This window comes from Struthio camelus, chromosome 11 (assembly GCF_040807025.1).
Source record: "Struthio camelus isolate bStrCam1 chromosome 11, bStrCam1.hap1, whole genome shotgun sequence".
In the NCBI taxonomy this organism is placed as follows: Eukaryota; Metazoa; Chordata; class Aves; order Struthioniformes; family Struthionidae; genus Struthio; species Struthio camelus.
In genome coordinates this window covers 28,849,276-28,993,454 of record NC_090952.1, presented here as the reverse complement: position 1 = coordinate 28,993,454, position 144,179 = coordinate 28,849,276, and the positions used below count along the sequence as shown (strand labels likewise).

The 144,179-nt window shown below is 44.8% G+C and overlaps 1 protein-coding gene across 1 annotated transcript; it reads left to right on the top strand.

Moving 5' to 3' along the window:
* The first annotated feature begins 77,578 nt into the window (after nt 1–77,578).
* On the top strand, nt 77,579–142,089 carry AR (androgen receptor). Its single transcript, XM_068957276.1, has 8 exons — nt 77,579–78,504; nt 105,843–105,994; nt 115,292–115,408; nt 122,968–123,255; nt 133,946–134,090; nt 136,026–136,156; nt 136,714–136,871; nt 138,423–142,089. Exons 1-8 carry the CDS (start codon nt 77,579–77,581, stop codon nt 138,576–138,578), a joined length of 2,073 nt encoding a protein of 690 aa, XP_068813377.1. The 3' UTR covers nt 138,579–142,089.
* Nucleotides 142,090–144,179: the final 2,090 nt, after the last annotated feature.

Below are 144,179 nucleotides of genomic sequence, written 5' to 3'. Positions count from 1 at the left end.
GCTCTGGGATGCGTAGAAAAGCATGCCTGGAAGAACCAACGCTCTCAAGATGCTGCGGATGGGACAGCTTCTTTACGCAGCAGTCACGCACCCATCGCGTTCATGTCGCTTGCCCTCCTTGTGCAGACTACCCAGAAGCTGAGCAACCCTGGGGTTCGCGCGGCCTGGGACGAACAGGCGGAGACGCCGCGTGTGGCGCGTGGGCTGCTGCGTGGCCGGAGCCCGGCAGGGAGCCTCTGCCGCAGCGCAGGAGCTGCCGCCTGTGTGACTCGGGCTGCGGCTTCTCGTCTTCCACAGGCGGTCGTGTTTGTGTGGCCTGCAGCTGCCAAAAACAAGTAAACATGGGTAAAGCAACAGAGATCTGAGTCACCCTCTGCTTTCCCTGATAATTGAGAGGATACTGAAATAAGAAAGGGAAGAAAAGATGGGTGAAGTTAAAGAGAAAGGAAGGAGAGCCTGGACAAGGGCTGTCAGTGAGCCTTTACTGAACCACCGCCTCAAGGAGCCAGCAACAGCAGCCCCACAAAAAGAAAACAAGGGGCACATTTTATGCCAGGGACCGTGTCTTTCCCCTACAACACCTCTCATCTGGGCTTCTCAGGAACCCATATGTGCGAGCACCACACACTCCTGCCAGGTCCTGCTTTTTCAATTCTGACACTGACAAGCATCACTACTGAACGCTGCAGTAACACTTCAGCCAGGTTGGGAAGGCTGCAGCGGGTTTTCACGAGGCTGCGGACGGTGCCAGGGCGCCCAGCCTCCCACGAGCGACCCCTCTTTCCCCTACACGGGGCGAGGAAGGAGGCACAAGATGGCGCCACGCGCCTTCCCGGCCCAGGCGGGGGGGGGGCCGGGGGCGGGGCCACGCAGGCGCAGCAGCACGCGCCCCTCCCGCTGCCGCTGCTGCCGGCGCCTCGTGCTCGGCCCGAGGCGGGGACGCGGCGCAGGCGTGGCGGCGGGGGCGGGGCTCCGGGGGCGGGGCTCCGGGGGGGCGGGGCCTCTGCTCCGGGGGCGGGGCCGGGGCCCCTTCCCCCGTCGCCTGCGGGCTGGCCCCCACCCGTGTCCCGGGAAGCGCGGGGTGGCTCCAAACTTGTCCTTAAATCTCACCGAGTTCCAGGGGATGAAGTTAGATTGTGTGTTTTGGCGCTTCCTGTGGTTATTTGTCGCAGTCGAAGCCTGAGGCCGCTCTCAGAACATGCTTTTTATGCAGTTTTCCTGGAGCGTCTGCTCAACTTGAGGGGCTTTAAAATACAAGTGGTACGCTCTGGCCTGACAGACAGAAAAGGGCGGAGATGTCTAAGGAAGGACTTAAACGGGATTCAGGCAGCTTTGTCCAGAAGCCGTGATGGCCGCTACGGCCGTTCAGCCTGCGCCGAAGGCAGCTCGGTGGGGGGACGGGCTGCGGGCGCCCCCTCCGCGCGGAGGCCCAGGGACTCCTGCGCCGAGCAGGTGTGACACGCACTGCTGTGGCGACTTGAGAAACAGTGGAGAGCTCTTCCAGGGCGCACCCTAGCGCTGCCCCCGGGCGGCACCAAGCTCAGCCTAGACGAGGGGCACGGGACTGGCTGTGGTGGCCTGTGGGACCTGGCTCTCCACAGGTCGTGCCCGAGGAGCTGCCGGCCACAGCGCGTGGGCCCAGCCATGGTTGCTGGTGAGACCCGGCTCTCCACAGGTCGTGCCCGAGGAGCTGCTGACTGCAGCGCGTGGGCCCAGCCATGGTTGCTGGTGAGACCCGGCTCTCCACAGGTCGTGCCCGAGGAGCTGCTGACTGCAGCGCGTGGGCCCAGCCATGGTCGCTGGTGGGACCTGGCTCTCCACAGGTCGTGCCCGAGGAGCTGCTGATTGCAGCGCGTGGGCCCAGCCATGGTCGCTGGTGGGACCTGGCTCTCCACAGGTCGTGCCCAAGGAGCTGCTGACTGCAGCGCGTGGGCCCAGCCATGGTCACTGTGGGACCTGGCTCTCCACAGGTCGTGCCCGAGGAGCTGCTGACTGCAGCGTGTGGGCCCAGCCATGGTCACTGTGGGACCTGGCTCTCCACAGGTCGTGCCTGCCCAAGGAGCTGCCGGCCACAGCGCGTGGGCCCAGCCATGGTCGCTGGTGGGACCCAGCTCTCCACAGGTCATGCCCAAGGAGCTGCCGGCCACAGTGTGTGGGCTGGGATCCTGAGAGTCGCATGTGGCAGATGCTGGTGTCATGATGTCTCACGGTTTACTAATGAGGTTTTCACACAGAAAAAGCTCCGGCATAAAGCCATGTCATAGCAGTGAGAGGGGAAGAAAAGGAAGACAAAGGAGGAAGGAAAGAAAATGCTGGCAGGAATAAGAAGAGGCCAAGACTCCTGCTGATCCCGGGCAGCACGGCGAGTGTAGTCACGCGCCAGCTCTGCCACCCTGCAGAGCTGTTGGAGGGAGCGTGGCCATGGTAGTGCAGCCGCCTGGTTCCTTGAGAGAGAAGAAAAATGGCATAGGCACTGCCTGTACATGGACTTGAGACCCTAGTTTTAAATCAGAAGCAAGCTCTACAGAAAAGTAGTTTCTTTTTAGCTACACAGTGCTGCTTTTAGTCCGTGTCCATTCACTAAGGCGTTGTGTATCCATTTTCTTCAGTTACCTTCAGTAGGAGATGATGTTCAACAGCACTTCCCAGGATTTTTTCCTTAATAAAGGTAAAATCATTCTGGTATTGCTAAGAACTCACATTCTGGAAAAACAATAGCTGATTTTTTTTCTTTGTTTTTTTTTTTGTTTTATAACACACTAGTCTGAGCAGACGTATTTGCCAGTATTTCATTGCACATTGATTTTTGCTTGCTCTGGCTGAGGTAAGGAGGACTTGTATTTTGGTTTAACATGGTTGCAAAATGCTATTTTAATGCAATTTATCTCAGGTGGGCACTTGCTGCTTTGTCCTAAGCTATCTAGATCAATTCAGGTGGGCTGTGGTAAAGTCTGCAATTCACAGGACATGCAGAAAGCAGCATCTAGCAAAAAAGCACAGCCTAAGTATTCCAAATAATGCCGTTGTTTTGCATAACCCACCAACCTTCCCTTTGCTTCTGGAATGCGTTCCAAATCCTCACATAAATCTGCAGCACCAGCTATCATTACGGCATGTTTTACCTTGTCTGTGACAGCATGCATCATGTCTGTGCAGCTGCATTTCACTGTGACAAAATGCCAGGCAGGTTTTTGGAGGCTGGGAGAAGGGCATTCCCGGTGGCTATTGCAGAACTCCTTGCTTGAGGGGAATAGGTTGAGTCTAAAGCATGCAATGGATAGTATTATTCATTTGGGGGAAGCTTTCATCCACAGGCAGCTTTGCCGTAGCTCGGTGTGATGAGGATGCAGAAAGGGGAGCACAGGGTAGATACCCTAGAGTCACTGCAAGCTGATTTAATGAGCTTGAGCTATTACGGGATCACTGTGGTAGCTGCTCACACCAGGGCTGAATTCTAGTTAGTGGCTGAGGGCAGCTTTGTTGAAGTAATTGCAGCTGAGCTTTGACGTTGACTAAAATGGATTCCTATCATTTGGAAACAAAAGTGGGTTTCTCTGTTGGAAATAAAGGAATTGGGGTTTTTTGTTGGTGTTTGCAACGTCTGGAAGTTATGCTGGAGGACCACATGGTCATTGCCCTTTGAAATGAACTGCAGGTGTTTTGCTTCATGGCAGTGGCTGACATGGTTCACACAAGGCATTATGGGGGCTGTTCGGGGCAGCCAAGACAACTTCCCTGCTGCTGAACTGCTTCCAACGCCAGATGTTTACCCCATGCTCCACCTCCTTGCTAGGAGGTGTTGCTTCTAGCTGGGCAGTAGCAGCAGTAGCTGATAAGGATTTGGGCATGTTTCTCATTTGAAAATCACTAAGAGTTGCCCTGTCACATCATTAACGCTGAGCGCTAACTGTAAGCTGCTACAGTGTTGGGACGAGCAAGTGTAGGGACATGGAGAACTATCTTAACAAGTGTATGAGACCGTAGGCAACATAAATTGAAGCTGGATGAAGTTAAGGCAATCACCTAAGGCTTTATATTAGGCAAATTAATCGTATGTGATCTTCGTGGAACGTCCATAGAAGCAAGATGAAAAAGTGAACAGGCATAACCCAGGACTCTTTGTCTGCCAGATGTTCACTGGTTCTCAGATCTTTTATTACACACTTTGAAATTTTGTCTGAGCACTCCTCTGAGGTTTCTCAGTTTGCTGTTAGTGGAACAAACAGCCCTAAAATTTCACCTTTTTCAGTCCTTTTGTATCATTTTCTACAATCTTTGCAAATACTGATACACAGCTGTGTTCCTCTTGAGCAGTTCCAGAGTCCACACACAGAATTTGTGGTGAAAGACAGTCCATCAGTATGCAAGTATATTTGTGAGTTAGTGCTATTAAAACCAATGCAAGAGACTTAATAGCCCTTTAATCTCCTCTTCTTTTTTGAACCGATACTACAATAATATGTTTTCCCCTTGATGGAGCAGTATTTGTGCTCCATATTTCATGCTTAAAACGCATTCATTGTCAATTCAGAACAAAAGTAAGAAGGCAACATTACTTAGGCAAATGCTTTAGCTAAATGCTTTCCTCATTGTTCCCAAAAGGAAAAAGCTGAGATAGCATGTAGCCGTAGTGCCTATCTACAAAATGTTTGATCTTTACACATATTTAGTAGGTGCATGTATGCTGCTTGTACCACTCTGCTGGACGTGGCTTTTCTTCTTACTGCAGCAGTTGGTGCGTGTCAGCCTCACTGAGATGTTCAAATTAAGTGCAGCGTTTCCTGAAAGATGTTCCAGTGTACCCCGAAGGTGGGGAAATTGCCAAAGAATTATTTGCTGTCTAGCTGAATGAAGTAACTTTGCTAGAATTTATAAAGTTTAATAGGAAAATGGTCTAAAATTAGTACGGATGGTTTGCTAAAAGCTTGTTTAATAATAGAAATAGTTTTTTTCAGATATAATTTTCCTGGTTGTTACTATCTCTTTCATCTCTCCAGTAAGTGCTTAAAGGTGTCTGCTGTAGCTTAACAGGTAAAAAAGAAGGGATCTGATGTGGGAACTGGGGAGCTAGATTTATTCTGTGACATTAGTCTTTAGGTTAGAAGGGGCGCCTTCTTCTGCATAACCCTGTTCCTTAGGTAGGATCAGCTGCATTTCAATGTTTCCCAAAGATATTTTAACCTGATTTTAAGGACTTCTGTGACATCTGTATGTCAGCTCTTCCACAAGTGCACATAAATATACGTGCCTATAATAGATACTTTAAAAGCAGGGCAGCATCCTGTTAATTCCTTTACGCATATATTTTTAGAAGCTGATTGGTCTTTACTCTGTTACAAAGGGCTGGTGAGATCATTCTAAGATGGTACAATAAATAGATGTGGCTTTTTTGCAATTTGATTCTATGTTCTGAACAGATGCTATGATAGCTGCATAACATCTGCATAATGTACTCTCAGTACTTATATGGCATGCATTATTGTAGCATCTGTTTAGGATTCCCTTTAACAGACTGCAAACTGAGGCTCAAACAGCAAGGGTGAAATCCATGAAAGTTCATGGCTATTGCAGCATTCAGCAACCAGTTCTTAATATTGGGGCAGCTGACTGATTGAACGCACACAGTTTCAGGCATTTAGTGCATGGACACTGTTATGGGTGTGGTGCTCTTTAGGAAAAAGCTTAGAAGCCTTAAGGACATTAAAACATCAAGGGTCAGTCCGGAAAGCACCAACATATCTTCATGGATCTTAGCCTGTGTAACTTTCCCATGGCCCTACAGAAGGTCTGTAGCTCAGGACCGAGTCCTTAGATCTTCTGAGTGGACAGAGTAGGTGTGGGTTGACTACTACAACTACTATGTCGCTGAATATTATATACGGTAGGTGTTCTGGGAATCTAGCTGGGTTTTGAACCATGTGGCTTAAGACTTAACAGAATTTATCCAAAGCTTTTTGGTGGAGACAGATGACAATTGGCAAACTATATCTTAAAGAACAGTCAAAGTGTTAAAGGAAAAATGTATTTGCAGTAAGAAAAGGAAAAATTGTTAGCAGATTTAGAACATTCTTAAAAAAAAATGTAATCCTGATTTAAAACAGATCCTTGAACTTGCAACTGCCTGCCAAATTATAGATGCAAATCCCTTTTTTCTCTATCTTTTCTTCATATTAATGTGGTGATTGACATAGAACTTTGTGGGAAGAATGTCCAACAAGAGCTTTGAGAGCTTTGTTTGCATAACACAGATTTACATTTGGTTAGAAAAATAGCTGTTCTGGAGAAATTTTATTTTAAGTGCAAATACCTTTAAAGTGATAGGAACAGTTAATACAGAAACGAGAGTTATAGCAAAGGAAAGTTCTGAAAAAGAAATGTTTTCATATTTCTCAAGAAGCATCAGGAATTTGGGGGAGCTATAATCAGAGATCTAGCCAGAGAAGTCTGCAGGTCACAGATAGAGGCAGCTCAGCAGCCTACAGAATACAAGTCAGGCATGCACAGGCTGGTTGCTTGATGCGGTTCTGAGCTGCTGTAGCTAGGGCATTCTCTGACTCCTGCCGAGAAACACTATCAAAATAGTTCAGAGAATGAGCTTTATGCCTTTGCCTTCTGACCACCACCTCTGAGCTAATTACATGCAGATGCATGTCCCTGTCCATTTCTTCTCCAAACTGGAGTAAATATAACAGAAACAGACAAGCATGATACAGATCATTTTGCCTTTTTATCATTCCTCTGCTAATATATGGGTTCCAAGAACACACAATACCATGGACGTAAAAGACCTCTTGCAGCATTATTTTTACACTAAGGTTTCTAAAAAGTTTTTCTTTCATTTAGACCTTGTCTTTTGCTAAATTAGTTTTCTTCCTCTATTCTGGCAATATTCATCAGTAGCTTTCTGGTATTGACACTTCTTGGTTATTTAACATGTCAGAACCCTTCCAAAATATGATATTATCTGTTGAATTAATTACATTTTAATGTATGCATTTGCATAACATGGATGGGCTCATTCCACTATGCTCCACTTCTCATTTCTGATGAAAGATTCATCAGTGCAGCTGGTGGCAGTGAAATGAGCTCTTCTAATCCCTTTTCTCTGTAGATATTTCATAAGAGCAACAAGTTGAAATTATGCCTGCTCACAGTCTCTTTCTGCTATTTTAGTGTAAATGGCTAGCATTGTGTTCTTCAGTGACCTGTCCTGGAAGACCACAAAAAGACATTAATTTTGCAAACAGCTGTGCTGCCTGAAGACAGCACTGTCCCAGCTGCTCAGCTCCACTCACAAGCTAGAAGTTACCACCCCCACAGCTCTGTTGGCAGATGGGTTTATGTGAGTGCTCCTTTCTAGACACAACATGCTGGGTCCTTGTAGTGCTTCCAGTTGTGAAACTGGGAGAGCAGAGACCTTCAGAGTATAGAAGCGATGAGCCGTCTTCAGCTAACAAAGCTAGGTCAAGAGAATGTCTGTAATTGGTTGCTGTCCTCATTTACAAGTAAGCATTTCTTTCATTCCTGGACTCTGTACAAATACTGTAGAAACAAAACAGCCTTTCAAAGCAGAATCCAGAGCAGTTTGTGATACAAAGTTTATCAGGTTAGCACTGTTCACCTAGAAGATCCACCCTGATATGCTCATCATATGGAAGAATATGTATGATGTTCTTAAGAACAGGGTTTATTTCAGTCAGATAGAATGGAACTGTAAGCAGTAGTGGGCATTATGATGGGCGTTAATGTGTAGATCATGCTGACATCAAAAAATACAGCTCAGTACACAAAATATGGAAATAATATTCAGCCTTTAAAGAAGAGACCTGTGCCATGTCTGTCACTTTAAAAAAGCAAGCTGTTGGTATCCGTACCTCATATGCTGTATGAGCTAAATTCCATTGTGATTCAGAAATTTACCAGATTATCTAGCAGAAAAATCTTGAATCCTAAAATACACTCCTAAAATCTTAACTGCTCAATCAGTTTGCAACATTAACTGTCTTCAGCAGAATAGCCATAAACTAATTCCTAATAAAACGCAGTCTATCTTCATAAATAGAATTAGTAAAAGGAAAAGAGTAACATAATTTAGAGGCAGTTATTTATGGACAGGATTTGTAAGCTGAATGATCAGCAAATCTCAGTGAGCAGCATAATCAAAACCCAGTCACAGTAGCATTAGGTTTATTGCTTCTGATGCTACCTGACCAATTTAGACACGGATAATTTATTCCAAATCTCAATTAAATTCTAAATAAAAGAACATGAATTTTTCCTACAACTAAAATGTCTTGAATCATTCACTGAGCAAAGACAACTCAGACCAAGCAGGAAATTATCCTCCAGTCAAAACTGTGTGTTGATGAAGATTTTGGAGGTGTCCAGCCTGCTGCTTTAGAAGTGACTGCAGTGTGACAGAGATACCTGAGGTAGCTGTACTTGAGCACCAGTAGCCGTCGAGCCATGGCATCACGGAAGTCACCATGACCTGTAAAATCTGCCTCAGCAGCGTGTCAGTCAGACAGTAGTTTTGACATACTACAAATGACATACTACTCTACAGATGATTACGCGTTAGGGGAAATTAAGGACCTTTGCCTCACATGCATCTGGCACATGAGTTCAAAATAACTTAATGACATTATCAATTGATTCTTTTCTTCCCTCTAAGTCTATGCTAATGCTACACCTTTCTCATTTCGTATGCAGCAGACCTCTGAATACTCGATAACTTGCAAGGATGAAGCTTAACTTATTAGAACAGAATAAAAGGTAAATGAAGAACTACTAAGTCTTTTTCAGAGCCATAGTGGAAGACAAGCTTCCCATATAACTAGGTAATTTAGTACGAAAGACTCCATATGCTTCTAATTTGGGCCCTCTCTTGTAGATTATTTTAAGAATGTGTCTCCTTGCCAAGAGTGGTCCTCTCAAAAACTCTATGCAAACCCTGTAAATGGTACTGAGATAATGACGGGAAGGATGGACAAGGATGCAAATGGAGAGATTTAGAGAATGAGAGAGAGCGCCATGATGAGGGGAGGCACCACGAATGAGATGAGTCTGTCTCTGTTCCTAGACTATGTGTGTTCACATTAAATCTACCTATTAAAATTCCATTGTCATCACCTTTGGAGTTGGATATGAAGCTGGACATACTGCATACTAACATCTGGCTCTTTGCTTTAGTTTTAAGCCAGAGGAACACTTCTCTATCTGTCTGTGCTTTGCTCATACCTGGTGGAAGAGGTTTACATGGTTACATGGCTTTCAGGAAAGTTGAGGCCAATAGATAAGAGTCCCAGTGGGGACTGTTAGGTAGAGAGCCCTTACTTATTGCTGTAGAAATGCATCTTCCTTCTCTTGTGCACAAATGAGAAGGTGATGTCAGGAGGCAGGATAAGCTGACATCTGCTCTGAATTTATCCAAGCATGCAATTGAGATGCTGACAGGTGGCACCAGGGAACATCAGACAATGGGAGGAGTGATGGAGACAAGTCAAAAGTGCCATATGCCTTCACTATGTCCACTTACCAGAAGCTTCTGAAAGGCCCAAAATATTCACTGTCTCCCTTCCCTTTTCTTTCATGTATCTTAAAATTCCTGATATGGAACAGAAGAAAAGGTGCCAAAGGACCCGGAAGGAAGGTGGTGTTCTCCTGTTATTGGCTTGGCTGAAACTAAGAAAGTCTGGAAGTTCTATTTGAAACCTAGATCACAATATGGTCCCAGCTTAAAGTTTTCCCAGTCCATTTTGGATGCCTCAGCAACAGGAATCTCAAACAGCAGTCTTTAAACTGTCTGACATTCATCATTGTCTGTTCAATATGAGCAGCACGTGATACTCTGCAACATAGGAATTCAGGCTTTTGAAAGAAAATACGGGAGGAAAATATCACTAACATTTTTTAAGGACAGTGCAGTTGTGATGTACTTATTTCATCATATGAAAAGCTAAGGTGGGGCAATTTTATAGCTAAACTCAGGGGTTCGTTTGCTGATTGCACAGGAAGCTTTAATTGCCTTTTCTTACCAAAAGCAATTACGCACTAGATTCCACTTCTCATTTGAAAGCCTAATGGTTTTGTTCTAGCACATACCTGCATGAAATTCGTGACAGCTCCATCTAGCATGTAAGTCTACTATTGAGTCATTGGTTAGCTTGAGTAAGTCACTTGGGCACCTAAGAGACCTAAGTCTCTCTATTTTCCTACTACAGACTTCGATGGATTTGAGGTGACTAAAATGCCTGCTGTTCAGCGCTGTCTGATCTAGAGCGTGTCTGATACCTCTTTGGCACCTCCACTTTGGACTGCAAGGTGTCCTATGTGTCCTCTGCGTTCTGAAGTGTCCTGCTCAGAACAGCTTGAGTTCATGTAGCTCTCCAGAGGGAACCAATCTCAATCTCCAGACAAGCAAGGATAATATCTAATAAGACAAAGGGGAACCTGATTTTTTTATCCTGTTAAAGAAGGGGAGAGAGAATCTTGCGTTCCAGGGGCTGCTTTTGCATTTGTATATTAAAGGAGTCATTGGATAAAATGTATAAACATCACTGGTTACAAAAAGCAGAACCTCCCAACTCCAGCCGTATCCTCAGGAGTGAGGTTCAGAATCAAACTCTCTTACTTTTCTTGCTGGCCTTTTTTTAATCTTGCATGAATAATTGCACAGTTGTTCCTCTTCATAAGAAGGGAGGCAGAGCCTTCTTGTTAGAGCGATGTCCCTGCGATTGAGAATGGCATGATGGTGGTTAAGAAACATCTATGGCTGAGAAAGCCTAGAAAGTACTTTGGGAGCGACTGCTCTGACCACTAAGTTATTGCATAAAAAGTGAGCACTGTCAAGCCTTCCTCCCGTAAGTGCCTTTTCTACAGCAGGGTCTTCATATTCTAACCTGTGAATAGCCAAAGGAGCTCACAAACAGTTGCCGGGTCAGACATAGTTAGTGCATATTGTTCTGCGCTCAAAGATTCCTCATCAGCATGCAGATGGAGTGAATTGCTTAGTAGATATCCAGGCTCCCTATCCAGTCAATACGCACCCCACTTTTTGACCTCACGGTAACCCTAAATGCCTCGGTTAGATGTTCTGACTACCCCCGCGCCCCTGACCAGCTATGGTTTTTTTTTCAGTATCTAGGCAAATATAGCACCTAGTCTGAGCACTACTTGCGCCTTGCCTGCATTGTTTATGGATTAACAATGCTTTCTTAATTTATGGGTAACATGGGCTGTCAATATGTATGCTATCACTTTAATAGTCCTTCATGAAAAATAGATGCCTTTCCCCTGCTAGAACTTACAGCTAGCATTGGATCGTGCATAACGCAGGGTTTTGGGATAATGTAGATACCTAAAATCCAGGTGTGCCCTCATCACTAGCCTTGGAGAAGACAGGTGTGCTCCCCACCTCTCCAATGAAAGCTGCTGTTGCACAGAAAAAAGTTTACCTTACTTGGGGCCTGCAAGACAGTGTGTGTATGCATAATTCTGTAGCCTATTGCTTGGGGCCATCATACTGGACTGTGAAACTCTTGGGTTGGGTTCATGACCCCAAGGATTCTCATGCAGAGTAACTAATGTCTTGAGCTGTCTACTGCATCCTGGCACAACTTCAGCAAGGTGGAGTGGAAAAGATGCAATGCCTTAAATGTCCTTCATGCTCTATACTTAGGAGTTGGAGAAAAAGTTGGACCCAGATATCCTGTTTCCTGGACAAAAGTGCTATTTGCTGAGCTGTTCTTTAAAAAGTTTTACTGTTGTCACTCCCTGTTGACAAGAATACTTTTGCATATGAAGGGTGTGAGCGTGCTACTCTCAATGCTAGAATGATCGTAAACATGTCTCTTTCCCTCTGAAAAAGACCGTACAGAGGGAACTGCTAATTCTCTTATGTCAGGGTTATTCCTGACATGGATTAATTCTCTCATGGCAGGATTTGGTCATTCCCTTGATTCTTTGTGAAGGATGTTTCATCTTATGTCAATAGATGAAATCAGTACAGGTTCAGCGTTTTCCCCTTCTGAGTGTTCAGGGCCTCCAGGACATTATTGTTCTTTGAGAAAGCACTAAAGCACTCCTGAAAACATGCGTCCCCATTAGATCTCTCCTGACCTTACTGCTCATTGTAAGACATTAACAAGTTGTGAGGAGTTACTCCACATCTACTTTTCCATTTTTCTGTTAACCTCATATGTCACGCTTTTTTACCTTTTCTCGTTGTTTTCTTGGTCCTCTCTGCTCTGTTTTGTTTCTGTATTTTCTTATTAGTAAACAGTATTGAAGGTCCATTCAGAGCCTTAAACATTACTGTAGAAGTACTTCATTCAAATAGAAGAATTCGGCAGATTTGTGCAATCTTGCAAAATTCTGCTTGTTTGGGTAGCCACCATTTCTTTGGCAGTTACCACTTTCCTTTGTTAGCCTTAGTCCAAATATGTAAGTAATTGCATAGCTTCCACCATCATAAAAAAGAAAGTAAGTGGAGGAAATGCTTGTTCCACATATTACAGATTTATAATATTTGTTCAAATTGTCTTTTTGGTTTCTTGTCTTTTTTTAAAGGCTGAATGTGGAGAGTAAAACCTCATTAAAAATTCATGTCTATTCTCTTGAGGATAAGAAGGAGGTATTTTGGAACTTTAGACACTTTAGGATTTCTTCTTTGGCTGAACAGCTGCCTTTCATATTCTTTTCCTTTACCATGATGCGCCTCGGAGGAGAATCCAAATTCATTATAAACTCAGATAACATTTTTTTCTGAATCAGTTTTACAAGTTTCACTAATTACAAGGTGAAACCACAGCAGCCAAATCAGTCATATAAGTAAAAGTATATATTGTACATCATTTTAAATAGCATCACAGGGATTATGCATAGATAATGTTCTAGAAAGTGCTGGGTAGTCTTGCGTCACAATTTCCTGTGGTATAATATTCTGTGCTGTGCCTCATTTTAGACTAAAGAAGCTCTCTCTGGCCAGATTTGCTAATAATCATTCTATCTTGGTGTAGGCAGTTTGTTCTTGCAAATTTTTCTCATACTTACTTCGTAGTAGGAAGCTGTGTTTGTTCTGTTGAACTCCTTAGAGTTTTTTCTTTCTTTCCTTCCGACTCAAATTAGAATTGCTTTCCTTAAGCTCAAGGTTTCTCTCAGTTTTGTAATCCCTGGCTTGATCAGGCTTTAGCTCATCAGGACATTTTTTTCCACTATTTAAATCTATAATATGTAGTCATTCACTAGCAAATAGACCTGCCATAATGATTTGCTATAATTGCAGAGATTGTCCCCACATGTCCTGCACGTGTAGTATTTGAACAAAAACTAAAATGCTCTTGGAGTCACTCTTGTATGCATTTTCTTGGGTGTATTAACAGTCCATGGAAAATTAACAGTCCTCTGTGTTCACTTTCTCTAAATAATATTTTATGGCAAAGTAATTTTCTGAGAGCTCCAAAATCTGACTGTAATTACAGGCATTTGTCTTGTAGTTTACCTTTGCACGTTCTGCAGTTCTGGATCCATAAGCAGTTACTCAGAGTAGTCTCTTGACATTGGTACGTGACTTGCTTGAGACATTAATTTACCAAGTAAATGCTTTCTATACATTGTGTATGCCATAACTAGACAGAGCATGAAGCAACCATTCCACACTGTACAGTATACTTCTGACTACATTGCTGTTAGTTGAAATGCGTCTGTCCTGTTTACTCAGATGTCAGCATGCCTCCTAAACAGTGCCAATTTTTCTTTAAAATAAGTGTAGCAACAACAAAAATCTTCCCTCCAACCCCTTTGCATCTCGGCCATAATTTGATTCTACTTTTTCTTCTGACTTTTGAGGATTTCCTAATGTCACAGACGTAATTCACTGGAGTCTTTGCTATGCAGGAAATACAGGAAGAGAAGAGTGGAAGCACTGGAAGGTAACAGAAGTGAATAGCCACCAACATGAAGGTGTCAAGAATAAATCATGTCAAAATTGCTGGAGTTCCTGTCATGACGTGATAAATAGATATTATGGGTAGAGAGGATGACTAAATGTGGTTTGAAGCTTGATGTACATTATGTGACATCATCATAAGCACCTAGAAAAACATGGTCACTAGGAAACTTACTGGGTACAAAAGTTTTTGGACTCCGTACCCAGGAAGGCTTTATCAGCGATTTTTGATAAAATGGTTCAGATGGGAATTCAGGGTCATCTAGTCTAGGTATGACTCTGTTCAATGTCTCCTCTAATAGGCTGCATGAAGAAATAGGAAGTAAACTCATTAAAACTGCAGTTGCAGATCCTGCCATTTTACAGGAACTGAACAGGATGGCAGACGCTGAAAAATAGTATTAGATTAATAAATACTCCTGGAAAATAGGAAGAATGATGGGTAAACTATAGGATGCAGTACAGAAAGGACAACGACACCAGTACAGTCACTCAGGAGTAACCAAACGTCAGTATCCAAGACTGAGGATGAATGGCTGACCAGAGAAGGACCGTAGAGTTACAGTGGATCACAAACTGAATGCAAAATAAATATTTACTGTTTAAAATAAGATGGATAATAAGATGTTTAGTTAGGAATATGGCCAGCAAAACAGGTGAAGTAATCTTGCGGCTCAGTTCAGCTTTGGTAAAGCCTCAGATAAAAAGAGTAGCCTTGGGGATACTCTCCAGAAAAGATATGAACTGGCTGACGAGACTGCAGACCAAATAACAAAAAATCATCAGAGATCTATAAAACATAACCTATAAAGACAGAAAGAAAAGTGATTATGTAGTTGAAAGAGGGGAGCCAAAAGAAGAGGCATGATAACTGTCTGCAAATATGTACAAGGCACAAAAGGGAATAATCTGTTCCTTAGCTCCATGCTGGATAGGACAAGAAATAAAGTGCTTAAATTGCAGCAAGAGTGATTAAAGTGGGACATAAAAAAATGTTGGCAAGGGACAATGAAATCACTACAATAGGTTGTCTGGAGACGTGGTGTAGCCCTCATTACTGGAGGTCTTTAAGAATAAGTTGGACGTGTGTCTGTTAGGAGCGATTGTATTAAAATAGTAGTTTTTAGTAGATAGTTTTTATTAGACTTGGTTTATGCTAAAAGATGGATTAGCTGGTCTCTGAGGTCCCTTCTACCCTTATTTTCTGTGATCCTATTGTTTTTCATAGGTCAATAGAGTACTTTTCCCTGTAGCCCTGGCATGCTGTAGGACGTTTGATAGGGAGCGTGGACTCATTCTTTTAACCGTCGCAGTGTAGTGAGGGCTGCCAAGTGAGCATTGTCATTGCTTACAAACTCTATGATCAGGAGTGGAGACTGAAGAACTTCCCACTATGTTATCAAGAATCTCTTGAATTCATATATAAGATATCCAACACAACAAAAATATAATAGCTTGAACACTTCTGTGAATCCTCAGTCAAAACCTTTCATATATTTTCTTCACCTTGCTGTACAATTGCCAGCCAGTGCCATTATTCAATTTTGAGACTGAAGTCTTGTTAGGTTGTTTATCTCCTTTGAAGCTATGATCACCCTAAATGTGACTCAGGCCTTGCAACAGTCTTGGCCAAGTATTTTCTGTAGACGTCCTGTTCTTTCTTCATGTGATTTTGCAAGGTGACAGAAGGGACCTGTGTTTCATTGGAGATTTATGGTGTGTCTTTATAATTGACCAGAAAAGGTTAAAATGTTTTCTTTAATATGCATTTCTTCTTAGGGGCGTCCTAATTGTGTCAGAGAAAGACATTTCAATTGCAAGTTGCTAAACAGATTCTCCATCCTATTCTATCTGAATTATTCATTGTGTTTTAGCATTTTATACTTTTAGCAGTGCTAAGATCTATAGTTTTTCTTCTTTCAAAATAGATTTTTTGACTTTTTTTAGTGACTTCAGTTTCCCTGCTGCTTATTTTTTCCCATTGCTCCATTTCGTTATTACAGTTACTATTCTATTTTCCCAGCAAAGTTCATCCAGCTACAGTCAAATCCTGCAAGTACAGTTGTAGGTCAACTTTATCGTAGCATCTTCTGCCCTCTGTTTTATTGTCTTTTATAATTTGAAGCTATAAAGTCAAAAGCAAGAGGCTCCTTTCTGCTGAGAGACATACACAACTTTCTGGCTCAGGTTTTGCATATTTTAAGTTTTACTTCTTCTCAGAAGATCATCATTAAAAGCACTCAGAAGATGCAGTGCTCAAAAGCACCTCAATGTCTCTACTTTGTGAGTGGAATTTTATTTACTATGAGAATCCAAAATCTTTTTGCTTTAGGGATTCTTTTGTACACTAAGACTATTTCCCATGCATAGCAATCAATCAAAATTATCTTATTTATGAGTAGCAGCAGCACTTGAAATATTGGACTCATAATCCTTGCAAAAAAATAAAATAAAATAACAGAAGCCTTTCACTTTCTCCATAGTGCCTGAGCTTTTCTGCAATTAACCCATTCATAAAACTGTTATCAAAATTGACAAATATATTGATAAAATAGTCAAAGTACTACTAAATAGAAACAATATGATCTTTCTTTTAACATCTGTTTGGGAGACCTCATATGCAGTATAATCCTCTATTAAAAACCAGTCATGCCTAGCTTCTTGAGTAACCAGGAGAAAAAACTTATTACAAAACAAGTGAAACACAAGGCAGCCCAGAACTTGCCAGAGCTAAGTAGAATCTGAATGCCAATAGCTTTGAGTTCAGCTCTGAATCCAAAATTTGAAGCTTCTAGTAGATTGCTAGCTTGGCAAAAGGGCTATCTCACTCTTCAGCAGTGGATATTACAAAGTAAACAAATTTGCTTTCTAAAGAGAAATCAGTCATCAGTAATTATCTCCGCAAGACTTATTCCTTCAGCTTCATTCTAATATAACTGACTTTGCACTGACATAGTTATTTACTTTTTATACACTAATCTATTTTTAATAATGACTGAGTTGCTGCTTATTTTAAGGTAATGGACTAAAATCATCTCTGTTGTAAACCATACAGGTCTCAGTGGCTTTAATTAGGTATAGTGCATCTTCCCTATTTTCTAACATGAAGAATTAAACTGATCCCCCTTTTCATTGTTTATTAAATTAAGAAAGTTACTGAAAATCTGTCAGTTCTTGGCAAGCATTGGAAAGCATTCTGCTTACAATCTTGTCTGCTTTTGTGTCAGCATTTTGCTACATTTCCCTTTTCTCACTCTTGAATAACAAAGCTATTTATAAAACAGAAAACAAAGGTCCCAATGCTGCAATTTGCGTGGCAGACAAAACCCTATTAACTTGTATCCAAGCAGAGCAAGGAAGGACTCAACCCCCCCCCCCCCAAGGATTTACTAAGTAACAAAAGGAAGAGAGTAATTCAGGAATTATCCAACAAAATCCCTAAGAGATGATCTACGAATTAATATTTTGAGGATTGTTTGGTACTCAGATATTTGTGCTCTACAAGATGGAGGGGAAGAGGTTCAGCCAGCACCAAGGGAGCGTCAGCGAACCGCATGGAACTTTGTCGTCTTTAGTGAAAGATGATGGATCTAAATATCTTTGCTTTCCTCTGCTCTTCCCATTTCTTCTTCTAGGTTTTAAATCACATCGTTTTTTTCATCAGTGATGGGATCAGGGTCTAGCAGAAAGGGTCCCATGCTCTGCTCAGTTAATGCTCTACTGCTAAGAAATACATAAACAAGTAGTAGAGTACAGAGTGCAGCCACTTTTCCAAGCAATAAAAAGAACTGGTTATGTTAGGTAGTCATATAGCTGTGGTGATTAGTGGTTTTGTGCCCAAGCCTGATCATGAGGTTGAAATGGTCCTTCCTGAAGTGAAATAATAGGGGTCTTTATAGACTCCCAGTGATGCCACTCAAATCTGCTTTCTTTTCACTAAGTACAATAGTTCTTTTAGCACTCTAAAAACTCAACAGGAGATCTGTCATTCTAACTATTCTCATTAGTAATATTACTATTCATATTGCTGTAGATGGGATTTCTAGGTGTCCAGGCTTTGATTCTGAAACTCTCATTTATTCCTGCATGAGCAAGTCACTTCATCTAACAGGGTGTTGTTTCCTTTTCAGTAAAATCAGTATAGCAACACTTTGTCAGTACAGCAGAGGTATGGAACATTTTGGTTGATACTTATAAGGTCCCTAAAGCCTGCAATTATAAAGGTCATGAAAAACAGGTACAATTATACATCTATACGCATATGTACCCATACCCAGCTTTCACAAAGCTAAAGTGCTTTAAGAATTGTTTTTGATATTTGCAGGTTGCAGTGTTATTCACATCTGTAAAGAGGCTGTAAAAAGAGCAGTGTCTTGTCTTCTTTCATTAGTGTCATTTCCGTGCCAAATTGGCTCAATGCATATGTATTTGTTCTCAAAATACAAATCGCAGTATACAAAAGAGTGAACAAGAAATTGGCCTTTCCACTTTCCTTTTCTGCCTATACCCACACTTTATCTTCTTTTCTCTGAACATGTACTAACTCAACACCTGCTGATTGTTCAAAGTAAAGCCACCACATAAACTGGACTGTGAGGTTGCTTTGGTAATGGAGAAATCCAGGCCTGGCAGATTATAACGCTACTAAAAGCTGTGATTGGAACGCACTGGAAAACCTGTCTGAGGAAGCCTGAGTAGTTCCCAGCTCTTCCATTCCCTGTTAGCAAAATTGCTTTCAGCACTTATTTTGAACTGTAAGCTGTCCCATCTGTTACTGTTCTTTTCCCAAGGAAACTGATGTCTGAATGAAGGACCTGTACAGAGTGATGGCAGAAGGGTAGTGTAAGATGGTGGTATGTGACATTAGAGATGAAGGAAAGTGACCAAATATGTACAGGTTACTGCTCAAATTACATCTATAAAGAGGCTGTAAAAATAGCACTATCTTGTATTCTTTCAGTCCTGTCACTTCCATGTTAAATCTGTTCAAGTTGTTTCTAGCTGCTAGCCATCAGCCTTCACTTTCCGTCACCAGTCAGAGGTAATATTTGTATCAAGTTTTGCCAACTTTCCCTCTGTTTCTGGCTTACCCACTCAATGATTTACACACCCGGTGACACTCAGATAACTCTCTAACCCTATGGGCTGGCATATTGACACCTCACTGAAATGCAGTGAACAGCTCAGTGGAAAGTGTGCATAAGCTAACAGAATCCTCCTGAGCCGCCTGCGGAGGTGACCAGGATAAAAGAGAGTGACATCTTATTTCCCTTCCAGAAAGCAAATGGGACTCTGAGCTCACACAGGGAGCAGATCTGTAGCGTAAGAGTGGATGTAAGTAACAGAGCATTGCTTTAAAGAGCAAAGTAGAGCTAGAAAAAGCGAAAAGGGAAAAGGGAGAAAAATTCACTCGGTTCTTTCATGTTGCCACTGAGACGACGACAGTGCTGTTACACTAGTTTGCATAGATGCCTCTGGCAGACCTGTCTCCAAGTACAGCTACACTGTTCAGTCAAGTCGGCCTCCAGTCTCCCTAGTTATCTGCATCACTTGTTTTCTCATGTAGTTGAAGTTAAATAATTTAGCAGTTAAAAAAAAAATCAAACACTGAGAGGACACTGAAACAACACTGTCACTAAAACAGATACTGAGACAATAAAGATGTAAAAGGCACCTACCAAGCTTCTCAGGCAAAAATGTATTCTGTTCCATTCAAAAAGCTGAAATAAAAAATAATGTAGCCAAAAATATAAATAATAATCATGATTCAAAAAAAAAACAGTAGACATAGAACAGATACTTTTAGCGCCAATACAGTTGAACGGAGTGTACTGTGGTAAACACTGCTGCACTGGGCACTGGCCAAATTGCTTTATTCGAATGACCTTTGGTTGCAAAACCATGCCTGCTATGTGAAAAGTAAATAAATAAATAAATAAAAGTTTGCAGTGGTTAGCTGATCAAAGCTATTGTTTGTCACTGTGTCCTCAGCAGAAAGCAATGTTACAACCTACGGACCACATAGATTCGTTTGTGTGAGGTCTGATGGGAGCTGATAATTCTGTAGCCCGAGAAGTTGAGGAGGAGGAAACGGATGGATATCAGGTTTTTGCCTTTGGATATTTTTTTCCCTAGTGGTTCCTTGCTGCATTTTTGAGCTGCGCCTATATGAGAATTTCTCAGTCAGTGTTGAGCAATAATGATTTTTATAAGATGCCAGATTACAAATGGAATTAAACGGTGCCACAACTCTGTCTTGTACCACTGTCCCAACATGCTTACCGTAGAACTAGATTTACTAACTCAAAACTCAAACTAGAATAGGTACAGAGATAGAATATTAGATAACAGGGAAACAAAGAGCCTAATATACAGAGACCAGAGTTATACTCAAAGTGTACAGTGCCATATAGGATAGGGGTATCTGAATTATCTTTAAACTGGATAGCCAGAGGACTAAAACAAGCAGAGAACCCTGTGTGCATGATTTTGTCCTGTTCCTCTTGCGGTAGGACTAGAATAGAGGAGGCAGAACAAAGCAATTACTTCTTACAATGGTGTTTGATAATTTTCTGAGTGGGATCATATGATATGGTGACCAAGGATATGAAGAACTGTACCTAATGACTTGAGTTATCTCTCATGTTCTCTGTTCTGTGAATTTGTCTGTGCTACTGGTCGGTGCTTCTGTTCTAGCCCTGGAACATCTTGGGGCAAGGACTGTAAAAATCTCATAAAAGGCATAAAATAATTGAGCCTGACCTAGTTCACAAAGCAATAATGGTGCTAGAATTTCTGTTCTATACGCTGCTAGGCAGAAGTGGGACCTCTGTATCAAGATAAACATGAATATCTGTCTCTCATGCTGGTGTCCTTCCATGCTTACATAGCGTTTTCATTTGCGTGTTTGCTTTTTAGCAGAAAAAAACATGCAGATATGCTCCTCCTGTATGATCCCTGTGGCCAGCATATCAGAAAAAAATCAATAATCTCTCATTGTCCTCTCCTTTCATCCTTGTGCTGTTGTAAAAACTGGTACCTTCTATGAGTTGCAAAAATTGACAAGAGTTGTGCATGGAAAGGAAATATTTGGGGGAGTGTAGAGGGGAAAACAGTAGTACTTGCTTTTGGGTAATCGTGTGACCCTCTTTGCCAGGAAGCTGAGTTCTCTGACATGCTGGCTTTCATCTTTGAGCATACTCACAGCCACAAGTGAAAGGACATATATTTCACTTTGAATACAGAGAGAGCAAATGGAGGAAAAGAGGAATGGGGAAGCAGAAAATGTGTGTGAGAGAGACGATCCACTCTGATGGAAGAAGCAACTTGCTGGCTGACGGGGGGGAATGCTGTCTCCAGTACAAGTAGTTTAGGGGCCAGCAACTGGCTGACGAGGTCAAAGGGTCAAGGCCCAAATAATCTAATACCAAGTAAGAAAGCAGTGGACCTGACAAGACAGCAACACAGTGCCTGTCAGACTTGCCCCCACAAATACAATGTCATAAAAACAAAAACAAAGGTTAGAAAGCAGAGACATATAAAGGCAATATAAGGCATTTAAGAGAAGTATGCAAAGGGAAATATAATCCCTTCTTTACTCCCACATCACCTCACCCCATCCCCGAGATACAGGTTTTTATCAAGTTCTCAGTTCGTTTTTCGGGCAATTCCATATTATTTCCCACACAGGAACAAACAGAAGCTGGCGGATATGTTGCATGGGTAGCCAGCGCTGGAAGTAAATCGAGGTGGATTAGCCCTGAGACACAAGCACATCTGTTAAAGGATAACTTTGAGTGCAACGGTGCCAGGAGTGTGACACTTGTGTACAGCAGGGCTGGACATGTGGGAATCAGGTAGTGTTTACGTGAGCATAACAAGCAAGTGTTAAATAATAGGTTGGTACTAAACTCCAGCTCATAGCTTCATACCAAGTGCAGTGTAGGGTACTGTTTATTGCACAATGAGACGCTGAGCTGAAAAAGAATAAGCTTTCACCTTAGTTTTTGCCTGAAGCAAATGAAACTCATATCACAGAGACATATCACAAGAGAGAATCCCAGAAAGAACAGGGTGTGCTATTATTTATGCCTAGCAGAGGCATAACAAAATTCAAGGGTTGCAAACTCAAGTTAGGAAAATGCACTTCAGGAACATGACATGGATTTTTAATAGTGGAGGTGGGCAGTCGTTGAAAAAGGCTATCAAGAGAAGCAGTTAATTTTTCAGCATTCAAAAAAGTAAATCAGGACTAGAAGCCTTTGTAAAAGGTGCTATCTAGTTCCATGAGCAGTTATTGAGTTTGATATACATTTATGCACAGAGCAAAATGGATTAATACCCTTCATTGCAGGTGTCGCTGGGCAGAATTTCTACGACTTCTGTTCCAGAAATCAAATTAGATACTCACAGTGGTCTCCTTTAGCCTTGAAGAATACAGGGTATGGGAGAGACAGAAATCCAAAGCTCAACTTTTTTGTGCGGTGACTGTTCTCTTAGAACAGGCAGTTTTTTACCACCATTGTGGGACACTATCAGGAACTATGATAACAGACTTGCAGTGGGTAGTATAGTTGCATGAGCAAATAAAGCCACTTAGCATATCCCCACGAAACATTCACAATAGATTTCAGTTCCTGTAAAAGAGCATTAATGACTGCACCCATTAGGTATTATAGGAGCAGCTTATAGTGACATATATAAAAAAATTTAGATGGCTAGACATTGAAATATTCCTTCACATGATATTTTTAGTAAAAGTTCCATCAATTTCATGAACTTTACCTTGCGCTTTACTGTTTACTAAGGAGATTGACTATGGTGACTGCCTGAGGAGCCTCAGAGGGCCATGGTGACCCAGGTGACTCAGATTCCTTTCTTGTTATATTAGGAGAAAAGACTGCACAACAACTCTACTTTCTGTGGCCAGGCATGGTTAGTCAATCAACCACATATGTAGGCCATTAATACATAGATAGAAATTGGAGATAACAAACCTCACAGTCTTAAGCTAGTAGTCTGGCAAAGAACAAAAGTTCCCCCTATCTTACATATTAATGTATACCTGCATGTTTTGGAGCCAGCTGAAATAGCATATTAGTCTTTCTTAAAAACAGGTTGATAGAAGTGGACCGAAAGCCTTTCCCAGTATGTCACTGCCAGGATCACTGTAACCATGTCTGTCTATTTTTAGAATCCATTTTTCAGTGTCTTTCAAGACCTCCTACCTTCATGCACTTCCTACTCTGTCCATGTTTAGAGGAACGTAGGCTGGCTAATGCTGCACTTAGGCAGAGAAAGGAGCAGAATTACAGAGCTTGGAAATGGAGAGAACTCATGAAGTCATCCGTTCTTCCATCCATCTACCCTTAAATAACGTTGTGAAGTTTGCATTTGAAAGGCTCCCAATCCATAATTGTTTTCAGCTTTGTACTTAATAAACTCACATAACTTGTAAGGATGTTTTTACATTTAGTTTTGAATTTATTGAACATACTCATCAAACTTCATTTTAAAAGTTTGATCTAATAGCAGTTAGCATTCGGAGATGTGGTATTTTCCAGATGTTTTCTTTTATTACCCTTTTCATATATTGGGAAGAAATGCCACCTCCATTCTGGCTTTAGAACAAGCTTTGCCTTTATTTTTTATAAAACTTACATCCACTTCCTTTTAATGTTATCTTTTCCAAGTCTCGAGAAGAAATCAGCACTAGTTAGTTGTTTATTCTTCTTTAAGTCCTCTAAGGAATTTCAATAGGCTCTCCCACAGCAGCTTGGGGTTTTTTGTTTGATTATTTTCTTTAAAGAATCAAATCTCTTCTGGTTTGACTATATAAAGGGCTCTTTGAGTGCAGCTTTGAGTGCTTATGAAAACATGCTGTCAGGTAGGAATAGATGATTGGAAATCTGCTCAAGGCTTTATACCTCGAGAACTGCTATCACGTGGAATAATTACAGTAATTTCATTCATATGTTTAAGATCACTGCTTAAATATTATCCTTGATTTACAGTGAGACCAAGTGACTTGACCATGACAGACTGTGGAAGAACTAGAATTAAAAGTTTTAACTCTAGTGAACGCTTGGAAAATAATTAGAGGGAATGCTGGGACCTTGCAGTTCCGTGGCATTTTGATTGTGATTGGCAGTTCATGTGAAAACTTGCTCAATACTTAGTGAGCAGCATCGAAACGAGTCACACCCTGATCTTTGGGATCTTTGCCAAAAGACTCCAAATGAGAACGAATTCTCTGTGTTTCAGTGCTTGACAGCTCTCTGCCAAATAGATGATGTTATTTTCTTTCTTCATGGATATCCTAGAACTGTCCCGAGCTGATTATTTGCTAACATGTAACATCTCAAGTTTGTTTAGGCAGTTGGAGTTCTCTGCAGGCTTCAAGCGAATATCTAGATTCTCTCCAAGGGAGGAGTTTGCCATCAGTATATGTCCAGTCAGATCAGTGCTGTATTTTAATTGATTAATGTTTGCAATCCAGAAAAAGGATAGATTACAATGGTGTAATAGAGTTGATTAACTTAAAAACAGAAGTTGGATGAAGCAATGCTATACAGTGCAACTCCTTCCCAATAATCTAAATAACTTAAAAACTCAAATTCCTTTTCATCATGCAATTCCTCCAGCAACATTTTGTTGTGCAAACAATTAAACTCCAATCCACTGAAAGCAATACAGCTGACACTGTCAATCTGGGTGAATTTACCGGAGCAATAAATTAATCATGGATCCATCATTCCAGAGGCTCAAGGAGGAAGTTATGGAGTAAAAGTCTGTTCTGTATTTTGCCTGAGGTCAGCTTAGGTGATTTTAGCAGCCTTTCCAGCCTTAAATTCTCCAAATCAACAGTAGTCTTGAAATCTTTGGTTGCTGAATGGGTGCTGTTATCCCTTGTTGCTCCTGTTTCAATCAGACTTTCAGGTTTTTTGTGGTACCAACCTTGATTTCGTGCTATGTAGCAGAGAGAATATGCTGTAATGATGATTTCTGTATATGTTATATCCTTTTTTTCTCTTTGCTTTGCATGACTTGGCATTAAAATATGAGAGATTTACCTGAAGAAAACAGAACAGAACATCATCCCATGACCAACCGAGGTCTGGGAACTGCTGGAGTAACAAAGTGTTTGTGGGCATGCACAAAGTCTGTGGGCATACCCAGTAAAAATCACAGTATTCTGCTTTCAAAAAAGGAGTTTTGGTATATGACAGAACATCCGTTAACAATAGGAATAATGATTTCAGACCCATCTAGGAGTGGAAGCTGTGTAGTATCGGTTCACTTTTCACCTAAGAGCAGATTCCTCCAGTTACACAGGAGCCAGATAGAGGTCATGAGTACCAACGAGGAATACAAATTAGCAAATAGGAAAAAAATACTAATGTCTGTTATTAACGAATAAAATTCTCCAAACAATCCTCAGAGTTCTCAGTGGAACTAATTTTCATTATCTTCTGGATCATGTGCTCCGAGCAAGACCTGGTGGGTTTCTTTAAAATTCAACAATGAAGATTTTATTATTCCTCCTTCTGTTTAGTTTCCAACATCTGTGAAAAACATTTATTGCAAGTGTGTATATTGAGCTAGTTACCTTTTCAATAACATATGATTTTCTAAGAGATACAGCTATTAGAATACCTCTACAAGTAATCCATAAATCTGAATGCAGCTTTATAGAGAGGAAGCAATTACTCTACCTTTTGTGGAAATGCATTCTTATCATGCACACGACTCTAGGGGTCTGAGCAGACCAAGCTGGTCCAGGAACCAGGGAAGTGATGTTTCCCCATAGCTTTCCAACGAGTATCTACCTTGATTTGTTCCTCCACTCTGAATCCAATCACAGATTTCTAGAAGTGCTGCTTTCTAACCTGAAGAATCTTTGAGCTTCCATCTTCCAAAATTATTTATTATAATAATAGTTTGCGTTAAGAGGTAGCTATAATATACAAATGTGTGAAGAAAGATGCAACAATCTCTATCTGTTTGAGTCCAGAATCAATATGGAATGGACCCATGTCTCAAAAAATTATTCTGTAACTGTCCTATTTGTGTGCACCAAGATGGAAAGTCTTCAGTTGTTTTTGCAACTGTCTGTAAATGCAGGTAACAGCCTCTGATGGACAGATTCATTAATGATTCCAACAGCTAGAAGTTATTTGAATTTTTCCGGTAGCTTCCATCCAAGGCTTTGGAAAAATGCTTTTAAGTAAAGACTCCCAATCGCTACCACAGCGAAGGAAGAAGTAATAACTGTTTTACAGGTGATGAAAATAAGATATCAGAGCAACAACATGCAGTATTTTGAATATGTCACAGATGAGGACCTATCATACAATCGCTGAGGTTGGAAGGAGCCTCTGGAGATCATCTAGTCTAACCTCCCTGCTCAAGCAATGTCAGGTGGACCAGACTGCCCAAGACCGTGTCCACTCAGGTTTTTAATGTCTCCAAGGATGAAGACTCCACAGTCTCTCAGAGTAACCTGTTCCAGTGTTCAGTCACCCTTACAGTAAAGTTTTTTCTTATGTTTAAGTGGACTTCCCTGTATTTCAATTTGTGCCCAAAATCTGCATCACAGGTAAACACGTCCCTTCTCTTCATATACAGTTATGGAAGACAAGATGGAGACAAATAAGCAGTACATGTCCTTGACTCCCTATCCTATGCCTCAGTCATCAAGCAGCTGCTCTCTTGTTTTTCTTATTTGACTGTCATTGTTACTAACATTACTGACAAACTATTAGCAAGCATTTCACAAGACATCTTCTGAGGAAGACTGCAAGCTGAGAAATACTTAAGTTCTCAAGTCTCTGATGTGGAGAGATGGAGAAGCTAAAAATATATCTAACATATTAGTTAACAATTAAAAAAAGAGAGAAATACAAAAAGATGTATGGGTTAGCAGGCTTACCACACTTTTGTGACCATTTCAACAGCTTTATTTATTACTAGCACTTTGGAAGGAAGGACAAAAGCTTAAGCCAAGGGATGATTAAAGAGAGAGAGCTGGGAAAGTTTAGACTCCTTCAGAATAAATCTGAGTAATGAACAGCATTTATTATGTCTGTTTAAAGCCATAATAAAAAGGACAAAGGGTAAATCTACACTAACAATTAACAATGAATTCTGGTTTGTATTTGTGACTATGCCACCCAACTACACCCACATAAGATTTCTGTACCTGCTTGCCAGAACAAGTACTCTCCAAGACCGTGAGTTCTGCTTAAGCAGAAGGCTTAAGTCAGACGTTAAGACTTAAGGCACAAGTCAGCCATTGTCCACAGCTGTACACAATCAATATGCGCTGCACTTGCACTAAACCAAATACAGATAAATCTTCCCCCAAAAAGCTTACTACAAGCACGGTTCTTTATTCTGGTATCTTTGTACCTTCTGAAAGCACCAGTTCTCCCAAAAGCTGACTTTAACTGCTCCTTCTGCCTTCCTGGAAACTGGCTGACAGTTTTTAACTGTTCAGCATTTAACCCTTATTTTCCTTGCAGAATGCAAGCCCCGCCTTGGCTCAGCAGATCCAGACTGATTCCTTCTTTTCCAGTCTAACCAGGTGCTTTCATTGTGCTGCCTGCGCAGCGCAGTGCCCCTGGATCAGTACTCGAAGAAACACAGCACAATCCCTGCTTCTAGTCACAGTCGCCCCAATAGCCACCGTTGCCTCACCGTCCAGACCGAGCATTCAGAACTGGGCACGACCTGACTGGGGTGCAGTGTGGTGCGTGCCTCAACTATAGCTCTGCTGAAAGGCAAAGAACACAAACTAGTAGTGTGGTAATGCTCAAGATCATATCCTTGCAACGCTGAGTGTAACAAGCATTTGTCAATGCTCCACAACTTCAGTCCGCCTCAATTTTCCTACTAACATGAATTTTTTTCACCGAAAGGAAAAACTTTTCAGTGCCATACCATTTTACACTGAGAAGAATGTGTCACTGCATATATGTTATAACACAAGCTCTCAGGTAAATTTTTTGTCATCAGATCTCAAAGGTGCTTGGGATTAATTATCAACACTGGATGTGTTCTGCCATTCAGAATGTCATCTTGCTCAGGGGCTTGCAAAGCTGTATACTACTAGTTGTCCTCATACAAACGCTCTTATTCACCACAGAGCTCAGTAATCACGCAGACAAAAAATGAATGATGTTGAGGTGCAAACTCTCTTCAAGAGAAGGCCTTGCTCATCAGGGAACTTGTGCAAAAAAATAGGTTTCTGTAACATGCTGCCTACTTGACAAGAATTTTTTTTAACATGAAACCACTTGCATATGGCACCAGCTACTTTACCAGCTGAAGAGGAACATCACTCATGTCTTTGCAGAGCTAGGTAACCTTTTTCATGCTTCCATGCTAGTTAAGCTCTTGAACAGAAAGCTTTAGTTCACCTTTTAACATCTGGGTGTAATTACTGAGTCGCCTCAGTTTTCATCAGATAATGGAGCTAATTTCAGAGCAGCCTAAAGGTTGTGTTTTATTAAAGAGAGGTCAGAGCAACAAAATTTACATCTAGACTTCTTAAGAGTTCAAGTCAAGTGCCCACTACACAGATGAAAATGAAGATTTGAAACTTATATTAAAGTTCAGAGATATCCAGAACTAAAGTTCCCATTTGAGTCTTTCTCAAACTGTTTGCCTTCAGCAAATATCATACGTGATCTTCTCAACATGATTTATTTTATATGCTTAAGCAGAAGAGAGTAATTTCCCCTTTGAATTACTAGAATTGTTTTTCCAGTTCAAACTTTCATCCACTTTTCAGACTATGACCATATGTTTTCCTTTCTCTCCCTGTTTTTCTCTGACTCACACTATTCCTACTAAATTTATGGCCTGTTTATACTGGTCAGCAGCCTCAGAACCTATACATGACTCCCATCTTCTAGGTTAATCACGGATGACTCACTCTTCTTTGCAAGGTGATCTCTGTTTCTAGTGTTCCAAAATACCAATAAAGCTGTAATGTTTTTCTAATCCTGTTGAATTTAGTAGTCATGTTTTCTGTTTTTTAGTAGTCATTTTAGTAGTCTGGTTGCAGTGACTGCAACCTAGATAAATTACAGTATCTGCTTCTTTGTTTATTTTTATTCGTTCCAGAGCTTGCACTGGGTATTTTTTCCTCTTCCTTTCAGAAGAGGGAATCTGGTACAAAATTAGAAACTGGATTCCACTTGCATCATTTCCGTGAACATAGTAGCATTTCTCATCTAAGAACAACAGCCACAAAACCCCTGTGACCAAAGGAAGAGAATATGTCTCTGTATTGCATATACCTCACACTGCCCCATGAGACCATATTCTCAGTCTTGATAGGACAGCATAAAATATATGACCTTGCTTTTTTGGTCAACATTTTAACATCAATGCTGGGTCAGGCATCTGAGTATCAAAAACACTTCCCTTGAGGGTTCTAACTTCTGAGAATCTCTGTAATACCAAAAAAAAAAAAAAAAAAAGAAAGAAATATATTTCAGGAGAGAAAAGATAAAGGCTATTTGATCTACACTATGTTATCAAATGTGTTATCCCTATTGTCAGTTTGTCATTTGTGGCCTCTATAAGAAGTCATGGATATGTCACAAACTCTAAGATTAACAGAATTGTTGTAGAACAGATACTTTCAGGAATGTTGCAAAGCCAACAGAATGTTATAATATGTTAGCTCCTCTACAAAGGAACATGCCCTTAAAATTTGATTCAGTTGATTTCCTCATCAAAAAGATAATGAGGGTGAGGCAGGGGAAGGGTTTCTTTTTGTAGCATATGGCTCGATCCTGCCTAATCCCTAATTACATCATTAGCGTCCAAATCAGAATCCAGTCAAAACTGCAGTGCAGCAGTCCCACAGAATGAACAGTGAGATGCTAGGAGGAGACAGGATCCAGCAGTTGTTTTGACTACCAAAAGGAACAAAGAACAAATGGGAGAACTCAAGCCTTACCTCAGTAGAAAGGAAATTTAATGTTCAACTGCTTAAAAAAAATCAATGATGGGTGCATGTTTATTCAACATAGCTTTGTGTCAGACAGCTCTAATGAAGAAAACATGCAGGTTTCTTTGTCTGATAAGATGGCAGGTTAGACTGATACAGGTAAGTGTAGAAATACAATGGAATTATGCATTGTGTTTGATTTACTACTGCATGACATTCTGATTTCAAAACAGCTTAGTATTACAGCAACGAGACCAGATGAAGATGTGATGTTCCCTAAGGCTTAGTACAAGGCCTCACACTATTCGTTATTTCAATCAGTTACTGGGAAATACTGGGAAAGAAATACAAAATCATTGCTAATTTTTCAGTTGTTCATTTTCGAAACACTGCTAAGAATTGGAAAGGAAAGCCGAATTTGGGGACTGTAAAAAATACCTGAGAATCAGGATTTTAGAAAGTCAAATCTACTTATTTTTCCAGAAAAGAGACAAATGGCAATTAAGTTTGTAAAAAAATATACTGATAAAAGTCTTTAAACCAATCTGGCTTATACTGTAAGGCTCAGGAACAGTGATGTGCACTGCAGATGTGATGGACTCAGGAGGAATAACCTCATCAACAACTGCAGGCCAGTGAATTTGTATAAATTATTTTCAAAAAAAAAAAAAAAAACGAACAACAACCACAGACTCCATCTCTGCAAGGAGAAAGCCCAAGGACCTACTGGCTCCCTATTCTAGTAGGAGAAAAAGGAGAACAGGAGACTGTGACTGGAAGCTGAAGTCAGAGAGCTTTACAATGTAAGGCACTTGTTTTTAACAACAAAGGTGATTAACCCCTGGAATGGACTACATCAAGGAACAATGAATCTTCATTCTTGATGCCACATGCAGACTAGGTTTCTTTCTGGAAAAGGGATTTGATTTATTAGGATATGGTCTTTCATTAAACATGAGTTGCTGAGCTCAACAGAATGGAATATGCAGAAGATCTCTCCTGATATTAAAGATTAGGAATTCATGGTATCAGCTCCTCTTTCCTCAGGGTCTCATTCAGCCTCATAAGGGCAGTGTCAATTTCAGAACGTTATTGCAACACAATGATATGAAAACCAATGCTATGGCTGGTGGCTTATCAAAAATGAGATGTCATATTTAAAGATTATTATCATAAGAACAGAATATTCTGAATTCTGGGCATTTTAGCACTCTTTCTCACAGAATTTTATGACAGGAGTTCCACAACAGATTTATGAAAATAGTCAAAGCTTAAAGAGAATTCTTAAATTATATCTCAACACATTTAAGATCCTTCCTTTTTTGAAGTTATAGACAGTCTTCCTGAGCCTTCAACCAGATGAAAGAAGCAAATATTTTTAATGTCAGTTTTTAACACTTTCTTATTTCTTGTAGGTGGACAACCAAAGTTGCAGAAGCTGAAGAAGCTGAAGCAGCATGTAAGTCTCTGGAACAAGCTGGAGGCCATTTAAATGTTTGATGAGCTGCAGGATGGGGAGGGAGTTCTTAAAGTAAAGAATACCTTCTCCCTGTACAGAGGGATGGAGCCAATGTGAGATCCTTATCCCCTTTCACCCCCCTCCCCCATCCTTTTCTTCCCATTATGTAGGTAGCAGAAACCATGTTTTTGGAGAAGGAAGAGCATGTGATTATCAGTCTGATACACTTTCTGTCCACTCTTATCACTGTCATATTACCAGTTTTAGCTGAGGGTCTCTCAGAAGAAAGTTTCCCAGGCAATCGCATTTTCAGAAGGAACTGTAATGGGCTGTAAGGCAGAACTTGCAGCTGACTCAAGCTGGAGTTGTATTCTGATCTTACCTAAGTAAGTGCTGTATTAAACCACACTAAAGTGGTTGCATAAGGGTTCTGGCCTTCCAAGGTACTGACTCATAGCAGTAAATGAATTTAAGGTCTGTGTGCAACCACATGGATGGAACAGAAAGAAGGTCTATATGTCAAACCATAAGTTTATTGTTCTTTGTAATATGCACCTCATGGAGAAGATAGCCTGTGATACCAAAGGAAATCTGTGGCAAAGCCTTTCCTGAAACGGTGCTAACCCTCTGCGTTCTCTCTGAGTGTCATGAAGCAGAAATCCAACCTCTTTTGAATTTGCAAAGGCTTAAAAATTTTTCAAGGGAAATTCAGATCCTATGAGAAAGTTAACATAGGTAGGCTGATAGATGTAGCACTATTTTGTATGTAGCATGTGTATAGATGTGCTTGCTGTCCTTCTTCTGCTTACATCAGTTCTTTAGGAGTAGACCAGGGATTCAGAAAAGGTGTACAGGCCACAGATTGATAACCTATGCTCTAGCGAGGAACCTGCCGGGAAATAAACATTTTTGAGTGTTTCCTTCATGCACTGTAAAAATACGTTCCCTGTGGTAGTTACATGTGTTTCTCACTATTGCGCTGCTTTTTCTCTCTTGTTTATTTCAACAAAAATGTCTTTCTTGCTTCTTTGCTCTCCGTTCCTGCTGTATGGCCTTGCTGTGACCGCAGGCTGCCTTGACAGAAATCACTAGCTAGAACGATGTGCTTTACCAAGGTTGTCTTTATTTAGACAAGGCTTCTGCTTTCTGAATTCTCCTGTAGGAATGGATGGATCATAAAGTAACTGTGCTGCACATTCAAATGTTGGAGGGCTGTGCAGCGCTCTCAGGGGAAAGTGTCTTTGACATTCCTACCTTGTTTAGTTTCTTATTTCTATTTTGTACAGGGAAAACAAGATCTTCTGAATAAATTAGCAGCGTAACAGACAATTCCTAGGGATTTTTTGCTTTGAACATAACTCTGGGTTGTGAACAATCCTCCTCTCTACCAAGACAGTAGCCTGAGCATGGACGTGCACGTAAACACCCCGTCTCTTCTAAAGGAGTGGCACATGGACTGTGGCTTGAATTTTCCTCCCTTCACTATATACCAGAACATGGCAGACTGCAGTACAAATAGTATATATTATAATTATTAGTATTCGAAGGGAGTCTAAAGAGTCTAGCACAGGTCAGTCTGTTTTCCCCACTCTTCTAGGCACTGCAGCTGGGACAGTGTTTATACTGAAAAGTTTGCGTCCAGAGACAACAAACGGTATAAACTGGAAACTGAAAGAGCAGCAGAAAACAGATTTACCCAGGCCACTGGCAAAGCCAGGAATGGAATTTAAGCTCCTACCCATTAAGGTAACAGCCTCTCTTAAATTCGTATCACATGGGCCTAATAGACTATCCTGGGTTGGATATAATCAAATTTTATACATGTTGGTAACATTTTCTGGTTAAGGTATTAAGCCCAAATGAAAGAACTGAGATATGAAACAATATGTATATGATGGAACGTGTATTTTTTTAAGCTGGAAAACAGAATTCAAAGCCATGAACCTGATCCTCCGCTAGTGCAGACTGAGAATTCTAATGAGTCCGTGCAGAATGATGGGAGGAGGATCTGAGCGTAGGTGTTGGTTTCACACCCCCACACAGGGGATTTGGAATGAATATTTCATCAATTCAGAAGCATCCTGAGAAATTTGCATGATAAAAAGTACCAGTTAACTTGAAAGTGATTAACAGCAAGTTAGAATGGAGTAGATTTCATGGGGCTTTCAGTTAGAAAAATTCAGGCATCTTTCCAAACACCTCTACTGGCAAATAGTCCTTCTGTACTGCTCACTCACTGTTTCCTTTCACAAAGGTAGAAAATGGAGGCCTTGGACAAAGCAGATGTTTGATTTAAATCAGCCAAATAGTGTGCACAGATAGTGCTGCCTATTTAAGACTTCTGCGTGTTGAAGAGAGATTTTGCAGTAGAGAAGTAATTAATAATTCTGGAACAGAATCTGAATAATGGGACAGAATTGCTCTGTTTACAGTTTCATCCTGCCCAGGGAAATCTGTCTGCGTGCATTGCACGTTGACCATTGATGGAATTTGTTAATGCTCCTTACAGAACCACCCTTACTAAAGTACTTAAGTGATTTATGTTACATAAATTCATACCAGGTAACCATTAGTGGACAGCCATCATGGGATGACAACATCACAGCCATACAACCAAAATAGGTCATAAGGGACTCACTCCCCTTAAATATATGATTTTTACAGTGGCTAGAGTGATTATGTGCATGATTTTGTGTTTAAATACTTTTGCATGGAGGTTTGTGACATACTGAGGCACTTATTTACCGAGGGTTAAACAGACTTATGTACTTGATTCAGTGTCACCTTAAGTCTTATTCTACCGTAGAACTAATCCCACTCAGTGTGACTGCCTTTGGACAAGTCTGAAAAATTGAAATATTTGAATTCATAAACAATTAAAATACTCTTAACATTTAAATTCTGTAATATAGACTCCATTGGAGCACCTATTGAAAAGATCAAGCTTTCATTTGGCATCCTGATTCATGAGGAATTATCCATATCCTACAAAATTGGCAGAGTAATCCTCCCAGAATCAGAACTAGTGAAGCCTGTTTTCCTCTGAGTTTGTATGGTGTGGTTGATATTCTGAATGAGTTTGAAGGAGCTGATACTCTAAGTGAAGCATATTAAAGCAGCAGCATGAATTTGCACCTTACTAGATACCCGTGAACAAAAAACACTTTCTAAAGTGTGGACCCTAACTGAAGCTTTTCTCTCCCCATTTACAGAACATGTAATACCTTTCACTTATCTGACTTTTTCATGTGTAAAAGGGATTGAGATCACTTTGCAGCTTTTTACCTCCAAAGAGTCATTAGTAGGTTCTCCAACCCCTGCAAAGTGTACAAAGACACTTTTTTTACAACACTATTAGGCCCTTCATGGGCCCCCTAGGAATAGTCCTTCTCTATCCAATAACCATTGGAGGCAATGAAAAGATTCCTGCACATGCATGTGTCTGGACATGCACACACAGACAGTGTGACTGCATGACTTTAATCTCCTTAGGAAAACAGGTGAGAAGGAAGAGAAAGATAACCTATTTGACCTTCCCCTCAGTCAATGTTTTGTGAAATAAACAAATATGGAATTAATGTGTTTGGTACTCCGGCATGAAAACAGAATGAAATCTATGTGGCAGTTTAGATTAAAGCACAAATAGACTTCTAAAAAAATCAAACGGAGAAGCTAATGGCAAAAAATACCCAGAAGGAACCTTGGTTATTTGGTAATATTCCCTAGGACAACAGGTTCCTCTCCCAGCCTACTGTCTGTGCTATGACCAGAGTTTTCTCTCCCTGTGTTAATTTTGGGGCTGGATGCTTGGGTTCTCTGCTGACAAAATAAAAACCTAAAGCAGAACATGGGGAAGGAACTAGCCAGCTGGGAAGGAGGAGAAAGAGAGCTAATGAGATGCAGGTGATAAATTTCTTAAACTCTAACTTTGAAGTACACATGTCATGGCTGTATCCCTCTCCTGCAATTTTCACATGCAATTTGTCTTCCTCAACAGACCTTCCATTGACAAGACATATGCATTTCCTCAGTCAGCATTTGTGCTACACGCCACCCAGCCCATCTGTAAAGTAGCAGGGAGAGCCTTACTCTTCCTTTCCTCCAGCACTACCACGTTACAAACAAAATCATGAAACAAATGCAGTTGTCTCCCTCCATCTCAGCCTGCATCAGCTCTGCCAAACATGGATCACCTGCTGGACAGTTCAAGATTTTGGAACTGTACTACAGCTCTTTTTGACTCAAACCACTGGTTCAAAGGAGAACCCAATCAGGAGTCACTGCAAAATACAATAAATACCTGATGGTCATTCAGCTTGCTCCACAGCACATGCTGTTCACCAGTGTCAGAGCTGGCACCTGATTACCCCAATAAAGAACTTGCAGCTGAAAAGCTGGGATGAATTGTCCAGAAGTAGTCATTGCCTTATTACCAGTTGTCTGTTTAGTTCTAGGGTTGGCATATTTGCAGGGAAGCAACAAAGAAGGCAGCTCTGCTGCTCCCCCTGCCGTGAGAGCATTTCACCCAGCCAGCTGGGGGCTACCAAAGAACTGATACTTTCTTCTAGCACTAAAAATGGCTTTTTGATTGCCTTTAAATTTAATAAGAAATCAGCCACGTACAAGCCACTTAGCAGCCGTTCTTCCCTGAACGCTCCTTCATATCTAAGTTGTACAGCATTACCCATGCTTGACAGGAGGAATGTGTTTCTGAAACTTCTGTGTGTGAGGCTGGCTGAGAAAAATCCCTCTGCTAGCCTCAACATCTAGGTTGCGGAAGGCTGTGACAAACTATTTTCTTTTTACCTCTTTTAGAGCTTCTTTAAATCTTATTGCCTTCCAGTGTAAATTAAAAGTCAGAAACTCTCTGGACAGAAAAATCTATATAATACCAGGATTATGGGATTCTTTCCACTAAGCATTCTTTATGTTATTCATGGCTTTGCACAACAGCTTTTCACTTTATGTAATATTTTCAAAGGAATTTAAATTTCAAAGGACCACGCAAAGCTTGTGCCACGCAAGTAATAAATATCCTCATTAGAAAGACTCTCTGAATGTTTTTTTTTGATTATCAAGTAATGAAAAAAATTAAGTATGTATTCAGAAATTAGATATTGCCTCAGCTGAATGGACTGTGTGCAATGGAAAGCACCAAAAGAATTAAAACTGTTGGTCCTGTCTTAGGCAAAGTTACTCACTGCCTGCATCATGTTAGGTTATCATTTATCTGTTGTAACAATGCAGACCTCAGCGTGTCCCCTGTTTCCAGTTGCACCATGATTACTGAACCTCAAAACTGCTCATGTTCTTCTAAATCTAGAACGACAATTGATGTTAATTCGGTGAAAATGCGTTCTAATAAATTTGTTAGCAGATAAAAACCCAGCAAATTCCATCCACATAGGAAACAACACCAAAAGCCTGCACAGCTATAACGCTAAAAAGGAGAATTGCGGAAGTATGGAAAGAAAGAAGGAACTTGCAGTAGCTGGGCGTGAAGGTCAGGAGAACATTGCTTGTTAATGAGAAGCACTGTACTCGGTTGCTTTTCCTAATCTCTGTTCTTTAGTGATTACTGGATCATACTGGGCATATACCTGTGTTATGTGAGGGCTGATGTTCAAAGGAAGAGACTATTTGGGTAACTTAATGCTACAGGGAGCTTGCTAGTTGGTTGCAGTAACGATTCACACCAGCTAGCCAACACAAAAACAGGACAATGAAGAATGACCAGAGCGCTAGCTTTGCAAATTCAAACTTCTTTAGCTGACTAAACTGAAGGAAGAGGTAAGAAAGGAGTCAGGGGAGCGCTCCCAGGGGTACCCTTTGGCTTGATGAAGCACTGCTGCCAAGACACGAACATCAGTGAATGGAGCTGGAAAGGAGCTGAAGTACTTTCAGCCTGTAATGAGACTGGAAAGGGCAAATCCCCCACCAGAAGAACTGCAGATAGCCTAGCACATGCCAGCAAAGGCTACAGCTGACGTAGGCCCTGAAGGGAGGGTTGGGATGAGTTCCAGCCTGTCTTATGAGAGTCCAGTCTAACCCGGTGTTTTGTAGGAAATGCTCTGCCTTGTCTGTATTGGAAATACCTGGGGAAAACTGCCCATCTATTGCTGAGAGACAGAGAAGATCTCAGTCTCAGTATGGTAAGGGCCAGGGAAAGTGGGCCGCACCAGTAATGATGATTTGCTGGTGCCAAAAAAGTCTCTCTAGAAAGTCTATGCTTTGCAGAGAAACTTCAAGAGTGGCTAAAATGCCAAAATGCTAAAAATTCACATCAGCACTTGCTAAGTGTTCCCAGTTATTCATTACCCTCCCTTCATACTATTTCCTCTATGTAGCTGGATTCTTGAGCAGAATTTCAATTGCAGCTGTTCGTTTTTCAAGCACAAAGAAATAGTTTTAAACCTTTTGTAAGTACCTGAATGGCTTATTATCTTTTACACACATATACACAGACCAGTTACCGTATTCGCACAAAAAAGAAACTGGAAGCCAGACAGAGAAAGCAGCTGGAATAATAAGAGCTAACTTTCATGCTGTCTGCTGGATGACAACTGAAAAGCCCAAAGCAACTCATCACATGCAGTAAATATGGACTGTACATTCTGTAGCAGCATTAGGGAAGCTGAGCACTCCTGGGTTCTTTCCTCATTTTGCCTCTGACTGCATCTGTGGGCCGGGGTCACTCACTTCAATCCCAATCAAAAAACTGATAGGCTTTAGATATCTAATTCAGGTACTATAGTGTAATAAGAATGAAAGATTCACCTCCCTCAGCATGACTCTAACTATGAAAATCCCTTTTTCTGGCCTGAAGATTCCTCTGGACATGTGTGGGTATGGTTCTGGGAAAGCCAAACTGACCCAGCCCAAGAAACTAAGCACAAAAGAAATACAAATTGAAGAGAATCTATGTAGATTTTTGAAGTGCTTGTAGTGGTGTCGATTCTGCCGGCTCACATATCATCTTAGAGAAAATACTTGTCCCAGGTTATGCAACTATTACATTTGCCTTATTCCACTATTATTAGCTTTATTACTATTATTACACTTGTAATTCTTCCCCAGCTTGAGGGCTTCCAAACCCTTAGGAGAGGACCCCATCCGCAATTCTTACAGACTAACCTGGCTGGTTATATGTGGAAAGGAACAGCTTCTACCAATCCTGTTGGTTGCTCTTTTTTCCCCCTAGCAATGAATGCAACAATTTACAGAGAAAACAAATGTGTTGATAGTCTCAAGGACAGGAACACAGTTGAATATGTGGAGCCCTGAATTCTGGCCCCAGTTCCATCATTGTTTAGGAATTCCTCTTAAGGAACCATTGAATAAAAACCAGACTCCTCCTGCTTTATTTTCTGCTATTTTTTGGTCCAGTCTCAATTCTTGAAATTGTTTGGTCCAAATGACTTGCAAAGTTTAATTATTTGTCTTTTGTATTTTACTTTGCAACAATTATGATACATTATTGCCAGATTCACTGATCATGGGGACTCTTTATTAAAGAGTTGCTCTCTTCAGATCACAAATAGGTTCTGAGGAATGTGTTTGTCTGTGTGAACGTGTTTGTAAGTTAACTGCTGCTTTCAAACATTAATGAAGTGCTAATTTTTTTTACTTTGGATGCAAAACTAAAGTAGAAATGTTGGATTTCTTTTGGCTCGTTTTCTTTTTTTAACTTGGCTGAAGAGCTGTAGAGTGCTAGATTATCCATTAACTTCAAAATTGTTTTTTTAAAGCACAGATGGAGATATTAAAGAGAAAAACAAAAGAGCACTCTACAGGTTACTCCCTGAGTGGGAATGAGTCATCCACAAAACTTCAACTACTACACGGCACAAGATCCTATCTTTAGAAAGTTTCTGAAACCATTTGAAATTTGGCAAGGATTTTCAGAGCATCAGCTGACTTTCTTATATTAAAGAAGTAAAGAAAAAAAACTCTGTTGGGAAGATGAATTTTTTGTGTTTTTAATTATTTTGAGACTGATAAAATGTGCTGAAGTGTCAGTCTCAGTGAAGTGCAGCCTCTGTTTATCTCCAAAACAAGTGCAACGCAGGGATCTTTTGTAGGGCCACCTTTAGGTAGTTCAGCTTACTCTTGAGGTCTGACTGAAGCGCTGTCCTCATTCGAGAGCAGTTGCAAATTTGCAGTCTGAATTTGAGATAGTTTCTGAACTAGAATTACCTTTGAGACAAGATCGCCTCTTTCATGCCCCTTAAAAATATCAGCTGTTGTAGAACTCCTAATTTCAGCTAATTCTCTAATTTTGGGGAAGCAGAGTAGGGCTCCACCAAAAAAGTGATGTATCCAAGTTCAGTCTGAGCTCGGAGAAACATATGTGACTTCAAAAGCAGTGAGCAAATCAGGGAGAAATACTGAGTTCACTGAACCTCAGTCATACTGTGACTTCAAGCCCTGCTGTTCACAGGAACCAGAGCGGGTCTGCAGGGCATGGTGCTCCTTTCTGTCTGTAGCAAAAGGATTTTATTATAGCAGAGTGACAGCTCTCTTCAAACTATGGCTGAACATCACTCTCCACTTAAAGGTCAACTATTATAAGTGCTCTAAAATCCTAATGCTTTCTTGGGCTGCCTTGCAATTTCCTGTCCTTCTTCAGGGTGTGATATAAGATAATGGCTTAGATGTGGGGTCATTCACTGAAAGGCTTTGTGCGATTCAGCCCTATTTAAAACAAGCTGTATCTCATAACCTCCTTTAAAAAAAAACCCGCACGTTTCTAGGGTCAAACTTTGTCCCTTATCTTCCAAAAAATAATCTCAGTTGTTCAGGAGTGACCTTGGCTATTCCACACTTCCCACAGCCACTTCCCTAACAGAGGTCAGTGCGTTGTGAGGTTGGTCCAACACAGGTGCAAAGCAGAGTATAGAGAGTAGGGCTTGGACTCTTAATTGTCACTGTCTGTACGTCTCTAGTCACAGGAGCCTCCGGGGTATGTGCCTCTGTCTCTGAAGTTGAGCAATGCTGGCAGGCTGGTGAGCTTGAATTCTGTCTTTGGCACCTTACAGAAATTGTATATTGTGGCACATACTTTGTTCACAGACTCCTAGTGAGAGTCTGGGGGCAAAGATCAATACTGTATGTTCTCAGCACTATTTTATCAGGTGATTTAAAGCCCACACACGGACTGCAATTTTACTTCAGAAATAGGTCTGGGAAACTAATGGTAATTAAATACCAGAAAGTCACTAATAAGCAGGTGGTAAACTATTCAGAAAAAATCTGTGAAGGGCATGAGTCATGACTGCAACATGATCAAGAGAGCAAGTGAGGAGCAGCTGAGTGGGCAATTGGTCAAGCAGTGCTTGAGATATATATGACCTTACCCACCCCACCTGAACTGTTCATGAGATTTTCAAATCCTCATGATTATTTTGGTGAGGACCTAGGGGAAGGAGGCAAAGCAGTGAGGGGGATGTAGATATAAATACTTGGGGGCAGGTGAAAGAACGGGAAGGAACAATTGTTAGAGAATGCAGAGTAGTGGGTCTTTGAAAGAGTAAAGGGTCAATTTTCAGCACCTGTAGTTATAACCTGACCTGCCCTTTATCTAGGAAAGAGAATTGGAGGCACTTCAGTCTTCTCCAGCGTCAGGCCAAAGCAGGGGAAAGATCAAGGAACCCCCTTGCCATTCCCAGTTTACGGAAAGGAAACAGAAATTTCCAGCCTTCCTTCTGGCTATCTCTAGCAAGGAGGGAAAAGTTTCAAGTTCACCTGCAAAGCCATCCCATGGCTGTTCCTGTGAAGGAGAACATGGCTAGGAAGGGATCGAGTCACAGCTTGGCTATATTGGGAAAAGTTTTAGCTGTGACCCCAGATTCTCATTAATTTGTCTCTTAATGCAAGTCTAGCCGTCACCTCAACAATCTCTTCCCCAGGCTCCGTGCTTGTCTTTACCCCTTAATCTGTGGGATGTGCCAAGGCCTCCATCTATGTGTAACTTAGCAGAGACCTTTTTTACATAGGATATGTGCAGATGAGGAGAAAATGAAGGTGCAGAGAAATGAGTGGGCATGGTCAATGGCAGGAGTAGACACCACGAAGGAGCCAGTGGTACCGAGGAGGGGAGAGCTCATATGTAGGGTAAGGACTAGCAGTAACAGCAATAAAAAATAATTAAGGCAGGTAAACATTCAGAAACAGTTACACAGAGTGAAGCTGCTCCCAGTGGTACCTTGTCCATTTCCAGAATGCAGAGAAGGGTTATATTTCAACCTCAAAAAAACAACAAGGAAACAACAAGTTAAAGCAATATTGCTGTAGGACTTGGAAAAGCAGGAAATACAAAACAAATGTCTATGCCACTCTCGGTGTTCGTGCTTTGTCCTTTCTGAGCAATGCTCAGCTTGCCTCAGCACGCCAGCAGCGCTCAGGTCTGTGTCTGCCCTCGCACACACAGCCAGATGAGCTGGGGACATGGTCACATTGCAAAGAGAAAGCACTTTGACTTCGCTAAGGCAAATCTCAGTGATGAGTCAGGAAGAGCAATGCCCGGCCTTCGCTCCAGCTCTCACTCTCAGCTCCCAAGGTACCCCTTTTCCTGTCTGCACGGTATTAACTCTCTACCTGTTTGTCCTTGGATATCTTCTGGGGTGTTTTCTTTCACTTACTCCTCAGGAAACCCTGGTGAATACAGCATCTGCTGACAGTTCTTTTGCTGACATAATATCTTTAAACAACTACTTTCTCTGCCTTCACAAGTTTAGAAAATTTGCAGAGACACTTCCATTCATGTGTTTTCTGTCTGGTTTTCTGTCCTTCTTCTTATTTCTACCTCTTCCTTCTGGAGTGGTTGAAGAGCACATTGAACAGCACCGGAGCAGTATTTCTTTTTCCTGCATTTATGGAAATGTTGATGCCATAGAAAGGCATTTCTAGGAATGTCTCAATAACTGTCAGTAATATCAAAAGGTAAATGGCTTCCCTCCACTCCAGAAGTGATGCTGATGAGTTCAAAGGAAGCCAGACCTTTCTCTGAGTACCGTTTTCATGTAAGAGTAACAACATTTCTTACAGTAATGCTTCAAAGGGGTAAGTCAGTCAAGGTGCTTTTGCAGATGTATAGTTGGAGCTTTCCAGAAAACTTCTATCTTCAAAAAATAAAGTACTTCACTAAAAAGAAACAGAATCAAACCTGATTCCCCAGGAATGCACTGCTGTCGACCATTGTAGTAACTCTGGCATCTTTTAAATGGCCACATGGCAACCAGCAGTCAATAGAAATATTTGAAAGCAGACAAACTTCATTTTATGCAAAATTACTCAGTGAAATAAAAATATTTTGCTCCGTTAAATCAAAAGTATTGCTTCTCATTGCTTCCTAAAGCTTTTGAAGGAGAAGTTGAAATCAAAGGTTTCCAAAAGAGAGGTGCCCCCCTATACAGTCTAATGCCCATCTGTTTCCTTTGGCTTCACTTAATGTGTGCCATTGCCTAAAGGTGTAAGTACGTGTACGTACTCAATGTCCTTTCTTAAGGACACTAACTTTATGTCCTCGCTTACTATTTAGTTGATCTTAAATTATTTAGCATAAGGAGACATGTATGTTTGTTTGTTCTCTATCTGTGGGAAAATAGGAAAAGCAACGTGCTAGGGGTATGGCACATACCCTCTCTGAGTACAAGAGTGTAAAACTGCAAAATGGTACACACAAAAATTTGCAAACTGAATTTTTCTTCTATCTCTCCAGGCTTTAATATATAGCTACTTTCTCACCTAAAACTTGAGAGGCCATAGATTTTTTTCCAGTCAGAAACTCTACTCAAATAAAAACAAATATATTCTCAAAATTGAAAACTCAAGTTTTTCTAACACTGTAGAAAATAGTTGCCTCGAACAGCAGGTGGAGTTTTAAATGTCCTGGTTTTGACGTGCAAATAACAGTTGAAGGTGATATCTTTTCTTTTTTATATTGCAGAGTGCTGAAAGTGTGTTCAAAAATACTGTCTTTTAACTCCTTTCTCACCACTGCTTCCACAAAACGCTATGTATACACTGTGTATGTATACATTGTACAGTGTATGTATGTATGTATACGTGTGTACAGTGTATGTATACACTGATGTCATTATTTTCTGAATTCACCTCGCCTTTATTGTTCATAGTTACCTAATGAATTCTTCAAAACTGGATGAAACCTGCTACAGTTTGAAGCAGAAGAAATAAAGTAGACCAGTTACCCCAAGACTTTACATACTTCATATCCATTGTCTGAAGACATAAAAAGTAAATATCTTATTATTATCATACCTCTGGCTACTTTGCTGAATTTTGTGCGCAGGAGTTTAGGGTGGGAAGGATTTGGCTTAGTGAATTTGTAGCTGCACAAGTAGTTTGATTTGAAATGTCCTGCAGGGTGTCCTGTTGTTGACAATAGCAAGTGACTCTGTAATAGCTATCACAAACCAGATGCACTGGCGTCTTTAATGGTCTTGAAGAAGTCTATTCACTCTTACTGATATCTAAAAAGTCTGCAAATCACCTGTCTGTACATCTGATCAAAGAACCAAGATGAATATTTTCAGTTTGGGGATAAACATGAGTGCTAGAAGATGAAAACAGTTTAAAAAGGAGGACTAAGTCGCACAGCTCTGCAGAATCCAAAACTTCCCCAGGGACTGCTTTTTTTTTTTTTTTTACATATCGTTGCTTCCCTCGGAGACTGCTTCCAGCAAATGCTTTATCATAACATTTATTTTCTGAAAGAACCTAAGGCTTTTGCTTTTGTGTAGATTCTTTGCTGTGTCTCCCTTCTGTGCTCTGATGCTCTAAGGAGAACAATTTTTTGACAGTGCAACCTGGCACAGTCATGTTACCTTACAGTGACAGCTTTAACGGAATTACCTTTCCAATATCTTTTAAAAAGCATTATTGATCATATTTTTTTCACCTCTGTATGGCGCAAACCCACTTTCTGCCTCAGATCCAGTTAATGTTGAGCAAAATATTCAAAATCAGCTTCTAATTCTACTTCTTCATACAGTTTCCTACCTACATCTTGTACAAATGGCATTGACATGTTTACACTGCAGAAATCTGCATAGCTTCAACAAACTCTAACAGTCTAACCTCCATAGCTGTGTGATTCCATTGCTCTGTCTTCCTTTATTCCTTTGTTGTCACACTCACTTGTTGGATTCTGTTGTAAATTAGATTGTGAACTCCTGATGACTAGAGGGAGGGTATCTGCAGTGCCTTGCACGGTTAGGTACAGATCCTGAGCTAGGCTTCTGAATGCTACAGCTATCCAAATCATAATTAAGAGTCAAAGCACTGTCACTACATTTGCATTTGCCTGCTGAGTCAAAGACACGTGTGTACGCACAGGCCTCTTTTCTCTCATGCACCAAAATGCATGTATGAAAAGCACGCAGGCAATAAATCACTCTTCAGAGACCTGTCATCGATATATCAAGTTGAGGTCACTTGAAAAAAAAAAAAGTGGTATATTAGGAAACTTCCATGGGTAGGAACCGGATGAAGTGTACCTAAATCTGAACCTGAGAGCGCCAGTGACTGCCTAAGAATAACAGCTGCAGTTACTTTAAAATTGCAACACACACTGTTCATTGCAATACAATACTTTTCATGAAGAATGTAGCTTTCACTGACCTCTGTTATCTCTCTAAATAAGAGGGTTCCTTCACCTGAAAGCCAAATCTCTTTAGTGTGATGCAGCTAGAAACAACAACAGCCCAGGACTGGCATTATCTTTTGATATGGCATTCTGCATGTCCCCTTCCCCAGCAGCATCGAGGGGACATACTCTTTCAAATCAATGCAGTTGCACAGGCTGGGATAGATAAGCCTTAGTCATTGTAAATCTATTCAGTCTTTTTTGTTCATCCACGTATTGGTATAATTTAGTATTGATGCTGCCTTACGACGTGAAAGCACAGTAATAAACGAGTATTGTCTTCTACCAGTGTAATTTACAAACCAAGGAGACTTTGCTTGCACACCTCCCGGTCTGTGAAGCTCTGTAAGAAGGACAGACTGTTTCTTAAATTCACATCCTCCTGACGATATTATCTAGGCTATGGATAATATGTTCAGGATGTATTTCTTAATAGATTCTAGCAGGCTGTCTTGTCCAGGTGACAGTATGATGGACAGCTATGTTTGTACTTTCCAGAGATATGTCAGGTTAATCAGTTTTTCACCCTGAGATCTAGGAAATTTTACAGAGAAAGAATCATCTACCTTTGTGAAATTATCTATCCTATCAGAAGTAGAGCATTTATTATGTAGCAAGATATTAGGTTAATAGTAATAAGGAAAAAATGTCTGGCATTGAATAGCTGTTGTTCAAATAAACTGCACTCAGACAAAAAAATGCTTGAAAGTATACTCATAAATATATGAACTCAGATTATTGTTATCAAGCAAAAGTCAAAGTACTTTGTTGCCAAACATGTACATGTGTGTCTGTGTTAGTCAGAAGGGAAATACTGTTTGAGGATACATATTTCAGCTTAGGACACATTGAACTGAGAAGATTGAGCATTTGGATGAGTTGATGAGAGCTTATGCAAACACTTACATAATAAAGCTGCTTTGGGGACTCATTATAAAAATATTGGCTTCAAAGACATATATTTGTTTTAATTTGTATCTGAGCAGTTTCTCATGAGGAGACTTGCAAAGGTGAAGCCAAGTAAACTGATGTGCATCTGTGACCAGGAACAAGCAGAGGAGAGCAACAGCAAGAATGATGAGGAGGAAAGTGAGTGAAGAGACTCAATTGCAGGCTGGCTAGCTTGTCAGTTTTGGCAAGGGTCCCACGGAATCAGCTCAGTGACCTCCTCACTCCGCAAACACTTCTATCTGGCCTTGAGCACTATGCTGACCATAGTATAGGGAGGCTTACCCTCTGCCAGGAGAGAATGAGAAAAAAATACAAATTTCTGTGACACTCCCAGAATATCAAGGTTCCCCCTGCTTGGGAATCTTTTCAGATCCTTAGTTATCTTTAACATGGCCAGATTTCTTAGTACAAAAGAATTTTCATTCTAAGTTTTTCAGACAGGCCTTTCTAAAATTAGGGAGAAATATACAGAGTTCAGTGACTCCTTTAGAACTGTCCAAGAACATTCCCAGCTCTAATTGATCTCATTTCCAACTTCTGAGGAAACTCTAATCCCACAGCCTTTTTTTGCCCTGGACAAATCTGTGGCTGTGTCAACTGCTGCTGCTGCTGCTGGGCAGTTGCTCCCTCTGGAAGGCATTATGGCTAGTCACAGGATGGACCTCGGTTCCCTGACGTCTCTGCTGCACAAGAGCCTGAGCCCCATTCTGTAGTCAACCTTCCTGTCTCAGCCTGGTGCTGCTGCTTTTGTTCAAGGATGTTGCAGTGGTCCTGAGCTGAAAGCCTGAGGACTGGAAGTAGAAGGAGGCTGCTTCACTACACTGAGGAAGAGATTTGAGGTATAGACAAGCAACTGGGGACAGGAGAGGAAGTCTGGAGAAAGGAAGACTCTCCCTTGGTGGAGGAGGATCAGGTTAGAGATCTTTTGTCCAAACTTGACATCCATAAATCCATGGGCCCCGATGGGATGCACCCACGAGTGCTGAGGGAGCTGGCGGATGTTATCGCTAGGCCACTCTCCGTCCTCTTTGAAAGGTCGCGGAGAACAGGAGAGGTGCCTGAGGACTGGAAGAAAGCCAATGTCACCCCAGTCTTCAAAAAGGGTAAGAAGGAGGAGCCAGGAAACTACAGGCCTGTCAGCCTCACCTCCATCCCGGGAAAGGTGATGGAACAGCTCCTCCTGAAGGTCATCACTAAGCATCTGGAGGACAAGAAGGTGATCAGGAGTAGTCAGCATGGATTCACCGAAGGGAAATCATGCTTGACCAATCTGATAGCCTTCTATGACGGAATGACTGGCTGGGTAGATGAGGGCAGAGCAGTGGATGTTGTCTACCTGGACTTCAGCAAGGCTTTGGACACTGTCTCCCATCCCATCCTCCTAGGTAAGCTCAGGAAGTGTGGGCTAGATGAGTGGACGGTGAGGTGGATTGAGAACTGGCTGGATGGCCGAGCTCAGAGGGTTGTGGTGAATGGCGCAGAGTCTAGTTGGAGGCCTGTGGCTAGCGGTGTCCCCCAGGGGTCAGTCCTGGCTCCAGTCTTGTTCAATGTATTCATCAATGACCTGGAGGAAGGGACAGAGTGCACCCTCAGCAAGTTTGCTGATGATACTAAACTGGGGGGAGTGGCTGACCCACCAGAAGACTGTGCTGCCATTCAGAGGGACCTGGACAGGCTGGAGAGGTGGGCGGAGGGGAACCTCATGAAGTTCAACAAAGGCAAGTGCAGGGTCCTGCACCTAGGCAGGAATAATCCCATGCACCAGTACAGGCTGGGGGTTGACCTGCTGGAAAGTAGCTCTGCAGAGAAGGACCTGGGAGTGTTGGTGGACAACAAGTTAACCGTGAGCCAGCAATGTGCCCTTGTGGCCAAGAAGGCCAATGGTATCCTGGGGTGCATTAGGCAGAGTGTTGCCAGCAGGTCGAGGGAGGTGATCCTGCCCCTCTCCTCAGCCCTGGGGAGGCCTCACCTGGAGTACTGTGTCCAGTTCTGGGCTCCCCAGTACAAGAGAGACATGGCACTACTGGACAGAGTCCATCGGAGGGCTACCAAGATGATTAGAGGGCTGGAGCACCTCTCCTATGAAGAAAGACTGCAAGAGCTGGGCCTGTTCAGCCTGGAGAAGAGAAGATTGAGAGGGGATCTCATCAATGTGTCCAAGTATCTGAAGGGGGAGTGTCAAGAGGATGAGGCCAGCCTCTTCTCCGTGGTGGCCAGCAACAGGACAAGAGGCAATGGGCAGAAACTGAACCACAGGAAGTTCCATCTGAAGCTGAGGAAAAACTTCTTGACTGTGAGGGTGACAGAGCACTGGAACAGGTTGCCCAGAGAGGTAGTGGAGTCTCCTTCGCTGGAGATATTCAAAAGCCGTCTGGATGTGATCCTGGGAAATATGCTCTAGAGGACCTTGCTTGAGCAGGGAGGTTGGACTAGATGATCTCCAGAGGTCCCTTCCAACCTAAACGATTCTGTGATTCTGTGAAGAGAAAAGCTACAGGAGAGAGATGAACGGACTGGCAAAGTGCCTACAGCTGAGGGCACAGCTGGTACAAGAAGAAAGGAACAAGGAATGAGGTCTGGACAGCAGCAGAGCCAGACAGCACCTGAAGGGTGGATTGGAGGAGTCTGAGCATTTAGCAAAGGGGATTAGAAGGCAGCAGAGACATTCTAGAAGAAGGTAGGACTAGGAGGGGGAGATTCACTTCCATATGGCAGTTAGCTATCTAGGATCTGATGAGCAATGAGCTCATGAGGAAAGAATTACACTGAGAACTGCCACAGATCTGCTGGTGCTCAGCCTTTGGACTGAGCCTGATATAGTGATTGGGAATGGCAGAGCAGGGAGGGGGAGAGCGGGCAAAAAAGCTTGCTTGGAACAGGACCTGGTGGGAAAATCTGAAACTACTCTGTTTGGGGGTTGAGTGTTCTGGCAAAACATAATGGAGGCCCAGGCCTTTATGGAAATGGAGAAAGAGAGAGCAGTGAGAAGGACTGCAGGGCAGGGAGAGGTAAATTGGCAGCAGAAAAACTAATGAATTGAGGTCTGCAAGTTTTGACTGAAAGACCTAGAAGGAGCTGGAGAGAAAAGGTAAAAGGGTGGGTCTGGGCATGTGTTGGCAGTAATGGGCAAGAAAGTTTGTGAAGTTTCTGCATGCAAGGCCAGCGCTCAGCAGGTGTGGGGGTCTCTCGCTCTTCACAAGGGTCCTCCAACACATCCAGTCAGGAAACTGTGGGCTCAAGTCCAAGTTCAGATGCCAAAAGGCTAGCAGTCAGCCACTTCACCACCCTTCTTCCTACGAACTCCTGACTCAGACTTGAAGGAAGCCTCATGAACGTATTTGTAGTCACATGGTCACTGCTCACACTTTGCATTTCCCTGTGACCTCATCCTCATTCCCCTCTCAGGAGATGGTGCCATCAACACATACACCCTCACCCCTGCATACACTCAGAGCTGTCACTGGAAGCAATCCCAAGTTCAGGTCTTTCTGTTTCACTGTTAAACACACATAACCCTTTATTAAGCAAAGCATTTTACTCCAATCTCATGTGTTTTCACATGCAGCAAGGAGCCCAGTATGAGACTCTGAGTTACTTTTATCTTCACAGGAACAACCAGGCAGCTACTCTTCTGAAAGTCAGTTAAGAATGTGAATATCCATTAGAAGAAATAAAAATCCAGGACAAGAACAAGCTGCAAAATCCTGGCCTAGAAAAGAAATACACAAAAGTTTCCAAGTGTTTTTTTTTCCCCTCACCCCCCAAGGGAGCTAAATATCGATGGCCTACTTTAACCTTAGTTTCTCTGCTAAAACTGCCAACAGGAATAGTAAGTAACTGTGTGGGTTGGTCCTGACACATGGGCTCCTGTCCATCAGCAAGTAGACTCAAAGACCCAACACCTGGACTCTCTTGATAATTAAGCCCTCTCGTGAGGAGTGTGTTCTTCAGACAATAGTCCATTCACAATCTTTGCTTTTTCTGTGCCTACTTCATAGGGCAGAACATGCTCCTTATATATTCCCCAAGGCACAGATATTGATCTCCATCAAAACAGAGTCCCAGAAGAATGAAAGTACAATCACAGCAATGGATAGAATTACAGTACAATGCCTTGAAGCTAAGCAGTGACAGCTTAATAGACCTGCAATAAATGAACTACAAGACAAAAACAATATGCTGTGGGAACCATAAATATGTGATTATGAAATAACAAACCAGGATTCCCTGAGTGCCAACAACCTCCTAGCATTCCATTTAAAAACTATAAATCTGCCACAGCCCAAGTAAAGTAAATTCCCCTCAGTGTATTAAACTCTTTGTTTACAGGGAGGGTAATTACACCGGCTGTTAGTGCAAATAAGAAATGCCCACTCCAGAGCATATAAAATTAAACAAGGACATTTCATGCTAAGCTGAAAAGTTCCCTCTGACATTAGGGGAAAACTGACATCTCAGGCAGGACTACTCTCTGCCCAACATTGCTAACCTGCAACATTTTCCTTGATGCAATGGGAACAGGAAAGAGTTAAAGTCCCCAGGTAGATATTGAAGTGGACAGGAATGGATTATGCAGTGTGTAAGTTGTTAACTGAATGGGGCACTTTTCTTCAGGAGGGTCAAGGTCAGATCCCAGGAACAGGAGCTAAAATTTTCTGAGTTTTAACCTTGACTCTGACACTAACTCTTTTTTGAGCTTGAAGAAACTAGGGACCTTCACTATGGATAGAGAAAGGATCATAAAACTCACCAACCTTACAAGGAAGTTTTGCAGGTTAATTAGAATTCATTTTCTTAGTGTTCTGCATATGAAAAGTGCTAAGAGATACACCTGATAGGAAAATTTAGAAAAGGCTACAGATTAAAGCACAGCTGAGAAAGACATAAAATATTTGATGCAAATTCAATGGGAGGAACAGACCCAGTTCAGATACAAGAAAAGAGTGGGAAGAATATGGAAAACTGACTTAATTTCCAGTTTCTGAATAGCATTCCTCTGTATTGAGGTCTAAGAGTCTGCCAAAGAGTGACATTGTTAAAGCAAATGCTCCCATCATAAACAGGCTGAATTCTTAGTGTTCGCAGATAGTTACCAAATGGACTCCCAAGGATAATGTGCAACCAGTGCTTGATATTTGAAGCCCTCCAACTGAGTGGTGGAAAATGAGTTTACTTATGCCTGAGGGAAAAATGAAAGATGAAAGTAAGATTGACAGCAACCTAGTGGTCCTCAGAAACAATCACTGAACTGAAGTTCGGGTGAACAAGGAAGCCGAGTAGACAGAGAAACTGTCTTTATAGAAATTCACACAGGGCAAATACTGCAGTCACGCTGAGTCACTGGAAGAGCCAAAAGCAGAAGAGCTTAAGGCTGAGGAGGAATCACAGGCACACAACTTGGCAAGGAGATGGAACACAACAGTGTCAGCTTATTGGGGATAAATCTAAGGTCTTACCCACATGTGGATGTTTTCTTTACATCTTCCAACTGTCGCAACCTGTCACAGCTTTGCAAATTCCAGTGTTAACTCAGAGAAGAACCGTCAGGAGGTTTGGAAGCAGTTTGTTAGCATGTGTAAAAGCTCAGAAAGGAACCCCTCATGAGAATGAATTCAGTCTCAGCAAACTTTTAACTATATAAAATATCTGTTCAGAACTTAAGATGCTTGTTGGAGGTTTGTTTCTAGCTGTTCAGTTGTCAGTTGTCAGTCCGCACCACTCAGCCAAACTCACAGGGGAAATCACTAAAAAGGCTAAAATTAAAGTAACTAAGCATTTCTTGGGACAGGACTGAGTCCCAGCAGGAGATCACAGAGACCCCCTGCGACATACAGAGCGCTCCTATCCATCTCTGATATCTCATTACATATAAAAAATGCCCATAGTTAATTTCAAACGCTATGACTTAGCCCAAATGGCATCATAGACAGTGCTTCACAGATGAAAACCTTTAGTTTGGTTATACAGCTCCAGCACTGGATGACGGAGGGCAGAGAAGATGCAACATGCCTCTTAAGGTAGTAATGGAAGGAAAAGCTTTGAGGTTCAATGGAGAACCTTCTGGCTAGTGTAGGGACAGCACCCACAAACTTTAAAAGATATCCCACAGAATTTTCCTCCACTGGGACTTGATAGACCAGACCTTAGACTCAGAGTAGAGACGGGAGAAAGACCAGTTTTCTTGGCTGGATTTTCTGAAGAACTGGAGTTTAATAGAAGTTCAGCACTGCACCAACACAGGTATGCAAAGAAAAAACTCAGAGAAAGAAGAGCAGTGACAACAGAAATGCTCACTGACAAATCAAAACCAGACCAGGATCTTCCCCGCATGCTAACAGGAGGAAGGCTGCTGTAAGTATGCATGAAATAAGCAGCCAGAACTAAAATCTCTCTCTCCCTGCTGCAGACGGGGCTCCATTCTACTGCTATTTTAAGAAAGAAAGCAAACTTAATATAGTAAAAGTAGTCATTCCATACCAAAGAAAGGGACAAACATTCTGGGTTACACTAAAACAAGAAATGTGCTTGAATCTAACACCAGAGCAAATTAAGAGATAGAATGGAAAGAACATTTTTTAAAGTGGTTTCAGTAAGTTTTTCCCTGGATTAAGAGGCCAAAGCAATTACGTCTGTGAGAATGAGGAAGAGCTTTTGGCCAGGAGACAGGATCATCTGTGGTTAGCCAGCCAGAAAATGTTTCAAGGTTCAAATAAGTATCCAAGTCTACAAGATAACTGGACCCTTTGACTTAGAAATCCAGCTGAACATCTTCCAGAAGTTAGTGCAGTTATCTGTTTCTCTCATTTTGTGATTCTGGCTAAAGGAAACCAACAGTCTTAGATATGTTGTGGTACTTTTCCTTCTAGCCTTGTGACTAAGAAATGCAGAGGCAAACAAGGAGTTCTAAGTGATAAAATAAAGTCAAGTCCCCAGCTGGGACTGAAGAATGGCAGACCAACCATGGGGGAAAAAAATAAACAAGAAGCATGACTGCCTTTCATTTTTGGGCATAATTCAAAGATTACTGAGGTAAATGGAAAGATCCTCAGATCATTTTGCTGTGCACTGGATACAGGTCAGTGTCTGTTCTGTGTCATCTAGCACAATCTGGTCGCACGCTCAGTTACAAAGCGTGTAGGTTTCTGTCATCCAAATAACACTGTAATGCTAATCACTGCAAGGGATGTGATTACTTCACTGCAGTATAATGGCAGCCCGTCATCTTCCCCCTTCTGAAGTCCCTAGGATTTTCATTGTGTAAGAAAAAAGAAATAGCCAAGTGCAGGAACGTAGCCCTCCACTCTAAACACTGTGCAACGCCAAGGCCCAACACGGCTAAGACTTCTCTGTGTATGAGGGCTTTTGGCACTCACCCAACAACTAACAAGTCAAAATCACCAGGAATCTTTCAACAGACTTAAATGGAATTCAGAAGAAGGCATGATGATCAGGTAATCCAGTTAATCAGACCTTTCCCTTGAGCCACTTACAATAGCTATCAAGGGATAGTCTCTCAGGCCTCTCTTTTGTGCAATTAGCCCATTTGAGGCACTTCATAATCATTTTCTCTTGCTCCAACAAGTCCTCTGCTGTCCACTTACTGCCTTTTATAGATGAATGTGCTTTAAAAGACATAGGCATCTTTACCAGAACTTTTCGAAATACATGACCCCCATCTGTTAGGGCTAATCTTCTGGTTTGGGCCAGTAGATTCTGGTCAGTCAGAACGCTACAGCTCTTCCCTGTCCTTTCCCTCCCCAGGCTTCCTGGCAGCTCAGACCTGTTTGCAGTTGACAGCTCTGTACCTGTATTCCCCAGCCTTTTCAAGTTTTCCTATTCCAAGCTCTACAGCTAGTGCACTGAACGGCTCTACCTGTTTTACCAACCAAGACTCAGGTATTAAGTGCTTCTGCTGCCTGTAGAGTCATTTCTGCTCAGAATGACTATTGCCAGTCCTCTTAAACTTTCTTTCAGAGATTTCTTTCAGATCCTCATGTCAAGGCCTAGGAACACCTTCAGGTTTTCTGTGAATATCTTTTAAAAATATCTGCCTGCCTGTAAATAATTTTAATTATTATTATTTGTTAAGTATCAAAACTAAATGATGCAATTAATAATCCTTGGCCTTCTGTTCCTAGAGCCCTCCCTCTTGAAGTTCACTACTCTCAGAAGGAAAATCCTCTATGGAATTAGAGGCTAAACTTACTTTTCATGACATTAGCAATCTAATCCCGTTGCATTATATAAACAGATAGTCAGCTAGCTTCTTCTGAATTGTCGTTAGCAAGCTGATAATCTTTTTTAGCTGTTTGAACTCTCCCTGGAAATTGGTTGTCCCGCAGAGCAAGGGACTTTTCAGCTAGTTTATGCAAACCCTTCCTTAAATTTCTATCAAAACAAGAAGTAGCTCAGATCCTGTTTAGCCTAAAACATTTACTTGTTCTCTGTTGAGATCAGAGGGTGGAAGAAATAATAGAAAATTCCTACTCTTTTCCCTTTCCCACCTACATCATACTCAAATTTCTTTTCTCCAGCTATACAAATTGATTGTGTTGGCTTGAGCGTGCACACTCCCTGACATGCATTGGATTGGCCCTGAAATGTCCTTCAACCAAAGTACGTTGCTGGATCATGTAATGGCAGTGCTGTCCGAGAGGAGAGTCCACCAGATTCCACACATCTCACAGATGATTAATAATTATGTCAAAACACAAGATGTAACCCAAAGTCCAGGAGACAATCAGAGGCCATTTCATTTCACTTTGGAAAGTTGTCTCTAACCTGTGCACCTTAAGAGACAATCTTGCTTTATACATAACTCCTTAATTATGATTATAATTAATAAGCACTTTTTCCTCTCCCATGGGGCTGTGGTAATAGCAGACCTTCTCTCAAGAACACTTTGTAAGATTGATTCAAATGTGACTTTTCAGCATTACTCCTTCAAAGGACCCAAGTGGACAAGTTTGGGGTGTTTTTGTTGAACATGATCTATAAAAATGGATTTGTCCCTTATTTTTACACCATGATGGCACATTGATTCTTGAACTCCTCCCACGCATCAGGAGGATGACTGTGAGATAGACGTAACAGGGAACACTGTGTAAAAGGAGATGTAAAAGACAGTATAAACAAATATAAAGTAGTAGTAAACAAAACAAAGACCTTAAAGCTCATGCAAATTCTGGGCATAAGATCTCAGCATGAGACTGAACTAAAATGAAGATTAAGGTATAACATATTAGGTATTAATATTCCATTTTCAGAACTAATACTGACTCTAAGACAGCAGGGTGGGGTCCTGTGTTAGGCATGGACAATTCTTTAGCATTACTGGAATTAAGTGCGGCCAACTGTTAAGAAGACATGACCAAATTCTGAACATAAAGTTCCAGTGGCCAGTGCAATTACAGCTCAGTTTTGCCCACTCGTTTCCTGTTGTCACCAACCTACACAGGCTGACAATTTATGAAGGAAGTAAAAGCCTTCCTACATGTTTATTCTGAAAGGATCATTACTTTCTTCACTAGAATTGTATTTCAGGTACTCATAATGTGTCTTTAAACAACAGTAACACAAAATCAACTTTACAGACTTTGAAGACAGTCAGGAAGAAGAGCTCAGTTTAAATGAGTGGATTTAACTATCAAGGACAAACCCTGTTTCTTACCTGGTTTTATTTCCTTTTCAAAAAACTACTCTAAACCATTTGTATATAAAAATGAGAGTACATTAAATTCTTCAATCAGCTATACCCCAGTAACTTCTTTAACTGAAAGTAAACTAATATTTATTCCAGGATACATTTCATTTAAATTCTGCAAAAGCTAAAGGAACTCTTGTTTGTATCTCAAGAACCTTTATCCTTACAACAATGTAGTTCTGAAATTCTCAAGGAAAACAGGTCATTATTCCCAATATATCACATGCCTAAAGTCAGCTGCCTAAATACACATTATATTATCTCAATCAGTGGCTAGAAATTGGGAGAAACTGAGAAACTTCAGCTTCCCCATGTTCAATTGGAGATTCAGGACCATCTGCTGAAATAAAGATAATCTTTACAGTAGCATTTTTCCATCCGTGGCTCAGAGTGCTTTACAGAAAAGGGCAGGAAGACCCTAGATGCTAAAATCTTATCTGTCTACGTATCTCTATATTTATTGGTATATCTATTTCACTATCTATCTATATATCACTTTACCTGTCTACATCTACAGTCCACCTGCCCACCTATCTGTTTTCTGGCAGCTTGGCTAAGGGATTTTATAGCTTTGAGTTAATTCATAACTACTATTTTTCCTCATTCTTGTAGTGAGATTAAGTGCCTCATCAGCCTCATTAGCCACTGCAACATTTCGAGTAGATTTGGGGACAGGAATCACACAGCCAGTGAGCCATTAGCAATGTGTTGACTGAACCGTCAATAAATGTAGGAACCAGTCACCAGAGACCAAATTTTCGCCCTTATTCTTCTCTTCACATGTTCACCTGCAAGAAGCAAATACCGGCAGCAGTGCCAGGATCTTTTGCAAGCATAAAAAAAGTAAAGGAAGTACTTACGTCAAGAGACAAGAAATCCAGGCCATTCGGTACCGCGTGAGCAGTAAGCACCATGTCCAATTGTCTGGTCAGTGTGTCACTAAGTATGCAAAATATCTTATGTTCACAATATAAAGCTATTAAATTAGATGCCCATGCCTCCAGACATAATGCAAGATTTATGCATTTATGCAAATTCTCCCTGGTTTTGGGGAGAACTTGTGCACAGCACTGGGGAGTCGTATTTTACTGAGAAACAGGAGGTTGGCCAGGACACCGTGGTTTGTTGTAGAAAGTTCTCCTGTCTTCTGTCTAGACTGTTACCAGAGTTGGTGCTGGGGTAGACATGTTGATAGAGGCACACGGTTGGCCCACTCAGAGGGACTAGGGAACTTTATAGAGAGAATTCTGTCTTTTATGCCATAGGGCTTACACAGAGGAAAACAAATTTTCTTTCTACTTCGAAAGACAGGACTTTCAAGATAGCAACTTCCTAATCACTTTAAGGAATGGCAAAGCTGATGTGGGAGGTCTGTTTTCTCTATTAGGCGTTAATGATTTTTCATCAACATTTTTTTTTGTTTTATTTACTATTATATTGGGGTCCCCACAGCTGCTGGTCCCCCATTTCCTCTCTTAAAATTTATAATTTTCCCCAAAATCAATAAGGTTCCACCCTTAAAAATGATTAGAAATGTTCCCTGAAACTGACTTCATGCCAGAAGTTATTGCATGGCTGAGAAAAAGATAGAGCTGGATAAAGGACTGCATTTCACTTTGCCAAATTAGTCAACATATTGAAGCCAACAGTCAGTCAATAAACATGAGGCAGCACCTGGCACCCTCTTCCAGACAGGCAGATAGATAAGACAGTGTGAAGGCAGTATGTCCCATGTTACCTGATAGGCACCTGATGTATATTTATAGAGTCTTTTCTGAGGTCTAGGACAAGAGCAGATAGTGTGTTGAAAAGAGACTTTCTTTGCAGAGAATTGGAAATACCACACTGGACCACTCAGTTAATACCTTTGAGACACACTGGGAGTTTTTAATAGGACTTTAAAAATCTTCTCATGGACTGATGGAAATAAATAACTGATTCCTTTCAATTCATTGTATTTGCTGAAGTCTTAAATCTTTTTCCCAGGAAGATCATGGATAAGATCCCAATCTTATCTGTATCACTATTCCACACTCTGAATCCTTCTTCTTTGCATCAGGTCTCTTGTTCTCCAGGCCTGGCTAGATTCTTCCAAAGAAAGTAGAGATGATTTGGACTTTATACAAATCTCAGAGCTCAAAAGATTGGGGAAGCTGAAAGACACTCAGAAATCTCATTGTCAGACTTTCCTTCCTGTTTCTAGTTGTCTCTTAGCATATCAGTTATGTATGAGAGTGAAAACAGCCAATTCAAATTTCCTTGTTGCTTATCATTTGGCTCATTGAGCTAATGCTAATGTGTTCTAACAGGGTTATTTATATATAAACCAGCTTCTCTCTTGTTTGTTCAGATCAGTTTTCTCATCATGCTAGACTCTATCTACTTTTATGATAGCTAAGTTTAGGCCTGGAGAAATCGTATGAGCTCCATTGGACACACAGCGGGATGATTACACTTCTGTGCCTATGAGATGAAAGCATCTGGCAAACGCGAGCACAGTGCAGACAGCAAGGACAGCAGCTGGACTGCTTGCGCCGGAATAACTATGTGGAGCTGTTTTGTCTTTAAAAAAGCACCGTGCCCTGAAGGCATGGAGGCCATTGAGGGATCACAATTCTACTACAGTGCCATAGGAAGATCAAAAAAGGGAAGGGAAGGACTAACCACCACTAAAATAAAAGGAAGGAGAACAGCGTGCTAGTTTATCTGTTTACTCTTCAGCTGCCAAAAATTGCAGAGTCGTTTGCCTTTCCATTTTCTCGTGGTAGAGTCATGGAGATCAAGGGGCAAAATCAGCTGCTTTGTTTTACTGCGGTCTTTGGAACTTCCACATTTTGCATTTCTGGTAAAGTTGTCCCTCCCAGGCTGAGAACTTTTTTTTCCTGCCAGGTAAAAACCAGTCAGACAGTACAGAGTTAAGATATTCCAAGATCAGCTGTGAAGCAGACCTTTAATAATGGGAATCAGTTTGAAATAGACAACTCATTTTATTTTTTTCTACTTTAATTTATTTTTTAACACCACATAGGACTTTGTCTAACGGAACAGAAAAAGAGCTGCTGCTGCTAAGCTGGTGTGAGCAGCACTAGTAAAGTGGAAGGCAGCACTAAATAATTGGTTGAAACTCTTGGCTTCCCAGAAAATAGTATAACAAGCATGTCACACAACTGGCAGAGATTCTGAGACCTAGGACATCCTTTTTCCTTTTAAGTTGTGCTTTCTGTAGAACATGTATATGTGAACCACTCTCCTATTTTGCCTAGCTTTCTGCTACAGATTTAAAAATACAATAGACATCTTCCAGCAAGATAGTTCTTCTAAATCCATGAAGTTAACCTCACAGTTGTAACCCATCCAAAAGCCTCCTCTCTCAGCGAAACTGAAGGGCACTGTGGAGTACGTGCCTCAAGGAATCACAGAATGTACCAGCTTGAAAGAAATGTCGAGCGTGAGTTGATATGCTGGACTAATGTTGTTACGTGCCTGGGCTGAACTGCTGGAAAGAAAATCATATAACAACAGTTTTATATTCTCTGTAGCTCTGTGACAGTTGCTTGGTTGGCGCACACAAGACCAGAAAGCTAGTATTTCAGGCTGACTCTGTGTAGGCTAGAACATGACACTGCATAAGTTTATTTTTGAAAGGTTACAACTGCATCTAGATGTAATACCAAGCATGAAACTAAAAATTCATCAAACCAAGCAAAGCGTAGCTCTGCAGGAGCTAGCAGAGCTACAAGAACACGGCTTACCCACCACTTGCCGTGTGGGTTGGCTTACCCACCACTTGCAGCCAACTGCGGCCAAAATAATTTGAGGTTCAGGCTCTAGGGAAAGAAGGAAAAGAGACCAGGTACCAGAAGTGAAATCTGGTGCTTTGTTTCCAATTGCAAAAGAACAAGAAGCCGTATTATCAGGCCTCCCTCCAGTAAATAAAAAGACAGCAGCCTGTTGCATTTACAGGGAAGAAGAGTTTCAAACCCACGGCGGGCTGGTCACAGAGATGGAAATTACAGAATAAATCTGATATGAGCAAGGCTTTCTGGGGAAAAGCAGAGGCTAAGCTAGTGGAGTCAGCAGAAAGAATGTTCTCCCCACTGTGAGGGTAGGTAGGGATTTGAAAACCTGACTGGACAGAGATGTCCTTTCCAATTCCCTGCTTTCAAAATGGGATATCAAAAGGCCAAATTCCTTGAGGGAGGGGATAGGGAGTTGAAAAACAACAGGACAAATACGAATACATGGAATACTGGAGATTATTGTTGTTTAATAGGGAACTACAGTAACAGCACAAAAATCAATTTTTTTTTTTGTTAATAAAGCTGCCATTTTCATGACGTTTCAGAAAAATGAGACATCTGCCGATAATTTACAAGTGCAAAAGGACTCCCCAAATAAAGTTGTAGCAATAGTTTGTGAAAGTACCCAGCACATCACACGATGAGCAATAATCAACTTTAAAAAGGAGGCTTTGGACAATAGGATTCCAGTGACAACAGTGTAAAATTATAAAGTCAACAAGTGGGGGTTATTGGCTGAGCAAGGCACAGACCAATACTTAACTTCACAGCATTTCTGTTGGTGTGTTCGGTCTACTAAAAGATAAAAGAACGCTTGTAACCATTAATAGCTTTCGTTATATCCATTTCCAATATGGGACGAGATTGCTGCCATTCAAATGCAAACCTAGCATTTGAGACTTGAATTTGAGAAGGTTGCTTTCAATTGTTAATCACTTCCTGAGATTTCACATTTTAAAGCCAAGTAAGATATTTCTCAACCATATATCAGAGCAAGTATTGACTGCGCAGTCTTGCTAATTCTATAGTTCCTGGTATGCCCACTGCTCTTCACACTGCAAGGCAGATGTACCCTGCAGTGGTCTGGCATTACGGTTTTCTTATTGTCTGAAGTGTGTCCAGGCTTCCTCCCAGATCATGCACCCAAGGTGCCTCTCCAGGGCAAAGGGGCGCTGGCAGTAAGTAGCACATTGCATACCCCAGTATGGTTCTGCTGTGGAGCCAATACATTGCTGGGTATCTAGACCCAGGAGATTTGAAGTGCTACCAAGTCCCAAAATTTGGACTTGTTTTATACAGACTATATGAGACATATTGACAATATAGAAACTTGGAATCAGAGTACTTTGTCTGATCCAGCCTTCTCCTGTAACATATATGCACGTGTACACCTTCTTCATTTTCTGGGTTCTTGGCATTCACAGGGACTAAAAGAATCACAGCGTGTGTGTGTTTGTGTGTGCACATGTATGCATGTGTGTGAGCTGTTAAAGCTGGAATTGGAACAACAGAACAGCAAAGATAAAGCCTAAGAAAGAAACACTACTTCTCTCAGAGTAGTGTCTCCCAGAGACAAAAAAGTGCAGTCATTCTGGAAATACTGTTCGATGTGCTGAAAAACTAGAAGTCTGTTGCCTGCTTATTGCAAGATTTACTGCCCTGTAACGATGTCACTAACAGTTTTTTTGCACTATAAGCCAAAACTTTTCAACACTAACTGAAGGACAGCAGGAGGTGTATCACTGAAAACCTGTTCTACCAGGAGGCTGCTCTCCTGCTGTGGAAGAACACTTGGTGCATATAAGCACATCTAGCCTTTCTGAGTTTTCTTTAAATTATGCTCACCTCTTTTAAAGGTGAGATACTGTACTACATTTGTCCTAGTCACCTCAGAGTCCTGCATCAGCATGTTTCTTTGTTTTAATTCCTTGGAGACACTATACTACCCATAGTTATTTTAAGCCAATGGTATATCGTTATTAGCAGGATAAAGTCTGTTATGTCTGTTTATGGCAAGTTATCTGTACCTGCACCTGAACTCATTGATCTTTCCCCTCCTTAAATTTCTTGATTCTTTCTATGCAGCATCACCTTGGGATACATATGTTGTAGACTGCACAATTTGCTGAGCAGCCTGAGAAAAATGCAGTGATAATCTTTAAGATGTGGACCCCCAATCCATGAGAAACATGTTACACTGATACGTTCTGATATTTCTCATGCTACAGAAAATTTAGAAAATTAAGACTTGAGACCAGTAGGAACATCAAGAAGATTGTTACCTGCAGCAAGTGATGGATACGGCATCAGTGCAATGAATGATCCAGAGAGAATTCCCTTTTACATATTAGTACATTATATGCTTTTTTGTCTGTCAAATCTGCAGGTAAGACCTTTCGTATCCACTGGGACAATCTAATCCGGATCAATAGAAATGGAGGACTGTAGGTACTGTTTCTGGTGAACAAACATCCCCACCAAAGAACTCATCATCCCAACTGGTTCTAAACGACGTCATATTAACTTTCCGAGCAAAGAAGCTGGGTGTGAACTGGCTGTCCTGGGCTCAATTGTCACATCACCCTTAGCAAGAGGTCCCTTCAAAATAGGTGGGATAGGGTGAAAAACACCTGGCACAGCTGTTGCCCACATGTATGAGTGCTGTGTGTCAATAGGTCTCTTGCAGACTAGCTGGAGTTTTTCCCACCCTTGTGCTTATTAACTTTACAGAAAGAAAAAGGAAAAGAAAAGACGCAACCCTCAACACCTGTGTGTTATTTATGGCTGTCTCTTCCGGGTCATGGCAGTGAGATTTCCCTTGCCAAATACTTTTCATCTCTACTCTCTCCCTTGGGGAAGAACTATTTTAGTTCTTCTTTTAATTTATTAGACAAACATGCTTCTTCCTTATCCCAGAGTCAGGGCACCTCCTCAAAAAGTGCACAGAAGCAGTACACACCAAGCAGGCCTGGATTTGGCTGGTGCAAGCCCGAAGACAATTCTGACCCTTCTCACCCATTATGGCAGGGTACTGCATGATCTGCAACACGGAATACACTTGCAACTGCTCAGCTTCTCCGTCCCCCTTGCAGCTGACTCCAGATCAGCACTCTAGAGGATGTATTATAGTCAGCTAAGGAACCGCACGTGGAGAAGAAGAGGAAAAGGAAGGACAGAAACTGTGTGTATTTCAAAACCTTGCCTTTCTCCGTAGAAGATGAGGGGTACTTTTCATACAAGTCTACGCAGTGTTCTGCAGAAAGAACTCTTTCCACAGTTAAGGGAAGCAAGGAGCTCAGAGAAGATGGCAGATGGGAAGACTGTGGAAAGACTCAAGATTCGAGAGGAAAGACTTAAAACTGGCATGGGGGCTATGCAGGTTATCTTGGTGCTGTGTGCATAGATACATAGTATAACTGGGCAGTTTGCGTTTGGACATTTGGACTCCGGTTTACTGATGTTTGAATCACAAATTGCTTGGACAAAGTTTTTCCAGAAGGGAGGATAAGGAGAATAATGGGAAAAACCAGAACAGTTCTAACATGCAACTAAAATACACTTTCGCAGTGTTTGGTAGAGTCCCAATCACTTACTGGCTGACGGCTGTGTAACTGCAAAATCTGTGGCAGTGAATCGGTGTAGCTGTCCTCAGTCTCCTCTCCTCCTTAGAAACATCTTAGCAGTCTGGAACAGTGATCAGTTCCTTCCTGAGTAGGATTTTGGTTCCAGTACTCCAGTCTATGAGCACTGTTATTTAAAGTTACATGAAAGGCAAAATATGTTAGTGCAAGAGTAAGTGTACTACTCCGACTCAGGCTTTAATAAAGATCAAGGATGCCTTAAACCACTTCTGCAATTATGCAATGTAGTAACCTGATGAAAGAATAGACTCCTCAATGTCCAATTAGCAGTGAAAATATGCTTACAAAGTAAATTGTCTTTCACTGGTAGGACATTGCATCAGAGATTTTGTGACCTGTACTGTAATAATGTGATACCTACCGATGTATAGTTTTACTGAAGTTTCCAGGGGGCAATTTCCTTCCCACAACAGCTCATGTTGCAGTCAACACAACCTAATTCCCTTAGTTACAGTCTCAGTAGAGCCGTGACACATCTTTCCTCTGTGATGTTCTTTATTTATGTTACAGGATCAGTAAATTGGAAAAAAGAACTTAAAATGGCTTTTGTCGTGTACCGAGGAAGAGCTTTGCCTGCTACCATGAGACAAAGACTTGTAACATTAGAAACTTCAGTATAGAGAAAAACGTTCTGATGCTTCCTAGAGATCCTTAGACTATTCAGACAAGGAAAAACAACCTAACATCAAGAATTTGCTTAAGCCTGGATGAAATGCTGGCCTGCTGAAGGCAACAGTGAAGCGCTCGTGGTCTTCAGTGGAGCCACTGTGTCTACATCAGCCTTTGATATCTCGCTTTGGTTGTCATCCCTGTCCAGCCATGGAAGTAGCATTATCCCAGGCTACTCAAGAGAGCCACAAAACAGCTGTACAATGGGAATATGGCTCTATCAGCATTTCTGGGTTGGACCAGACTTCACATAGTAACTTAAAATCCACAGCTCTGTATATTACTTCTCCAGATCCTGAGAAACTTAAAGATCTGCCCAAAATTCAGTTGGTTTAGATCCAATAAATGATAAAAAGTCGTGTTTAATTGGGAATGAGGTGTCAGGCTTCTTAAAGTTCTCAGTACCACAGTGATTGCCCTTGAGCAAATGAACCATGCACTTGAGTCATTTCATTGAAGTGCATGAACAGGCTCTTCTGAAAATCTATCTCTAATTTGTAAGAGAAGAAAATATTTTAGTAACTCTTTGGAGGTGACAGAGATGAATTTTGACAAACAGAAGAATAAAATTTCAGGTGGCTGTAAAATTCCAGGAAAAAAACAACCCACACTAAAATATCTGCTTAGTCTTTTATTTAAAACAAGAATTGTTTCAAAATGTGTTAACAAAGGCATTTAAAAGCCACCATGCTGTTCCGTCTTTTTTCTATTTAAGCCTGCTCTTGGTTGCTGAGCAACTGGGTACTTGCCTAGTGCTGCTAGTGGACAAAGACCATGGGACCAGTGGATCTTGTCCTATGCCTGGAATTGATCAAACTCATCATCTTCCAAGTGCCTTCTTCTTGAGAGGTAATGATGCTCAGTCAACTACCTCTGCACCCTAGGACAAAGCATGCAGGGCAATTGATGAATAAAGCAGGATCCTCTCAGTAACCTGTGCAATAAACTAGACCAAAACACACTAAAGGCAGTGGCAAGAAGCCAAATAATTCCTGCTCAAATTCCCTGGAGCACATGAGGTTTGGGCTTTCTTGGGTAAAAGCAGTGTGAGTGTAGGACATCAAGGAGAGGCACAGGGGAGAGTTAAACAACCTATAGTCCTAAATCAGAAGGATGCAATGTATTGAGCAAAAAGAGATGCAAGACACTATGACCTTTCAGAATTAAAATAGATGAAAGTGAAAACATTTTCTGCCACCCATCTGCAAAGACAATTTTTTAAAGCCTACTTGCCCACCCGCATGCGCTCACACGTCTCTTACGAGACAGGGCAAAGTTAGCAATCCAGGGCTGATACAAGTGGCCAAAATATTTTAAAATTTAAGAGATGTGTTATTTCTGTGTAGCGCTAGGCAATCTAAGAATGACAGAGTCAATCCAACAGCAAGGAAGAACTGTGGACAGTAGAAGTAACAAAGCCTGTTTTCCTACAGACTTATGCCTTGTTACTGTTTGTAAGTTTTGACTGATGCCTCCCCTGCTGCCGGGAGGTCTACGAGGCACAGCACACAAAAAAAAGTACAATCAAGATAACGCTATATGCAACTGGCTAATGGGGTGCGTTTACAACTTGCCTCAAATGGGTGGAAGGAAAACTGTTAAACTGCGTGCTATCAATCAGACTTATTTTACTAGAGATTAATGGCAAAAAATGATTGATTCTGCTCCTGGCAAGCTCTACTGGACTACGAGAACATTCAAGCTCTCAGTGGCTGTAGATTTGTGCTCTTTCAGGACACCTGATGTTGAATTTTTTCAACAAACAAAGGAAGATTTGTTAATCCTCCGTCTCTAGAGAGAAGATGTTTAATGGAATGTCCCGTATCAATCTGAAAATATTATTTGCTGCTATTCTGAGGAGTAACTTGGGATACTCTGAGCCAAAGGATGTTATCAGAAAAAGTATTTTCTCAGTGTCTGATACATTTGACAGCACTTTGTAAACAGTCATTCTGGTACGGATCCAGCAAAGCACTTAAGTGTATACTTAACTTTAAGGCCATGAGCATCTCCTAGAGTTCAGTGGGACTATTCGTAGTTTTAAAGATGAAAACATATTGAAGCGCTTTGCTGGATCAGGGCTCTTCAGTATCTCCCCCCAACCTGTACAGGATCTTGCTCTGTTCTTGATGAAGTCAGGCGCAGTGCTTGTTGGTTTCAGTAATGCAGGATCGAGTCCATCATCAGTTTTTTTTTTTTGTCCCTCAGCATTTCCTTTGGCTTTCTCTGAACTGAAAGGCAAATCTCAGTCACATCCACAGATCAAGGCTAAGCGTATGATGAAAGTCACTTATAAATATCTATAGGGGACTTAAAAATTCACCCTTTAAAAAAATTACAAACAGATACAAATTACCTCAATACATGCCATTGAGAGCATGGGAAAATAAGACTGAAAAAACTATCAAATTCAAGTTGAGAAAGGGTCCTCTCCAAAATACGGCATGATCCCTAAAGCAGAGAGAGTGCTAGGGAATAAGTTCTTTTTACTACTGTTCTCTCATGATATTTCATTTGCTTGCTCTGCTGACAAGCCTGAGTTTCTCTTCTGCCTTCTGGATAGCAAAGAGGCCAATGCAGGTAGAGAACAGCAGACTGGGTTCTGCTTTCCTTCACTATCAATGGTTGTTGGGGAGCATGGGAGAGAACGGAGGTGGATTTTTCTGTACTTATTTGACCTGGCCAAGCTGTCAATCGGAAGAATCCTACTCTGTTTATCGAACAAGCTGTCTCTGGGACTAGAGGGAGAAGAAATCTGAAATACCCAGATAAGAATTTTTCTAAACATGACCAATTTGAAATAAGCAATAAATGGAAAAAGCTTGGAGTCAGAGTACGAGAAAGACAGAGAAAAGATGTGAGGGCTATTCCCAGCTGTGCCGTGACTTGCCATGTGATCTCTACCAGGTCATACCGCTACCCCGTGCCCTGTGTGGAAAACTGGAATAATTAGTGGTACCACTACTTCCTTCTTTTCAGATCTGCAGTAAGATTTAATTTGAAAAAAGGTAGTAAAGCATTTTGCAGCTCATGAATGGGGAAGCCGCAGGAATGGCAGAAGCAGAGAAGGTGTCTGACAGTTTTCTACCCATTTCATCAATGAGGGGAAACCTCTAAAGGCTACAAATCTGAACCTTCCTTGAATATGGATTCACCTTTCTGTATGTCCACTGTTTTTTTCTTTCACATCATGGGAATACACTCTGGATTCAAAATACTTTGCTTTTTAATTGTCTGTAGTGTATGTCTCCCTGAGGTAAGTTAGAGGTTACCATAACATCTGAGAAACTCTCTGCATTCCGGTGAGCAAACAGGACCCTTAATGGAGAGACATTAAGGTGAGGTGTGAGAGCCCCCATCCTGCACACAAAGAAATCAGTGCTGATCTCTCCACTAACTTGGTTGAATGTTGATAGTTTGGGAGAAAGTGAGCGTGCTGGAGATCCCAAATAGGGGGCAGGCTACCCTGTGATCCAGAGCTACAATCTACCTCCTTCTTTCCCCACCTCCTTCATGTTTTTAGGGACCCTACCCAGTGCCAGGTATAAAACCAAAAGGAAGATATCCAACATGACCGGTATCCAGAGGGCATGCAGAAGAGCATATAGGTGATTTTCGGGGAGAAGGTGGGAATTTCCATGCAGTTCCTCCTAGGGATGGTATCTCAGCAAATACCACTGATGGCTGACATTAATTTGAAATTCTTATTGGCAGTTCATTTTTCTAGAATATTAATGAGTTGTAAAAGTTAACGATAAAGTTCCATGTTCATTCGAATTGCTCCATTTTGATTTTTTTTTGTTTGTTTTTCTAACAGCTCTAGGTGGCAGTGTCAATAAGAGGCAAAATGCTGAATGTGGCAGTAGGAATGGAATTGCTCGCTGTCAGAGAAGGCTGATCTCTCAAGTGTATATGGGAGAGTACATGGGAATGTGCTATACTTATTTGTACGGTAACTGTTCTCCTATCTTCCCCATTGCTTTCAGCTGGACATTCCTACCGAAGCTTCAAACCTGCACCCAGCCTGCCCACTCAGACTGGAGCGTTGCCACTTACATGTGGCAAGGTTTGTAGAGAGCTGAATCTCATTTCTTAAACTGCCAGGATAGGGGGAAGAAATCATGAGATTTTTGCAAGTGCTTCTTCAGACCTCCTAAGCTGACATGTGTAAGTTTCCCCTTTACAGCTGTATAATTATGTTTTTGAAAAGTCACAATCTTGAACTAGCGCCCAGTATAATTCTCCTCAACCAAAGAGCTCTATGCGTTACCACAGTACCAGCGGCTTCAGTGGGCAGGTTTTGGTTCGGTGGGTGAACTGAGTGCAGCAGGTGACTGTACTAGTAAGACAAGGACAAAGCTCCCTTGTAGAAGGACTCAATTTAAGACTAAACAAGTCAGCACTGATTGCTGTTCATGTTACTTATACCCCGAACAGAAAATGCCCGTCATGCCCTCTTTGCATTGTCTTCTGCTACAGGAGCCCCACTGCAAATCACTGAAATGTAGAAAAGTCTTTTCACAGAATGTAATGAGCTTTCCATCTTTCTCCAGGGCTCTGATCCCATAAACCATGGTGGACACAAGCTGAATTTTAGGAACAGAAGACTCAGGGACTTGAACATGACAATCCTTTGCCTAAAGTTAACTGCATAGTAATACTATTTGCTATACCGAGGCCTAAGTGGCATTTGAAATGACATGGCTATTGCAGTTTTAAGCTCCTGAAATCTTGATGATAAAATCTAAAATACTCAAAAGGAGTGACGATTTCAGTGTTGAAGCTCAAATAGAAATTTTGCAGGCAAGGTTTGAACAAACTTTCTTCAGTAGTTAGTTTAAAGGCAAAAGTTTTAAAAGCAATTTCATATGCTGCAGACTGGCACAATCAGCTCTCTGGAGATGGTTTTGGGGAGATGTGTGACTTCATTTTGGAAAGAAACTAAAAATTACATAAAAGAAAATGTACTGCCTTTGGTCAGAGCGGCGAAGAAAACGTTCTAATTTCTTACAGCATTTGCATTCGAGAATAAGTAACCATCCTCAGTTTACTGTTTGTTATCCTTTAGCACAAACTGAAGAGTATTTATAGCTGCCTTCCTATTATATTTACAGAGTACTGATCAATCTGAGCCAGATTCTAATATCGATCTGAACCAGATTCTAATATGTAATATCTATTCTGAATCTCATATCTAATATGCTTACATGGAATAGGCCTGCAATCATGAGAAGTTACTCCTTGGAAAAGATGCCTGCAGTATAAGATATTTAGAATATAACTCTTACCTTAGTCCAGGTACTAAGCATCTAGTGCCAAATCTTACTTTAGCATGTTTGAGTCGCATGAAAAGGAAAGCCTCAGAAGATAGAGGTTCTTTCTTAGTTAATAGAATTAGAAAAAGAATCCCAAAGGATTTTATTACTGAAGTAACTGCATTATATAGTTAGCCTTACATATGGTTACGTATTGGGAACCCCCTTCATCAGTGGAAGCCATCCCCAGCTCTCTGGTGCACACCATCTTTTAAGGAGTGGTGTTATTGGAGTTTCCTGGTCACTGTGTTTAATGTTAACTGTAAGCCAGCTCTCTGAGCCAGCTAAAATACTGCACAAGGATGAGGATCGATTTTAAATTTGCAAAGCTTGCATCTCAGTCTGCCAACTGAAGCCTACGCCTGTATCTATAAACTGTTGGTGCAATGCTTTCCTCTGGAACACCTGACGACTGTGTATCAGGCTAATGCAGGAAACCCCTGAGCTGCTCTCTCTCCCCCATTCTGAAAGGTCAACGCCTCCTTGATCTTTCTAGGGATAAGCAATTGTATAATGTCTGCAGAGAGCGTTTTTACCCGTTGTAAAACTCCTGTTCTAATTCAGCTACTTGCCAGGGAAAGCTTCCTTGAAGAATTACCTCCCCTGACTTTTAAGAGAAGGTAGAAGTTCCGGACGAATAAAATTAAGTCTCTGCATAGCCATTTGCACTGTCACACTAAACAGAAGTAGCAGATAGTTGGGTCTGGCTGGCACTTGTCACCAGGGGATAAGAATCTCTCTCTCTCTCTCTCTCCGCCAACCTCACTACTGGCAATTGTCTCTCCCTTTTCTCTTGCCCCCCGATGGTGGACACGTCGTCCTACAGAGGTTTCTCCTGAGGGACGCTACTCATTATAAATAACAGTTAAAGGATTTTAGGCAGTGTAACAAAAAGCAGGATTTCAGGCAACTGACTTTTTAATAAGGATTCAAAATAGTAGCCGCTAGGAAGAGCTGGAAGAATTAAGCTTTTAGCTTTGTGAGTGTGTAGATACGCTTATTGAAAAGCGTGCCAGAAGCCCCTCTGGTATCAATAATACAGAAGCAAGCTAGGTACGTAGGAAAAGTTTATGTAACAGCTTCAGTGGAGTAAAATAGAAGAGGCTTCCAATGATGAAGCAGTTAATGAAAAAGAGAGGTTAAAGAGGTTGTTTTATTAAGGGATGCAACAGTATACAGCTGTCCTGGGGAGCAGTTTTATCAGCAGTATTAAATAATGACTGACCTTCTGCTGTGTCTGATATTGACTTACAGTTGCATTATCAATACTGTAAAGGATTTCATCTTACTATCTGTTAGTTACAGGTTCTTCTGATTAATATTTTGCCTTTTCTTCTTAAAGCATCTTTCATGGGAAGCTGAGGTCAATCAGTAGGATGTGAATATGCTTAGGATTCTGAAGGGCAATGACATACAATATTAGCATAAATATTGTCATACTTTTTAAACTTTTTTTTTAACTGGCCTCTTGAGGTCCGTAGCACTAAATAAAGTGCATGAAAATGGAAAGAGAGCAGTTGTTTGCTTACTTCTTTTTCATGGGAGGCGCACAGTGTTGGGAAGAAGGCTCAGAACTGAATCTCTTATTTGGAGAGGGGAGTTGCGTAGCAGAAGGATGGAGGACACAAGGACTTGAACGTGAGGAATGGTTGGATGAGCTTACAAAACAGGTTCTCAGGAGGAGGGGAGAGACTGGCAAATCCGTGTTTTAGAATAATTTAGACTACTTGTCTTACTCCTGCTTGGGGCCCACGCTGTCTAAGGCCAACCCTGTACAGCATATGTTGCTAGGAACCACAAGTACGCTGGGAAATATATGGGTATTTTAGATAAAGCATGCTTAAAAGCCGGGGCATAAAATACACATTTAATCCTTTCCATCTGTGTCATTATGCATAACCAGGACCAGAAGTGAATGCAGGCTGCGTGTGGGTTTCCTTTGAAGGCACGAGGAAGCAACCACCACCCCTTTTTCAGAAAAGTGAATGGGTAGCATGTCTTTGCAAGTCATGTCTGTCTCTCTGGCAGTGCCCGAGTCTAGACAGTGCCTTCTCCCTTTAATTGTGAATGGAATGACAAGATAGATGCAAAAAAAATTATGTTTTATTTTATATTCATACATTTGTTCTTCCAAGGTTTGGTCTCACTCCTTTCACCAACTGATTCCTAATAAGAAGGGCCATCAACAGATGGAAAAAACCCAAGAAGTACAGTATATGGACGGAAATTGGAAACTGGTGTTTGACAAGAGGCAGCATCCTTAGGAATGATAAAACAAAGAGCTAACAAAAAAAAAAAATTTTAAGCTAGAGGGGCTTGGGAAGGAAAAATGGAAGCTTATTCTTTCAAATGCTAACTAACACACCTCACATGGCTTTTGTCTGTATCTGAGTGATAAATTAATGTTTTAATATTCTTTATGGTAATGTAAAATATAAATGATTTGGTCTTGTATGAAGGTCATTAGAAAGAAAATATTAGACATTTTTATTTGTAAACAAGCTTCTGTTGTCATTGAAACAGAAGCTGTAGGAATACAGTAGAGCTAACACAAAACTGGTTTTAAAGTGCTCTAGATTTTTATGTCAAATTTTCATGTACTCTATTTGGCCCATCTTTCTGTTAATCTAATACCAGTAATAAGTTATTATTATATGAAGTCCTCTCTAATTTTAGCACTGTAAAGGGTATACAGCCATGCAGCCAAGAGATTCCAATTATATGCTTAGTCTCTCCTGGGTATGTGTAACAAATCCAGGTGTGTGTACAGTACAGTAAGCACAAAAGTTTCTAACATGAAGTACATGAAAAAGTTAGCTTCCATTTTCTTAGATAGGCTTAAGATACGCGTAACTGTAAAGCCAAAAAAAAGAAAAAAGCCCTTCATTAAAAATATTTTAAAAGAAACTGCTTGTGATATGCATACAACTGAAATAATTGAAGACAAGTAAACTGATTTTTTTAATATGGGGTACAGAAAAATATCTTTGAGAACTTATAAATGGGTTCCTCTATTAAAATTTCTATTTCATGTTGCAAACTATACAAGTTTACATAATGCATCTCATCATTAACATTCTTCCCATCCCAAACATACAAACGAACATGTAAACACCCTGTTTTATAGCTAAGCAGAGATTTGGTCGTGTGTTATTTTATAGTCAATACACACACATCTCACCAGTTACCTAAATAATCCGTATTCTAGCATAGAGGTAAGGCTAACAGAAGGTCAATTATTACCAAGAGTTTTAATTCCCTATTTAGGTAAAAGAAGCAATACTGCAAACATTGAATTATATTTTCTTCAACGTTATTTTTTTCACATGTGTATTTTATCCATTTATTATATTATCAAATATAATAGGAAATATATTTCTTAGTAGTAACACTGTTCATTTTGTGTGTCCTGTATCGAAATCAGTTAAAGCATACGTGCAGAACTTTAAGATCATTTGAATAGTTAAAGGAAACGCCATTATGAGTTGCAATCTGAGTATGCAAAAAGAAGTTTATTATTTACATGTAAAACAACTGATTTATTAAATAAATAAAGTGGTATCCACACGTAATGTATTGCATTGACTGCGCATGGTTCCCATGTCCTTCCTGATTTTAAAACCAGTAGAGCTCATCTATCTGCATCTCATTTTTGTCCACAGACTAGAATCAGAAGGGTTCTCCTGCCTTTCTCAGCTCTGAGTGCATGAGTTAATGAACTGGACTAGCTGAATGAAGTAAAATGAAAAATTCTCTCGGTTTAACTTTTCAGCTGCTAAAGTATTGACTTCCTCCAGGCAAATGACCAAAATTTCTTTACGATTCTGGGAGCAAATACAAAGAACAATACTATGTTTTCAAGTTTAATTTTTTTTTTTATAAAGTGTATTCAGCTTAGACATAAATATAGGTTCTCAATTTTTAATCTTTTTTAAAAATCAATATGCATTTTGTATACATCAGGAAAATGCCCGTAAAAATAAAGGAAAAAGTGTTGTTTCTCTTAAAGTTATGTTAAGCATTTTATTGACATCTCATTTATACGTCCTTATCCCCCCCCACTGTAAAAATCACCTATTTCAATATGCCGTGTATTATCATATGATATGTCACTCCAACAAACATATTTAGGATAGCAAAATGGGCTAAAAGTTGTGCCTCCATATTGCCAAACAGGAAAGAAAACTGAGACAGATTTTTAAAGTGTCCCAAACTGGAGAGCAGAGCCTTGCAGAAACAGCTGGAATTACCTCCGAGGTGTTGGCGGTGCTGTCAGGCTGCAGGTCCCCCTTGTACCAGGCGGACCTCTCCTTGCTTCACCCTTCCGCAGCTCACAGCAAAGATGCTAACTCCCCAAGCCCCTGGGAGTAACGTGTTTTAGTAAACATCTTCTTCCTACTGTACGACACCCTTCTTCCTTCCCCCTTCTTCTCTTTCCCCAAAGCTTAGAGAACGTGTGCTGCCAAACGTGCAGATAAGCTCATCATGCTGGATGGGCTTTTTCTTGGAGTCATTACTTTCTAATGGAAATTTCTTACATCTCAGAATGAAAATGATTTGTGAACAAAAATACACATTTTCACTCACAGCTGATTTTCCATCAAAACTACTCGTTACCAGGTTAGGAGAACAGGTAATTCTGAGAAACTGTAGCTCTTGTCTCAACTTTGCTCTATAAAAACAGTTGATATTGTCTGTACACCTCACAAAATATATCTCATTTAAATCCCAGTACTGTTAGAGGTGGCTGCCTACACCAATGTTTTATTTTAATGTTATTTTGCATGACAGAAAATAATGTATTATAATTCTTAACCTCAGATTTAATGAAAAAACTCCAAAATACTGGAACATTAAAAACAAAGACTTTACTATTTGACAGGCAGGAAACCCAAACCAAATACTTTCAGCTCGCCTCCCTATTTTAGCAATAAAATGCCTAAGTACCTTAGTTTCAAACACAATGACATGGCCACACATAAGGTCCAAGCAAAAAATCCATTACACATTTCTCAGCATTGTTCTACAGAAAAGCAGACTCATTTAAAAGAAAGGCGCTTATCTGAAAAATACATGGGATCGTTCTGATGCTCATTCTCTACTAATTTGATAATCAAAACTACAACTTAGCTTACATCCAGAAAAATTACACGTTTCTGTAGTTTTTGCCTCTTTTTTTCCAACAAACGATGCGCATTTTACTCTGTTAAAATATAACTCTCAGAATTTAAGATGTAAGCTGATATTGTGGTTGACTTCTAAAATGTGGAAAGTAATTTTATGAAAAGGATTTAACTCGGCTTTAATGAAACTAGTAAAACAACTTTGAAACATTAAGGAAAGTTACATTCTAGTATTTATAGGACAGTAACTGCACATAAAATACTCTCTGCACATCTTAAGTGCGTTAGCGGTAAATATGTTCCTCGTTCAACCAAGTATTAAGATTTAAGATTAAAATGTTTGAAGACTTTAAAAAAAAAAATAGAATGCCCAGCCATACAAACACACACCCAGAAAATCCATTAGCTTTTAACAATTTTAGAAAGAAATCTGCAGATACCAGGAAAATAAAGTGCTCACAAGATGCCTTTTTGGAAAAGTAAAAAGAAAAATGACTGACTTCGTTGAATTTATGTGAAGATTTAATCTCAAATTTGCTTCTAAAATAACGTATCTTAACCAAATAGACAGTAAGTCAAAACTAAAGCGTTAGCTCTGTAAACTGAGAAGAACGTGAACCATTTTGCAGCCTTTCTTTACGCATGCCTGTTGTGGTTGGCATCACACAAACCCAGGCAGCAACCCCAAGACTGTGGGAAAACACATGCACATGCGGATTTTGCAAATATATAAAAAAGCCAGAACACCAAGAGTAGCAGGACAAATACTAAACCCAAAGACAGAAAAGCTAGGCATGCACATGCAAAGGCACAAAAATATCCAATCTCAGACGGAAAAAGTTATTTCAGCATACAGAGTCTCCCTCGTACCTAGGTCTTCACGGTTCTTAGTGTTTTCAGTATGCAGAAAATAAGGATGTTCCTTCCCTGGTGGGAACGGTGGTGTGAAGTGAACTTCTTATACCGCTTGTCAAAATAGTACATGTGAATAATCCAGTCTTCGTTTAACATGCAAACCCATCTGTTTCTTAAGCGATATTATACTACCTCTCTGATCCTCAGCTTTTTCCCAATACATTTCTTGACGCTCATCGTGAGTATCCTCCCCTTCATGTTTTCTGGAGTCAGTACGTTTTACTCCTGAGGCTTGACAACTATTGGAGGCCGAAAGAATAAAGACGCTGTAAATCAAATCAACTTGGCAGCTATCTGCATGGATTTGTGGCATCAGAAAATCTTTCAGCACAGTTTTCTGCATCATGTACAGGGGCCACGATCATAGGATTCAGCTGTGAATCTTGGCTTTGTGCCTCTAGGTTTGTGCCTTCGCTTCTGAACTGCGGACTTCACTGTTCCTGCAGAGGTAGACCGTTACTACTGCGTAGCTGCTACCACGAGCGAGTTCAGACATTCACGCGTGTTTAAAAAAAAAAAAAAACCACCTCTTTGAAGTAATGGTACTAATCATTCAAAAAAAGATGGTGAAAGCTTTATAGCAGTTTTTTTGAAAAGTAATGCATATAAAGCTATTTCTGCAGGAAACACCGCTCCAGCGTGCTGAGGCCTGCTCCACGGAGCGGTGTCTTACAGGTAGGTGTGTTCTCACGTGCCCCGGCGAAGAACAATTTGTAGCGCGGTTAACATTCAACCGCGGCGGCGTCCACCTCGCCTCTGCTAGTTTCCTGGCGTCCCTCTGAAACACCTCTCTGATTCTCTCCCATAGAGTTATCTTTCCACATCTTTTAGCTGCAGTGCTGTTTTATTTGCAGGGCTGGGCTACGCGTGAGTCACTGGGCTGGCGGCTCTGGGCCGTACATCGGTCCCAGGGGGCTTTCAGAGAGGAGCCCGCGTGGAACCGGAGCCGGGCCCGTCCCCCGCGACGCAGGGCCGATTGCTGAGATTTACAAGTATTTAAATAGACACTGTGCATATATTTATTTACAGGATCTCCCTCTGTTTTTACCTTTGGAGCTTTTAGCTGTGCTTCTTTACTATTTTACGGGTTTTATTACTTGGTATTAAAAAATCTTGGGTGTTCCATCCTTGTCCAAAGCCCTTCGGTTTGCCTGAAGTCTTCCTTACCAGCAGTCGGGGGAGCTAGGCAGAGTGCTGGGACCAGGGCGGCGTGAGCGGCGGCGGTTTCCCGAGCGCTGCTGTCCTGCCGCGCCGATGCCGGTGAGAGCGGAGCTCGCAGCAACGGCGAGGGACGTGCGGCTGGTAGCAGCGCCTCGCGCGCTGCTCCTTTGTCTCCTCTCCCTCCTTGCTGACAGGAGGTAGGGTTTTCTTACCGCTCAGGCAGCGTAGAGGACACTGCCAACTTTGGCTTGGATGTATTTCAGTTTTTATTTTTATCTTCTGCAGCTTGTAAAAATGCCTTTAAAAGACTCACCATGATTCTTCCTCTTCTCTGACTGGCTCCACTTCTCCTCCATTTGGCACGAATTATTACTTTTTTTTTCCTTTTGTGTCCAAAGGGAGTTGAAACTAATGGGCCTTTTTTAATGTACCTCGAATAATGCCGTTGTCGGCCGCCTGGGAATGGTGCCTGCTAGAAGTTGCTTTAGAATTGCTATTACAGAACCAGTAAGGGGAGCTCAAGTATTGTTTTTGTTAGGTCCTACACTAAATACTTCTGATTGGAATTTATTTGGGCTTTTTTAATTTTGTGCGTGACCAGAGCAGCAGCACACACAAGACGCCCGCACCTGCGGCTTCCCGCTGGTGGAGCGCGGGGATTTTTCCCAGGTGTGGAGGGGAGGAAGGTGGAAGCAAAGTCTTGGTGCCTGGATACCTGCGGGACGTCTGGTTTCCTTCAGCGGGAAGTGAAAGGTGCGCAGATGCCGGAGTTAAACAGGGCACCTGAGTAACGGCAGTAAGAGCAGCTGGCAAACACCGGTAACCGCTCTGTCCGGGTACCACAAAACCCGGCGTTTCTCCTGAATTCCGCCCAGCCGCGTGAGTTCCCCCACGGGAGTCAGTGGGAGCGAGGAGAAAGGCGCCGAGACAGAGAGCTGCGGGGAGAGGAGGAGGAGGAGGAGGAGGAAGAGCAGCACCCGGGCCGCCCGCCGCGCTCGCACTGCGCCTCGGGGGGCCACGCGCGGGGCCCACGCGAGACCCGCGGCGGCGGCGGGGCCGGGCCGGGCGGCGGCGGCGGCGGCGGAGGAGGAGGAGGAGGAGGGCGGCGCGGGGCGGCCTGCCTCTCTCCACCTCCTCCGCTGCCCCCTCCTCCCTCCGCGTCTCCCCGAGGCGCAGATCAGAAGATTAAAAGCCGCCGGCGGGGCCGGGCCGGGCCGGCCGCACCTGCCGGGCTCCGCGCCGCTCCGCGCCGCCGGGCGCAGCATGGAGGTGCAGGTGGCGGGCGGGCGCCTCTGCCCGCGCCCGGCCGCCAGGACCTTCCGCGGCGCCTTCCAGAGCTTCTTCCAGAGCGTCTGCGAGGTTTTCCAGGCGCCGCGGGAGGAGCCGGGCCCCAGCCAGCCCTCGCCGCCCGCCGAGCCGCCCGGCGGCCCCTTCCCCGCCTGCGCCGGCGACCTCAAGGAGCTGCTGGGCGAGGCGGGCGCCCTGCCGCTGCTGCCGCCCGCGCCCCCGGCCGAGCCGGCGGCCAAGGGCGACTTCCTGGGCGACAGCGCCAAGGAGCTGTGCCGGGCCGTGTCGGCCTCCATGGGGCTGCCCGTGGAGGCGCTGGAGGCGCCGGCCGAGCCGCTGCCCCGCGACGACTGCATGTTCGCCGCGGCGCGCCCCGACTGCAAGGGGCCGCCCGAGCCGCCGCCCGGCCCGGCCGCCTTCAAGGGCGGCGGCGCGGAGCCCGCGCTGGCCCTCGACGTGCCCGCCGCCCTGGCGCTGTACCGCGCCTCCCCGCCGCCGCCCGAGCCGCCCGCCCGCCCGGCCCCGGCCCCGCCGCCGCCGCCCGCCCGCGTCAAGCTGGAGAGCGCGCCGGGCCGCGGCGCCTGGGCCGCGCCGTGCCGCTACGGCGGCGAGCTGCCCGCCCCGGGGCCGGGGCCGGGGTCGGGGCCGGGGGGGCCCGCGCCGCCCTGGGCCGCCTTCTTCGCCGACGAGGGGCAGCTGTACGGGCCCTGCGCCGAGCCGCCCGCCGGCCCCTTCGCCTGCGGCCGCGGCCCCGCGCCGCCCGCCCCGGAGCCCGCCGAGCTGGCCGCCGACGGCTGGTACCCGGGCGGCGCCCTGGCCCGGCCGCCCTTCGCCGCCGCCTGCGTCAAGAGCGAGCTCGCCCCCTGGGCCGACGCCTACCCCGGCGCCTACGCCGACGTGCGGTGAGTGCCCCCGGCCCCCGGCACCGGCCCCCGACGGTCCCCGGTCCCCGGCCGGCCCCGACACCAGTCCCTGGCCCCGACGGTCCCCGGCCCCCGGCCGACCCCGGCCCCCGGCCGGCCCCGACACCAGTCCCCGGCCCCGACGGTCCCCGGTCCCCGGCCGGCCCCGACACCAGTCCCCGGCCCCCGGCCGACCCCGGCCCCCGGCCGGCCCCGACACCAGTCCCTGGCCCCGACGGTCCCCGGCCCCCGGCCGACCCCGGCCCCCGGCCGGCCCCGACACCAGTCCCTGGCCCCGACGGTCCCCGGCCGACCCCGGCCCCCGGCCGGCCCCGACACCAGTCCCTGGCCCCGACGGTCCCCGGCCCCCGGCCGACCCCGGCCCCCGGCCGGCCCCGACACCAGTCCCCGGCCCCGACGGTCCCCGGCCCCCGGCCGGCCCCGACACCAGTCCCCGGCCCCGACACCGGCCCCCGGCCGACCCGACGGCCCCCGACTGACCCCCGACCCCGGTCCCCAGCCGGTCCTCGACTGACGGTCCCCGGACCCCCGCCAGCCCCCGACACCAGTCCCCGGCCGGTCCCCAGACCCCGGCCGGCCCCCGACACCGGTCCCCGACCGGTCCCTGACCAGCCCCGGCCCCCGACTGACCCCCCAACACCGGTCCCCGACCGGCCCCGACGGTCCCCAGCCCCCAGCCGGCCGCTGACACTGGTCCCTGACCGGCCCCGGCCCCCGACACCGGTCCCTGGCTGGTCCTCGGACCCCCGCCGGCCCCCAACACCAGTCCCCGGCCGGCCCCGACGGTCCCCGGACCCCCGCCGGCCCCCAACACCGGTCCCCGACCGGCCCCGGCCCCCAACACCAGTCCCCGGCCCCCGACTGACCCCCCAACACCGGTCCCTGGCCGGTCCCCGGACCCCCGCCGGCCCCCGACACCGGCCCCCGACACCGGTCCCCGGACCCCCGCCGGCCCCCGACACCGGTCCCCGGCCGACCCCGACGGTCCCCGGACCCCTGCTAGCCCCCAACACCGGTCCCCGACCGGCCCCAGCCCCTGACACCAGTCCCCGGCCCCCGACTGACCCCCCGACACCAGTCCCCGACCGTCCCTGACGGTCCCCGGACCCCAGCCGGCCCCGGCCCCCGACTGACCCCCGACACCGGTCCCTGGCTGGTCCCCGGACCCCCGCCGGCCCCCGACACCGGTCCCCGGACCCCCGACTGACCCCCGACACCGGTCCCTGGCCGGTCCCCGGACCCCCGCCGGCCCCCGACACCGGTCCCCGGCCGACCCCGATGGTCCCCGGACCCCGACTGATCCCCGGCCGGTCCTGGCCCGACCCTGCCGGCGGTGGCAGCCCCGGCCCCGGCCGCTGCCCGCAGCGGTGGCCGGTGGCTCCGGCTCGGGGACGGCGACAGCGGCCGCGGCTCCGGCCGCCCCTCGAGGGCTGGCGGCCTTTGCTCCGTGTGGGGCCGCCCCGCCGCCCGCCCGCCGGCCGTGGGGATGCGCGGGGCCCGGGGAGCGAGCCGGCTGGACGCCGCCGAGGCCGCGGGGTTTACAGACCCGCAAGTGCCGCCTGCGGTTCGGAGCTCTGCTCGCTGAGTACGGAGAGAAACCGGCTTTCGGGTGCCGGTGGACGGGGATTTAGGACACGGTGTAATCGGTTCACGGTCCTGTGGGCGCCCTGTTGATTCAGGAGCAGGTTAGTGCCAAAGACGTGTTTAAGCGTTTGAGAAAAGCACACCGTCAAGGTAACTTTTATGGGTGGGATCACGAGATAACACGAGCCCCGAGCAGGGAGACTAACAGTCCGTGTCAGATGGGTTCGCCAAGTCCGAGGCGATGGGCACGCGTCGTCACAGTGCGTCGCGGCAGGACGCGTCGCTGCTTGAGAGAATCGCTGCAGCTGAGAGAAACCAGGAGCGGGAGCGTGACCCCCAAAGGGTTTTCCTTCCGTGTTCAAAACCCCCGACCGGCTGGCGGCTGCGGCGGCCTCAGCTCAGGTCTGCGCTGCTGGAGTCCCGCGTTCCTGTGACCTGCTGCGGGCTGGGGCCGAGGAGTGAAATGCGGTTAGGGGCTCCCTCGAAATTAGCACAGCGCAGACTGATCCCACTCGTGCGCCTGGGCTTGTTGTGCTGCTTACAGATACTTGCGTCTTTATTTGTGCGCTGTAGTATTTACCATCTGCGCAATAACTAGCTCGGGTGTTGCATGTAGAAGTTGAGGACTTGGAAGAAAACGGGGTGAAAGTAAAGAAAAGTCAAAATGAGTCCAACTTACAACTGTTTTAGCAGTAGAGGGAATTAGGCATATCGTGTGCCTTTTGAGTCTGGATAAATCTCTGCTGAATTCAGTGCGAAGTTAGCCGGACTGAGTAAACCCGGAAAAGTTTTACCATCCGAATACTGTCGATCTGCAGGTTTTTGATAGCAGAAGGCTCAGTCTTGCAGTGTCCTGTTTGTGGGTGAAGTCCCGACAGCAGATGTGCTCGTGGGTAAGGAATATTTTGCGAAGGATCGGGCTTAGGCAGTGGTCAGCAAGCCGTCGTGCGGGTTGGATTTGGGCAGCAAGCAGGTTTTGCCTGGGTCTTGCTTTAGGGACGCCGGATGTCTCCCTTACCCCTGCGGGGAACGCTGTCGCTCCTCGGTCTCGTGGAGGGGTTCAGCATGAGGGTTCGTGCCCTGGTTTCCCCGGGGGTCGGCCGGCGTGTCTCGCCTCGCACGGGTGGACCGCAGCAAAAACCAGCGGAGCAGATGGAGCACGGCGCCTTGAAAATACCATTACCTTGTCCTTCGAACCGCGTTGTCCGTACAGCGCTGCTCGGCTGCCGCAAGTGAGTGACGGGCAGGATTTACGTCCCTCTCTGCCTTCGGCTGCGATTTTAAAATGCTTTAAGGAAGGCGGAACGCTCTTTTGTGGTCCGGCTACAATTGTACGCTTTAATCGCTATCGAGTTTGTTTATCATCCTAGTAAGATCTCCATTAACTTTACAGCGCGCTCGCTGCTTATCGATCGCTGCTCGCGGCAGCTTTTAATTTACTGCTGGACGTGGAGCGGTAGCAGCGCGGTGAGCGGCCGCGGCTCAGGCTCGACCGTAGCTGGTTGCGCTCCGGCTCCGCGGACAGCAGCCGCGGCGAGGAAAGAGGGTCGCCGGAGCCGAAGTGTTTTGTAGCGGAGTTTCACTTCCCTCTCTGAAGGAAGGTCAGAGGGGTAGATAGCTGTGACGTTAGAGGCCGTTTCCCCCCTCTCCCCGTGTAAGACGTTGAAGCGTGAAAGCGCTTTTGGTTTTTGCCGTGCCGTGGGGGGATCGTTCACGTCTGCCCCGCGCGAGAGCTGCTGGCGGTTTGGGGTTGGGGCTGGACGGAGAACAGGTCACCTCCGGGGCCAGGGGCTGGGCTGCCTCGGGGGCCGGCGGTGGGGCCGGGCAGGCGCCGACCGTCGCCCGCGTGCCCGCCCGCGCGAGCGAGGTGGCAGCGCGGGATGAAGGCGGCGCGAGGGCCCTCTGCCCGCGCCCTGGAGGTGTGATCGCTGCCTGCCTGCCTTGCTCGCGCGGGTGGAGGGCTTCGTCTCTCTTGACGCACCGAGACGTTACACGGGAAACAAAGTAGGTGTTAGCACAATTTGATTTAATTTAGAGCTTTTGATGTGGTCTACCTAGTTGTGCTAGTAATGCTTATGTATAATTAGCAAATTAATTCAAGCTTTTGTTACACTGTGGGCTTGTAGCTGTTTATCTTTGTGCTCTGTTTATTGCATAATTATTACCAGCAGTTTTTGAGGTGACTAATGAGCTACTTTGAGAATAAGAAGCAGAATATATGGTAAATTCAAGGCGGCAGGATCAAAATGATTGAACGACTGAAATGCAGAAGTGTGTAAATGCTTTAGGCTTATTTGGTTTAAGTTAAATGAACCGAAAGAAGGAACGGTTAGAAAGAAGAAACGAGAGCGGTAAAAGAATTTAAGGGATAATTGTCTTGGAAAAAATGTGTCTGTGTGTGTAGTTGCAAAGTTTTTAATAATGGCATTTCCTGTTATTCCTGCCCTTTGTCTCTGCTTTTTGCTGCACCTACTTGCAGCTTCCATTCATAGGTCTGATTGTAATCTGCTTGGGCAAGTGCCATGTGTTTATGCGTCGTCTGGCATGACAGATATATAATCTTCTTTGTGGTCTGCTATGTAATTGTAACACAGCCGATAAATAATACCTACAATAATTTCTACCTATTGAAGGAAGAGATAAGATTCCTGATAAAAAGATCAGGGACAGATTATCGAGCTGAAAGATGAGACAAGGTATGGGGCCATACTCCTAAACCTTGCACCAGCAGTAGTGGTCTGCCTTGCGCCCCCCTGTTCATGAGACTCGGTCTCCCTCTCACCGGAGGAGATTGAGGGTCCACACCCTCAACTCTTCACTGGTAGCGTCCTTACGCGCTTTCACGGAAGCGGGATTGGTCTTCCCGTTCCTCTGCTGTTAATGGGACCTTTCTGCTCCAGCGAATGGCAGTGCTATGTAAATATTTCTTTTGAAGGCAAGCCGTGCGTGGAAGAACACCGTTTCTGAAACCCGTCCCTCTGGCTAGCTGTGTGATATGTTCTCATGGTGATGGTGCAGGTTTCATGTGCTGTGAATCCCGGGTGGCTGAGGAAATCATTGAGGTGTAAACCTTGGTGGTGGTTCCTGAGCAAAGGGGATGAAAGCGAAAGGTGATACGAGTTTTTTGTTTTGTTTTTAATTCTTTTTTTTTTTTAATCTATACATTGGGCAATCCCGTTAGTGATTCTCTTGGCTGGGATCAGGTTCTTTTCCCAGTATTTGCTTCATTTCACGAGAATTTGGGCACTGTGTTCCAAGAGCTCTGCTTAGGTACAAGTCCCCGTCTTCTTCGGGAGCAAACAAGTGTTATCTTTGGAGCACATCATGTTCAACGTACAAAATTCCCGTCGCTCATCTCTCTTTAATTAATGAGGAATAAGGTTGATCTCTTGGCAATTTCTGTTTGAAGAATACAGCTTTCGTATTTTTTCAGATCACTTCTGAATTTTGGGCAAGTTATTGGTAACAGTGCGTTTGGTGGTATACGCTTAATCCGCAGCATGTTTATCCATGTTTTCGTGTCCTACACCAGGGCAGATTGCATTGTTGTGACCCTTGTCGTCAGGAGTGACTGGGCACTGAATTTGCAGTAAGAGCTCCAGACTGCGACAGAGACCACAGCAAGTTTACAGGAGGAGAAGCCTTTCCTCGGACACACCTGAAAAGTATCCTGCGTTCTCACAAGCGTTTGCCAAACTCTGTCTTTAGTAATTGTAGCTGTAGGCCGTTTCATATTCAAAGGAGGAGCCTGAGAGGGAAGCAGGGGAAAGGAGCGTAGTAGTCCCCTTGAGCTGCAGCTCAAGAAATACTACAACTGAGGAAGCCTTTCTGTGATTTGCTTTGATGTTGCTGGTTATGGAGATATTCTGGCTGGCGCGTTCATCGTTTCCTGCGGATAGCTTATTCCATTAAGAGGCTCGACGCAGCTACGAAAGGGCGGTCCTGGAAGCAGCCGCGCCTGCCGGCTTGGTTCGCGTCCGCTCCGCTGACCGCGGTAGGGTAATGCCCGTGTGAGCCAAACCCACCTGCCGGCCCTGGGACGGGGGCGCCCGTCTGCGGCAGGAGGACCCTGGGCCGCTGCAGCGGCGTGGGGCGCCCGCGGCTCCGGTAACCGCGCGCTACGGCCTTCGGCGGCCAACTTGGACCCGCGTCGCCCAACCAGCCTCGCGCTCTTCCGCGCCAAACCGGCGCCGCGGGCCCTCGGTTCGGCCGGCGGCGGTGGCCGCTTTCCGCGGGGGGCTGGAAGGGCCCTCAGCCCGCGGGAAGGGAAAGCATCGGTCCCGCCAGCGCCGGCGCGTGTTGACGCCGGGGGGTCGGCGCCCTGGGAGCGGGACGGGGATTGGCGAGCGGTTTTGTCCTGGTGGCTGCCGCCGCCGTTGTCTCTGCTGTTGAGATGACCTTTATGTCTGCGGTGATGAGCGAGGGGAAAAATAGCCGTTTCCAGTGCTCGTTGTTTTCCAGCCTGTTCCTTCCACTTACTGGTTTGTTTGGGTTTTGGCCTTTTCTTGTTTCCACAGTATGTACCAAGTGCCGTAAAATGCTCCCCGTCCCAGCCCCTTTCTTTCTCTTTCCCTCTCCCCGCTCTTGCCCCCCCTCTGCCCCCTCTCCGGTTACAGTTAGGCAGAGCCTCACCGGGCTGATGAACGTGGGGCGCCGCACGTGCCGCGTTTTCGTGGGTCCTGCCTGTCGGCTCTTTTGGAGTCCCAAGCATCTATTTGCTTTTTCACCAATTCATTAGAAAAATGTTCAAGGGCAGCCTCCCCCCCCCCCCCGTGCTTTCCCATCCTCCTCTCCGTATCTTTCAAATTTTTTTAACTTTTTTTTTGTTTGTCATTTGGAAACGTTTTGTTTTTATATGATGAAAGTAGTTTCATTTCGCAGTTAAAAGTAATTTGTAACAGTGTACTGGGGTTTATTTTTTCTATCACTCACATTAAATTCATTCTTGCTTTACTATTGAGTTTCGTTCTTATTTTATAAATCTCTGATTTTAAAATGTCTTAATTTGCCATTTCCGTACTGGCAATTGGTATTCGAATTTGCTTGGGGTTTGTACTTAGCACGCTCGCTGGCGGCTGCTTGCGTTGAAATGGATACTTGCCTCTTGTGATTGTAGTCTAGAACTGCAAAGTGAAATATAAAAGAAGAACTTATTTTATCATCCCACAGAGCAGTCTGACTTCAGCAAGTGGTCATTAACTGAAAGAAAATTGTTCTGCGGGAAGTTTTCTAATACGTCTAGTAAAAACCATTTGTTTCTCTGAGCTGTTCTGGTAGGTCCCACGAATCTGCGCTGCAGTTACAGACCGGCAGCGTAGGAAAGCTGCGGTTCAGCCTTGGAGCTTCTCGGGAGATGCTCGCGGGCGGCCGGGGCCGGTCGCGGGGGCCGCGGCGCTGGGCGCCGGCGCGTCCGCCGGCTGCGCCGTGCCGGCAGCCTGCCCGCTCGTGACCCGGGGCGGCTGCTGCCGGGTAAGACGAGTTCGCTTAATCCACCAGGGAACGCTCGCCTCGGCGAGGACGGTTTGAGAAAACAGATTTTGCTTTGCAACAGCACTAGGCGAGGGTGATGCAGCTTGCTGACGCGCTGTGACTCGCTAATGTAATTTGTTGGCTCACGGTGTTGCAGTTGTTTATCCCGATCCCTATGTGGCACATTTCCCCCTAAGCCGTCCCCTCTTCCACGCAGTTCCTCAAAACCCACCTTTACTATTACAGCTTCAAATAGTCTTGGCATATAAGCTGATAGTCTAATAAGCTGTAGACCTCTGCACGCATGTGAACTTTTTTCAAGGAGGGTTTTAATATTTGGCATATTGTGAGATGGTCTGCAGTCCTTGAGAGGTATCAGCTATGCCCATTTTGCTTTATCTCCCCTGCCTTCCCCCTGTTACATTTTCAGGATGTTTGCAGTCTTGAATGCGTTAGTCAACAAGGAAGAAAAGCAGCACACCACCATGAGCCGGAAGGCAATGCTGAGAGAGAAGCGTCAGGTGAACCTAGCTGCCTGAAAGGTTTATGAAACGCGGCCTTTTTCTAGTTTTGTTCAGCTAATTTAAGTATTCTTTGCAATTTAAAGGTAATTTTGTATTTTTTGAAAACACTGCATAAGCAGTCCTAGATTTCCAGGTCTCTACCACAGCACAAGCGTAGCGGGTGCAACATCTTCACGGCTTGGACGTTGGCCCCTTTGTGGGGGAGTGAGCGGGACCCTTGGTGGGTATTGCCCACTCGCTGCCGCGGAGGTGCTGGTGCCCGGAGGGATGGTTTTTGCGAAGCGGACATCTGCCCGGACACAAAGCAGCGCAGTGAAGTCGTCTTGAAAGAAACCTGCCAAGTTCCCATCTAGGAACAGGCCGCTGTTCTTTAGCGGCCTCACTCTGTGTTGAGCTGGTGACAGGACACAGAGGCCATGGACGCCTTCCCTCGCTATCATCATTAGCTAAAATGTAAATGTTTGCAACAAGTGATCTCATCTCACCTTGGATGAACCCATGCGTACGCTTGTACGCACAACGTTTAGAGGAATGCAGCAAAGGGAAAATTTTCTGCGTAAACAGCAGATCCTTTCCAGTTCTTTCTTTTCCCCAAAAGAGCAGGGAGGAAGTGTGCAGGAGGGGCAGGTGTGTCTCATCTCCCATTTTAATAGTGCATTTATGGCTGGTACACAAATAAGAAACATATACAGACATGTTGTCTCTATCTGGCCAGTGCAAGCATGCCATCCTGTCTCTGCCTCTGGCTTTCCAGTGACTGCAGTTGTTGGATTGCAAACCAAACTGCAGCATTTCCACTCCGTGTTGCTGTGAGGGATGGGTCAAGGGGTAACTCGGGAGCGCACCGAGCCGGGGCGCGATCAGACCGGCTGCGGGGACGGGCACGGCCATGGCAGCAGCAAACGGCTGGGTGCTGCTTGTGGGGGTCTCTGCTGTGGCCAGGTTCTCCTCCTCCCCTATGGACTGGGTGTAGGTACCAGTCGCGAAACACCTGGAAGGTCATTTCTGGCCAGTAAAAGTCTTCTGCGTGGGAACCATTTGCAGCACAGACTTAGAGGCACTGGTAGCGTGTTCGGAGCCCTCCTTACCGCCCCGACTCCAGAGCGCGGTAGGTGATGAGCGGGGAGAGATCACAGAGCCTGGATCTCTGTGATGATCTTGAGGAAGGGGATCTCGATGATCTTGAGGAAATCTTGAGGAAGGGGAAGCTCTCAGCTCTGCGCACGTTGCGTTGCCAGGGCCGGGCAGCCAGTGCCGGGGGCCGCACCGCTGGGTGTTGAACGCACCGACACACAGAAACGCGATGCTGCCACGGGATGCCGCGGTCCAGCCGCTGCGTGTGCCTGGGGCAGCAGCCCCTGCCTGCCCCACTGCTGCTGTGGGTCCGCCGCGCGGTGGGGCGAGTCCTCGGTCCGCCGGGGCTGGCGCGCTGCTGACGTCCCCTGGTTGGTGCGTGCAGGCTGTTGTTTGTTGCGTGCCGTGCGACAGCCCGCGCGACGTGCGCGCGTCGTCTCGTTGACTCGCGGCTCAGGGCCTGGTGTGGGGCGGCCACCGGCGCCGCGCGTGGCCGGGCGGCTCGTGCACCCGCGGTGTGTGCGGCGGAGAAGGTGCCACGACGTGTCAAGAAGCAGGGGCCTTCGGCACAGACATAGGGGTCCTTACAGGAGCTTGTCTTGCTCTGGATAAGAGCTGTAAATTGCAGTTGGCACGTAACTTAGCAGTGAACTCGGAACATGAACAGCAGGAGGGCACGGAGGACTTCTATCTAGCGTACAAAAGTACATTCATTTTCCTGTTCGTACCTTGCAGTTCAGATCTTCTACAGAGAGATTGACTCTGGGTCATATTGCTGAGTAAAAATACTGATTTATTTTGGGGAATTAGAGGCAAATCTTAATTTTTAAGTACTTTAAGGGTAACAATGACATATTTTCAGTAGTACCATCACTCTTGGTTTTGAGTTAGCATTTCGGTACAGTCAGGTGGCAGGTGCCTCGGGCTGGAGGTTCAGAGACCTCCCTTGTGACAGAGCTGTGGGACAACTCTTGCCATCCGCGGCCTCAGTTTCACAGCCTGCAGTTTGAGAGTAGTGAGGTGTGCTTTGCAAAGTGTTTTGGGATCTAGGGGTAGGAAATTGTAGCAGAATTAGGTCTGGTTGTTAACATCCTTTACTTGAAAAAGATAAGAGGAAGAAAGAAGTTGTTTTGTGAACTTCAAGTTTGCTTTGTGTAGCAGAAAGCAGAGATCTTGCTCAGAGGAAAAAGAGCCCTTGGAAGAAATCAGCCCGTCTCTGCATGGCTAATGGTCCTGCCGAGAGCAGCAGTGTCCTGTAGCCAAGTGTTTTGCTGATGAGCAAGGCAGGGAGCCTCATCCATTACTGCGCTGATGTGTTGACACCAAAGGATCCTCGTGATTTCCCGCGATCCCGGCGGGAATCAAAAGAACAGCAGAGACTGAGGTTGTAGAAGGTTTTGTTCTCCAGTTGTATTTCATGTAAAGTAAATTAAACGTGGCTCTTGAAAGAAGCTGGCAGCCATCCAAGCTAGAGTCTGATTGGATAGATAAGCTGCACTGTTGACCAGGTGAAAATGTTTTTCTTAGATTTTGGCTTTTTCAAGACGTGGGATTTTCAGAATACAGGGCAGTATAGACTCAGGGGAAGGGAAGGTTTTGAAGAGATGACAAACATTTTCTGTTTTCAAATGGTGCTAGGCATTTTAGGATGTTGGTTGTAACAAGCAGGGCTGTGAGAAACCAGCGCGAGGAGTTACGATGGGGTGGTGAGGGGGAATAAGCCTCGCCTCAGCTGCGCTTTGCGGTGGGGCGAGAGTGAAGTCGGGGAACGTGGAGAGGTTCTGCCGAGGCCACGCAGGCAGGCACGGGGACTGTCCCGCTCTGCCGGGCCCTGGCTGCGGTCACCTGGGCCCTGGAGGGGTGGGCCGAGACTCTCCCCAGGTCCCCAGGTCCTTTTGCACCTTTGGACTACGGTTAGGGCTCTGTGAAGGGTAATCAGTCAATCGGGCATCAATTATCTGCGGGTCTGAAAACGTTATCTAGGGGGACCTGAAGGGAAATAAAAGATATTTTGTGCTTTACCCGCTTTGGTGGGAGCCGGCGCCTTGGCGCCGTCAGTCCGGGTCCCCGCGGCGCGCCGCGGGCCGTTGCTGCCGGCGGCGTGCCGAAGCGTCCCTGCGAGGCAGCTGAGCACAGCCGTCCTGGGTAGCGTCGGGATGAAGTCAGCTACTCTTCAGCCCAGGAGAGCAGTTTGTTAAAATTAGCAAATCTGCAGAAATATTTAAGAGGCTGATGCGATTCGGGAAAAAAAAAAAAAAACCCCTCGACAGCTGTGCGTAAAGCAGCTCGACCTACGCAAGAGCAGGAGCGCAGGCCAACGTCGCTGTTTCGGGCTGTCGCCGGCGCGCTTTCGCGGCACCTGCGGCGCGGCCGGCCGTTCGCGTGAGCCCCCCGTCCCCAAGTGGAAGCTGCCAGGTATTTTCCGCCTAAGAAATCAGAGAATTTTGCCTGTAATTTGATGTATGCATCAGCATGAATGAATGCTCCCGTCTTTTGGGTTGCAGTAACCTCGTCCACCTGGCATTTGAGTCCTGGTATTGCGAAGAAAACAGGTTTTATTTTCTTCTCCTGCCGCGGAAGAAGACGGTGCAATGGCTTTGGGGTTTTAACTCCTGCTGGCCTTGGTATCGGTAGTCCCTGCGCGCGGCGTGGACCAGCGCTGGCTTTATTTTTAACGGTGACAGTGGTGTGAGTAAGCTCATTAAAATAAAAAGAAAGCGTCCAGTTGTCTCGGCAGAGACTCCTGGGGGAGGCTCTCGGCCCGCGTCCGCTCTGTCTCCCCCAGGAGAGGCAGCTCGCGTTGCCGGTTGTTGCAGCCTGTGGTTGTGCTTTATTCTGCTTTAAAAATAATAATTACAACCCACGTTCCTCCTCACAAGTGGTTTTAAGTGCAGTTCGATACATCCTCTGTCAATGATAAAAATACCGTCAGTAGCAGTGGTACTCTGGGCTTTTATAGCGCTTTTCTCCTGAAGCGCGTTCAAGCAGCAAGTCATTCAGCCTCCAGGCAGCCGTGCAAAGTAGGTATTTTAATGATGATAATTCATCAGGACACAGACCGCTTATTAAGTGATTTTACAGTAGTAGAAATCACCTGAAAAATAAAATCCACCTCAGCAGGTATTTAGAGTTACTGCCCTTTTGGGCGCCCATCCTGCTGGGCTGGGGTTGGATGCCACCTCCCTCCGGGCCTCTTAAATACAGCTCAGAAAAAACAGCCCGGAGCCGTAGATACTGGAACACCATCTCGGGCAAACGGGAGGTCGCATGCGTGTTTTGAGGCCTCTTTCGCCGTGAGAGCGGAGGAGCAGCTGTTTGGCAGATTGGCCAGGGAGAGCCGCCAGCCCGCGTCGGGCTGCGAGACCTCTGGGCCGGACGTGGGGAAACCTGCACCGTGACGAGCGCCACGCTCTGCAGCGATGCGCGTGCCCGCTGTGCGTGTGCTGCAGCCCGCGGACACCCGGCCCAGGGCGCAGGGGCCCTCCGTCAGCGCCGCGTCTTGGGCGCCGCTCGCGAGCGCCGACAGCAGACACGTTTTTCGTGATTTAAATCATCTAGTGTTTTCTTTTTTAAAAAAAAAAAAAAAAAAAAAAAAAGCACGGGCACCTGCCAGCCGTTTGGGCTGGGGCACTGACGGTGCAGGTCTCGGTGGTGCCGGCTCCGATCCCGCGGCGCCCGCGAGAGCCGGCCCGGCCCGGCAGCACCCTCCGGCCGACCTGCTCGCACTAGGGCTAGAGACCGGGACCGGCGCCTGACGACCTGCTTGGGAAAAACCTGGGGGTGAATCAGCCTTTCGACAGCATCTTCGCCCGTCTGGCCGAACCGCTCTCCCTCTTCTCCTGGAATGGCTGCCGCCCGCTGGAGCAATCCCAGAAACGCCAGTGGGGAGAGCGCAGACTTCCTAAAGCACGTTTTATGGATTCACTGGGACACGCTCGGCTCATGGGGTGAGGTGGGAAGATACTGCGTTTTGCTTTCTCCTTTTCTGGTGTTCTCGCTTCTCAGAAAAGGCCTTAGAAGGCTTGTTGTTGTTGTTGTCTTTCTGAAGATGATACTTTAATTTTTTTCTCATGTTTTCTCACAAGCTTTTCAGCAGTTTGATTGGTGTTACATATTTTAGCTGCATTGGCTTCTTTGCTGGTTGGAAATGACAGAAAAAATGCTTTGACCTTGGCTCCTCTGCTGAGAACAGTACAGGAACAAGTTTTTGTATCAGTAATTTACCACTGAAGATTCCTTCCTCCTCCCCCTCCCTCTATCTGGAACGGGGAGCATCAGCATTTGCGCTTTCTCTGAAATGTTGCTGGGGAGGACTTGGATGGATATTGCCACAGCTCCTCTTTCCTCTTTAAAAAGAGAGAAGAGCAGAAAAGTAACTTGTGCGTGGATCAGGTTAACTGCTTTCATCTGGGCAGCAGCTAGGTGAATTAATGGGAAAATTACAATAGTATGTAATAGATATTTTTGAGACCATCTGCAGTTTTTCCTGGATTGTGTGTGCGCACATATGTGCGCACGTGTCATATTACACCTGTGGGCACAAAGTGTATTTTTGTGTGTTTTCTTCTTCTCTGAACAACATCTGCCAACGTGTCTGACTACCAAAGAAAGCTCTGCACCCGTTACCCCATGCCTGGAGTGATCTGTCTGGAGGCACTGGCTGCGGAGCAAACTTAAACTGGAATTTTGCAGCTGAACCGTAATGCCCATGTGAGACCTTAACAGATCTTAAACCTATTGTCTTTCTGCCTTTTTCACCAATTTACTTGTGAGTTGCCTGATGAAGACTCAGTGTTTTCCCAGTTTCTTCCTTTCTTGTCCTTTTTCACATCCTACCTTGTGTTGGAAAGGGAAGTCAACATTTTTGTTTCGGATTGTGCCCAGGATGGTCACAGCTTCTCTTTCATGAAGGTCCTACTCATTTGCCATGTCCAGGACATAAGAATTTCTCAAGATTTGGGAATTCAGTTGTCCAGCACAGACACAGATGCACTTAGACAGGGTCTTGTGTGCCTCTGTCACTGGGTCCTGCGGGTTTTGGAGATGTTGTGAAGTCAGCATCAATTTTTGTCACTGGAAGACAAAGCAAAGCAAGAGCTAAGCCTCCAGACAACTGCATGATCTTTTTTCCCTTTATGCCTGGAAGTGCCGGTTTCATGCAGAAGAACAGTTTCAGATAGCACTCGACAAGTCTGGGCCAGGAGCCTGAAGATGTCAGTACTGCAGGGTACCAAGTCACCACGTTGAGCTGATCTGTCCATGAGCGTGCTCGTACCCTGCAGAAAATGTGAGGTAATCCCGGTTAGCTCAGCCCTTTTACGTGGCCTGTGCATTTAGATGTCTGTTTTTCAGTTATTCACTTTGCTGCTGCTTTATGCCTCCCTTATGGTGAGAGAAGGCTTTCCCTGGTGATGCTGCCTTTCACTTGCAGAGAAAACCACTGCTTCCTGATCTTCTTCTAAGTCCACAGTCACATCTTTAAAAGGTTAGAAAAAATATAGAACACATGGATTTTTTTTTTCCCTTTCTGTTTACAGAGCAGCCTGAGCCAAATTCCAGGTCCTTGATTCTTGGCTATTTCTGAGACCACATAGCTCAGCCCGTCGGGGGGTGCAAAGGTTGCTTAGTGCCTGGCGGGCTGCTCGCAGATGTGGTCTTTAATTTTACCCTGTTTTGTGCCTTTCCGCTGCTCCAGGGTACGCACGGAGGCTCCCTTTGCGCCGGTTTAATCCCGCGCCGCAGCTGGGCGAGTCTGTCCGCTCTTCCCTCCCTGAAAGGAGGAGAAGAGCGACGCCTTGGTGCGCAAACGCTGGAGCTGCAGCGCGGGGTGGAGCAGTTGCCAGAAGCCCCGAGAGGATGAGGTGTCTGTCTAAGTTTAGCAGGGCGGAGGGCCAGTTGTCAGTTAGGGAAGGGGGAGCGCCGCGTTCCCCGTGGAGGGTCCCCCGGGGCCGGCAGCGCCCCGCCGTGGCCGGAGAAGCGCCGGCGGCTCAGCCTCGGGGCGCCCTCTGCTCCCTCGGGGCTTGGGCCGGGGAGGGAGCGCTGCCGCGTCGGCCGTCGTCGCTGTCCTGCGCTTCGGGCCGGTTGGTCCCGGGCTGGCTGCTGGCTCGAAGAACTGCGAGAGCGCTCCCAAGGGTGGCAGGCCTAAAATTAGTTGTGGCATCTGTGTTTTGGTTCGCCGGCAGGCTCAGGAGAGAGCGGCTCCTGGCTGCTTTCGCTCTTCGCCCGCTCGGAAGAGCGAAGCGGAGGCCGAGCGGATAGGCAGCCCTGCTCCTGAGGGGCGACAAAAAGCCTTGGCTCCCTTGGGACGTTGCCACTTAGCAGACCCAGCGCGCGTGCAAGTCTCAGGGTTTGTTTACGTTTACCGGTTTCACCCTTCAGTGGCACCAGTGTAACTGGGAGTGCTTTCATGTGCTCAGGGGAATCGCCCTGATGCAGGCTTGGGGGCTTCTGCCCCTTGAATCCCCCAGGAAGAGCTCCCGGACCCCTAACGTGAAAAGTCTGCCTTCCCGCAGGGCCGCTCCCTGGCTCGTGCCACTAAAAAAGCACGTTAGCATCAAGCCGAAGCGTCGCAGGTCCGTACGGGGGCCCGCGTGCTCGCAGCGGGCGGGGGAGCGGGCGCTCAGGGATGGCGCCAGCGCGCTGCCCTGTCCGCGCCCGTAAGCGTGCCCTCCCAGAGGTGCGGGATCCTGGCGCGAGCACGCGGCTGTTCGCAGCCGAGAGCGAAGGCACAGCCGTGAAACGCAAGCATCTGGCTGAAAATCAGTCGTTTGCTGTGGGGTACTGGGGAATTTGCCTCTGCGTAGCTCCACTCCTTGCTAAGGTGAGGGCTAACAGTGCCAGCAGGACCCTACGTAGCTATCTGAAACGCTCGCTGCAGTTTGTGTGTTTGCTTTTCATGAGACGACCCAAAGCGTGATCTGCTGGGAGACGTAGGGGCGTCATGGTGTTGCGTGGGTTATGACGGCTTCTCTAGCAAACAAGCGCTTTGCCAGCAGAGCTGAACAGAACTTCTGCAGATACACCAATTTCCAGACAAAATAAGCAAAAGCGTTTTTATGCCCCTGCAGCTGTATCTCTGCAGAGGTTTTATCTGGTATAAACACACCTAAAAATAAAACAAGCGTCACACCGCTGGCTAAAGCTCCTACCTGAGGCCAGACCGGAAACCCCGGGGGCCCCGCGGTGGTGGCGGGGACGGGGCGGCGGGCCGAGGAGGCAGAGGCAGCGCCTCGGTCCCCTCCGGCGGGGCCGTGCCCGGGGCAGCGGGGCGGTCGGGAGCAGCAGCCCCCCGGGGCGGCCGGGCCGGCAGCTCTCGCTCATCGGGGCGCCCCTCGGGCCGGGCCCCTGCTTCCCAGGGCCTGCGTGACCCTCTGACTGACCCGCGCGCGGCTTCTGCCAGTCTTCCACGCGCGCTTCCTCCGAAGCGGGAGCGGACCCGGACGCCCCTGGGCGGTCGGGCTGTGGGTCTGCGCCCCAGTTTGGCGCTCGGGGCTGTCCTGCAGCCCTGCGCCTGCTGAGACCTTCCTGGGCCTACGAATCGCAGAATGGGGATTATGAAGACGGGTTTCCCCAGGTTCCCGCGGGAAAGGTGGCCGACGTTCTCTGCTGCCCCAGAGCTGGCAGGGCTGCGTCTCCCCCAGACCGAGGAGCAAGAGCAACGCTGCGGAGCGCACGTGGTGAGCGGGCGAGGCGTGGAGCCTTGCTCCTCGCTTCTCGTTCCAGAAGAACGTGGAAACCCCTATTTGCTGGAATCTGTCCGAATCACAGAAGGTAAATGAAATATAGTGGGAGGTGGTTCCTCGCTGCGCTGAAGTCTTGGCGGAGCCCAGATTCCCGAGCCAGGAGGAGCCAGCACCTCGGCGCCTGGAGTTGACTGGACTGGTGAACCAGCTTTTGGGAGGGCTCCCTTGAGCAGAGAGCATCCGGTGTGTTCAGGCAGTTCGGTTAAAGGGTAGTCAGTCAAAACTGAGACCTGCTCTGAGTTGAAAAGGCCAGAAAATGTGAGTTTTCTTTATTCCAGCCTGTGGAAAGGAAGAGGCATAAATCTAATGGCTGTTGTTTTTTATGCTGGTCTTGGAGGACCCTTCGAACAGGCCCAGTCAACTTAATTCACAGCTTGCAAATAAGCCTCCCTCGGCTTGATGAATAAATTGATTTGAAATGCAGCCTGTTCTGAAACATTTAGTTTTGAATTTTTAGAAAAGCAATTTGAAACGTTTGCATTTCCATTGAATTTGTATTTCCATTTGAATGCAGCTTGACACATATCACAGCTAAATCATTCACCAGGATCTAATAATTAAGAAATGTGTCATACACAGTTTTCTGAGTTATAGAATGGAAATCAAAAGTCATGATAAACAGTATAATTGCTTCAATAACTAAAATACATATTTGCTGAACAGGAGAAGACTCTTGTTAACAAAAAAGTGTAACATTTTCTGTAAAGGCCGTCAACACTTACTTAAAAATCAATGCGTTCTTGACACAGCACGTTGTTGCCAAACAAAAATATTTCTTTAGGGAAAATAACTGAATGCATTCCTTAGGGACAATCCCTACAAAGAACAGATGTGAAAAAAATTAAAAATCAATTATTTAGGTAGAGGTTTCCATGTTGTCATTATAAATTATGTTTACATTTGAAGCTTTGTATAACATTGGTTTAAATCCATATACTGTGGTTTTCTTCCTACAGCGCCTTAACAGATTTTCCTGAGGTAGTTCTCAAGGTCGTGGAAGAAAAAAGGCAAAAACTCTGAACACAGCATACGCCCCTTCCAGAGGGGAACTGAAGGAAAGCATCTGCCTCTCCAAAGGGATATGTGGAGAGAAAGAGTCAGCCAGACTCTGTCTTTAAAAAAACCGGGGCAGCTACAAGTAATCCTGAACTTGGGTAATTTATAGCTAATTTAGCAGTTGCTTCTTGAGGTTCAGGTTCCTCCACTTGTCCGACATATGGGCTGGGCATGAGGATGAGACACTCTGCACCCTTCCCCTGGATAAACCCAGCAGCTGTTTGGTCAGAGGACAAACTGGAAGCAGCTGTCGTGTACCCAGAGGGATGCAGGACCGTTACGTTTCCCGTGTTGCGTTAGGAAGGTGGTCTCGGGCAGCGGGGCTCCGCCGTGCTGGTGTGGGGTTGCGTTGCAGGCGGGGGTGTCTGTGGTTTGGATGGGGCGCTCTCCCCGCGTGAGAGCGGAGGGGAGCAGGGCGTCCGAATATGGCGTTTACATCAGTCCGCCCGCTTGTCAGCACCGTGGCCCGTCGTCTCACCCTGTCACGCAGCTGTTGCTTTCGGGTTGAGATGTGACAGTACTTTGGTGGTTGGCCAGGTGATTTGCGTAGATATGTCAGGGACCAAGCGGCCAGTTCATGGAAGTTGGTTTAGCTGCACGGAAGTGGCTGGACGTAGGTCCCTCCGCCCTGTCTGACCCTCTGAGCCATGTGCACACCTCCCCTTGTTCCTTAGATGCAGCAGGGAAAAGGCGAGTCTGGCTGGTGGGCACACCTCCTGGCCGATGCTCTGTGGTGCCGAGTCCATCTCCAGAATGACGCTCGTTTGGTGGGAGCTCTTCTGGAGACGCTTTTGGGTAGCGATGTGGCTTATGCTCCGTTGTGGCAGAGGGGAGGTCCTGGCTGGCCACATCACAGCAGGTTTCTGCAGAACAGGACAGCACAGGGAGAACAGAAATAAAAACACCCAGGGTTTGGCACCGTTTGCTGCACAGCTTGACGGGGGCTCAGCAGCTCTGCGTGCCCCGCGCCGGTCTCTCCTCGACTGCGACGGTGGCCGTTGTGCCCCCTGCTCTGCCGGACACGTCCCCACCTTCGCAGAGAGCACGTTCCTGCCACTTCACTCACCGCTTGGAGGTTCACAAGGTGCAGGATGGTCTCTGTCCCCACCGCCCTGTCTGCCGTCCCTCGCTAGAAGTGTGCCTTCCCGTTTTTTCTGTGTCCGTGCTTGTATTTAATCTGTTGGAGCAGATTCCCTGGTCCTTGTTGGGAGTCGGACAGCCAGGCCGATTTTCGAAGCAGCAGGCTGGGCAAGCGTGAGCTCACTCTCCCTGCCTTAGCGAAAGCCTCCTGGTGGTGGTGGTGCCACCCCTGTTTTCCCACCAGTGCTGGAAGACTTTGCTGTGCTTCTCTGTGGCTGTATGAGCAGATAAGACTTGGAGGTGCTGGTCTGCAAAGATTTTGCGAGTATGAGCAGAGGCTACTTGTCTAATTTATGAATGAAGTGCTGGCATTAAGATCCATGCACCACAGAAACAAAAGGAACATTATTAGGCACCTGGTGGGTAGAAGGAGAGACTAGCTTCGGTCTTTTGTTGCGTGCTGATTTCTACAAACGCAACCAACACCCCCATCGGCGTGTGAGCCCTGCAAGTCTTTCACGGATGAGACCAGAGGTTCCTGCTCACAAAACCCCTTCTGCCAGTGGGGAGCACTATGCTGTTGTTTAATAAAAGCAGAAGGAGCAGTCCTGCTGGAGAGGCAGGCTGATAGGGTCATGCTTGCTCCCAATCCTGTCTTCGCAGCGCTGCTGACCGCAGTGGGCTGCTAAGGTCCAGCTCTGGCCAGAGGGATCTGAGCCAGCTCAGGCACCGAGAGGTTCTGTTAGACCTGGAGGTTTACACTTCAGATTTGAGTGGTGTAAAAAGCCCACCAGGGAACTCACATCATCTGTCCAAAGTGTTTAATCACGTGGCATAACTGCTGAAGAGTGAATGCTCACTGTCTTGCTGCCTACAAAAGCAGGATGGTAGTGCACTGTAGTATCAGCCTGTTGTACCATGCAAACTGAAATAACTGTCAGGATGCTTTCTAGGTGATCTTCAGTCCAGTGCTTCCTCTGTCACGATGGCAGTGTCTCTTTGAGCGTGAAATACATGGATTAAGACTATCTTGTTGTTTGTGATGTTCTTTATAGTCACATTATCTTCTCGTTACCAGAGGGATTGGATCTGAGAATTGAAGATTATGGTGTGGGTTATATTAACTTGGAAAATATTACACAAGAGAGTCTGTTTCCTTGGGAAATAAGTAGGGCGCTTTGTGCACCAAGGACGCCAAGGTCTTGTCCTTGGAGGTTCCAGGTGACTCTAGTCACCAGGACGATGCGGTGCACAGCTCCGACGATCTCAGGGTTGCTGGTCGGGGCTGAAGCTTGCCTGCAGTACTCGTGTTTTGTTTTGTGCTTGTCCCTTTCAGGGTTCATAATCAGGCAAGTTCCAGTCTTAAATAATTTTACTGTATGTTTATGACTGACTCTCTTAGTGGATTCTTCTTCTGCCTGGTGAAATCAAGTGTTTCATACTCCTTCTCCAAGCTGATTTATGTAAACTGCTCCCTGAGCTCGCTGGGTAGAGGTCAGATTTTGACAGAGAAGTTTTGTTCTGGGTACCATATCCAAAATGCAGATGGCTGCCCGCTGCAGAGGCCGTCCGTGTGGTGCAGAGGCTGCAGCGTGACTTTGCCAAGGCTTTACATTTCAGATATAGCTTACCTGCCTCGTTTCCATTTTAGCCTCGTTTTCCATGTGTGCCACCTTCTGAGAGATGTGTGAAAAGTGAGAGCCAACAGTTATAGTTAAAATCAGGAGCCTCCCCAATTATTTGGGTTGATGAAATGAACTCTGCCCTGCAGATAGGCACAGAAATGGTTCGGCTGGTCGAGGAAGCTTCCTGGGACTGTCTCCTGCGTGCCAGTGCAAAGACAGTCCCGCAGGGAAGCGGCAGACGTTTCGAGCGCAGCTCCAAGCTGAAGCGTTCTTCTGACACAGCACTGACAGCTAAAAAAGAGCCGCGGGCTAGCCTGGGCCTTGTTCTGGTATAGGCAGGGTTTCAGATGCAGCTAGGACCCCATGCAGGATGAATAATGATCAGTAGAAACATGTAAATAGAACATTTGGAATGAAAAAGAAAATTTAATTTAGAACATTTGTAAATGGATTTGTGCAGCTGTGCTTTGTAGAGTTATTTGTCCTAACGGAGCTGGGAGGGAGCCTCTATTTAATTGCCTGTGTGTTGCCATCTCAGCTAAAAAGCCCATGCTGCTCCTCTTAGAAGCTCTTGTCAGCTGTATGTTGAGGCTGTGCTAGATCTCCTTGCCCTCTCATTGCCAGGGTTGTTTGGAAAACCCATTGTCATCTGCTAATGTTTATTTAAATCTAGATGAAGATCAAGTTCCCATATGTGTTTACCGTGGACATGTCCCTGTTGTTCACACTGTGCACCATACTCTGCCATCTCAGAGATGCTATCTTGCCTCTCCGCCTCCAGTAGTTACACACGAAAACAAGGCATGGTCAGTTTAGAAACATATTCAAGGCTATTGAGAAAGAGAAATAAATTCAGTGTACAAGGCTGCATGTTTACAGATTAAACTGCTCAAAGCATTTTAAAAGATGGGATGCTTTAAAATTTCCATGCAGACCACGTTATCTGAATCAGTGCAGCTCAGTGGCTACAGATTAAAGATTCAGTTCAACTCTTGTTGAAGTCAATGGCAATAAAACAGGTATGTGTGAAAGGACATAAGGCTCATGCTTAAAATATACAATTGTGTTCTTAGCTAAACATGGTTCTTGCACTTAGATATGAGTCACAGATCTTTGTTCAGGCATGAGCCATGCAATTCCATTGACATGAAGCCAGCTATTTTTAATATTTTGTTAGCAAATGTCATGTACAGAAGATAGCATTTTAAAAGCAACGTTTACTATGATAACATCACAGTTATCTCAGATATGATAGTACTTGAAATGACTGGAACAGGGTTCTATATCATCTAAGTTTGCGTGCAAGTGCATTTTCAATTCATGAATTGGTATCTCCTTGAGCGCTATTGCCAGACAGTAAGATTTTCAGCTGTAGCATGGTAAAGGTGCAAAAGCAGCAGCCAGACTCCCCAGAGAGCGGGAAGGAGTGTGAACAGAAGAGTGCGGTGCTCCAGGGACTCCCAGCTGAGGGGTGGTCAGCAGGGACGTAGTCAGCTCAGCGGGGGTGAATGGCAGCGGCCGTGGGTGTGGAGGCAGATCCCAAATTAGTGATTTTTCTGAAGGCTGGTCCAGCTGGTTCCAGGTGTTTAAGCGTTGTTTACACTGTGCTGTGGCAGGCATGTTTCTGCAGGATGCGATTAAATCCTGGAGCTAATTCCAAGCCCACTGGTGCAAACATTAATGCTGTGCAGCTCGATTAATGAGCTGGTGCAGTGGTGGGAGATCTGAACAGTCAAAGCACAGCCATGTAAAGAACCGCGCTGTGGCTTTTCGCTTCAGTCTGCTGGGTTGTTCTGTGCTAAAATTACTGTCATGGTTGCAGCGTAAGATTCAGTAAAAATTTAAGAGTGAAGGGGGTGGTAATTGTGTGTGTTCGGTTATATCAGACTGACGGAAAACAAGGAGTAAAACCAGTGCGCATAGTGAGTTGCTTAACTAATTAATCTTGTTGGAGCAGGTAGGAATAGACCGCAGGAGCCATGCGTATAAAGAAACAAACATACTTTTTCTTGGTCTGTCTTAGGAGTCAGAAGTTCCGGGCCCTAGAAGAGAAGGGCATTGTATTTATTGCGCATCCTTGTGCCTTGGCTCCTTTTGGATAGGATGTACTTTTTATTGCTGAGATGGGAACTTTCTTTGTGAGTTATGAGATGTGGTTGATTTTTCTCTTATCCGTGATTACCCTTGATTTTCTGGGTATGTTGTGAAATCCAGGCTGTTTGGTGAAATTAACTATTGACAAACCAATGCTTCAATTGCAAAATTATAGTTCCTACTCTACAGAAAGACTTGCATGTGTCATGGGCTAAGGCAAGCTGTATTAATTTCCTTAAAGAACACTTCTGAAATGACAGTAAAATCCTTCCTTTGACAATAAGGAGGATATTGAGGTTGTTTTTATGCCCCTCTGAAAGTTGCTGTGCTCCGTTGTGAGCAGCCCTGACCTTGGCCTTCAAGTGGTGAACTAAGGCTGGAATCTCTGCCCGACGTCATTGCTACACAAGTTGTGTCTGCTTGCATGGTGCTATCTCTGTTCTTTGGGTTTCTCAGTTAGTGTGACACTTGCCATATATTGTGCAGACTCCGTTCATGTGGTTTGGAGTCCCCCACAAGGCGCTCAGCACTTACTCTTGTCAGATCTCAGTATTTCTGTGGCTCTGTGGGTGGGTGAAATCAGCAGGTGCTGACAGAGTGAAACATCCGCTTCATCAGAGGAAACGTTTTGGGTATCACATCATGAGCTTTCTGCTTAGCAGTCCTTTCTGTTGCTTGTTCGGAGGTGTAGGAATTGTAAATACTGTTGGTCATTCAGGACCCTAACAAAGGTAGGGTGTATAGGACTCTGCCCATAAATCTTATGTTCCACGCATCCCTGCAGCCTCCGTAAGCCGCCTTATGGAGTTACTTCCTATATATTTTGAGAGCTCCTTTAAAGTGTTTTCTTGGAAGCTGGCGGGAAAGCAGATCGTTAAAGGTAGCTTTATCATGGCTGGCTCTCAGTCAGCTACACTTTCCGTTATCTTTATTTTACAAGGCTTATCTTTTTAAAAAAAAAAAAAAAAAAAAAGTCATATGGTACCTCCTGGAAATCAAGGGCATACTTGGGCAAATCCTTTCAATTCCTTGCATAGTGACCGCCAGCAATAAAGGTGCAGGAATAGGTCACAAATTGTACGATCTCATAGTTCAGCGTGGGTACAGCCTCGTCGTTCAGGAGGTCTGTTGTCGTTCAGGGATGACAGTAGAGCAGCTGCTGTAACATTAATCTTCAGACATGATGGGGCACTCGACGCTAAATGCTTCCCTTGTGTAAGCTCCCTGAAGGCAGCAGTGTTACGCCAGGGATGAACTTGTCCCACAGCCAGTACTAACCTTTACTGTACGCCAGTTCCTCTCATTTCCATCTATAAGTGGACAGCTAAGAACACGATTGGCTCAACACTTCACCGCACTAGTACGTGCCCAAAACCCTGGAGTGCCCGCTGGAGGCTCAGCCGAACATCTTTTATAGGTACACTTCTATAGATGCACGAGATGCACATACACACGAAGGTGTGTGTGTACTTGCACAGCTTTTCTCATAGAGAAATAACTGCTTAGATGTGGTGTTTCAATCCGGTGCCACTCAAGCCTTAACTGCTAACCTGCTTTACAGCTTTAAATAGTTAAGCCACAAAAATACACCATGATCTTTTTGGGTTCCTGCTAATATCATCAAGACAGCTGCTGTTGAGAGAGCCACTTCTGCTTGTTTGCTATCTGAACCATATTGTACAAGGAATAGGGAAGGCGTATCATGGAAAAAGAAAAATTCATCTTTTTCTGAATGCATAGAAAGGAGAAAAAAGGTAACATCCTTAGAGGAGAGATACGGTATGGCTGGAATCTTAAAAATTACCGGATAATTAAGAGATTTTTAGCAAAACTTTTTATTTCATGCTGCCTGTAATTTCTTAGTAGTGTTCACTTTACAGTAGCACCTAAAATTGAGTATCAAGGCCCTGTTGAGCAGGATTCTTGTGTAGACATGGTCAGGAGGAAACAAGTGGTGCCTGGGGACCTTATTACGTGCAGGACGCTAGGATGGTTCTGGGAGGGCAAAGTGGACTGCTGGGATGAGGAAGGCTCGGAGGACAAGATAGGGAGATGTTTGTTGCATCAGGACATGCATAAACTATGGCAGATATGTTGCAGCAGACGGTATTTCCTCCAGTTAATCAGCAATTCAGAAAAAGCCTTGGAAATAGAGACCGTCAGGGAAGGATAGTTCAGCAGCCTTTATAGGTGAGTCACTGATTCTGATTGCTACTGCTAAAAAGATAAAAAGTTGCTCGAAAATATTTCTTGCTTTAAGAGCAGGATAAAATTCCTGCTCCAGTTATTAACCTACAATTTAGGGGGAATCTGCATAGCTCTGAGCTGAGGAATATAAGATAGCAGCACCCTGGGAGGATGCTGCTATCTGGCAGCAAGATCAGAAGACAAAGATGAGCCTCATTTTTTGATCGCACTAATTGTACCATTTCATACTTTACTTTTGCAGTTAGAGTTTTAGAAAGGACGCATGTATTTCAGCAAACATGGTCCTTGCACATCAAGGGCAAACTGCAGTTGTACTCTGTTAATTGAGTTAGGTTTTTTAGTTGAAAATAAGCATCCCAATTAGTTGTTCGTGTGATGATAGCAACAGTCTCTTAAGTCCTGTCTGCACGGTAAAGTGCTTTTCAGCTTATGTTGTTGTTCAAACCAGTCAGACAATCATCTGCTTGTGAGGGCATGCTTTTTCTAGTTTGAAAGCTGTCTTTCCTCCGATTAATTTGTGTCTTTTGAATGAAGGAGAATGGGCAACTTGAACCAAAAGAAGCTATTCTTCCACCAGAATTAGAACGTCTAAACAAAAGATTTTAACCAGGCAGCTGCCTTTGAGTGAGCATATCAATGTGCCTGCCGCAGTTCTCCTTAAGACTTCTTGATCTTTAAGCTCTTCCCCCACGAGCAGTTTTACTGATGTCTCCGGGACCGCAGCTTGCGCCAGCGGAGCATGGAAAACCTCGTCGCGTTTTGCGAGTGCACGGCAGGGAAGCCGGCAGCGCGCTCGCGGGGCGGCGAGGCACCGGTCCGGGACAGACTGCTAGGGACACGCAAACTCGAGTGGAAGAGCTGGTGATTAGGACAGAGGGTTTTTGTCTTCTCTGTTGTGTGTCTACACTGGCGGCCCAAATGGGACTTTTCTTAGTAGAAAGTTTTTCCCAAGTTGAGGAGTCCTGGCACTATCGCATTCACTGGTAATATAATTTGACTTCTGTGAGCTTGCTCGTTATGGTTATGTACTCAAACATTCAAACAATACCAGAAACCAAAAGCAGGTATAATTTAAAGCAAAAAATTACAGTGACTTATTGATTACTAGAAGTTAATTGCCTAGTCCAGAGTTTTTATAAAGAGCCAGTTTTAGTTAATAATTTAAAACATTGTTTTCCATACTGCCTGGACACGCGTTGGGTTGTAATTCTGATAAGTGCTTCTGCTGCCACCATATCTTCCAAAAAGCTCCTCTCAGTATATCTGATCACAAAAATACGTGTCGTGCACAATGTGTGTCAGAAGGGATCTGCTACCGGGCATTAGAGAAGAGGTTCAGGCGTGCAGATTAATAGGGGGAATGTGACAAACGCGTGGTAAGAGAGCAAGTTGTCAAAGCATCTTCCTCCATACTGTTCTCAATGTAATTGACGGTTACTTTACTTAAGCCTCGTGATAGAGGGCACCGTGGAGCAGCTCTGCTTTGCAGAAAGGTGCTGGGCTGCCTCCTGGCAGGTGAAATCCTTCCCAGGTGCCTGGGATGGTGCAGACGTGGTTCCTGTCCTGCACGTTCGCTGCTCCACGGGAGCTGCGGGCTTTGCTGGGCAGGGAGTGGTAGGAGGTGTGGGACGGCTCCGACTCTGAGCTCTCCGGTGCCGTCTCCATCCCAGCATTTGTTTGGCATCCCTTTGGGCTGTGCAAGAGCCAGAGGAGGCGCTTTGTGCTCCCCCACACCGGCTTGAATGAGATCATGTCAAGACGGGAAGTTAGGGGCCGCGGCAGCAGGCGGAGGAGACGCAGATCTTCGCGGGAGTCAGTGCTCTGCATCACTTAGGAGCTGTTTTCCATCCCAGTCCTTGCTTCCAACTACCCAGAATGAAAATCATAAAATGTCTCTTTTGTATGACAGAGCTGATGAGTGGAAAATACGAAGATAAATGATCCACAGCGACCCACATCCAGCAGTTAATTCTAATTATTATATGATAGCTCCTGCACGTTTTATTTTTTGCATCAGGAGTTAGTTCCTGCCATTCAGTGATCCGTTGGCCAGCCCTCTGCTCTGGACGCAGGGCCGGTCTGTGGCAAGGTCCCTGGTGACGTTATTGCGAAAGTGCTGTGTGTGACTGGTGAGAAGTAGTGGCACAGCGCCGTTAGTCACGGGATGGGTATAAACAGGAGTCTGCCGGCATGTATTCACAGCAAATGTGTTGTGTTTTCACCAGAGGTTCCTGGCTTTATTTAGTAGTCATGTGGATAGACAGACTCCTAGAAGAAAGTTCTGTCTAGCCGTTGTTGTGTATTCAAAGAGGGAATGGGTAGAAAAGCAAAAAGAAAAGAGTAGCTTAAGGGAGTTTGATGGCTTGGTAGAAGAACATTTTTTTAAGTTAAGAATCAAAAGAATAAATTCATGTATACTGAAGTGACAACAATGACTTTAATGGATTTGGATCAAATAGCTTAATGAGCATGGGAAGTCCGCCTTTGATGTGAGTAGCCTCACTACTGAAGCCAAAATTACACTAACAGTACGACAGCCAGTCCGTGGTCTCCCTTTTATAGGCAGTGCAGTCACCTGGCAGTTAAAGGCACCGTGCCTGCGGGTTCTCCCAGTTACACCCTGTACCTAGGGGCCATGTCCAGAGGGGGATCCCCGCACAGACTTCCTGCGTGTTCAGAGCGAGGCTTGGCTCGTTTGTTTCCTGCCTTCTTTCGGGTTGATGCTTGGTTTGTCACGTCTCTCAAATTTGGGGCTTTGCCGTGAATGTTCTCCCAAGCACCATCCACTGTGCTCACCGGTAGCTCGTCTTAACCTTGTTTGCTAATCCCTTCCCTTGTTCTCTTTCTGTTTTACTCTGCAGATTGGATACTGGCTGTGAACATGTTTTGCCCATTGACTATTACTTTCCACCTCAGAAGACTTGCCTGATCTGTGGTGATGAAGCATCTGGGTGCCACTATGGAGCACTCACTTGTGGCAGCTGCAAAGTCTTCTTCAAACGGGCAGCTGAAGGTAATGTGTATACAGAGAAGAGGGCAAAATCACTCTCATCCCCAAGTGCTGGGTTTCTCCACCAGAGTAGCCTAAGAGCCAAGCACTACTGACATGAGTTCTTCATTAGCAGAGAAGTGTTTAACATACAAGCACTGGAGGCATTTGCAGCATCATGATATGTTTTCCTCCTGTTGATGTTAAGCAGCCTTACTTGCTCTAGGGAACCTGCCAACCCAAGGAGACCAGGGTCAGAGGGGTAAGGACAAAGTGTGGCGGATCTCTAAGGCCTCTTAAACCGTTAAAGGAGAAACTTCATGGATAAACTGATTTCTTTGCCATATGTTTGTCATTCCGTATTATGTATCACCCTCAAGAAGTAGCCAAACCAGTATGCCATAACACAGTCCTTTCCAATATTTGATTATGTAAGTGACCTAGTTAGGCTCCAGAGTAGTCAGTTCCTGCTTTTCCTCTTGACTCTCGAGGGTTGTCTAAATTCCCATCAGCTCTCCTGTGATCTTAGACGCACAAGTCCTAATTTACAGGATGCTATCCCTCTCTTGCTGCCCCTTCAGAGGATCGCTTCTCTCAATACCCGCAGAACAGCGGCACTTCTTGTACAGCACAATCATGTCTGCCAGGGTTTGTACTCTGCCCTTTGTGTCCATGGTCCTTCTGTCCAACCTTTGTGAAAGCAACTTCCCCTTCACGTCCAGCTGCGTAGTGTCAGGCTCTCCAGGGAGAAGTGTGAGCCCAGATACTCCCTCACAACAGACACAGTCTTTACACTATCTTTCCTCAGTAATTAGAATGTAGAAGGAACTAGTCCAGCTCTTTTCTGAGGCTGTTGGGTCCGTAATTTCAGGCTTTGTAACTACACTTAAGAATAATGATTCCTTGGCAGCAGAGTGAGACTGTTTGTTGCGGAAGCTTAACTGTCCGTTAATGTAGTATGCCCATAAATCACACTTCTGACTTGTCTTCTGGAGTGTTCAACCAATACAAATCCTAATTCTTCCTCAGTGTAAAAATAATTTATTCAGTGCACCAGCATACCAGACATCAGTCTTGCAGGCTGTGATATCCCTGGAAGAGGGAGGCAGTGCAGTTACCAAGCTAGTGACCAGCACTGGGAATTGGCACTCGTTGGCTTCTGTCCTTGACTTAACATCCTGTGAACCTTCGCTTGTCCATGTCTTTCTTTACCCATCTGTAAAATGGAGGGAGTTTGGCTTGGTAGAAAAACATTTTTTTAAATTAAGAATCAAAAGAATAAATTCATCTGTACTGAAGTGACAAACAATGACTTTAATGACTTAAGGATCAAATAGCTTAATGAGCTGAAGTGAAGTGAAGGTGAAGCCTGCATTGTACTGTGGCATTGCCTAGGCTAATAGGAACAAGGAAGCAACGTTACGCTTACAAGGGTGGGTAGAGGTGTTAAAATCAGCCCATCACGCATCCACCCAAACTAGTTAATTCATTGTCACAGACTGATGGATTCTCACCTGCCTTTGACAGAGCACTGCTTCTAGACTAATTCCAGAATTATCGAGTACGTTTTCAGAGCTTCATTTTCCTTCATGCCTCATGCATACCAGGAGCGGCTCCTTTGAACCTGCCTGCATTAGCTCAGAGAAGAATCAGGACTGTGTCATGGAGGACTTTTACATCAAAAACATCCACTTGCCATACTAATAATATTAAAAGATAGTAAGTTTGGCATTTGAAATAAAATCATTTAAAGGTATGTCTCTTTACTGTACACCAACTCTGTGTAAGGCCAAATGGGTTGGCTGTGCAGAGTAAAGAACACAAGTCTGATTAAGCCAGCAAGTTATTGCCGCTTTATAGTAAGCGGAGCTTTGGCTCTCTTTGTCAGATAAAGCGTTAATGAAATATTTCGTGTCAGCTGATGAATGCCGGGGCAGCACTCCTCCTTTTAGATCAGGGTTGAATCTGTCCTGCGTAGTGGAGAGTCGTGCAGATAAGGGCTGTGAGTTGCTTGGTCGAGGAGAGAAAGGGAGACAGAGAGATTGCAGCCTGGCCTGCTCGCGCTGCTCTTAGTCATATGTTGTGTGTCGTTATTCCCTTCCTTGATTGTGTTAGATCATGAATTTAAACAGTATTTACTCCTCTTCTTATTTTTGAGCCTCAAGGTATAGCAGGGGGTCAGAAGTTTTTGGTTGTGTAGGATCTGATAGCAGTTGTCAGAGGCGTAAGGCTGCTCACAACAGCCCTTTTTCTTTCCCTTGGATCACACCGTGGCCTGAAACACATCTGCAGTGGAGTGTGACACAAGTCGGGAGGGAGAAACTGCCTTCTGCTGGAAAACTTTCTCGTCAGATTGGTCTGGCTTTTCTGTTTAGAAGATGAAACTGTAAATGAAATCTTCCTTTTGTAATTTCAGATATCAATTAATTTTATTTCACAGGATAGGCTTTGTTTGACAAACCCCTGGTGCTCGCATGGTTAAAAGCCTCTTAGCTGGCTTCCTGTTAGAAAGCTTCCTTGGCTGGGGGACTGGCTGCAGAAATGCACTTTCCTCTGGTATGGCGTTTTGGCAGTCGTGTTCCCCACACCTCTCAAGGAGCTGAGCTGCCCCGGTCTCGGCACAGTTGTCCTCAGCTCCTTGGGGAAGGGTTTTTGTACTGTGCTTACACCTGACAGCTATTTTTGCTTGAAAAAAAGATCTCTATTCTGGGAATTTTTTTTATTTATTTTTGTTCAAGGATGATAACTGACAGGTGCCCCCTTCACAAATGGGAAGGCTGGTGGGTCTCGTTTGACAGAGCATCGGAAGCATGGGAAGGTGGTCTGCTCAGCCCGTAGAGGGGATGGTGGCCGGGCGCGCAAGCGCTTGTGGTTTCTTGGCAGCCGAATGAACCCCGGCTGCAAACGCGGAGGATGGAGAGGAGGGAAGAGAGAAGTGCAAGTGAAGGCAATAGTCCTCGGTGAGCTGGTGACTTGAAAAGCTAGGAAGCTTCCTCATCCAGCTCTTGTGGATAATAGGACTTATTCTGGGGGCTGCACCTCTGTACTAAACTTCCAGCAGCTTTGTTTCTATTTATTTATCTTCTCTGCTTTCTTAGCTATGTTCTTCCTGCAATTTCCAAGTTCCGAAATGATTTGGGTGAGTATTATAAAGAAATTAATAGGAAGCCGTTTCTTTGGATTTAACCAAGTCATGGGGCGCCAGCAAAGGCAGAACTCTTCATGGTTTTGTGCCTCTGAGTCTTTGGCAACAAAATGCAGCGTAAATGTATTTTATGTGTTGAATAATTAGACCTAGGGAGCATTAAGTTACGTCTTACGTTACCCTGAGGTGCATGGGTTATAGTCTTTGTTTTGGGAAGAGACAATAAATCAGGCTCATTTGTAAACAGTGAACACAGAGTAATGGTAGGTGATGATTTCTGTCTTACTCTTGCTGATTTTCCAGCCAGACCTTTCCCTCTTCAAGATGAGGAACAATCTTGAAAGCTGGTATTTCAGTGTGTTCTTAGGTTTTAAAGTCCATAAAATGTATCTCTGAAAACCTTAGGGCACCTTTTGACCTGCAGTGGTAAAATGTTTCCAAAAGCTTCATGGATTAAAAGAAATCTTTCCTTTCTGCCTTTGTTTCCTTCCTGTTACTAATGTAAACCAGCAGCTTCCAAAAGGCAGGAGAAGCAATGTACTGTGAACTGAAGAGCAAAACAAACAGATCAGCTCGTAGGTAACGGAGAATAACTAGACTCATAGTTTTCCAACTTTTCATATTTTTTAGCTGATATAGTACTGAGTTTATATGGCAATAATTCGGGGATATTTAAGGTTTTTTTGCAAGCTCAAGTCCATCCAGTTCTTCCAACAAGGTGCTGGAAGAGCTAATAGGAAAGACATGAATATTTTACTTGTCCTCAGTCTGTAAGGTATCTGGGTTTGTGAACTCTCCCAAGACATACATACGACCAGGTTAAATACAGGCAAACCCTAAGACCTACCATGCAGATTCTTCAGCTCTGATGTAGACTTAAAAGATGGAAAGCCTGATTTTTTTGTAGTCATACATATGACTTACTGCTCGACGTTCTGACCTGCTATGGATTAGCCTTTCACCAGAGCAATGCATTAGGGCCAACTCAACAGCTTCTTGCCAGTTCTCAAGGTGACAAGTTTAAGTGAACTATTTTCAATGATCATCACCATGTTTTAAAATTCTTTCTTCTCCTTCTCTGGCTGATCTGACAGTATACAAAAGAGTCTGCAGAATGCATTCTTGTTAATACAGCACCATGATGTTCCTGCTTCGATGGATGGCTTCTCAGTCTGCTTTGTGCTCTCTTGGCCTTAAAGGTCAGTGCGAAGAGCAGAAGGTGGAATATGCAGAACTGCCAAACCTCAGGCACTCCTAGTACAGCCCATTGCATGTCTCCTGCTCTATCTGCCAGGTGAAATTGCTTTTCTCTCCCTCTGCCTTCCTTAGACAAGCTCCCTTCAGCCCAGCGCAGTGGCGCTTCTCTTTGGGTGACCCAGTACATCAACATCCACTTCTCTGCGTGACCTGAGGGACAAGGTCTCTCTGTGCTGTTCTGGTAACTGGCAGCTACTCAGTGCTTCAGTTGTCACTCAAGCAAATTATCTTGTCTGTTTTTCCATCTGTGAATAGTCAGACATGACGTTGGTTGGAGTTTGAAGCGAGCGCTTTAACTTTGAACAGTTTAGAGAACTAAAACATTGTGGTATTATCTTGTTGCCAGAGAGTTGAACAGTTAAAAGTGTTTTTGCTCACTGGATTTAAGCTTCTTTAAAATATAGCTTCTTAAATTTGCGCAGTCCTGTAGTTACTTATTTTTACCTTGGCTTGCTTCGGCCTTCTTATTGCTAGATTATCTGCCTATACTGAGCTGTTGGCTGCACATGCTACTGGTATGCCAGCATCTGTAGCTACTGCCATACTTGTCTAGCTCTGCCTAGCTAATGGTTTTGCTTGTGGATCGTCATTTTTGGTTCCCTGGACAAGTTCCTTTTTGCCCTTCCAACAGCCAGCCTCCCATGCTGAGCCTGCTACCACAGGCTGCTAAAATCCCTGCCCCAAAAAAGAACGGGAGAGTCCATGCCTAACATTGCACTGTGCCAGAATGGTGCCAGAAAGTTTTCTTCTCTTTTCTTCAGTCTTTCAGTAATTAGGGGTGACTGTTAACAAAACTACTTTGCAAAGATAGTTTATTCATAGTGGCTTACCACTGGATCCTGAAAGCTAGATAGCTTTGTCCTCTTTGATTATTTCTAATGGGAGCATGTGCTAGGAACTGTAAAGCAGTCCCAGTATCAAACCGGTAGACTCAGCTGTTGCCATATCCCAGTTCAGAACAGTTGATTACAAATTTGTCAGCTTGTTCTTAAATGAAGAGAGTAAATGATCCTGAAATTTAAAAACCTCTCTGTGTATGAAAAGGTACTTAAGGGAGATGGAGCCATTTTGTGTTTAAGCCCCTCTTCATTGTTCCCTGGGCTTTTATGTGCAGTAGCGCCTTATCTTTCATATATTTGCGCTGTGCTCAGACTATACTGTGATCCATATCGTTTCCAGTCCTGCCCGTCCCCATCCTGAAGCGAAAGCGCAGGGCGGGTGGGTGCAGTTGTCCCCGGGGAGCGGTGGCTGCCAGCCTGCCAGGAGACCTCCCGGTCAGGACGTGCCTCGCTCCGCGTGGCGCAGGGGCTCCACGAGCGATCCCCCAGCCCGCGGGTGCGTTTCGTGAACCCTGTCCACAGCTGAGGATAGGGGTAGGAGAACTCCAGGTTTTTCCAGCAATTCAGAGGGAAGCCTCCATTTCCCGAGGGTTTAGCGCCGGATGAGCAGACAGCTTACTCTCACGTGGAGCAGAAAGAGATACGTGAATAATTTTTGTATTACCATTTTCCTCCTTTGTGTTAATAGCTAACAGCCTAAAATACAGAGTGCCAAAGTATGTACGTACAGTTAACAGAAAATCAGTTGTTGTCTGAAAGAGTTTATTTTGTGAACCAGGAAGTAAGCCCTAGCTATTGCAGCAAAATCTCTGTACCATGACCATTGGGCGAGTTGTTGACTGGAACTTAAAAGCTTGCATTCATCTGAGCCCATTGGCAAGGAAGTAAAATGTAGCAGAGATTTTTTTTAATACGCGCATTTTTGTGTATAATGATCCGAGAAGGCAGGCGAGCACTGAAGCAGCCCACCGCTCCCAGGTTGGTAGAAGACTGATCCGTCTCCCCGTACCTTCTCATCAGCGCAAAAAGTAATTGCTAATCGCTGCCGGCATCGTCTACTGTCGCTTATTTTCCAGTGTATATCTCATGTGAAGTGCTAGGCCTGATGCTCTCGCTACCACTGCCGAAGAGCTGCTGGAAACAGCACGGCTGCCTCCTCTCAAACGGCTTGGACTCCAACGTCGTCCCTCGCGCGGGTGCCAGCGCCGTCCGCGGCGGGGAGCCAGCGGTCTCGGCCGGGGAGCTCGGATAGGGCCGTGTCTGACCCCGGGCCGTCCTTGTGCGGCTGGGGCAGTTACTGTGCTGCATTACGTTAATAAAGCCAATTCACGCTCGACAGATTTGGCCTTTTTAAAGATTCTGAGCTGCTATTGTGGCAAAAATGTTGTAGTTTAGACTAGGAAGGCGAGATAGGGAAGGAGCAGGGGCCGGTGGGTGGAGACGGAGCGAGGTGGCTCCAGACGGTGGGTGGCCTCTGGGGCAGCCCCGGTGCTCGGCGAGAGGCCCCGAGCGGGGCACGAGCCTTCCCAGTGCTGCTATCCCAGCCCTCCTCGCCCTCGTGGTGATGCCGGGGCGCTCTCGGGCATCCCAGCGTCGGGCTCTGTCGCAAGACGGGAATCCTGCAGGGAAACGGGAAGGGAAAGAGCAAGCCGAGCCTGGGGCCTTGCTCGCCCCGTTGATGCTGTAGAAAGTGGAGCATCCGCTCGTGTTTGGTGTGTGCATGCAAGGAGGTCAAGTAGAGAGAATACGGCTTCGGCACCCATTTCCCGTAGCACAAAAATAACTCCAAGTAACCCAGTTTCAGCTGAAGTTGCATATTACTCATCCTTCTCAATAAACTGTTGAAAGGGAGGAAGGTGCTTGTGTTCTGTGGGATTTTGTACAATCTCTGCTTCTGAGGCTTCTCTGAGTGTCCTTAACACTGTTAATGAGCAAGGGGGAGAGGGAAAGAGAAGAGGTGCTGATGAGAACGGCGTTAAAAGGATTTGGCGAGGTGTCATGTGCTGCAGGTAATGCGCTCTAGCCCCATTATGTTTGCAGTCCTAACAGCTGAGGCCTTGGGGGCGGTGTAATAATCAGGTTTTAATGGGGGTAATTCTAAGAAGTTCAAACGTATGGTGGGTTTTCAGCCCTTTGGTATAGCCTTGTGTGCACGCAGTAGGAGAGAGGAGTTTATTATGACACTGAGCCTTCTAATGACTTTCATGAGACACTTTGATTACAGGTTGCTGGTGTGATTCTGCAGGTGGAAATCAGTAGTGTCAGCCCAAAGACGCAGGCGCGTCACGTTGGAAGTCAGCAGGGAGGAGAGGAGCGGTGGGACTTTATGTGAGCTCTGCGGTCACCTAGAGTACAGAAAACGTAACTTTTTGTTAGAGCTTGGAGGGCGATGGTGAAGCAAGAAATCGTGCCAATGTGATATATAACTACTGCGCTGCTAAAAGATTTGCCACTTTTTCTGATGCTAATGTCTTAAGATGTTGCGGATGTGTGTGCAGGAGGTGGGGGTGGTTAGTCGGTGCACCCCAGGTAAATCTTCTGTCAAAACGCTTACGTTAAGTTGTTTGATTAAACCTTGTCCTTTTAATGGCTCTCTAAAGGGATATTTCTTGAAGAATGCAAAAGGCAAACACTTGCAGGAAAATAAATATAGGTTAAATTGGATATGGACTGATTTCACATTTAGTTTGCTTCTACAGAATCTCTAATGTGTGCAGCTCTATCATTTTGTGAGATTAGTTTTAATTTGGAACAGTATGAAGAACATCAGATAAATCCCAATCCAGTAAACATGTTTAGACTTGACAAGAAAGCAAATTATGAGTCAAGAAGGAAAGTTCATTCTTGGCATGTCTAGAGAGCCTCTGGGACCGCAGCTCCTCGTGCAAGTAGCTCCCCACGCTCCGCGTTCGTAACGTGCAGGCGAAGAGCCCGATTAGCATCCGTGGGTGGCAGTACGAGCGACTGAGCCCCAAAAACAGCGCAGACAGAATCGAGGTTGCAGAGGGAGAGACGCTTTCTAGGGACGTTATCCTGCAAACTCTGCACTGGCAAAGGGAGCCTTGAACCGGCTCCGTCAGGTGAGCCGGAGCGTTTGGACACCTCTCCGAGGGGAAGAGAGCTCCCAGCACAGCGGAGAGCCCAGCGGCGATAGAGCGTGAGAGCCAAGCCGTCCACGTCTTTATGTTTCGTTACTTTTTTTAATTGTTATTTATTGACTGCCTGCGCTCTGCCACACAGTGCAGAGTGGTAGTTTCCTTTGATGCCTTAGTGTAAAAGCCTGCCTCTGAAATGTGCGTGTAAAGAGGAATAGTGACGTATTTATCAACAAGGAGAACAGCCAGAGAGAAGCGGTGCTACATATTAGCAAAACGTTAGTGAATATACCTCTGTTTCAGATAGCCAGCTCTCATACCAAGCGTGTACATCTGGCGGTGAAGCACTTCTGTAGCAGCAGATGAACAACTGTGTCGTTTTTTCAAAAGATAACAACTGCCAGCATAAATTTTCTGCTGGGAGTGAACTGGGGAGTCAATGTTTTGTTTTGTTTTTTTTACCAGAAGGCAACTCCACCTTTCTAGAAACTTGCGGGAGATGTGAAAGCTTCAGGCCGTTCAGGCAGCTAACCTTCTCATGTTCTTCATCCGTACGTGAAAGCGGGTGGGCAGCTGATGGCATCGGCCCCTGACGTGGCTCCCCGCAGGTCTCCGTTCCAGGCAGATGAGGAAGAGGAGTGGTTGTGAGAGTAAGGCTTTCTGTTTACTGGCCTCCAGCGTGACCGGAAGCTGCTCTGACAGCTCGCGCCATCTGGTTCCCAGCTGACAAAAAGCCACGTTTGAATTTTCTGCTCTAACTTTCGGCCTCCAAGCCGAGGGTTGCAGAGCTTTGAAAGCTGAAAGGTATTTTTTGGAAAGACGCCACAAAGCTAACACAGAAATATGAACTGCAACGGTGCCATTGACTTTGATAAGAGCTTGGTGGATGTTGAGTGATACTGAGAAAACGTGAGCCCATTTCTGCTCGTAAATCTGGTCTGATTTGTATCCACCATCCATCTGCCATTTCTTCTGATTTTTCTAGGTAAACAGAAGTATCTTTGTGCCAGCCGAAACGACTGCACCATTGACAAATTCAGAAGGAAAAACTGCCCTTCCTGTCGCCTACGAAAATGCTACGAAGCAGGAATGACTCTCGGAGGTAGCGTATGAACCACATCTTCTGGTTCCTTACAATGTTCTTGGGGCAGCCAGGGCTAATCATGCAGATAATTAATGTACTTGGCATATTGATAATAAATGTCTGAGTAAATGAGGCTAATGGAGCATAATGAGCTTCAGGAAAGCTTTGCAAGTTTCAACTGCCAAAACTGTGAATTTCATTAAACTTTTGTTTGAGTTTCAGGAAAAATTCCCTTCCTTAATGTAAAACCTTGTTAATCAGGAAAAATATATCAACAGCCAGGTGAACTGGATTCTTGCTCACACCAAAGTCACTTTGAACACCCCCTTTTTTAAGATGATTTTTCACTGGCAGAATCAGGCAAAGGGGCATTTTTCTTCATAAAAATATGGCCTTAGTATTTTTCCTCTCTAAATGGATGTTACTTCCGTAACAGTAGTAAAAATCCTTGCTATAATATGGCTATGTCTTTCCCCAGAACAATTCTTACTGCTCAGGGTCCCAACATGTACTCACGCAGGAACCAGCCTACTCACATCTGCCTTTACAGCAGCAGGTAATAAATCTGAAGGAATGGTGGTAACACAGCTCAGAGAAGGAGGGGGAAATGCAGAGATGTGCAGCTTCTCTCGTTTCCTTCTGATAAGAAGTAGAAAAATCAAATTTGCAAACATCCCAGAACATAAGTGCGTCCTGGCACCTAGACTGAGCTGGTTAGTGAGCAAGGTAGAGAACAAGGTCTGGCTAGCTATTCGCTTACATTGCGTACCAAGCTGGGGGGAGGTCGGTAGAACATCCTAAAAACAGACTTTTTCTTATGTTAGTAATCTGCATTAAACCATGGAGCATCAGTGCATGGGCATGATGGAGGGGGCAAAGGAGTCCGGCAGCTAAAATGGTCTGTTCTGCTTCACGAGATGCAAGGATGCCCCAGGCTTTTTACGGCAGAAACACACCGCAAAGAATTCATTCAGAAACTAAATGAATGAAAGCTAGAAGCATTGATCTCCTTTTAATTTTTCATTCAAAGCACAGTTCTGCACAGTTTGAAAGGTACTGTAAAGTTGGGGCGGAGTTTGTTCTGTTTTGGCTCTTTGGGTAGGGGCTCCCCGGCCTGCGAGTCCCGCGGGGGTTATTCCTGGCCACGTGTGGCCAGCAAGGGGGCTCACAGGGGTGCTCAGGGGCTGTTCCCTCAGCTCGCCCCAGCTCTCTTTCCCACCAAACTGAGCTGAAATGTTCATGAGACTAAAGCTAAAGCAAACCACTGAGCACTTACTTTAATCAGCAAAGCTGGCAAATACGACTGAACACGTGCAAGGAAGCAGATGGGCGAAGTTAAAATACCATGTTTACACAGTTTTCAGAGCAGAAGAGATTCCTGTCAACTCCTGATGGCTTGTAGCATTGTACAGTCAGTCCATCATTGCTGATGTACGTGGCCTTGCTGCTGTAAAAACTTCTGCCCTCCTTCGCCCAAGTCTCCATCCCATCACGTGTGAACTTTGTGGCAACGGACAGAGCGAAATTGCTGCAGTATTTTGTAAATGGTGTGTAGCGCTTGTGCCAAGGCACATTTGGATTTCTGAGCACTAGGAAAGTGTCCAATGATGTGACAAAATAGCCAGTTTGCTCGCTAATACTATCAAATGAGTATGTGTCCATCTCATTTCTCCTGTATTTGGTTCACCGCTCCTGCCATCTAGTCCCATGTCATCCTGCCCAGTTAGGAGTGAGCATGAGGAAAGGAGGCTGTTTTCTTGGAGACATCCTGGCTGTTGGAGTCTTCCTGCCTGAATGCATTCATTCTTACTGGAGTTCGTGATGAAATTTGGTTTTTATTTTAAAATGGCACCTGATGATGTTCTGCAGCCCTTGGTATCCTAATCATTGTCATTAGGAAGGTAAGGAGACTCCTTCAGGAATGCCTCAACACTTCCTTTGTCAGCCTCACAGGGTCACTATAGGAACACTGTAATTGCATTGCCTGTATGATTCCTGGACTTCTTTGAGCCGGGAAGGACAGAGATGAGGAATGAAACCTAGCTCTCCAGTCCTCAACCAACAGAAGGGCTCTTTGTAATGCTATCCAAAACAAGCATGCCCTTATTTTTCATGGTGAAGTTTCCTTAAATAAAAGCAAACATTCATCAATGCAACCCTTCTGTGGGACACACTGACAAAATTAATGCTAATACTTATTTCCCCCTCCCCCTTTTTTATTCTTAAGCTCTTTGGGTCACCCTGACCTGTTCTGCCTGGTCTGTTTTGCATTTGTTTTGAATGTTGGTTTAAAAGTAATTGTTAAAAACATGCATGCTATGAGTTTATCCGCAGCTATTTCTCCCACAGCATTTGAAAATGCATCCAAGCTCCAGACTGTTGGTCTTAGCTGCTTGTTAATTACCAATCCCTTGGAGGTATAATAGAGCTGACTGTGACCAGCAAACCTGCAGCGCTGAGTATTTTTGATGGTATGAGGAGGTGACATACTGAATGCCTTATTTAGGACTCTGCTTTGGCGCAGAGTGGCAGTATTTCGAAGCGCTTCATTATTGATTGAGATCACTCTGACCTGAAAGCTGAAATCCATTAAACAGAATCTTCTCTCCTGATCAACACTATAAAGCCAAAGAGAGGAAAAATGTTTTAAAAAGTGATAATGCTGGTTTCCTTTACTCAGTTCTGCTAGTGCTTTTTCCTCCCTGCCCTGCAGTACTTCTTTATATTACAAATGTAGATACCTGCAGAGATCCACTGGTTTGTTCCAATCCACATGTGTGTTAACCATGCCCATTATGCGCATATGCATCCAGCCATCATTATCCTATTCCAGTCTGGACCACACACATCACTCGGTGCCCACCAGTGCTGAGCTGCGCAGCTCCAGATTTAAGGCAGCTCCTATTCGTTTGATGCCAGTGCATTTTATTCTTGGCTTGCGGGGACCCAAACGCTATTCCAGTTCTGCGAACTAAACATGTCTGCCAATGGCCTGAATTCCCAATTTGACTGTCTGTGTTGTTGAACTTTGCTCCTCAGCCAGCAACTTCATCTGTGTACCTTCTGCCTAATTGCAGCACTCAGAGCAGTTCATGTCCAGATTCTCCTATGAGCAAAAACTCCCAAACATGCAAGATTCGGTTCGTTTTGTTGATTGTCAGGCTAGAAGGCTATTGTAATAACTGTTTAGATCCCCTGAAAGCCCAAGACGTGAGTCATATCTGTATGTATTCCTAACTCAAGGCCAGTTATTGTGGTTAAAATAGGGCTCATGTCTTACACAAACATTTGATATTGATGTAAAAGTTTCCAACAATGGAGAATCTAACACATTTTTTTTGCCAAGCTGTTGCAGTGGTTAATTACTTCCACTGCTTCAGTAGCTGTATCTTATTTTTTATCGTCTGTCCTTGATTTCCAGCAACTGGATCATTATTAAGACTTTGCTGCCTAGATTTAAAAAACTACCCTTAAAGAATTTCTATTTCCCCCAGTGAGTATTCATTGGCTGTAACTAAATAACCCCTTAGTCTTCTCCTTCAGAGCCACCTAGATTAAGTTCTTTACCTTCTTGCTCCAAAGTGTATTTTCTAGCCTTTATTATTCTTTTGACTTCTCCAGTTTGCCATTATCTCCCTTGTAGTGTGAGCATCCAATCACACCTTTCCACTATCAGCAGCATCAGTGCTTAAAAGCAGAGGTAAGAGACTCTTCAGCTCAATATTTTCTTCCTTTACATGCCTGGAGGTCCTATTAGTCCTTCAGCCTCTGAATCGTACTGCCAGCTCAGTCTTTTGTGTTTACCCATCAACTTCTTTTGAGAATTCAGGCTTCCTTGGGTGGAGTTCAGCGTTGCTTGAATATGGCTCACGTTTTTAGTTGCTGGATGTATGTGTTCACAGTGAAATGCAATTTCTTTGAGTGTACTGAGCTTAGCAGCAGACCTTGACGAGTCTGCTCAGGGACCAGCCCTTTTCATTCATTACTGTATTCCCATCTTAGTCCTACAGACTTCGTTAACCGAAATACTTAATTTTCTTTTTGAATGAATGTAAACATTCATTAGCAGAGGGCTGACAAGAGCCCTCATAAGAACCAAACCTATTTGATAAAATTTCAACATTTATAGCTATGCTTTGAGATGTATCAGCCAGGTGGTACAAAATCATTTCAGCGGTACCATGTTCATTTTACGTCATTCTGTTTTTTTAATTCATGCAAACCGAATTGAGTCAGATGGCTTAAACAGTTCTACTATACCAGCACTATTATTTTTATTAATTAAAGTTATCATGTCAAAAAAATTGGTAGCTTGACAGAATCTATTTTCAGCAAGCCAAATGTTGATTGATGTTAATAAGTAATTTGAAGAACAAGATATAAGTCAAGTCCCGTTTCAGCTTTTCAGTCGTTTTGCCTGAAGCTGAAATCAAACTGACATGCCTACAGTGGACAACGGTTCTTTGTAGTTTCTAATACAAAAATAGTTTTATTCCAGTTCCCCAGAACTTCTCAGAGTTCCCCTATTGGTTAAAAATCACTGTTACTAGCCCAAAGCATTTCTTGAACAATTCTTCAGAAACTCCTGAATGAAAGACATCCAGGTTAAGCTGCTTAACAGGTATGTAACTGCTACAGTGTATATATATTCTATAATGGACTCCCTAGCGGGTTTTGCAGTGCTGAGTATTTTATCACGATATCGTAGTATATTACATCATCTGGGCTTTTTACAAATACAAAAAAATAAAAAAAAAACCCTTCTCAGGCCAAAAACAAAATAGAAGTTGTCAGTACTGTGCATTTAACTCTATTATGAGACTTCTTGAATGATTTTTCTCTAGTAACAGCAAAAGCAGACTCATTTTTGGTTGTTTTCAGTCACACCTGCTGGGGTTCATCCCACCTTAGTTTAGGCATCTACAGTCTAGACCTCTGCCTAGCTTAGCTCATCCTGGAATAAAAGTGTAATGGATGCCTCTCTTAAGAGGAGGTTCATAGTAAGTACCTGTTTCTGTTCACTGTTACCAAGGGAGTGTCCCTAATGAGCATTGCAGGTTTGTAAAATTAGAAGAGATGAATCCCACCCTGGATGTTTGTAATGGTGTCAGAGTGGTTCAGAGATGTGTAGAAACAAACAGCTCCTCCTTATCCTGGCATGGTAAGTCTTGGTTCCAGGTATTTTTGTTCCCAGTCAAGTGCTGAGCAGTAGCTGTCATCAAGGGGGCTTTTGCAGAGGTGAGGCAAAATTAAGACGAAAGTACTCGCCTCAGCTATGGGAGAATTGTTGTCTTTGAAGCTGTATTCGTTAGAAGATTGAGATATCGATCTGGATCCCAATATTGTTATATTTAAAATAAACGTGAAGTAAGATTCCACTAAGGCCAGGTGGACCATTTCAGCAGTTGAATTTCAGGCTAGATTAAGTGCAACAGTTTTACGACCTAGAGAAATCCTCCTAAAAGCTATAGATTTTTGTACTGAATGCAGTCTGATCTTCGCCTCTGAAGCTTTCCTCCATCTAATAGCATCAGTGTTTCAGTGATCTGTGGGACAACTGCTCCTGTAAAACACAAACACAAAAGTTCCTCTGAAAATAATCGTTACTGTCTAGCTTCACTGCTTTCTGACGCCTGGTGCTTTGGTTTATGACTATAATCTCATGCGAGCCAATTTTTTCTTCCTTCATGAAATCTCTTTTAGCACTCAATAATTCAGTTAAAAACATTATGACATTTAAACCAAGCTATATATGTGTTTTATACAGTATAGGTATGACTTCACCTGTACATAGGACTTTATTGGCACTGATTATTCATCTTTGGAAGTTACAGTTTGTCTTTTATTTCTTGTCTCAAGCCTGGGAGCTCTTAATATATATTATAGTTCAGTGCCCAGTACTACTCTAAGACATGGCTTTCAGCTCACATGGAGTCAGCCCTGATACCTCCTTCCTCAATCGATCAGCAGCAGGCTTTTTACAAGCGAGGAATCAGCATCTCGTGCTTGTGCTTTTTTCATGTTGCTTGTCCAACACAGAAAACATGCAGCTTCCAGGGCGCAGCTGTGCCATGCCGTTCCCAGGAGATCTCGCTGTCAGAAGGGAATTTCAAGGTTACGAAGGAGAGCACCGTGGTTTGCCAAATCCTGGTGATGGATGTGCTCTCTGAGACTTTTAGAGGAGTGAGAGAGGAGAGGCTCTTGTTTTCTCTTTGGCCTCTGACCCACACAAATAATTGCTGAAGTATGTCTCACTGCATATGGCCTTGTTTTCCTGTTGCTCTTTTATTTTTATTACTGTTTTTTTCATAGAGCAGCCTGCCTTAATTACACTTACAGTAGATCATCCAAAGTACATTACTTAAAGATCAGTGTTTTGAATTGATTTACAAAGCTGCACTTTAGCTTGACATTTTTATGTTTCGCTGCTTATTTTTTTTAATTACAGCTGAAAGGAAATTTCAGATAAGTATCATGTAATGTAGGAGCCAAAACCCCAAGGACAATGGGTTTGATGTTATATTCTCTGCTTGAATTAAGTGATCAGCTTTTTTCTCTAATTAATTAAGGGGTTTTGGAGCCTACTAAGGATGAAAGCAGTTACTATCTACTGTAGCCTGCCAATCTGTGTTGTGCTGAACCCTGTCATGTAGATGTCAAATTAGGTAAACGCTAACTCTCAAAGAACTTTGTAATCGTGCATCTGAAGCTCCTGGTATGTGTTGTTAGCAAACTGGCCTTCGTCATTAAGAAACAGGTGCACCTCCAGGAGAGACTCTTCCTCCTGGTGACATGGGCACGTTCATTTGTCCTCTGCAGTCTGAACCCCACAAGTCGAAGACCACCACTTCTCGCGTCTCCTCTTTTTTCATGGGTTGAGTGGGAAGATACCAGGAAAAGAGCCATGGGAGCACCTGCCAACCTTTTAAATGTATTTTCTGTGATGTATTTGTAGAGTAGTAATGAAGCTGGACGTACCTGGTTGCACAGCAGAGGTGTAGTAGGGATCCCATGCAGAGAAGAGGCCGCTAGTCAGATAGGAGCTTACAGTGAATTTGTGAGGTCAAAACCAACTCCGTGTGGACAGCGCCCTGGCCTGACAGAGGTGGGGACAGGATACACGACCCATCTGCCCAAAATCTGGTGTGGAGTGGACTATCTAACTTAGAATATTCAAGTGAAATGAGTTTTTCTGCAGAACATGGAAGTTTATTTGCTTGTGTTGCTTTCCTTTTTAAATGCATGTGAGCAGTTATCTGAATCACTTTACCTCTCCCCTCTTTTTTCCCAGTCCTTCCTCTGCATTTATAACTGGGAGTTGCACATAACTGAGACCAGTCACTGTTGAGGATGTAAATGATGCTTGTTTTTTTCCATATAAGATTAATGAACAACTGAATTTCCTTGCATAGTGTATACTCCCTTTTGTCCTTGCACGATGTCTGTTTGTACTGAATAAGTAGCTGCTGCTCTTCATCAGTTTTGCTTTCATTGTAAGTGTAAGTGGTGGAGCTGGAAGCCAAGAACCCTCAAGCTTAATTTTTAAATGTCATGCTAAGATGTGTCATTTTTCACAGCCCGCAAGCTTAAGAAACTGGGCAACCTGAAGATACAGGATGATCCTGAGGCAGGCAGCTCATCCAGCCCCGTAGAGGAGCAAGCCCCCAAGATGGTGATGACGCGCATCGATGGGTACGAGTGCCAGCCTATCTTCCTCAACGTCCTGGAAGCCATCGAGCCCGGCGTGGTGTGCGCTGGCCATGACAACAGCCAGCCTGACTCCTTCTCCAATCTGCTGACCAGTCTGAACGAGCTCGGGGAGAGGCAGCTGGTCTACGTGGTAAAATGGGCAAAGGCCTTGCCAGGTGAGGAAGAAAACTAACAAATTCCCTCCCTTTCCTGTCGCGTTCCTAAGAGCCCTCCTGCTCACATCACCTCAGGGGATGGATCCGTAATCTGTATCTCAAAATCACTAAATTCTGTGGGGGACCGTTATCACAAGGTGCCTGTCTGTGGATTTGTCTGTGACCTGGACAGCGTCAGAGTTGTCTCCCGTTGGTAGCTGGCTTGTGGGAAGGGTGATTGAGGTGGACAAAGTCTATGCAGAAGCTTATGCGTTTGGGTTCTCTCCCTGACTTCTGGCATGTGATATCACATGGCCGTGCTGCTTTTTCCTCTCTGCCTGTAAATGGCTGTTGTTAAGTAGAGTTTCTGGGTCTTGATTTCTATCCGTTCTTTTCTCTGCAGTGGTTTTGCTCTGCTTCCAGCACTGTTTCAATTAAACTTGTAGAGTTCTTGTCTAAACGAAAGACTAACACCATCATATAACTCAAGCGAGGAGTTATATCAAAGTGTTAGTTTCTCCTCATGGAGGAAAGGGTGAATTCTCTAAATGAGTCAAAAGCGTGCTGTTTCATGAAGTGAAAGTGAAATCTGGGAAACTGAGCTGTAAGTAGCTGAGGCTTGGGTTTGAGTTAATTACAAAGCTTAATTAGGCTATCTGGGCAACTCAGCAAAAGTTTCCATCATTAAAATCTGAAGTCAATTAGTTCTTATACAGTTACTTTAAATATATCTTGACAAAGGCATGTGAGCCTGTTTGTTACCAAATAGTTACCTCTGTGTACCGTAGCTGCAGTAAAAGCACTTTCAAGAAATACTTCCAAAAGGTGTATGATGCATATGCCCTGTTGCTTTGCATCCAGTCAGAGCAGCAAAAACTGGCAAAATACCTCCATGTCACCTGCTCTTTCTACCTGCCCAGCCTGAGAGGTTTTGCGGGGTTTCTTGCCTGTGCTAGAAATGGCAGGAATGCTCCCTTCTGGCCGCTGTGTGAGACCTCTAACGTTGCCTTTTCCAAATGGGCGTTTATTCAGTGGTTAATTCCGTCCTCGTTTCTTGACCTACTCTTTTGTGTTTCAGTTGATTTACTAATCCTTCAATAAACTTGTTTTTTCTTCTTTTCCCTCTCTTTTACCCCCACTTACTACACTCTCTTCCGTCTATTAGCTCTCCAAATTTTTCAGTGCTACTCATTTGCGGGGAGGTGGGATAAAGACTGTATGTGTAACCTTACTAAATTTACACATTTGCAGTAGGTGCATTTCGGCTGCTACAACGCTAGCATGCACTTTGCTGAAATCCTCACCAGAGGATTATGCAGGTTTCGTGTGTAGTATGCAAATTAACCACTTTATAAATGTGTTTTTGTGCATTGTGACACGCACTGTGCAATCTGCAATACAGAAATATTATTACTGTAGTTATCATTACTGCGAATTGTTAGATTGTGAAAGTTAATGCTCACCCAGGGTGTCCCCCGCTCACTCCCCCTCCATCAGGTGCTCATGCACATACATGCTTATACTGGGAGAGCATGTACCACAGGAACTTTTCTTTTCTTTCTTTGCTTTCTGCTGCGTGCCTGCGCTGTCCCACCCTACCCGTCCCTGCGTAGCCTTCCCTTGTGCTCTGCGCTGAGGGCAGCGAGAGCAGTTCGCAGATCCGTCCTCAGTTCCTTCCAGACGCTCTAAGCACAATGTCTTTTTCTTCCACTGTTCTTGGCTATTGGCCTCATGGTTTTGTCCTTCCCCTTTTGCTTTCCTCTTTCTTTGTAGAATTCCCCAGTAGATTCCCCCTTTCTATATCTATTTTAATTACCAATTCCTACATTTTTTTGTTCTTTTTAGAAGAGAGAGGGTTGAAAGAAATTCTATTTAGTTTTTTTTTTTTGCATAACTTTTCCTACAAGACTTATGTTGAAGATTTTCTGTTTATCTGGGAAACTCTCCTGTCCTTTCTGGATTTATTTGTCTTCCTGTACTCTAATTTTGAAATTCCTATATTAACTCTTTTATTTTCTCGTTGAGAACCACTACACCTTTTCTCCTCCTCTAAGATTGCCTCACCTGAGGTTTTGCTGTTGAAGTTGTCATGGACCAGACACACCTGTGAGAGAAGAGTATGTTAAATGTCTTTTTTTTAGTATTTCTGAGAGTCTCTATCCCTGGAAGAGGTATGATTAGCCAGTCTTTCATCAAAAGAAGAGAGGGAAGAACCAAAAATCGTTTCTAGTGAAATTCGGTTTCTTGGAAGTCAGGACTTACACTGGGGTCACCTCTTGCCTCTCAGAATGCCTTTGCAGTGCTTGTGACCTTTGGAGAGAGAATCTAGGATCGGATTTGTTCCGAAGGAAAACTCACATTTTAGAGCACCTGTTGAGGACTGGCCTTGTCAGTCCAGTCAATCTGTTTTAAGAAATTGAAACCGAAAGATAATCTCACTTCACCTTGGGAGGTCTTTAGTATTACTCTTAGAGCCTCATTCCCTTGTGTAAGCACAGCCAACTAAGTAAGGAAATAAAGGACACAAGCTCTCAACATGAATCAGCCATCCTTCCTTCACCTTCTAGTGGATTTACAGCCCATCTCCTCATTGCAGCACAACAGTTTTTGCTTTCAGTTCTGATTCATTTTCATGCATAGCCACAGCCCTGGGTACCATTTACAAGTTTCGTGGTCTCAGGAGCCTGGGATACTCCCTTGGAAGCCGTGGCTGCCTTGCCGTGCTCTCCTCGTGTCACTGCTCCTGAGGTGTGGTAACCATGGTGTTTTCAGAGGCTCGTCTCTGCTCTGGGGTCTTGGGAGCTGCTTATTGAGACAGAATCACCTGCTGCTGCTTCTGGTTCCCATCATCCTTATGTTCCCCATAAAAATCAGCAGCCGTCAGCCCAGGTGGCTCACAGCTCGCCAGCCTGTCCTCCCAAAATCTCTCGTTAGGCATAGGTGACTCCACCGCCTTTCAGAGTGGCAACCCAGTCTCCAGCTGCCAGGGCACCAGAGCAAAGACTGGTGCAACTTCCAGCATCCCTGAGACTGCAGCATGGGGATGATACAAAGCTACTTTTTTCACTCTGGCCCTATTCTTGAGGAAATGTCGGAGAAAACAGAGATCCTGGTCTCTGTGTGCAAGGTGATATGACCAAAGATGGAAACTGAGGAGAAAAAAAAAATAGTTTTCTACTACATGCCAAAAGCTGGTGATGAACTGTAGTCAGATCTTTTACTTTCCTAGAAACTTAGTGAGCTATGCAGAAGTCTAGGTGTTCCGAGAGGAGTATTAGTTTGAATATACTTAGATGAGGAATAACCCATTCTATATTCTTGAGTCAGAAAAGGTTCAGTTAGCTTGTGAAACCAGAGACAAATCATATACTTTCTCTTCTGGCCTACCAATGTCAGACATCAGGATTTCTTCAGAAAAGTACTCTGAGACACCACCAAACCTAAGCAGGAAGCTGAGGGCTGAGGTTATGAAACTGAGATAGTGCTAACGGGAAAGTGAAAGTGCTTTGAAAAACATTTTTCTTCCTAACAACCCCCTCATCAAAGGTTTTTGCTCTTCTGTACTAAAACCTATCTACAGCCTCAGGATCCCTCACAGTGCTACGCTTGACACACACTGCAGAGATGGCCCCTGCAGCATAGCAGTGCTTACATATGGTTACGTGTGGCTGAAGTAACCAGGTGCACCTTGTCCGACTTGGTGATTGCTATGGAAATTAGGTCATCCATCCAAAATTAATTCTAATCTTTTTATGTTTGAATATTCACCCACTCTCTGGAAAGTTAAAATACAGCTGCAGTCACCTCAGCAGGCCAGACTGCAGATTACTAGGAACGCTTATGATAGACTGGCCAAGAAAAGCTGGACTGCAAAGGTCTACGTGGGAGCAGGGTGAGTCCATCCTCATCCCACGAGCTGGGTCTACCAGAAATAAGCTATGATGAGTGTGAGGAGATACCTCCCTGCGTACGGACATGGACTGAGCCCATGGAGCTCGCTGCTGGTGGGAACGCAAAGTGACTGTTGACTTCACCATGCCCAGAGCAGAATGCAAAGCCAGTTTGTTTTCCTGAGCTTTCTCCTAGTATTTCAATGACAGGTGCCAACACTGGAGTGAGTTTAATAACAAATCCACAGCTTAATCACTGTCATGATATTTTCCAAGGAAGGAATAAACAATTACAGCACTGTTGCTGCTCTCACGCATCAGGCGATGGGGATGCAGTCCCGTTAACAGAAAGGCAGCTGTTGCTAAGAGGTGGTTCCACATCCACTCTTTGTTTCTGCTGCTTTTTGTTTTAACACCAGTGTCTCTTGGGGGATCTGGAATTAGTAACTGATCCAGCTGGCAGAGAAACGGCTGCTCGGCCGGCCAGTTCGGAAGGACATACAGTCACCTGGGCACCAGAGCCACTTCGCTGGCGTGGCCATGGCTAGCTCTTAAACTTCCTCGTTTAAATTTTTAAAATACTGCTCGATAGATAGCAATCCAACTATGGCTACAATTTATTTAAATTATATTCTGATTAATAAACTAGAAGTATTTTCAGTTCTGGGGTCTGTAGTTAGCTAGGCAGCCTGACACGCAGCAGATCCAGGAGAAGGGTGTTTGGGGTGAAAACAAAGCAGAAGGAAAAAGAATGGAAACAAAACTCAAATAACTGAATCCCACTGTTTTAACTGTTTTTGTCAGTGCTAAAAGATTTTCCCACCATCCATTGAGAGAGAGCTGAGGCTTTTTTAAGGGGAACAGCCGGGGCTCGCGTGGCGTGGGAGCTGGTGGGCGCATGGGGCCGGGGACGTCCCGTGGCGGGCGGGCGGGCGCCCAGCTGGCCCCACGGCCCCGCAGGAGGAGCGCTGCCGGAGCCGGCGTCAGGCGAGCGCCTCTCGGGAGCGGGACGGGGTGGGACAGCGGCCGCAGCTGCGGTGCTGCAGGGTCCTCCTCGCTGCGGAGGTTTTATCCCCTTTTCCTCCCTGTGGACAGAGCTCATCTAGCACGAGCATTGCCCAAGCTAAGCCTAAGCCACCCTGCTTGTCAGTTAAGGTGTATATATCCGCGCGCAGGTGCCAAGGTTTTGCTTTAAAGTGACTGCTAGCGGCGGGAGGAGGAAGAGTTTGCACTTAGTGATAGAGGCAGCATCAGCCCGACAGCAAGGTCAGTAGGCTCACGTCGGTTAATAGGTCGTTACTAACGTTGCCTCTGCATCGAACCTCGCCTGAATAACAAGAATGATTAACGTGTAGCAAGGTGCTGCGGTGCTTTTTCCAATAAGAAGGTTTTACTTATATCCTAGAGGGCCAGGAATAAGAAGAGCCCCTAGCAATCTGCATCAAGCAGGAGTGTTTCTGACCGTGCGTGCTCTCAGGAGCAGTATCGGCGTCTGCCTCATGGAGAAAATTTATACTGCGTGGCCCTTTGGACCCGATGCCATTGACGCTCCACAGAGGACACGAGCCAAGGTCGATTCAAATGGTCGTCTCCCTGGAAAGGAAGGGTTAAATAACCACAGCTTTTCAGGAAACTGCTGCGGTACAGAATTGAAAAACCTGTTTAAATCCATAAAATACATCTATTACGATGTAAGTAGAGGAAGTATATATTTTCCCCTTGTTCCACATAGAGAAATTCAGCCAAGAAGTTAATTTAGGTCAGCTATCAGAAGTTTAGCTTTCAAACACATTTCTATAAAAACTATTTTAAAAGGCAGGAAATGAGAAGTCTTCAGTCCATTCCTGAAGCTACTAGAAAATCAGTCCATGGAAAAATAATTGGATTGCGAGTATATGGGGAAAACCAGCCTGGATCCTTTTGTTTGCTTCACAGCAGACCAGTGAAAGGGACGGTGCAAGCTGTGCTGCGCTGTAAATAAGACAGTATCATTGAAGAGGTACCTGCAACTAGAGGTACTGCAAAAATCTCTGTGTACTTTGCATTTAAATTAGGGCTTTAAGGATATTCCAGGCCTGTTGTTTGTTTACATGGTTTTCTGCTTGAAATTTGCTACCTTATAAGTCACCCTTTAAGGATACAATTAACTGAGACTCTTTTTCTACTGTCCGGACAACATAATTTCCAGAATACAAAAGGAGTATTCATTTATATTAGAAATGTTACATTATGGTAACATATTAGGTTTTAATTTGCTGACCTCCTAGGAATATGTTATTCTGACAAAGAAAGCTGCACATCAAGAGAGAATATAAAGAAGCTGTTTATAAACTGTGCTGCTCTAAGATTATTTGCAAGAAAATGGTTATGCTTTCAGGTTTCTCAAATCATTAATTTTAATTTTGCTATGATTTATATCTGTAGAAGTTGTCATTTGGGTCTGTTCAAACTATGCCAGTACTAAAGACTTAACAAGTTACTATGGCATAAGATTTTTATTTATTTTCTTTTGTAATGATTTTGACCATAGAACGTCTAAGATACCTGAAGGTGATAGTTTCCAGGATGCGATAGGCATCTGTTTTTTGAAGCCTTTTCTTTAAGGGCATTTCAGATTGGAAACTGAAATCAGTAATCTCTGTTCTAGAACCTGGTTTTTTGGACACGCAGAAAGCAAACTTTTAAATCCTCTAACCACAAAACTGTTGCCTTCAAATACCATTCTTAAAACACTGATAAAGTGTGCTCAAATATTTTTTTCTAGTGAACATAATTACAAGCTAATGAACAAGTGCACCAAAACCCTTCTCATATCAAAGATTAGGTGCAACTTTCCACAAATATGTTGAAAAGCTGATACTCGGTGTTCACGGGAAACCTGGTGTGTAGGTAAAAACTGAAACTTGCAGAGGCTTTTTTGATCATTGGTTTGCACACACACCACAGAGCTCCCCAAATACACCCAGCGATTATAACCTCACAGCTGGATTAAGGAGAATGAAGAAGTTCTGCTGTAGGTGTTGGTGTTTCAGACTACTTTTTCCTATTGATGCTGAACCAACCAAAGGAGAAAGATCCTTTATGAGAATTACAAATTATATTTCACTGAATTCACTGGACTTTGATTAAGGCCTTTTTAGTGCTCTAGAACAAACTACTGGATTGATTAAAATTGGAAAGCTCACCTGCAAAACAGAACGAGACTGTGGATGCTTCTGAAAAAAATAAAGTTACTGGCAGAGAAACGTCAACATGAGAAGTGACAGCAACAGACAAGATCAACCCAGGTAGTCTCACTGTGAACTGATGGTCCCAAGGAAGCTCTGGAGGTGCCTGGCAGGCCCAGAACAAGGTATCCCAACATGTTTTGTCCAGGAAGAGTTCCAGATCCTGGCTTCTGGGAACAAAAGTCTCTGGTAACGGTCTCTGCTTACTGTGACTCCGCAAGATGTTTCCTGGTTGTTCACTGGACTGTAAGAAACCAGCTAAGCTTTTACAGGGTGCATTCTGCCCTTTTGTGGGAGGTGGACTGCATCGGGTCTCTCGTCTGCTCGGAGAAGAGGCCTGTACGCAAGCTGCCCTCCAAAGCAAGGAGCCGGAGCGCCATCACCTCCCAGCCCCATGGTGCCTGTGGGAGCAGCGCAGCACGTGCTCCTCCTGCTCTCCGTGGCCCATCAGAAAAGCTCCTTCCTCTCTTAAATCGCTCTGTAGAAGACCAAATGGCACTCAAGTAAAACGAGACTGCAGCCCCTTGTTGGCCACTGTTTTGGCCTCTCCAGCTTCTTCCCTTCCCTTCGCATCAGAGAGGGGTCACACAGGTCCGTCACCACCAGAAGTTATAGCAGAAGCGCAGCCAGGGCAGGTTTAAAAGCCCCCTGTGAGCAGTACAGGTATGTTTTCTGTCTCTAATTCCCTTACAGAGTATAGGTTTCCTCTTTGGTGGTAGGACTTAAGGGCCTCACTCCCAAAACGCAGGCATGAGGGAGACCTCACATTTGCGTTCTTCCTCCCTCACTTGATCCTCTCCCTTGTGTCTTGGCTTGCAATTTCTGGCCCTAAGGCAGCACTTGGACCCAGGGTGTGACGGGGAAGTTCTTGCATCTCTTTCAAAGACAGAGCATCTGCTGTCGTGAGTATGGCCGTATTCACAGGATGCTCTTTTCTGCGTGGTTACAAGCTCCTTTCTTGGGGAACACCTTTTGCCTGAAGACGCTGGCATGTTTGTGTCCTCGCAGCGCCTGTCTGTCGGGAGAACTCCAAATGCTTTGCCAGCGCCAGCTGCATTTGCCAGGGCTGAATCTTTCTTTAGAGCTTCCTTCAAACTACAGAGGCACTCTTGATTGTGAGGCTTCAGTCTGACCTACTTTTTTGTGTTTACTCTTTTTTTTAATAGAGCAAGGAAGAGAGCAGGCAAACCACTGAAATGGGGGCATATCTCCTGTAATGACCTGCTAGCCCACTCTAGGCCTGTACCTCTGTCCTGGGACTAGCTTCCACCCCTGCAGATTTTGGCTTAATACAGCAGCTTCTACTTTCTCTGCATCCCATCTTACTCCTCTTCTCCTTTGCTGTCGGTCTTACAGCCTGGGTATGCATGTGTGTATATACGTACATACATATATACCTGTGCCAGACTGGCCAACTGCTGACGTGTGCTTGGACTCAGAAGGTACAAGAAGGACTTTATTGTGCTCTTCCTGGTGTAATAAATGCATAAGTCAAGTATGAAGGTCCAAAGGCGTCCATCCCTGAGGTCAGTTCAAGTAAGGAAGCATATACGTCTCTGCTAGCTAAGATGTCCGAGGCAAAACCACGGACTTCAGCTTCTCTGGACAGCTCACCAATGGTCTCTTAATTCCCTCTGAGGAGAAGACATGTTTTTCCTTCAATGAGCAATTTAAAAAGGGGACCAAAAAAAAGCTTACAAACTTGAGGGGAAAATAAGTGTATGGCAGACCGAGTAAATGTTTATCCTCATCACTCGAGTGCCAGTCTAGGAGTATTCCCAGCATCATATAGCACTTCTTTCTCACTATAAAGTTTCTGGTATGGGGGCCAACTGTATGGCTACTTTTCAAGTACGTCAGGTTTTTCCCATCTTTTCAGAAACTCTAGGTAAGGAAAAATAACAGTAGCAACAGAACAGAATAGAAATGAGTGTGACTAATTTATGAAGCCTTTTGAGTTATCCACATGCCTAGTCTACAGTTGTGTTCTCTTGACAAGTTTCACTCTGGCTGCCTGAAAGTTAATGTACCGTCAAGAGGTAGCTAAGAGTCCTCAGAAGGGAAAACTGCCGATACGAGTTCTGTAGGTCATTGCACAGAAGCTTTTATTTTTTTCAATCCAGTGACATGAAAGCTGAAAGGAAAATGTGCAAACTAAAGTAATTTTAGTCAGCAGTAAAACATGACTTGTGCTCATTTGAAGTTGACAGCTTCCCAAGCAAGAGACAGACGCTTGCCTCAATAACTTATAATTACGCACTGAAGGTGTTGCAGTTGTTTTAGTTTTTGATTGACGTAGCACAGAATTTTCTTGTAAAGCAGATTACATTTGGCTACTTACAAATATCCGGAAAAATTTCTCTCAGTACACTCACAAAGTACCGTGTTTGAGGGCATGTTTGTGTGTGTATTGTAAACATGCCTATGATTTATCTGTGAACCATCATCTGGAAGTACTAGTTTGAATTGAATTTGTATTTTTATTGAGCTTGCAGTTCAGCAGAGATTTTAATTATTCATTAGATAAATATATTATGTTTTATGATAGACAATCTGAAGAAATTTGCTTTGTGATAAGGCTTTGGGGTACTTTCAGCATTATATATTAAAAGTGATGACTTTCAGCATTATATATTAAAATCCATTTACTTACTTTTGATGAAGTCCTAACCTGTTGGCAAAAAAATTTTTTCAGTTTTCATTGAGTGCCAAAATTTCACCCAAAGGAGATAATTGCTTAATGAGGGCTTGCTTCGGCCTCAGTGCCTGGGGAATTTGATAGGGTGAGTTGTATCGCTATCTAGGGCTCCGGCTCCCGATCAGCTGGTGTATTTTCATTAACAGAACAAAACAACCCAATTCTCTTCAGCTGTTTGTTTCGCCTGCTTTTGACATACCATCTCACACTGTAGTTGTAAATGTTTTGGAGCAGAGACCTCAGAGTTTGCTTTATGACTGTATAGCGTAGGGCGCACAGTGCAGCAGTCAGTTCTGGATTTCTAATTAGTGCCCATTAGAAATGAATGCTGTTAAACTAATAACTTGGGCCTGTCGGGAGCTGGAAGTGCGTAGGACCCGTAATTGCTCTCCCTGTGGCTTTTGGAGGTCGCTTAACCACAACCTGCTGTATCTTTTGTGTCTGTTCTGTAGCAGAATGAGGTTTGTTCATCTCACTGGGACTTGCAAAATGTTCAGATACAATTTGTGAAATTCTTTGAGACTTTTGGGGGAGGGTATCGCTTACTACAGCTTGTCATCCCTTTCCTCTAAAGCACTTTGCTCCTTGTGTTTTTCACCTGGTCTTTATCGCCTCCCTGTGTTTGGGGAATCCTGTCCCCCGCCTTGAAGTGCGGTTTTGTGGCTTGGAGAGTTTCTGACTTCCCCTCAGTACATCAGGGCCGGGTGCCAGCGGTACGGGACAGCCTCAGCCGTGTCAGCCGGGTGCATCCGTGTGTCCGGGCAAGCTGCGTCTGGGCTGCGGAGCACCTTGTCCTAGCAGGAGCCCTGCTGGAGATTCAGTGCTGCCTGAAAACTGTCCTGGTGACTGCTGGACCCGATACGAATTTATAACCTTGCTCTGTCACTTTATTACAGGATTTCGTAACCTGCATGTGGATGACCAGATGTCAATAATCCAGTACTCTTGGATGGGTCTCATGGTTTTTGCCATGGGTTGGAGATCTTTCACCAATGTCAATTCCAGGATGCTTTACTTTGCTCCAGATTTGGTCTTCAATGAGTAAGTGCTGCATAACAACGATCTTAATATTTTGTTTTGTCTGGGTCAGACTAGATGAGAAATGGAGAACAAGGCAAGGAGGTTACTTTACAGGCCACCTGTGTGATGTACAGCTTGAGTAATCTTGCTTTGAGAGCTGACCAAGAAAGCTTAAGAGGGTCCTGCTTTCTTTCCTCTAGCTGCTCTGAAGCAATCTCCAGGAGTAATCAGGAGAGTTGCAGCGTCTGTCCCGGACCTTCCTGCCTTTGCCTCAGCTTTACCTTCAGTTAAACTTCCATCCAGGCTGCAAAAAGCCCTGATGCTGGGTATAAGAACCAGTCCATATAGACATGCCTTTTTTTTCAGGGATTTGCTTTCCAGTTTTCAGCTTGGTTGGTTTGTTAGAGTGAGCAAACAGAGTGTGAACGAAAGCAAAGAGTTGGGGGAGAGCTGTTTTATCTAGGGGGAACACTGAGGCTGGCCTCTGTTTCTGCAGCTAGAAATTAAAAACCAGGCAAAACACAGTCCTGTTCCCAGTTGCATTGTTTGAGAAGCCAAAATAGCAAATCTTACCAAGCGTGGGTGCTCTGCCGGGGCACTCAGCTCCCCTCAGCTCCATCCCCCCAAAGGAGCAGGGATATCAGGGCCTGCCTTTTTTTTTTTTTTTTTTTTTTTTTGCATCCTTTGCAGTATTAATGAAGAACAAGAGCAAGGGAGGGTGAGAATAGCCTGGTATGAAGATCAAGACTCAGCATCACTCACTAGAGCATCTTAGCATCTTCCTTTCACCATTCACTTCCTCGTGCTTCCTGAATTTTCCCCAGGGCAGCCACCACCTTCTTCTCACTCTGCATTTTCTCTGTACGCCAAGTCTCCCAGCTCTCCCAGAATTACAACGCTCCCTTCCCCCTTTCTTGCACGTCCCGACCTCTGTCTTACCCCAAAGAGTTCAATTCCAGCTCTCATTGTGAGGATTGGGCATGAGCAAATCACAGGTAAATGGTGTGGCGCCTGGTCGCTGTTCAACACGGGCAGCAGTGCCAGTGAACAGGCTTTGGCCACCGTGGCCCTCTTGTCCTTTTATGATCCTTTTTTGCTGGGCTGGGGAGAGGCTGGTGTTGGTCTTGTCCTAAAAGTAGCCCTCGCTCAGGAACGCAGCTCACCTGGAGCTGCGCTGATCTCTACGCTTGCCATTCATTAGTATTAGCATTAGGTTTTTAGGGATAGTAACTTACCTTCCCAGACGTTTAGGGCCTTCCTGTGCTGTAGATCTGTGCAGTGACCTTTGCAGATCGTTCCTTTTGTTGCTGACCCAAAGACAATGTCTGCAGAAAATGTTTTTGTAGTTTCTGAATAATCCCAAAATGTGCCGTTCGGTCATGGCCTTGAAGAGAAAATATGCTTCCTTTTACAGATTAGTATCAGAGTAATTGCCAGGATACTGATTTGCCATTTTGAAACAGAAGTAAATGTACATCCTAAGTTCCTGATGATTGCACTCTGATTTGCCATCAGCCTAGAGTTGGGGAGATTTTCTTGACCCTAAGGTAGCAAGGATTAAAACAGTAAATAAATAAGCACAGCACTGAGCAAAAATGCATCTTCTCTCTGAGAGCTCAGGCAGGATTTCACATCCCTTTTGGATAGCCCAATGTCATGAAGCATTGCAGTCATTTTTCAGGAAGGCAGAGGATCAAATGAATGTTGCAAATCCCAGTTAGTTATCTATTTCCAGACAAACAGTCACACATGGGTATTTTGGAAAACTTTCCTCTCCCGCATTCAGGCCTATTGCTGTTGGCATTCCCCCGGAGATGGAGTTCAGTTCCCCTGCGGCTGGGATGTGCCAGACGAGGCTGGGTGTTGCTGGGTCAGACAGAAAATGTCAACCTACAGACATCACGCAAGCAAGGCTTTAATCTTCTTGCCAATGCATTATGCGTCTCCCCCTGCCAGATACCGGATGCACAAATCCAGAATGTACAGCCAGTGTGTCAGGATGCGGCACCTCTCTCAGGAGTTTGGGTGGCTTCAGATCACACCCCAGGAGTTTCTCTGTATGAAGGCTCTACTCTTCTTCAGTATTAGTAAGTGCTAGCATCTTTCCCTCAACGAATTATCAGTTGCTATACACTGTTTCATCCTGCAAGTATCTGGTGCTTTTCCTATGCATATGCGCACACTCGTATGCCCAGAGGGATGGATTTGGATGTTTTCTCTCCGTTTCAAGCTGAGCTGCTCAGAGAAAACAAGCTGCCAAGTGCAAGGAGGCCAACCAAACCCACTGCAGCCAGCCCACCCTGCCTGTGCATATAGCAGCATTTCTCCCCGTGCAGCTCCTGCGGGAGGTTGCTCCCCAGCCTAACCGCTAGCGCGATGTGGACCTCTGAGCACGAGCTCCTGAGCTGGAAAATCATACTGGTGTTTGCTGCATTGCTTCTGCCTGTAGCACGTCCTAAAGGGGCTAAGCAGTGGTCCGGCAAGTTGATGAGAATGAGCTCCATAGTGGAAGCGGAGCTGATGGGGAAATCTGTTCTGATAGGTCTGAACTGACCAATTCCTCAGTTTTCTTGTTATTCCTTCCTTTTCTTTTTCCTGCACTCTGTCGGCAACTATTACTGTTTCCTCTCCTTGTTCTGTTAAGTTCCAGTGGATGGCCTGAAGAACCAGAAGCTCTTTGATGAGCTTCGAATGAATTACATTAAGGAACTTGACCGTATCATCGCTTGCAAGAGGAAGAATCCTACCTCCTGCTCTCGGCGATTTTACCAGCTCACCAAGGTCCTGGACTCCGTGCATCCGGTAAGAGAGGACAGTGAAATGAATGACTAAACATCGCCATTAATCACCTTAGCTGTGGGGGAGTAGAGTTCATTGGAGCTGAGGGATTTGGGAATATAGCAGAGAGGGAATCCTGCCAAAACAAGAACCTCAAGAAATAGTGTTATAACTCTTAAAGTTATAAACACTGTGTTTACGACATTCTTACCTGTAATTATTTCTTTAGTGGCTTTCATTTTTTAATGGTGTGGATGTCCTCCTCATCTCCCTGAGTGAAAGCCTAGAGGCAAATTTTGTCCTGATTATATCCAGATGCTCTTGTTATTGAAAGAACAAAGGAGACAAATGTGCAGGAGACAGCAAAAATGACCGCGCTGTTACCCACCATCATGTCACTGTTCAGGAGTAGCTGGACAGGAGGCAAGAGCATCAGCATATGTGACCCTGCGGGTTTTTCTGTGTTTAGAGAGAGAAGCACACCAGACTGATTTGACCGATTTATGATTGATTGATTTATATTAAGATAAGCTTACTTACTGCTGATGCACCTTGCGAGTTTCTCCAGTAGAAACAGAAGAGGGCCCACAGAGATTGCACAGACTTCTTCTGTGAAGTGATTTACTGTTTAACACACATTTGCCAGGGCAGTACCACAGAATGCTCCAAGATTCAGCAACAAAGACGAGACAGCAGCCCGCTCTTTTTGGGAAGTGAACGTTAGCTGTGTCTCACTCCCTGCGGACGCCCCTCTCGTGCTTTGGTTTACGGAGTTCCTTTTTGGTGATGTGAAAGCTCCCTTACATATAGATCTTTTCTGTTGTCAGCCCAGCAGAGTAGCCAAATCTCAGTGCATCCTAATGAACATAAGGAAAAACTTTTTTTTACTGTGAGGGTGACTGAGCACTGGAGCAGGTTGTCCAGAGAGGTTGTGGAGTCCCCGTCCTTGGAAATACTCAAAAGCCATCTGGACAGGCTCCAGGGCAACCCTGCTTGAGCACGAAGGTTGGACTAGATGATCATTAAAAGTCCCTTCCAACCTCAACCGTTCTGTGATTCTGTCAGTTTTCTCTGATTACATCATTAAAAAGAAATTCTGTTTTTGTGACTTACAATTTTATTGGTGAAGCGTGTAGACTCTTGCTGCTTCTTGAGGGTGTCAGCTCCATGTCCATACAGTAGTATGTCTGCAAGCAAAAAGTAATTGTTAATAAATGAACTCAGCAGCATCTGCATACACAGTAAGGCAAGTTTCTATGGGAGTGAGAAAGCGCCATTTTTATGCACTCTCATTTTTGTGAGAAGTACACCTCAGTAGTTTCTGAGCATGAAAGAAGATCGCGACAAAATATGCTGCGTGCTCCCAGACTGGGTAGTTCCGTGGTTTACCTTTGGGATGACTGCTTGCCAGCTGACTGCTGCAGTGAGATCTGGTTTTGCTCTCTGGACATCACTACCCTTGCAACAGCTAAGTCCAGCTCTGATATGTTTTGTTTGCTAATGTCTTCTTAGTATCTCCATGGAGAAATCACTTAACAGAGAATTTTCACCTAATAGACCTTCTTTCTTTCCTAGATTGCCAAGGATCTGCATCAGTTTACATTTGACCTTTTGATTAAGGCACATATGGTCAGCGTGGACTACCCTGAAATGATGGCTGAGATCATCTCTGTGCAGGTTCCCAAGATCCTGTCTGGAAAAGTCAAACCTATCTACTTCCACGCGCAGTGATGTGCCGGAGGGGACCTCCCAGTTCTGTCACCCCCATTTCAGCCATCTCCTGCCTGTTATTTCTGCACTACTGTACTGCAGTGCCTTGGGGAATCCCCTCTAAAGAGACTATATGCCGAGAAGATAGACAGTAACAAGCTACTACCTGCTGGGATTCCTTTGACTTCTATTTTTCCTGTGGTACCTCTGAACTGAACTACCTGCCATGGCTTCTGCCTAGATGTGGCTGGCTTGGTATGTTGTGACACGTGATGATGTGACACAGTGTCAGTGGCACCATGTTTACACACTCTAGTTTGTGTGTTTTCCACAGTGACTTTCAGTGGCCCAGGGCCACGGGGAATGAGGAATTGGGAGAAATGCCACCAGCTGTCATTGTTTTTTTGTGGGTTTTTTTTTTGTTTTTTTTCTATAAAACAAAACAAGGCAAGAAGCAGGTTGAACCTATAAGTTTGGGAGTGGGTAACTTTTCTGGCCTTCTTCAGGACTTTTTATTTGCATTATGGTGCTGGGAAGCAGATGAGTCTTGATACTGCAGTAGAGAAATAGAGACGAGTCAAGGGAAAGAGATGAATTTGCAACTTGATTAATTTACAAAATCTGCTTCTGAGTCGGACAGCCACCTCGTAGTCATTGTGCAGGTCTGCTCCGGAAAACGCGCTGCTTGTCATCTGCTCTGCCCATGTGTGTGGCCCTGCAGACCTATGGGCGCTCTCAGCAGCTTAGAGGAGCATTAGGTGTATTAGCTTATCTAAGGAAAGCCTCGGTCACAAGAGTACCTGGAGTGTTACTGTGTCAGTAAAAGGGCTGGAGAGGAGTATGACCTTTGGAAACCCCCAAAGATTGCCCATGGCTGTTTTCCGTCTGGGGTGTTTTTCCCGATGACTGTCAGGCAACCTGAGCCTCAGTCCGTCCATGAAGTCGGGACGCTCAGCAGTCACATTCCACTTCTGAAACGCTTCTTTTCTCCTCAGACACAACCATATCCCCCTTTCACAAGTGCCTGAAATCTTTCAAACCTCCAGCTCTCCTCTGCTCCCCTTGGGCACCTGACGCCCCCACCTCTCTGTGCCCCTCACCTGCTCTGTTCACATCGGGTGTCTGAAGATCCACATTTTCCAGTTATGCTACTTTCTTGCCATTTGTCCAAACTGTTCTGCAGATTGTTTCCGATGCCGACAGCCAAGCATCCCAGGAGCCAAGCATCCAGGACTGGCTCTTCAGGATCTGTGAGGCCGTGGGACTTTCATAATTAATCTTATCCTTTGGGAGATAGTTGTGGTAAATGGCATAGTATTTCCATGGCATTTTGGGGAACTTGAAAGGAAATGCTTAGGGGACTTCCCCTTCTTTGTGGTGCACACAGCTGCCGTTAATGTTAGTAGTTGTTTGCAGCGCGGGGCAAGGCCCATCCTGCACACACCTTCACCGCACCCTTGTGTCCCTACAAGCTTTATGCTGTGAGATGAGCACCCTGACCTGTGCCTAAGCTGATGCCGCACATGTGACGATGGGTAAACATGCTCTGACAAACACAAGCAGTCAGTGAAAACACAAAAAATTAAAGGTTAGTTGTTCTTCAATTGCTGATCGCGCTCAGCGGTCAGGAACTTTTGAGAAAGGGAGCTTGATTTTTCAAAGCAGACAAACGTTGGCTTGACTCCATTTTATACCTCAAGGTCACAAGGAAACGCAGGCCCACCGGGCAGTTGTGTTTGGATTTATATATTTGGTAGGCTCCACTTCACAGAAAGTGATCTAGTCTTTGTTGCCCGGATAGTTCAGTTCTCCCTTTCTCTCGTATTTGTGAGCCACCACCATGGTGGTGGTAGCTCTGGCCGGTGGGTCTGGCCGGAGCAGCACGTGCAGGCGTTAGCCAGCGTAACGCCATGGGTCGGGGCGGGACGAGATCTGGCCCCATGGACGCAGGCTGTCGCGAAAGGCCCTCCTGCGGGTGCAGGTACAACGGTGAATCCGTGCCTTTGCTGCCTGTGTTGCGTTCGCGGGCGGTGTCGTGCAGCGAAGCGCAGCGAGTCGGAGCAGCTGTGCCAGGCCGGAGCATGTCACCAGGGCGCGACGCTGCTGTTGTCCTCCCGCTCGGAAGCACTAAAAATGCACGTCAAATTCAGGAGTTTTGAGAGGTGAACCTAAGTGGACAGATGCTTGATGTTGCATTGTATTACCTTTGTGTAATCCCAACTAATCATGGTTGTCGAATGTCTTTGAAAGGGAGGAGAATTTGGAGGTTTAAGCCGACTGACCACCACGTATGTAGTCTCCCAACTCTGCCAGGCAGGAAACTGCTAACTCTTCTGCTTCAGGGACCTTTCGTGAGTTGAGCATAGCAATCCAGCTCTTGGGGCAAATGCTGTTATGGTACATTTGGGTTCTATGCAAAGTCCCAGTAAGAATATGAGCATTTAAATTCCTTGATGCTTTTCAATCATGCTATGGGGATTTCATTAAAAAGGGGGGGGGGGGGGGAGCAAACAAAAAAAAAATTGAAGGGGAAATCTCTCTTTACAGTTGTGAGTTTTCCCCTCCTGCTATATATGGCTCTGATCGTGCTCTTCCTCCTGAAATTCCTTCATGTAAGCGTCAACAAAATCAGTAGATAACTTTCTTGAATGCCAGCCAACACACTGCTATTCTCAATAGCTTTTCCTGTTTTAGAGGACTGCAAGCGTTTTGAATGTTGATATGATCTACTAATATTTGCAAATGAATCAGTTAAAAGACCTGGCAGTGCCAACGTATATTCCTCTCTCCTTCAGGGCTTCCTGGCTGTTAGCAGAAGAGCGAGCGCATCATGCCCTGCTGTCTGTCATCAGCAGGAGGATGTTTATGAGCAGTCTAAGAAGCTCCTTTGGAGAGCTTTGTATTTTGCCCAAGCTCATGTCAATAGTGTTTTCAGTAGTTTGTGAGAGTGGAGGTAACCTGCTGGGTACTCCGCTGCAGGGAGACTGGGAAGAAATCAAATTTAATAGAGGTATGCAAATACTAATTTGCTGGTGACAGCATAGTGCAAAAGAAAAATGGTTTAGAAGGAGGATGCTGCCCATGTATCATCTGCCTGGTGTATGCAGCAGTATATGATGCCTCTCCAGCCATGTATGCATTAAGAAGGAAGCACTTACTCCTCTCAAGTACCACCCGTCCCCCAAAGCTTCTGTGCCGTGGAACCTGTAGTGGGGAATTGGGGTTATGTTCTCTCTCTCTTCAGTATCAAAGTGAATTCTTGCTTTTTTTTTTATATTCAAATGCTGGCTTTTTGTGATATTATTAGAGGAATTACTGGCGGATGTGGGGATGAGGATCAGTAGCACCTCGGTGTGTATTTGCTGCAGGGAGGTTAACACGCTTTTTCTGTTTATTTTCATTGGCTTCTGCAGGAACTGGAAAAAAGGCTTAAGAAACACCAAAGTCCAGAGCCTGCCATGATTCTTTGTACTTTGTGTTTTCTTTTGCATTTTCATGCCTACTTTTGCTTTAATAAAGCAAAGAGAATCTACTTAATCATGTAGAAGTTGTTTCTTCCGTCTCTAACAGTTTAGCTCGTAGGGTTTCGTTTAGCTCCGGGAACAGAGGAAGCCGTTTGCTTTGTGATGTGCATAATCTTGGGAGCAAACCACTTTCAGGTCTCACTGCAGTTTCACTGAACCTGCTCTGCTCTCTCTAGCAGTGGGTGGGCTTTGTGCTGGATTAATTCGAGTTACTGCTCAGATCATCGGTGCCCTTCAAAGGCAGCAGATGGAAGATGAACACACACATGGATGTTGGCTCAGGAGCAGCATTTTCACAAGAAAGGGTACAGTGTCATGGGGTAAAGGGTACAAAATGAGGTAGCAGAAATGAGGTAGCAGTTAGTTGGCACAGGAGGAATTTTTCCTTAATAATGTATAACATTAGCATGATAAGAAGTTAGCGTGATTAAAAACGATGTGGTTTCTTTTCAGGTTATGTGCATGGACAGGCAGGAATCGTCTGGGCCAACAAAATTAGACCTTAGCTCCGCAAGTTCCACATACCAACACCCAGCTGCGGGTTACAGGGAGTTTCATTTAATAAAAATGTCAAAACTAGGCCACTGGCATTCAGGTTGGAGAGAGCGCATGGGCTTTCTGATGTGCTTGTCACCTTTTTAACTTCATTCCCATAAAAGTCAAAGGGAGCTTTATGCTTGCCTTCAAAAGAAAGAGATCTGTACGCCGTGCACGGGAAGGTAAATACAAAGCAAGTCAGACCGGAGGAGGAAAGTGAGGATGCTAATCACCGTCGCAGCTTAACACTCGCCGCTCTGGCCCGTGCGGCGCCAGTTGGAGTCATTCCCACGTTCCACAGGGGAGCTAGGATGATACCGAAGGTGTTACCTGCTCCCGCCCAGAGATGCCAGCGGTACCCCTGGGAAGAGCTGGTCCCTCGCACGATCCTCTGCTAACCAGAGTATCTCTGCAGCTCCTCCCTATGCGCAGCTGTCGCACCATGATTGATCTCTAGCCTTAGATGTTTCAACAACATATATATCTCTGTTCAATACATATGTATAAGGCACATCCATTTTATATTGCTGAAGATATCTATTTAATGCTGTAAGAGAAGTTCTTTTTTGATTGCACACTTAGTGCAACTAAATGTTCTTCAGGAGATGGGTCATTATGTGGCAATATTAATGGAAGCTTTTAACTTGATCTTGTTTTTTGTTAGGGACTGACCAGGTTTCAAGGGTCCATCCTTGCAGGGCTTGAACGGGGCACACACGAGCAGCTTACGGGCAGGTGTCGGTATCTGTTTGTTCATCTTTCTTTTAGCTAATGCTGGTTAGATGGGGATAGTGTTTGCACTTGAGGGACAACAGAGCATCCTGCGTATCTGCCCCCTTTGACTGCACAACGTGTTCTTGCGCTTTAGGGCAGAATCTTGGAATTAGGAAATTGTAGCTGCTTTCTAACCCTGTTTCAGAGCAGATTTATCGAGGCACAGGAATGCTTCTTCAGACCAAACCGACCGGCCGGATCCCTCCGCGCTGCCACGTTGTGATGCCGCCCGCGCGCAGCGGCGCGCAGGGACGAGCGGAGACGGGCGGTCGCGGGAGATGCGCGGGGCAGGAGGGGACGGCCGCGACGGGGCCCCGCGCGTGTGCGCCCCAGGCTCCGCCGCCCTGCGGCGCCAAGGGTGGAAAGTCGCTGCAAGCTCTGGACGCGAGCTGGCGCTTGAGCTGCAAATAGCTATAACGCCGGTCCCATTTACTGCGGGGAAGGCAGTGGTTTTTGAGAAGAAAGGCTCAGATTGCAGCCTGCCCCCACCGCAGTGTGCCAGCTCGCCCGGCTCTATTCACTGCCTGGAGGCAGCAAGCAGGGACTGCTGTTCGTGACCTTTTGAAATGACAGGAGAACCTGCGTTTACAATTCAAAAAGTAAATATCTGCACCACACATAAAACCACAGCAAATTTATAATAAGCTGCTCTCTGTGCCGGGTGTTTTGTGTTCTGTGGCAAGTTAATGCTGTTTTTATTTGTTAACATGTCTGTAATAAAAGAGTTCTCTATACCGATATTTTTTTTCTTTGTAACAAGCCAAAAAGCTCGTTGCTGGTGCCTTTT

Bases quoted from the DNA above. Each gene is read 5' to 3' on its own strand.
- AR (XM_068957276.1), top strand. From the start codon at position 77,579: ATGGAGGTGCAGGTGGCGGGCGGGCGCCTCTGCCCGCGCCCGGCCGCC. The intron at 105,995-115,291 runs GTAATGTGTATA...TGATTTTTCTAG, and splicing joins CTTCAAACGGGCAGCTGAAG to GTAAACAGAAGTATCTTTGT. The intron at 134,091-136,025 runs GTAAGTGCTGCA...TCCCCCTGCCAG, and splicing joins CCAGATTTGGTCTTCAATGA to ATACCGGATGCACAAATCCA.